Genomic DNA, 144,179 nt, shown 5'->3' on the forward strand with positions numbered 1-144,179 from the left:
TATCCCTCTAATCCTCTAAGTGATCACGTGATCCAAATCAACTAAACCATGTCCGATCATCACGTGAGATGGAGTAGTTTCAACGGTGAACATCACTATGTTGATCATATCTACTATATAATTCTCGCTCGACCTTTCGGTCTCCATGTTCCGAGGCCATATCTGTAATATGCTAGGCTCGTCAAGTTTAACCTGAGTATTCCGCGTGTGCAACTGTTTTGCACCCATTGTGTTTGAACGTAGAGCCTATCACACCCGATCATCACGTGGTGTCTCAGCACGAAGAACTTTCGCAACGGTGCATACTCGGGAGAACACTTATACTTTGATAATTTAGTGAGGGATCATCTTATAATGCTACCGTCAATCAAATCAAGATAAGATGCATAAAAGATAAACATCACATGCAATCATAATATGTGACATGATATGGCCATCATCATCTTGTGCCTTTGATCTCCATCTCCAAAGCATCGTCATGATCTCCATCGTCACCGGCATGACACCATGATCTTCATCATCTTGATCTCTATCAATGTGTCATGACATGGTTGTCTCACCAACAATTGCTCTTGCAACTATTGCTATCGCATAGCGATAAAGTAAAGCAATTATTTGGCGCTTGCATCTTATGCAATAGAGAGATAACCATAAGGCTTTTGCCGGTTGCCGATAACTTCAACAAAACATGATCATCTCATACAAAAACTTATATCTCATCACGTCTTGACCATATCACATCACAACATGCCTTGCAAAAACAAGTTAGACGTCCTCTACTTTGTTGTTGCAAGTTTTACGTGGCTGCTACAGGCTTAGCAAGAACCGTTCTTACCTACGTGGCTGCTACAGGCTTAGCAAAAACCACAACGATAGTTTGTCAAGTTGGTGCTGTTTTAACCTTCGCAAGGACCGGACGTAGCCACACTTGGTTCAACTAAAGTTGGAGAAACTGACACCCGCCAGCCACCTGTGTGCAAAGCACGTCGGTAGAACCAGTCTCGCGTAAGCGTACGTGTAATGTCGGTCCGGGCCGCTTCATCCAACAATACCGCTGAACCAAAGTATGACATGCTGGTAAGCAGTATGACATATATCGCCCACAACTCACTTGTGTTCTACTCGTGCATAACATCAACGCATAAAACCAGGCTCGGATGCCACTATTGGGGAACGTAGTAATTTCAAAAAATTCCTACGCACACGCAAGATCATGGTGATGCATAGCAACGAGAGGGGAGAGTATTGTCTATGTACCCTCGTAGACCGGAAGCGGAAGCGTTAGCACAACGCGGTTGATGTAGTCGTACGTCTTCACGGCCCGACCGATCAAGCACCGAAACTACGACACCTCCGAGTTCTAGCACACGTTCAGCTCGATGACGATCCCCGGACTCCGATCTAGCAAAGTGTCGGGGATGAGTTTCGTCAGCACGACGGTGTGGTGACGATCTTGATGTTTTACCGTCGCAGGGCTTCGCCTAAGCACCGCTACAATATTATCGAGGATTATAGTGGAGGGGGGCACCGCACACGGCTAAGAGATCAATGATCAATTGTTGTGTCTATGGGGTGCCCCCTGCCCCCGTATATAAAGGAGTGGAGGAGGGGGCCAGCCAAGGAGGGTGGCGCGCCCTAGGGGGGAGTCCAACTCCCACAGGGAGTAGGACTCCCCTTTTTCCTATTAGGAGTAGGAGAGGGAAGGAAGAGGAAGGAGGGAGGAAGGAAAGGGTGCCGTTTTTCTTCCTGGAGACGTCGTTCGGGTCCGCACTACCTTTTCCCACCTCACAGTCTCTCGGGTGAAAACCCTAGGGCGGCGACAGCGCTCTTGGCTGTTGGGGAACGTAGTAATTTCAAAAAATTTCCTACGCACACGCAAGATCATGGTGATGCATAGAAATGAGAGGGGAGAGTGTTGTCTACATACCCTCGTAGACCGGAAGCGGAATCGTTAGCACAACGCGGTTGATGTAGTCGTATGTCTTCACGGCCCGACCGATCAAGCACCGAAACTACGGCACCTCTGAGTACTAGCACACGTTCAGCTCGATGACGATCCCCGGACTCCGATCCAGCAAAGTGTCGGGGATGAGTTTTGTCAGCACGACGGCGTGGTGACGATCTTGATGTTTTACCTTCGTAGGGCTTCGCCTAAGCACCGCTACAATATTATCGAGGATTATAGTGGAGGGGGCACCGCACACGGCTAAGAGATCAATGATCAATTGTTGTGTCTATGGGGTGCCCCCCTGCCCCTGTATATAAAGGAGTGGAGGAGAGGGCCGGCCAAGGAGGGTGGCGCGGCCTAGGGGGAGTCCAACTCCCACAGGGAGTAGGACTCCCCCTTTTTCCTATTAGGAGTAGGAGAGGGAAGGAAGAGGAAGGAGGGAGGAAGGAAAGGGGGGGTCGGGCCCCCTCCCAATTCGGATTGGGCTTGGGGGGGGGCGCCCCCTCCCTTGCTCCTTTCCCCTCCTTTCCACTAAGGCCCACTAAGGCCCATATACCTCCCGGGGGGTTCCGATAACCTCCCGGTGATCCGGTATTGTCCTTATCTCACCCGGAACCTTTCCGGTGTCCAAATATAGTCGTACAATATATCGATCTTTATGTCTCAACCATTTCGAGACTCCTTGTCAAGTCCGTGATCACATCCGGGACTCCGAACAACCTTCGATACATCAAAATATATAAACTCATAATGAAACTGTCATCCTAACGTTCAGCGTGCGGACCCTACGGGTTCGAGAACAATGTAGACATGAACGAGACACGTCTCCGGTCAATAACCAATAGCGGAACCTGGATGCTCATATTGTCTCCTACATATTCTACGAAGATCTTTATCGGTCAGACCATATAACAACATACGTTTGTTCCCTTTGTCATCGGTATGTTACTTGCCCGAGATTTGATCGTCGGTATCTCAATACCTAGTTCAATCTCGTTACCGGCAAGTCTCTTTACTCGTTCCGTAATACATCATCCCACAGCTAACTTATTAGTTGCAATGCTTGCAAGGCTTATGTGATGTGCATTACCGAGAGGGCCTAGAGATACCTCTCCGACAATCAGAGCGACAAATCGTAATCTCGAAATACGCCAACCCAACAAGTACCTTCGGAGACACCTATAGAGCACCTTTGTAATCACCCAGTTACGTTGTGACATTTGGTGGCACACAAAGTGTTCCTCCGGTAAACGGGAGTTGCATAATCTCATAGTCATAGGAACATGTATAAGTCATGAAGAAAGCAATAGCAACAAACTAAATGATCAAGTGCTATGCTAACTGAATGGGTCAAGTCAATCACATCATTCTCCTAATGATGTGATCCTGTTAATCAAATGACAACTCATGTCTATGGTTAGGAAACATAACCATCTTTGATCAACGAGCTAGTCAAGTAGAGGCATATAAGTGACACTCTGTTTGTCTATGTATTCACACATGTTTTATGTTTCCGGTTAATACAATTCTAGCATGAATAATAAACATTTATCATGATATAAGGAAATAAATAATAACTTTATTATTGCCTCTAGGGCATATTTCCTTCATTGGCATCGTGTCCCTCTTGAAGGCGTTGTCGTGAGAGCTATGTGGTGATGGGCACCTCTTGGGTGCATCGGTAGTTGCAGAAGGTGTGACCCTCTTCCTCCAGGTGGCAGTTTTTCTGGGGGAAACCCTAGATCTAGGTCTCCCGAATCGGATGATGACGGAGACTTTGATGTCGTTCTTCCTCCTTGGGGCATCGTCTTGGAGCAGTGGTTCACTGTAGAGGCCAAGAGATGGAGCGGTGTTACATCGGCCGCATTGAAGATAATGGGTCTCGGTGGCATGGAATGGTGGAGTCTCAGTGTTGGACGCAGTTTGATCGGCACACGCAGGCTAGTGGCGCTGTTTGGTGTCATGGTGACGTTGACGGCAGATGGGACTGGCATGATCTATGCAGTGATTTCTCTTGAAGACGCGATGGCGGTAGATGGCAGCGGATCCTAGAACATGTGCACGTGGTGCACATTATGGGACGCCTAGACCGGATGGTCTTAAGGCCACTGGAAGAGATTGTGTCCGTTTTGCAGACAGGGCATATATGTATACCTGTAGGTGTAGCAACTTTGTTCGCCTAGTGGGTGGCTTTGGGTTGATCCGCATATTCATTTTGTCAGGCTCTGGTGAATAATTAATAAAGATGACTGTGTGCATCATGCTGATGCAGAGGCCGGGGATAATACTCCTTTCGAAAAAAGAGTTGCAGTAAGACATTTATAATTTGCTCTTGCTTTCCTATTTTTTAGAAACCTCTGTCGGTGTTCTGGGAATCAGGGTACCCAGACTTGCCTACCCGCGGCCCATGGCGTGGCTCCATCGACGGCCTGGTATGGCCGATCTACAACACCATGAAGGCAAGACCCTCGAGAGGGGCCAAGCCTCGTGAGGCGAACAACACTGAGACCTCCGGAGGAAGCGGCCATCCCAGGTGGCCTCCTAAGAAGCGGAGATTTCTATGCAGGTGCTCAACCTCATGAGGTTGCGGTGACGCAAGCCATGACGACTAGGCCAGGCGGGCGCAGAGGAGCCAGTTTCCTCTTTGGTGCTAAGGAGGCAACGACAAGCGTGGGTTCCTGAGGAATCAGGCAAAGGTTTCCATTTTAGTGCAACAAGACCAAGACCGGCAGGACGGCATGACGGATGCCATCACCGAGCCCACCGCAGCGTCATGACCAGAGACTTTGCAGGCGAAGACCCACCTTTCTTCTGGATAAGATGTACTACTTGTCCCCTTTCAAATTGGCCACTGTGGGATCCCTTCCCGCCTACGTTTGGAGGAAGAGGACTGAGGCCACTATAATTATAGGTTAGCCACCACCAAGAGAGGGATCGGTGTTGGGAAAAGTTGCATGGAAAACAAAAAAAATTCTACGCACATGCAATGATCTATCCATGGAGATGCATAGCAACAAGGGAGGAAGAGCATCTATGTACACTTGTAGATCGCTAAGCGGAAGCGTTTATCACGCGGTTGATGTAGTCATACTCTTCGCGATCCGATCACGATCCGACCGATCTAGTGCCGAACGGAGGACACCTCTGAGTTTAGCACACGTGCAGCTCGATGACGTCTCCTCCTTCTTGATCCAGCAAGCGGGAGAGGAGAAGTAGATACGATCGCAACCAACACGACGGCGTGGTGGTGATGGTGGTGGTGGAGCACCGACAGCGCTTCGCTAAGCGTCGTCGGGACGAGGCGGTGGAACTACGGAGTAACAAGAGAGAGAGAGAGGGTGCAAAGGGCTTGGTGTATCCTCTTGGGGCGCGAAAATAGCCCCTCCAAGCCCTAGGGCGTAGCTAAGGGGGAGTGGACTCCAAGTCCAATCCTATTCCTACTAGGACTCCTTCATTTTTTGCCTTCCCTAGCCACATGGGCTTTTGAGGACTTGGTGTGCCTAGCCCAATAAGGCCAGGGCGCCTCCCCGCAGCCCATGCTATCCCTTGGGCCGTGGTGAACCCACTTGTGGACTTCCGGACCCCTTCAAAATCCTCCGGAACCTTCTGGAAGCTTCCCGGTACAATACCGAAAAAACTACACCTTTTTCGGAACCCAAAATATGACTTCCCATATATAAATCTTTACTTCTCGACCATTCTGAGACTCCTTGTGACGTCCGGGATCTCATACAGGACTCCGAAAAGCATTTTGTTACAACTCATCAAGTATCCCAATACTACTCTAGCGTCAACGAACGTTAAGTGTGCGACCCTACGGGTTTAGGAATTATGTACTCATGACCGAGACACCTCTCTGGCCAATAACCAATAGCGGGACCTCGATGCCCATATTGATTCCTACATATTCCACGAAGATCTTTTATCGGTTGAACCTTTATGGCAACATACGTAATTCCCTTTGTCTGTCGGTATGTTACTTGCCCGAGATTCGATCGTTGGTATCTCTATACCTAGTTCAATCTTGTTACGGGCAAGTCTCTTTACTCGTTCTGTAATACATCATATTGCAACTAACTCCTTAGTCACGTTGCTTGTAAGCTTCTTGTGATGTGTACTACCGAGAGGGCCCAGAGATACCTCTCCGATACACGGAGTAACAAATCCCAATCTTGATTCACACCAACTCAACAGACACCTTCGGAGATACCTGTAGAGCATCTTTATGATCACCCAGTTATGTTGTGACATTTGATAGCACACAAGGTATTCCTCCGGTATCCGGGAGTTGCATGATCTCATGGTCGAAGGAACATGTATTTGACATCAAGAAAGCAGTAGCAATAAACTGAACGATCATATGCTATGCTAACAGTTGGGTCTTGTCCATCACATCATTCTCCTAATGATGTGATCCCGTTATCAAATAGCAACTCATGTCTATGGTTAGGAAATCTTAACCATCTTTGATCAACGAGCTAGTCTAGTAGAGGCTCACTAGGGACACAATATTTGTTTATGTATCCACACATGTATTTAAGTTTCCGGTCAATGCGATTCTAGCATGAATAATAAACCTTTACCATGACTAAGGAAATATAATAATAACCATTTTATTATTGCCTCTAGGGCATATTTCCATCAGTCTCCCACTTGCACTAGAGTCAATAATCTAGTTCACATCGCCATGTGATTAACACCAAAAGAGTTCACTAGAGTCAATAATCTAGTTCACATCGCCATGTGATTAACACCCAAAGAGTTCTAAGGTGTGATCATGTTTTGCTTGTGAGAGAGGTTTTTAGGGTCTGCAACATTTAGATCCATGTGTACTTTGCAAATATCTATGTCTATAATGCTCTACATAGAGCTACTCTAGTTAATTTCTCCCACTTTCAATATGTATCTAGATTGAGACCCAGAGTCATCCGGATCAGTGTAAAAGCTTGCATCGACGTAACCCTTTATGACAAACTCTTTATCACCTCCATAACCGAGAAACATTTCCTTAGTACTCTTTAGGTACCTAAGGATAATTTTGACCGCTGTCCAGTGATCCACTTTTAGATCACTATTGTACCCCCTTGCCAGACTCATGGCAAGGCACACAACAGGTATGGTACACATCATGGCATACTTTATAGAACCTATGGCCGAGGCATATGGAATGACTTTGATTATCTCTATATATCTTCTGCCGTGGTCAGGCTTTGAGCCTTACTCAACTTCACACCTCGAATACAGGCAAGAACCCTTTCTTTGACTGATCCATTTTGAACTCCTTCAAAACTTTGTCAAGGTATGTGCTTTGTGAAAGTCCTATTAAGTGTCTTGATCTATCTCTATAGATTTTGATGCCCAATATGTAAGTAGCTTCACCGAGGTCTTTCATTGAAAAAATCTTATTCAAGTACCATTTTATGCTATCAAGAAATTATGTATCATTTCCAATCAGCAATACGTCATCCACATATAATATCAGAAATGCTACAGAGCTCCCACTCACTTTCTTGTAAATACATGCTTCACCATAAGTCTGTATAAAACCATATGCTTTGATCACCTCATCAAAGCGTATATTCCAACTCTGAGATGCTTGGACCAGTCCATAGATGGATCACTGGAGCTTGCACACTTTGTTAGCACCTTTAGGATCGACAAAAACTTCCGGTTGCATCATATACAGTCTTGGTACACAGCATGGCATACTCTGTAGAACCTATGGCTGAGGCATATGGAATGACTTTCATTCTCTATATATATCTTCTTCCGTGGTCAGACTTTGAGTCTTACTCAACTTCACACCTTGAATACAGGAAAGAACCCTTTCTTTGACTGATCCATTTTGAACTCCTTCAAAACTTTGCCAAGGTATGTGCTTTGTGAAAGTCTTATTAAGCGTCTTGATCTATCTCTATAGATTTTGATGCCCAATATGTAAGTAGCTTCACCGAGGTCTTTTATTGAAAAAAAATCTTATTCAAGTATCATTTTATGCTATCAAGAAATTCTGTATCATTTCCAATCAGCAATATGTCATCCACATATAATATCAGAAACGCTACAAAGCTCCCACTCACTTTCTTGTAAATACAGGATTCACCATAAGTCTGTATAAAACCATATGCTTTTATCACCTCATCAAAGCGTATATTCCAACTCCGAGATGCTTGGACCAATCCATAGATGGATCGCTGGATCTTGCACACTTTGTTAGCACCTTTAGGATCGACAAAAGCTTACGGTTGCATCATTTAGGATCGAGAACTATGTAGACATGACCGAGACTCATCTCCGGTCAATAACCAATAGCGGAACCTGGGTTCTCATATTGGTTCCTACATATTCTAGGAAGATCTTCATCGGTTAAACCACACAACAACATACGTTGTTCCCTTTGTCATCGATATGTTACTTGCCTGAGATTCGATCGTCGGTATCTCAATACCTAGTTCAATCTCGTTACTGGCAAGTCTCTTTACTCGTTCCGTAATGCATCATCCTGCAACTAACTCATTAGTCACATTGCTTGCAAGGCTTATAGTGATGTGCATTACCGAGAGGGCCCAGAGATACCTCTCCGATACACGGAGTGACAAATCCTAATCTCGATCTATGCCAACTCAACAAACACCATCAGAGACACCCGTAGAGAATATTTATAGTCACCCAGTTACGTTGTGACGTTTGATAGCACACTAAGTGTTCCTCCGGTATTCGGGAGTTGCATGATCTCATAGTCATAGGAACATGCATAAGTTATGGAGAAAGCAATAGCAGCAAACTAAACGATTATCGTGCTAAGCTAATGGATGGGTCAATTATATCACATCATTCTCTAATGATGTGATCCCGTTAATCAAATGACAACTCATGTCTATGGTTAGGAAACATAACCATCATTGATTCAACAAGCTAGTCAAGTAGAGGCATACTAGTGGCACTCTGTTTGTCTATGTATTCACACATGTACTAAGTTTCCGGTTAATACAATTCTAGCATGAATAATAAACATTTATCATGATATAAGCAAATATAAATAACAACTTTATTATTGCCTCTAGGGCATATTTCCTTCAACAACTCTCCCTCAAGAAACTCGTTAAGGAATGCAAGTTTTTTACATCCATTTGCCAGATTTCGTAATCATAAAATGCGGTAATTGCTAACACTTGATTCTCTCTAGGTTCGAGCTTATAAGGCTAAAGCCTTTTGACATAAGTGTCGCAATCCCAAACTTTAAGAAACGACAGCTTAGGTTTCTTGCCAAACCATAGTTCATACGGTGTCATCTTAGTGGATTTAGATGGTGCCCTATTTAACGTGAATGCAGCTATCTCTAATGCATAACCCCAAAACTATAGTGGTAAATCGGTAAGAGACATCATAGATCGCATCATATCTAATAAAGTACAGTTACGACATTCGGACACACCATTACGCTGTGGTGTTCCAGGTGGCGTGAGTTGTGAAACAATTCCACATTGTTTTAAATGAAGGCCAAACTCATAACTCAAATATTCGCCTCTGTGATCAGATCATAGAAACTTTATTTTCTTGTTACAATGATTCTCCACTTCACTCTAAAATTCTTTGAACTTTTCAAATGTTTCAGACTTGTGTTTCATCAAGTAGATATACCCATACCTACTCAAATCATCTGTGAAGGTCAGAAAATAACGATACCCGCCACGTGCTTCGACACTCATCGGACCGCATACATCGGTATGTATTATTTCCAATAAATCATTAGCTCGCTCCATTGTTCCGGAGAACGAAGTTTTAGTCATCTTGCCCATGAGTCATGGTTCACAAGTATCAAATGATTCGTAATCAAGTGATTCCAAAAGTCCATCCGTATGGAGTTTCTTCATGCGCTTTACACCAATATGACCTAAACGGCAGTGCCACAAGTATGTTGCACTATCATTATCAACTTTGCATATTTTAGCATCAATATTATGAATATGTGTATCACTACGATCGAGATTCAATAAACCATTCACATTGGATGTATGACCATAGAAGGTTTTATTCATGTAAATAGAACAACAATTATTCTCTGAATCAAATGAATAATCATATTTCAATAAACATGATCTAATCATATTCATGCTCAACACAAACACAAAATAACATTTAGGTTCAACACTAATCCCTAAGGTAGAGGAAGTGTGTGATGGTGATCATATCAACCTTGGAATCATTTCCAACAAACATCGTCGCCTCGATTTCAACTAGTCTCTGCAACTCCTGTTTTGAGTTAGTAATCTTAGCAACTGAACTGGTATCAAATACCGAGGGATTACTACGAACACTAATAAAATACACACCAATAACATGTATATCAAATATACATTTGTTCACCTTGCCATCCTTCTTATCCTCCAAGTATTTGGGGAAGTTCCACTTCTAGTGACCATTCCCTTCGCAATAGAAGCACTCGGTTTCAGGCTTGGGTCCATCTTTGGGCTTCTTCATGGGAGTAGCAACTTGTCTGCCATTCTTCTTGAAGTTCTCTTTCTTTCCCTTGCTCTTTTTCTTGAAGCTAGTGGTCTTATTAACCATCAACACTTGATGCTCTTTATTGATTTCTACCTCAGCCTATTTCAGCATTGCGAAGAGCTCAGGAATTGTTTTCGTTATCCTTGCATATTATAGTTCATCATGAAGTTCTAGTAGCTTGGTGATAGTGACTAGAGAACTTTGTCAATCACTATATTATCTGGAAGATTAACTCCCACTTGATTCAAGCGATTGTAGTACCCAGACATTCTGAGCACATGCTCACCGACTGAGCTATTCTCCTCCATCTTGTAGGTAAAGTAGAGGTATCATACCTCTCGACACGGGCATGAGTCTGAAATACCAATTTCAACTCTTGGAACATCTCATATGCTCTATGGCAGTCAAAATGTTTTTGAAGCCCCGTTTCTAAGCCGTAAAGCATGGCGCACTAAACTATTAAGTAGTCATCATATCGAGCTTGCCAAACGTTCATAATGTCTGCATCTGCTCCCGCAACAGGTCTGTCACCTAGCGGTGCATCAAGGACATAATTCTTTTGTTCAGCAATGAGGATAATCCTCAGATCACGGACCTAGTCCGCATCATTGCTACTATCTTCTTTCAACTTAGTTTTCTCTAGGAACTTATCAAAAAAATAGGGAAGCTATATCGCAAGCTATTGATTTTCAACATAGATATGCAAAAACTATTAAGACTGAGTTCATGATAAATTTAAGTTCAATTAATCAAATTAGTAAATGAACTCCCACTTAAATAAACATCCCTCAAGTTATCTAAGTGATACATGATCCAAATCAACTAACCCATGTCCGATCATCACGTGAGATGGGGTAGTCATCAATGGTGAACATCTCTATGTTGATCATATCTACTATATGACTCATGTTCGACCTTTTGGTCTCTAGTGTTCCGAGACCATGTCTGTACATGCTAGGCTCATCAAGTTTAACCAAAGTTTTTGCATGTGCAAAACTGTCTTATACCCGTTGTATGTGAACGTAGAGTCTATCACACTCGATCATCATGTGGTGTCTCAAAACGATGAACTGTAGCAACGGTGCATACTCAGGGAGAACACTTTTATCTTGAAATTAAGTGAAGGGATCATCTTATAATGCTACCGCCTTTCTAAGCAAAATAAGATTCATAAAGGATAAACATCACATGCAATCAAAATATGTGACATGATATGGCCATCATCATCTTGTGCTTTTGATCTCTATCTCCAAAGCATCGTCATGATATCCATCATAACCGGTTTGACACCTTGTTCTCCATCGTAGCATCGTTGTGTCGAGGTCGTCACGCCAACTATTGCTTCTACAACTATTGCTAATGCATAGTAATAAAGTAAAGCAATTACATGGCGCTTGCACATCATACAATAAAGAGACAGCCCTAAGGCTCATGCCGGTTGTCTATATTACAAAACATGATCATCTCATACATCAATATATATCACATCATATCTTGACCATATCACATCACAACATGTCCTACAAAAACAAGTTAGACGTCCTCTACTTTGTTGTTGCAAGTTTTACGTGGCTGCTATGGGCTTCTAGGAAGAACCGTTCTTAACTACACAAAAACCACAATGGTGATTCATAAAGTTTGCTATTTTAACCTTCTTCAAGGACCGGCTGTACTCAAATTCGATTCAACTATAGTAGGAGAAACAAACACCCGCCAGCCACCTTTTATGCAAAACTAGTTGCATGTCAGTCGGTGGAACCAATCTCATGTACGTGGACATGTAAGGTTGGTACGGACCGCTTCATCCCACAATACCACTGAATCAAAATAAGACGTTGGTGGTAAGCAGTATGACTATCACTGCCCACAACTCTTTGTGTTCTACTCGTGCATATCATCTACGCATAGACTTGGCTCGGATGCCACTGTTGGGGAACGTTGCATGGAAAACAAAAAATTCTACGCACATGCAATGATCTATCCATGGAGATGCATAGTGATGAGGGGGGAAGAGAATCTATGTACCCTTGTAGATTGCTAAGCGAAAGCGTTTATCACGCGATTGATGTAGTCGTACTCTTCGCGATCCGATCACGATTCAACCGATCTAGTGCCGAACGGACGACACCTTCGAGTTTAGCACACATGCGGCTCGATGAAATCTCCTTCTTCTTGATCCAGCAAGCGGGAGAGGAGAAGTAGATGGTATCACCACCAACATGGCAGCGTGGTGGTTATGGTGGTGGTGGAGCACCAACAGCGCTTTGTTAAGCGTCGCCGGGACGAGGCGGTGGAACTACGGAGTAATGGGAGAGAGGGCGCCAAGGGCTTGGTGTATCCTCTTGGGGCGCCCCTCCCCTCTATATATAGGTGGAGGGGTGTGGGAAATAGCCCCTCCAAGCCCTAGGGCACATCTAAGGGTGAGAGGAGTTGGACTCCAAGTCCAATCATATTCCTACTAGGACTTCTTCCTTTTTTTGCCTTCCCTAGCCACATGGGCTTTTGAGGACTTGGTGTGCCTAGCCCAATAAGTCCAGGGAGCCTCCCCACATACCATGCTAGCCCTTGGGTCATGGTGAACCCACTTGTGGACTTCCGGACCCCTTCGGAATCCTCCGAAACCTTCTGGAAGCTTCCCGGTACAATAGCAAAAAAACTACACCTTTTTCCGGAACCCAAAATATGAATTCCCATATATAAATCTTTACCTATTGACCATTCCGAGACTCCTTGTGAAGTCCAAGATATCATCCGGGAATCCGAACAACATTTTGTTACCACTCATCAAATATCCCAATACTACTCTAGCGTCAACGAACGTTAAGCGTGCGACCCTACGGGTTCGGGAATTATGTACTCATGACTGCTACCTCTTTTAGCACTGCGTTGGTATTCCCCGAAGAGGAAGGGATGGTGCAGAAAAGTAGCGTAAGTATTTCCCTCAGTTTTTGAGAACCAAGGTATCAATCCAGTAGGAGGCTGCGCGCGAGTCCCTCGCACCTGCACAAAACAAATAAATCCTCGCAACCAACGCAAATAGGGGTTGTCAATCCCTATAGGGCCACTTACGAGAGTGAGATCTGATAGATATGATAAGATAATATTTTTGGTATTTTTATGATAAAGATGCAAAGTAAAATAAAGGCAAAGTAAATAACTAAGTAGTAGGAGATTGATATGATAAAGATAGACCCGGGGGCCATAGGTTTCACTAGTGGCTTCTCTCGAGAGCATAAGTATTCTATGATGGGTGAACAAATTACTGTTGAGCAATTGACAGAATTGAGCATAGTTATCAGAATATCTAGGTATGATCATGTATATAGGCATCACGTCCGAGACAAGTAGACCGACTCCTGCCTGCATCTACTACTATTACTCCACTCATCGACCGCTATCCAGCATGCATCTAGAGTATTAAGTTACAAACAGAGTAACGCCTTAAGCAAGATGACATGATGTAGAGGGATAGACTCATGCAATATGAAGAAAACCCCATCTTGTTATCCTCGATGGCAACAATACAATACATGCCTTTCTGCCCTTACTGTCACCGGGAAAGGACACCGCAAGATTGAACCCAAAGCTAAGCACTTCTCCCATTGCAAGAAAGATCAATCTAGTAGGCCAAACCAAATTGATAATTCGAAGAGACTTGCAAAGATAACCAATCATACATAAAAGAATTCAGAGAAGATTCAAATATTATTCATAGATAGACTTGATCATAAAGCCACAATTCATTGCTCTCAACAAACACACCGCAAAAAGAAGATTACATCGAATAGATCTCCACAAGAGAGGGGGAGAACATTGTATTGAGATCCAAAAAGAGAGAAGAAGCCATCTAGCTACTAACTATGGACCCGTAGGTCTGAGGTAAACTACTCACACTTCATCGGAGGGGCTATGGTGTTGATGTAGAAGCCCTCCGTGATCGATGCTCCCTCCGGCGGAGCTCCGGAACAGGCCCCAAGATGGGATCTCGTGGATACAGAAAGTTACGGCAGTGGAATTAGGGTTTTGGCTCCGTACCTGATCATTTGGGGGTACGTGGGTATATATAGGAGGAAGAAGTACGTCGGTGGAGAAACAGGGGGCCCACGAGGGTGGAGGGCACGCCTGGGGGGTAGGCGCGCCCCTACCTTGTGGCCTCTTGTTACGTGTCTTGACATAGGGTCCAAGTCTCCTGAGTTGTATTCGATGAGAAAATCACGTTCCTGATGGTTTCATTCCGTTTGGACTCCGTTTGATATTCCTTTTCTTCGAAACCCTAAAACAGGCAAAAAACAGCAATTCTGGGCTGGGCCTCCGGTTAATAGGTTAGTCCCAAAAATAATATAAAAGTGGATAATAAAGCCCAATAATGTCCAAAACAGTAGATAATATAGCATGGAGCAATCAAAAATTATAGATACGTTGGAGATGTATCAAGCATCCCCAAGCTTAATTCCTGCTCGACCTCGAGTAGGTAAATGATAAAAACAGAATTTTTGATGCGGAGTGCTACTTGGCATAATTTTAATGTAATTCTTCTTAATTGTGGTATGAATATTCAGATCCGAAAGATTCAAGACAAAAGTTCATATTGACATAAAAATGATAATACTTCAAGCATACTAACAAAGCAATTATGTCTTCTCAAAATAACATGGCTAAAGAAAGTTATCCCTACAAAATCATATAGTCTGGCTATGCTCTATCTTCACCACACAAAATATTTAAATCATGCACAACCCCGATGACAAGCCAAGCAATTGTTTCATACTTTTGACATTCTCAAAACTTTTTCAATCTTCACGCAATACATGAGCGTGAGCCATGGATATAGCACTATAGGTGGAATAGAGTGGTGGTTGTGGAGAAGACAAAAAGGAGAAGATAGTCTCACATCAACTAGACGTATCAACGGGCTATGGAGATGCCCATCAGCAGATATCAATGTGAGTGAGTAGGGATTGCCATGCAACGGATGCACTAGAGCTATAAGTATATGAAAGCGCAAAAAGAAACTAAGTGGGTGTGCATCCAACTTGCTTGCTCATGAAGACCTAGGGCAATTTGAGGAAGCCCATCATTGGAATATACAAGCCAAGTTCTATAATGAAACATTCCCACTAGTATATGAAAGTGATAACATGAGAGACTCTCTACTATGAAGATCATGGTGCTACTTTGAAGCACAAGTGTGGTAAAAGGATAGTAACATTGTCCCTTCTCTCTTTTTCTCTCATTTTTTTATTTTTTTATTTTTTATTTGGGTCTTTTCTCCTTTTTATGGCCTCTTTTATTTCTCTTTTTTTATTTGGGCTTCTTTGGCCTCTTTTATTTATTTTTCGTCCGGAGTCTCATCCCGACTTGTGGGGGAACCATAGTCTCCATCATCCTTTCCTCACTGGGACAATGCTCTAATAATGATGATCATCACACTTTTATTTTTTCTTACAACTCAACAATTACAACTCGATACTTAGAACAAAATATGACTCTATATGAATGCCTCCGGCGGTGTACCGGGATATGCAATGATGCATGAGTGACAAGTATGAAAGAATTATGAATGGTGGCTTTGCCAGAAATACTATGTCAACTACATGATCATGCTAAGCAATATGACAATGATGGAGTGTGTCATAAACGGAACGGTGGAAAGTTGCATGGCAATATATCTCGGAATGGCTATGGAAATGCCATAATAGGTAGGTATGGTGGCTGTTTTGAGGAAGGTATATGGTGGGTGTATGATACCGGCGAAAGGTGTGCGGTATTAGAGAGGCTAGCAAAGGTGGAAGGGTGAGAGTTCGTATAATCCATGAACTCAACATTAGTCATAAAGAACTCATATACTTATTGCAAAAATCTACAAGTTATCAAAGCAAAGTATTACGCGCATGCTCCTAGGGGGATAGATTGGTAGGAAAAGACCATCGCTCGTCCCCGACCGCCACTCATAAGGAAGACAATCAATAAATAAATCATGCTCCGACTTCATCACATAACGGTTCACCATACGTGCATGCTACGGGAATCACAAGCTTCAACACAAGTATTTCTCAAATTCACAACTACTCAACTAGCATGACTTTAATATCACCATCTCCATATCTCAAAACAATTATCAAGTATCAAACTTATCATAGTATTCAACACACTCATAAGAGAGTTTTATTATTAATCTTGCATACCAAGCATATTAGGATTTTAAGCAAATTACCATGCTATTAAGACTCTCAAAATAATCTAAGTGAAGCATGAGAGATCACTAGTTTCTATAAAACAAATCCACCACCGTGCTCTAAAAGATATAAGTGAAGCACTAGAGCAAAATTATATAACTCAAAAGATATAAGCGAAGCACATAGAGTATTCTAACAAATTCCAAATCATGTATGGCTCTCTCAAAAGGTGTGTACAGCAAGGATGATTGTGGTAAACTAACAAGCAAAGACTCAAATCATACAAGACGCTCCAAGCAAAACACATATCATGTGGTAAATAAAAATATAGCTCCAAGTAAAGTTACCGATAGAAGTAGACGAAAGAGGGGATGCCTTCCGGGGCATCCCCAAGCTTTGGCTTTTAGGTGTACTTATATTATCTTGGGGGTGCCATGGGCATCCCCAAGCTTAGGCTCTTGACACTCCTTGTTCCATAATCCATCAAATCTTTACCCAAAACTTGAAAACTTCACAACACAAAACTTAAAGTAGAAAATCTCGTGAGCTCCGTTAGCGAAAGAAAACAAAATACCACTTCAAGGTACTGTAATGAACTCATTATTTATTTATATGGGTGTTATACCTACTTTATTCCAACTTCTCTATGGTTTATAAACTATTTTACTAGCCATAGATTCATCAAAATAAGCAAACAACACACGAAAAACAGAATCTGTCAAAAAACAGAACAACCTGTAGTAATATGTAGCTAGCGCAAGATCTAGAACCCCAAAAATTCTAAAATAAATTTATGGAAGTTATTAATTTATCTATTAATCATCTGCAAAAATAATTAACTAAATAACATTTCCAAATAAAAATGACAGCAGTTCTTGTGAGCGCTAAAGTTTCTGTTTTTTACAGCAAGTTCAACAAGACTTTCCCCAAGTCTTCCCAATGGTTCTACTTGGCACAAACACTAATTAAACACAAAAAACACAACCAAAACAGAGGCTAGATAATTTATTTATTACTAAACAGGAGAAAAAAGCAAGAAATAAAAATAAAATTGGGTTGCCTCCCAACAAGCGCTATCGTTTAACGCCCCTAGCTAGGCATAACAAGCAAGAATAGATCTAGGTATTGCCATCTTTGGTAGGCAATTCTTCAATGAGGCATCTACCATCTTTAGGAATTTATTTCTTTTTATTAATTATCAAGCTTTTAGGCACAAGATCAAAAAATTCATTTGTAACAAATGGTTCCTTAATGATAGCAAAAAGATTGGGATGAACACTTATAGATTTGAGATCCACATTTTCCTTACTAGATGATTCACCCTTATTTTTAGGAATGTACATAAGTTTGGCAACTTTAGTGGAGGGACTCGGAGTATTCTTTATGGAAGAAAAAGCGGTTCTCAAGTTGGTAATAATATTCTCAAGTTTATCGATCCTAACGGAATCGTGATTTATTTTCTCATTAACTATGGGTTCCTTTTCTTTAATATCTTTCAAAGTAAATCCTACTTTAGATCCATATTGAGAGATTCGATTGTGGATCCTTTTATCCAAATTTTAAATTAACTCTACGGTAGCAACCTTATTTTCAATAATCTCAAGCCTTTGCATTACATGCTCCAAAGTTAATATAGTTCCATTAACCAAGAGAGGGGGTGAGCCAAATAAATCTAACATAGCATTATAAGAATCAAAAGTATGGCTACCCAAAAAGTTCCCTCCGGTAATAGTATCAAGAACATAACGGTGCCAAGGAGTAATGCCTACATAAAAATTGCGAAGGAGAATGGTAGTAGATTGCTTCCTAGTAGATTTATTTTGAGCATTGCAAATTCTATACCAAGAATCTTTTAGATTTTCACCCTCCCTTTGCTTAAAATTAGAATTTCATTCTCGGGAGACAACGGAGAAGATAAGAGCCATAATGACAAGCAAACAAACTAACACACAAGCAAACAAAAAGCAAGCGGGCAAATAGAGGGAGGATAGAGAAGGAGAGAGAGAGAGGGCAAATAAAACGGCAAGGGTGAAGTGGGGGAGAGGAAAACGAGAGGCAAATGGAAAATAATGTAATGCGGGAGATAAGGGTATGTGATGGGTACTTGGTATGTTGACTTTTGTGTAGACCTCCTCGGCAACGGCGCCAGAAATCCTTCTTGCTACCTCTTTTAGCACTGCGTTGGTTTTCCCCGAAGAGGAAGGGATGATGCAACAAAGTAGCATAAGTATTTCCCTCAGTTTTTGAGAACCAAGGTATCAATCTAGTAGGAGGCTACGCGCGAGTCCCTCACACCTGCACAAAACAAATAAATCCTCGCAACCAACACAAATAGGGGTTGTCAATCCCTATAGGGCCACTTACGAGAGTGAGATCTGATAGATATGATAACATAATATTTTTGGTATTTTTATGATAAAGATGCAAAGTAAAATAAAGGAAAAGTAAATAACTAAGTAGTAGGAGATTGATATGATAAAGATAGACCCGGGGGCCATAGGTTTCACTAGTGGCTTCTCTCGAGAGCATAAGTATTCTACGGTGGGTGAACAAATTACTGTTGAGCAATTGACAGAATTGAGCATAGTTATGAGAATATCTAGGTATGATCATGTATATAGGCATCACGTCCGAGACAAGTAGACCGACTCCTGCCTGCATCTACTACTATTACTCCACTCATCGACCGCTATCCAGCATGCATCTAGAGTATTAAGTTAAAAACAGAGTAACGCCTTAAGCAAGATGCCATGATGTAGAGGGATAGACTCATGCAATATGAAGAAAACCCCATCTTGTTATCCTCGATGGCAACAATACAATATGTGCCTTGCTGCCCTTACTGTCATCGGGAAAGGACACCGCAAGATTGAACCCAAAGCTAAGCACTTCTCCCATTGCAAGAAAGATCAATCTAGTAGGCCAAACCAAACTGATAATTCGAAGAGACTTGCAAAGATAAACAATGATACATAAAAGAATTCAGAGAAGATTCAAATATTATTCATAGATAGACTTGATCATAAACCCGCAATTCATCGGTCTCAACAAACACACCGCAAAAAGAAGATTACATCGAATAGATCTCCACAAGAGAGGGGGAGAACATTGTATTGAGATCCAAAAGGAGATAAGAAGCCATCTAGCTACTAACTATGGACCCGTAGGTCTAAGGTAAACTACTCACACTTCATCGGAGGGGCTATGGTGTTGATGTAGAAGCCCTCCGTGATCGATGCCCCCTCCGGCGGAGCTCCAGAACAGGCCCCAAGATGGGATCTCGTGGATACAGAAAGTTACGGCAGTGGAATTAGGGTTTTGGCTCCGTATCTGATCGTTTGGGGGTACGTGGGTATATATAAGAGGAAGAAGTACGTCGGTGGAGCAACAGGGGGCGCACGGGGTGGAGGGCACGCCTGGGGGGGTGGGTAGGCGCGCCCCCTACGTCGTGGCCTCTTGTTATGTGTCTTGACGTAGGGTCCAAGTCTCTTGAGTTGTATTCGATGAGAAAATCATGTTCCCGAAGGTTTCATTCCGTTTGGACTCCGTTTGATATTCCTTTTCTTCGAAACCCTAAAACAGGCAAAAAACAACAATTCTGGGTTGGGCCTCCGGTTAATAGGTTAGTCCCAAGAATAATATAGAAGTGGATAATAAAGCCCAATAATGTCCAAAACAGTAGATAATATAGCATGGAGCAATCAAAAATTATAGATACGTTGGAGACGTATCAATGACCGAGGCACCTCTCTGGTCAATAAGCAATAGTGGGACCTCGATGCCCATATTGATTCCTACATATTGCACAAAGATCTTTTATTGGTTGAACCTTTATGACAACATACGCAATTCCCTTTGTCTGTTGGTATGTTACTTGCCCGAGATTCGATCGTCGGTATCTCTATACCTAGTTCAATCTCGTTACCGGCAAGTCTCTTTACTCGTTCCGTAATATATCGTCTTGCAACTAACTCCTTTGTCACTTTTCTTGCAAGCTTCTTGTGATGTGTATTGCTGAGAGGGCCCAGAGATACCTCTCTGATACACGGAATGACAGATCCCAATCTCGATTCACACCAACTCAACATACACCTTCAGAGATACCTGTAGAGCATCTTTATGATCACCCAGTTACATTGTAACATTTGATAGCACACAAGGTATTCCTCCGGTATCCAGGAGTTGCATGATCTCTTGGTCGAAAGAACATGTATTTGACATTAAGAAAGCAGTAGCAATAAACTGAACGATCAAATGCTATGCTAACGGCTGGGTCTTGTCCATCACATCATTCTCCTAATGATGTGATACTGTTATCAAATGGCAACTCATTTCTATGGTTAGGAAACCTTAACCATCTTTGATTAATGAGCTAATCTAGTAGAGGCTCACTAGGGACACAGTATTGGTTTGTGTATCCACACATGTATTTAAGTTTCTCGTCAATACAATTCTAGCATGAATAATAAACCTTTATCATGATTAAGGAAAAATAATAATAACCATTTTATTATTGCTTCTAGGGCATATTTCCATCAATCGGATCCTTTCCACCCTCACCAGAGCAGACCTCACGAGGTTGTTCATCCCTTGTACTAGTTCATCCTTAGCCCCTTGTGAGGCAAGTCCACCACAAGAGTAGGGTCTTACACCGCAAGGTGGCCCGAACCTGGGTAAAACTGTCGTGATCATCTTCTCCCTTGTTCATCGAGCTAGACTGTGGGGTGACGAGCTGGTTGGCTGGAGAGGTTGAGTTCTTCGCACACACCCCAGAGTTTGAACCTTTCTTGGGCATGCGGAGCCCTAAATCCAACATTTGGCGCGCCAGGTAGGGGCGTGTCGAAGCCTCTCTTCCACCATTCGCTCCGCCGCTGTTCCGTCATCCCTATGGCCGGTGCTTGCCGTGTCCGTGCCGAGCGTCGGGCCGCTCGTGTCACTCATACGACACCTGTGGGCAGTGGCGCACCTCACCGCTCTGCCACCCCGGTGTCCAATGCCGCCACCGACCCTGTTGCCCGCGAACAACAGGACTCGTTGCTGCCACCGTCCGTGTAGTGTGACAGTCGCACCGCGACTCCATCATCCACTCTATTCATGGCATCGTCTTCTCACGCTCGTCATGTGCCAGCGAACGCGTAGGCCGTGCTGCTCATGGCGTGTGAGCTTCTGCGCTATCGCCCGACCAACAACCTCTACGACGACTGGCTCGCCCACATTGTCGAGCTCGTCAACGCCGCTGGTGAGGCCCCTGCACCATCCCGTTGGCCTTGCCCTTTGCCGTCCCTGGCGGGCGATGTGGCTCACGGTGCGCCTCCTCCTCCTCCCCTGCATGATGTGGACCCCAAGCCAAGGCATGAGGCACGCCAGTGTGACCCGCCGCGTAGGGCGCCGGTGCGCGATGAAGAAAGCTTCCGAGTGGTGCAGTAGCCCCAAGGGGAAGCGTGCGCACTCCCAGCACCGCCACGTCAAGACTACATGCCACCAGAGGAGGCGGCGCGTGGGCATCAAGATCAAGCTCCTCCCATGCAGCCGATCCCTGTGAGTGCGGCAGGCTGCCGTGCTTTCACCCCGGAGCTGCGCCACGTTGTATGGCCCGGCAAGTTCAAGCTGGACCTGCCTCCGCACTACGACGGCACTCCTGACCCTGCTGAGTTCCTCCAGCTTTACGAGCCGAGTATTGAGGCAGCGAACGACAACGACAAAGTCATGGCGAACTAGTTCCCCATGGCCCTAAAGGATGGCATGCGTTCTTAGCTCCTGAACCTTCTGGTGGGGTCGATCTCCTCCTGGGACGAGCTGCGCGAGCGCTTCATTGCCAACTTCCAGGGCACTCGCGACTGCGCCCCTGCAGCACGCGACCTGCGGCGCATCAAGCAGCAACCGGGGCAAAACCTTGCACAAGTACATAAAACGCTTTGATATGTCCATTTTGCATCATATTTTCCTACTATTATTTATATTGTTTTTATGTATAATAATGCTTTTTGGAGTAATTCTAATGCCTTTTCTCTCATAATATGCAAGGTTCACACAAGGAGGGAGAATACCGGTAGCTGGAATTCTGGATATGAAAAAGCTATGTCCGGCCACCTATTCTGCACAACTCCAAATGAGCTAAAACTTCACGGAGATTTATTATGGAATATATAAGAATTGTTGGAGCGAATAACTACCAGAGGGGGCCCACCAGGTGGGCACAACCCACCTGGGTGCGCCAGGGAGCCCAGGCACGCCCTGGTGGGCTGTGCCCTCCTCGGCCGGCCTCTGGTGCCCCTCTTATGGTATATAAGTCATTTTGACCTAGAAAATGGAAGGGGAGGACTTTCGGGATGAAGCGTCGGCGTCTCGAGGTGGAACTTGGGCAGGAGCACTTTTGCCCTCCGGTGGAGCGATTCTGCCGGGGGAACTTCCCTCTCGGAGGGGGAAATCATCGTCGTCATCATCATCATCATCATCTTCAACAACACCATCTCCTCTCAAATCCTAGTTCATCTCTTGTGTTCAATCTTTGTACCGCAACCTTAGATTGGTGCTTGTGGGTGACTAGTGGTGTTGATCACATCTTGTAGTTGGTTACTATATGGTTTGTTTGGTGGAAGATTATATGTTCAGATCAATTATGCTATTTAATACCCCTCTGATCTTGAGCATGATTATCATTTGTGAGTAGTTACTTTTGTACTTGAGGTCACGGGAGAAATCTTGTTGCAAGTAATCGTGTGATCTTGATATGTGTTCGATATTTTGATGGTATGTATGTTGTGATTCCCTTAGTGGTGTCATGTGAACGTCGACTACATAGCACTTCACCATATTTGGGCCTAAGGGAATGCATTGTGGAGTAGTTATTAGATGATGGGTTGCGAGAGTGATAGAAGCTTAAACCCTAGTTTATGCGCTACTTCGTAAGGGACTAATGTGGATCCAAAAGTTTAATGCTATGGTTAGATTTTATCTTAATACTTTTCTCATAGTTGCGGATGCTTGCGAGGGGGTTAATCATAAGTAGGAGGTTTATTCAAGTAAGAACGACACCTAAGCACCAGTCCACCCACATATCAAATTATCAAAGTAGTGAACACAAATCAAACCAACACGGTGAAAGTGACGAGATGAAATCCCCGTGTACCCTCAAGAACGCTTTACTTATCATAAGAGACTGTTTTGGCCTGTCTTTTGCCTCAAAAGGATTGGGCTACCTTGCTGCACTTTTTTTACCATTACCATTACTTTCTCGTTGCAAATTATCTTGCTATCAAACTACTCGTTACTTATAATTTCAGTGCTTGCAGCGAATACCTTGCTGAAAACCACCTGTCATTTCCTTGTTCTCCTCGTTGGGTTCGACACTCTTACTTATTGAAAGGACTACGAATGATCCCCTATACTTGTGGGTCATCAAGGCCCTTTTCTGGCACCGTTGCCGGGGAGTGAAGCGCTCTTGGTAAGTGGAAATAGGAAAGGAAAAATTATTACTATGTGCTGAAATTTATTGTCACTTGTTACTATGGAGAACAATCCTTGGAGGGGTTTGTTCGAGGTATCTTCACCTATATAGAAACCACAATTAGTTTCCCCTAAACCTACTGCACCTACTGACAATATTAGTTATGAAATTCCTTCGGGTATGATAGAACAACTATTAGCTAATCCTTATGCGGGAGATGGAACTGAACATCCTGATATGCACTTGATATATGTGGATGAAATTTGTGGATTATTTAAGCTTGGTTTACCCGAAGATGAAGCTAAGAAGAAGGTTTTCCCTTTAGCTTTGAAGGGAAAAGCTTTGGCATGGTATAGGCTATGCAATGATATTGGATCTTGGAATCGATTGAAACTGGAATTTCAACAAAAAAATCCTATGCATCTAGTTCATCGTGATCGGAATTTTATATGTATACTTTTTGGCCTTGTGAAGGATAAAGTATCGCTCTAGCTTGGGGGAGGCTGAAGTCAATGTTATATTCATGCCCCAATCATGAGCTAAAAAAAGGGCAACCTGGTGCATGTAGCTCCCGCTTGCGTAGGGTCCAGGGAAGGGTCCGACCACTTTGGGTCTATAGTACGCAGCCTTTCCCTACATTTCTGTAAGAGGCTGTTTCCAGGACTTGAACCCATGACCTCATGGTCACAAGGCAGCAGCTTTACCACTGCCCCAATCATGAGCTCTCAAGAGAAATTATCATTTAAATTTTTTATGCTCGGCTTTCTCATGATGATCAATCAATGCCTCATACTTCTTGTACCAGCTCCTTTATGAAGAAGACTATTGAATTCAGGTGGGAACTGTTAGAAAGAATTAAACACAACTCTGAAGATTGGGAACTCGACGAAGGTAAAGAGTCAGGTATTAAGCTTAAGTATGATTTTGTTAAATCTTTTATGAATACTGATGCTTTTCAAAAGTTTAGCACTAAATAGCCTCTTTTTGTGAATCATTTTCTACTCATGTTGATCTCCCTAAAGAGAAGTGGTTTAAATATCACCCACCTATTAAAGGAGAAATTAAAGAACCGTTTGTGGCAAAAGATGAAACTATTCTTTATAATGTTGATCCAGTTGTTCCTACTTCTTATATTGAAAAACCACCTTTCCCTGTTAGGATAAAGGAACATGCTAAAGTTTCAACTATGGTCAATAAAAGTTATATTAAAGCACCCAAACCTGCTGAACAAATCAAAGTAGAACCTAGTGTTGCTATGGTTAAAGATCTCCTAGTAGAAAATTTAGATGGGCATGTTATTTACTTCTCTGATGAAGCTACTAGAATTTCCAAACCCGATGAAAAAGATAAACATAGATCTATTGTTGGCATGCCTGCTGTCTCAGTCAAAATAGGAGATCATTGTTCTCATGGTTTATGTGACATAGGTGCTAGCGTGAGTGCTATTCCTTTTACCTTATATCAAGAAATTATGATATAGGACCCGCTGAAATAGAAGACATAGATGTTACTATTAAACTTGCTAATAGAGACACCATCACACCACTTGGGATTGTTAGAGATGTTGAAGTCTTGTGTGGGAAAATAAAATATCCTACTGATTTTCTTGTTCTTGGTTCCCCACGAGATGACATTTGTCCCATTATATTTTGTAGACCTTTCTTGAACACCGTTAATGCTAAAATAGATTGTGAGAAACAACTCGTCGGTGTATGTTTTGGTGATGAGTCTCATGAGTTTATTTTTTCTAAGTTTAGTAGAAAGCACCATAACAGAGAATTGCCTAGTAAGGATGAAATAATTGGTCTTGCCTCTATTGTAACACTAGAATAGTATTTGCTAGACCATGAAAATGATATGCATATGCATGAAAGAAATGAGATAGATAAAATCTTCTTTGAACAATCACCTCTGCTTAAACACAATTTGCCTATTGAAACTCTAGGAGGTCCTCCTCCATCTAAAGGCGATCGTGTGTTTGAATTAAAACAATTACCAGACACTTTGAAATATGCTTATCTTGATGAGAAAAAGTTATATCCTATTATTATTAGTGCTAACCTTTCAGAACATGAAGAATAAAGATTATTGAAGGTTCTGAAGAAGCACCGAGCTGCTATTGGATATACTCTTGATGATCTCAAGGGCATTAGTCCCACTCTCTGTCAGCACAAGATTAATATGGAACCTGATGCTAAACCCGTTGTTGATCACCAACGTTCAAATCCTAAAATGGTAGAAGTGGTAAGAACTGAAATATTGAAGCTTCTGGAAGCAGGTATAATCTATCCCATAGCTGATAGTAGATGGGTAAGTCCTGTTCATTGTGTCCCTAAGAAGGGAGGTATTACTGTTGTTCCTAATGATAAAAATGAACTTATTCCACAAAGAATTGTCACTGGTTATAGAATGGTAACTGATTTTAGAAAATTAAATAAAGCTACTAGAAAAGATCATTACCCTCTACCTTTTATTGATCAAATGCTAGAAAGACTATCTAAGCACACACACTTTTGTTTCCTAGATGGATATTCTGGTTTTTCTCAAATACCTATTTCACAACCTAATCAAGAGAAAACCACCTTCACTTGTCCTTTTGGAACTTATGCTTATAGACGTATGCCTTTTGGTTTATGTAGTGCACCTGCTACCTTTCAAAGATGTATGACTGCTATATTCTCTGACTTTTATGAAAATATTGTTGAAGTTTTCATGGATGATTTTTCCGTTTACGGAACTTCTTTTGATGATTGCTTAAGCAACCTTGACTGAGTTTTGCAGAGATGCGAGCAAACTAATCTTGTCTTGAATTGGGAGAAGTGCCACTTTATGGTTAATGAAGGTATTGTCTTGGGACATAAAATTTCTGAACAAGGTATTGAGGTGGATAAAGCTAAAGTTGATGCAATTGAGAAAATGCCATGTCCTAAAGATATCAAAGGTATTCGTAGTTTCCTCAAACATGCTGGTTTCCATAGGAGATTTATTAAAGACTTCTCTAAAATTTCTAGGCCTCTTACAAATATTTTACAAAGGGATGTTCCATTTGTTTTTTATGATGACTGTGTAGAAGCCTTTGAAACACTTAAGAAAGCCTTAATTTCTACACCTATTGTTCAACCACCTGATTGGAACTTCCCTTTTGAAATTATGTGTGATGCTAGTGATTATGTTGTTGGTGTTGTTCTAGGACAAAGAGTTGATTGGAAATTAAATGTTATTCATTATGCTAGTAAAACTCTAGATAGTGCCCAAAGAAATTATGCTACTATTGAGAAAGAATTTTTAGCAGTGGTGTTTGCTTATGATAAATTCAGATCTTACATTGTTGATTCTATAGTGATTGTTCACACTGATCATGCTGCTATAAAATATCTTAAAATAAATATGCTAAACCTAGACTCCTTAGGTGGGTTCTCTTGCGCGCTGCAAAAATTTGACTTGCATATCACTGATAGAAAGGGAGCAGAGAACCCCGTAGCTGATAACTTGTCTAAGTTAGAAAATATTCTTGATGACCCGCAACCTATTAATGATAGTTTTCCTGATGAGCAATTAGCTGCAATAAATGTTTCTCATAACACTCCTTGGTATGCTGACTATGCTAATTACACTGTTGCTAAATATATACCACCTAGATTCACATACCAACAAAAGAAAAAATTCTTCTATGATTTAAGACATTACTTTTGGGATGACCCACATCTTTATAAAGAAGGAGTAGATGGTATTATTAGACGTTATGTACCTGAGCATGAACAGGGACAAATCCTACGGAAATGTCACTCTAAAGCTTATGGAGGGTATCATGCGGGAGATAGAACTGCTCACAAGGTACTACAGTCTAGTTTTTATTGGCCTACTCTCTTCAAGGATGCCCGTAAGTTTATTTTATCTTGTGATGAATGCCAAAGAATTGGAAATATTGGTAAGCGTCAAGAAATGCCTATGAATTATTCACTTGTTGTTGAACCATTTGATGTTTGGGGATTTGATTACATGGGACCTTTTCCTTCCTCTAATGGGTATACTCATATTTTGGTTGTTGTTGATTATGTTACTAAGTGGGTAGGAGCTATTCCAACTAGTAGTGTTGATCACAACACCTCTATTAAAATGCTTAAGGAAGTTATTTTCCCAAGGTTTGGAGTCCCTATATATTTAATGACTGATGGTGGTTCACACTTTATTCATGGTGCTTTCTGTAAAATGCTTGCTAAGTATGATGTTAACCATATAATTACATCACCCTATCATCCTCGGTCTAGTGGTCAAGTTGGACTTAGCAATAGAGAGATAAAGTTAATATTACAAAAAATGTCAATAGGTCCCGAAAGAATTGGTCTAAGAAATTAGATGATGCACCTTGGGCTTACAGAACAACATACAAAAATCATATGGGTATGTCTCCTTATAAAATGGTTTATGGAAAAGCTTGGCATTTGCCTCTTGAGTTAGAACATAAAGCATATTGGGCAATTAAAGAACTCAACTATGATTTCAAACTTGATGGTGAAAAGAGGTTATTTGATATCAACTCACTAGATGAATGAAGAACCCAAGCCTATGAAAATGCCAAGTTATTTAAAGAATAAGTAAAAAGATGGCATGATAAAAGAACCCAAAAGCGGGAGTTCAAAGTTGGACAATATGTTCTTTTCTACAACTCTCGTTTCAGATTCTTTGCAGGAAAACTCCTCTCCAAATGGGAAGGACCCTATGTTATCGAGGAGGTTTATCGATCTGGAGCCATAAAAATAAATAATGCCGAAGGTACAAGGTACTAACCCGAAGGTTGTCAATGGGCAAAGAATAAAACATTATATCTCAGGTACGCCCATTAATTTTGAAAGCAATATTTCCAAACTATGACACCTGAAGAACACATAAAGGAAACCTTCCGAAACACTCCGGAATCGTGAAAAAAGAGGAGCTACGTGATACGGTAAGTAAACGGACTCCAAAAAATCCGCAAAAATATTTTCGTCATTTTTGGAATATATTAAGAATTAGGAAAATAAGAAACAACCAAGAAGGTAACCCTGGTGGGCACAAGACACCTGCCAGGTGCGCCCAGGTGGGTTGTGCCCACCTCGAGTACCTTCCGGACTCCGTCTTTCTTCCGTTTGGTTGTTTCCCAAGATAAAAAATCTTTATATACCCCCTGAACCTATTAGCCATCGTATCATGGAGAAATCTTTTGTTTTCTTTTCCTTGCTGTTTTCTGACAGATCTAATTCACCATGGCCACTTCGAGCTCCTCCAAGGACAAGTTCTTCGAGAACGTCATCAACCCATATTTGCGGGAGGTGATGCAGCACCCTCAAGCTATCGAGATGGGTGAGGGGGTGCTCCACAGCCGCGATGTGCAAGGCCCTAAAGGGACGGGAACCGTGGAGGCCAGGCTTGAAGCTATTGAGCAGGAGGTCTTCCGGTGCAGGGGGATGGTGGAATGTGGACTCAATGCCAATCACCTCATGATCGCAGACTACACCCGTGATCTCAGGGTGGATGGCAAGTCCATGAAGGACATCCTCTTCACCTTCATGAGCAAATCAACTTTCTCCAAAGCGAGATCTACGATCTCCAAAACTAAGTCTTTGAATGTGAGGCAAGGTTTAAAGGTATGAGTTTGGCTGCTAGTTGCACGCCCCGCGAGAATCACTCCTCCTCTTATGATGGTGAGCCCTTGCCATGGAAACCTGAGGATCAGATTGCTACTACTTCATCACCACCACCTCCTTCTTCATCACTAAAGGAAACTTGAGTATCGGGTATGGGCACTCCCCTTAGCTTGTGCCAAGCTTGGGGGAGGTGTCCCAGTATCGTATCACCTCCATTATATTTTGCCTTCATTTATCTTAGTTCGATCCTCAATTATCTTTTGCTTTAGTTGAATAAAAATTTAGTTCGATCCTTTCTTTTCGAGTGTTTGCTTAGTGATCTATCCTTGTAATCATGTGTGAGATATATAAGAAAGTTTAGTTTGAAGTTTAGTTTTCTTTACTTTCATGTTCAATAAAAAGAAAGGAAATAAATGAAAAAGATCATATGCTAATCTTATGGTGAGGAATGACATCACATAAGGAAGAGCATAAGTAGAAAATTTTATTGGAGATTTACAAACATAGCATTGGTCAATGATGCAATTCATGAATGAATTGATAAGGGAAGAGAAGATTCACATGCAAATACACTATCTTGGACACTGTTGTGATAGTGAGCCTACATCAAAATATTTTATGCCAAAATTGTTGAAATTGGACAAGGAAGACAACGTAATGATTTATGTTTGTTCATATTCACATAGAAGTTATATTGTCATAGATCCTTTAACATGTGGTGCTTGTCCCCCACATTTGCTAGCCAAAAATTCCGCACTAAGTAGAGATACTACTTATGCATCCAAAAACCCTTAAACCCAAATCTTGTTTTGAGGGTCCACCATACCTACCTATGGATTGAATAAGATCCTTCAAGTAAGTTGTCAACGGTGCAATAAGGCAATAAAATTGCTACTAAAAGTGTTGGATCATTTAGTGTAAGAGAAAATTGAGCGTTGTACGAACTTGTGATGGCAAAGAATAAAAAGCGACAGACTGCATAATAAAGGTTGCTATCATAAGGGGCAATACAACGTGACATTCTTTTGCACTAAGAGATTGAGCATACAAACAACTAAGCGCATGACAACCTCTGCTTCCCTCTGCGAAGGGCCTATGTTTTACTTTTATGCATTTACTTTTATGAAGAGTCAAAGTTTTTCTCTCTATTCCTTTTTATTTTCTCTTTTGGTAAGAACCATGTGGCGAGGAAAGATTTAGGCACATATATCTAGTTGGATATGGGTGGCATGAGTTATTATTGTTGACATCACCCTTAAGATTAATGTGCTGGGAGGCGAATCTATAAGCCCCTATCTTTCTATGTGTCCGATTGGAACTTTTTTCTCATGTGTATGCGGTGAGTGTTAGCAATCATAGAAGACTATATGATGGTTGAGTATGTGGAATTGCCATAAGACTCCAATACATGACCCTTCCTGAAAAGATGATGAATTGTAATTGTAAAGTTGACTGAGAACATAGTTTGTTGGTTTCCAATAGAGTTTATGCTTTATGCTTCGATGTTGTGATGAATTGCTACTTCTTCATGAGAAGCTTATGATAGAAGTTCTATGATAAAGTTTTATGTTATTATAGTAATATACATGATGCTTCTATGTCTATTCTTTTATCGACGCCTCTCTCTAAGCATGTGGACATGTTTTTTGATTTCGGTTTTCGCTTGAGGACACAAGCGAGGTCTAAGCTTGGGGGAGTTGATATGTCCATTTTGCATCATCTGTTATTTATATTGTTTTTATGTATAATAATTCTTTTTGGAGTAATTCTAATGCCTTTTCTCTCATAATATGCAAGGTTCACACAAGGAGGGAGAATACCGGCAGCTGGAATTCTGGACCTGAAAAAGCTACATCATGCCACCTATTCTGCACAACTCCAAATGAGCTGAAACTTCACGGAGATTTTTTATGGAATATATAAGAATGATTGGAGCTTATAACTACCAAAGGGGGCCCACCAGGTGGGCACAATCCACTTAGGCGCACCAGGGAGCCCAGGCGTGCCCTGGTGGGTTGTGCCCACCTCCGGTGCCCCTCTTTTGGTATATAAGTCATTTTAACCTAGAAAAAAAATAAGGGGAGGACTTTCGGGATGAAGCGCCGCCGTCTCGAGGCGGAACTTAGGCAGGAGCACTTTTGCCCTCTGGCGGAGCGATTCCGCCGGGGGAACTTCCTTCTCGAAGGGGGAAATCATCGTCATCATCATCACCAACAACTCTTCCATCTTGGGGAGGGCAATCTCCATCAACATTTTCAATATCACCATCTCCTCTCAAACCCTACTTCATATCTTGTGTTCAATCTTTGTACCGGAACCTTAGATTGGTGCTTGTGGGTGACTAGTAGTGTTGGTTACATCTTGTAGTTGATTACTATATGGTTTATTTGGTGGAAGATTATATGTTCAGATCCATTATGCTATTTAATACCCCTCCTATCTTGAGCATGATTATCATTTGTAAGTAGTTACTTTTGTACTTGAGGTCACGGGAGAAATCTTGTTGCAAGTAATCATGTGAACTTGATATGTGTTCGATATTTTGATGGTATGTATGTTGTGATTCCCTTAGTGGTGTCATGTGAACGTCGACTACATGGCACTTCACCATATTTGGGCCTAAGGGAATGCATTGGGGAGTAGTTATTAGATGATGGGTTGCAAGAATGACAGAAGCTTAAACCCTAGTTTATGCGCTACTTCGAAAGGGACTGATTTGGATCCAAAAGTTTATTGATATGGTTAGATTTTATCTTCATACTTTTTTCGTGGTTGCGGATGCTTGCGATGGGGTTAATCATAAGTAGGAGGTTTGTTCAAGTAAGAACAGCACCTAAGCACCGTTCCACCCACATATCAAATTATCAAAGTAGAGAACACAAATCAAACCAACACGGTGAAAGTGACTAGATGAAATTCCCTTGTACCCTCAAGAGCGCTTTACTTATCACAAGAGACCGTTTTGGCCTGTCCTTTGCCTCAAAAGGATTGGGCTACCTTGCTGCACTTTTGTTACCATTATGCTTCATGAACGTTCGCCTCAATATCCTGAAGGCGTCGAATGAGGCCATCATTTTGGCGTTCTCTAAGGCCGTCCAGGATGTCAAGATGAAGGAGGAGCTCGCCATACACGAGGACTTGTGCTTGTCCCTAGAGATGTTCAACATGGCCGCCAGATGCACGAGGGCAGTGGAAGGTCGCCTCTCCCTCCTGGAACTCCCAGAGGTCGATCCTGAAGACAAGAAGGCCAAGGCTAAGGAGGTAAAGTGCAAAGGTCCCGCTGTGCTCACGGCTGAACCTAAGATGAAGCGCGGCTGTGACCACGACGAGTCCTCCAGGGGCAATCATCCATTCTGTGTCTTCCAGAACGTCCACGGCCACAACACCAATGACTGCCAGGAGCTCAGGGCAATCCGCGATGGGCGCCTTGGCCGCCGTCCCGAGTGCCACCATCGTGGCTACGACCATGGAGGAGGACACGATCGAGGCCGCTGGGACAACCACGACCCCTGCCAGGACTGGCGTGATCAGCCCCATGAGGACCGCTAGCAGGGCCAGCCTCGCGATGGCCCCTAGAGAGACCAGCCTCGTGAGGACCGTCCTCAGGGCAATGTCGTCCTCCCTCCGCTGCCACCATCGCCAAGAAGGAACGATGACCACCGCCAAGACGATGGGGCTGGGGGCTTCTAAGAGCCTTGTGCCATCGCCTGCATCTTGGGTGGCGCTCAGGCTCCCGCCTCTCATCGCATCTTCAAGCAGTTCGCTCGTGAGGTGAACGCGGCCCTTCCCAATCTCGAGGCGTCGCGTCCCCTCAAGTGGTCCTAGCACGCCATCACCTTTGACTCTATGGACCAACTCAAGTGCTCAGCCGCCGCTGGCACGCTCTCGATGCTCTGTGCGCCGACCATCAGCAACGTCCTCGTCACCAAAACACTCATCAACGATGGCGCGGGGCTCAACGTCCTCTTCGTCGAGACATTCGAAATGCTCCATGTGCCCTACAACCAGCTCCTACCCACCAAGCCCTTCTCAGGAGTGACCGATGGCTCCACCGTTCCCCTGGGTCAGATTCGCCTCCCTGTCACCTTCGGCAAGTGCGACAACTACCACACCGAGCTCATCGACTTCGACGTCGCCCACATTCGCCTCCTGTATAACGCCATTCTCGGGTATCTGGCCCTCGCCAAGTTCATGGCAACAACTCACCACGACTACAATGTCCTCAAGATGCCAGGAAGTGGCGGCATCATCATAGTCGCTTGCGACGAGAAGGATGCAGTGTGCTCCCTCGAGCACGCCTACTAGGCCACTGCGGTTGAAAACTCAGATGGCAAGGGTGCAATCCCGTCTCCTGAGGCCACCCCTAAGAATAAGAAACAACTTCTCCTCAAGGGCCGTCAAGAGGCTGGGACGCTCGACGATCATGCCTCAGGCCCCGCGCCCATTGCTGGGGCGCCCTTCCCTCTCGCATGGGAAGGCGCACCCGGTGCCCCTCTCAAGACGGGCTCGGGGGCTCACGTCTAGAGGGCCTCTAACCTGACCAACATCATGAGGGAGGCGTTCGGGCACCTCGTGGGGCCGTGCTTCGATGCACGCCTTTGTGGGCAAGGCGCCAGGCGCTCGGGAGTTCATAACCAAGGCGATCCAGGAGCTTTAGGAGGCGCGAGCCATGCGTGGCGAGCATCGCCCCGCACCATCCGGTGTAGCCGCCGCCCCTGACATGGGTGGCGAGCTGCACGTCTGGGTCAACATCCCAGGCCTCAATGGGGCCGCTTCCCAAGAGCTCTTCTGGCTGTTCTGCGTCGGTCGGAGAGGGGGCTACCCCTGCAGCTATGCACGCATGCCATTCGGCCTGCTAAACGCGACTACCTCGCACCAGTGCTACATGCAGGGTGTCTTGGTGGCTCACGAGGCCAGGCGCCAGGCGGTCTTGACGAAGGAGGTGTCGGAACCTCGCGAGCCCCCCGAACCTCCAGAGCTTTCTGGGGCTCGGGAGCCGGCTGGCCCGTGAGGAACGATTTATGCAGCGCACATCTTCAGCTACTCCAACACTTCTACGGTGACGGTGCCAGGTGACTTTTTGGTTTGTTCAGTTAAGGGCACCCCTCGGGCTGCATTATCCTCAAGCTGTTAGGGCCCGCCCCTGTAGTCTGTATTGTTTTTCGCATGTATCAGAACTAGCTTCTCCTCTTACGAATTTCTTAAATATTGCATCCTGCATGTCTAGTGCTCCGCCACAATGAATGTTGTGCGTCCTCAAGAGCCCGCCCATGACCGCCTCATGATTAAGGACTTGCACGTTGTTTGTGATTGGGTCCGTCCCTGTAGCGTCGCTAAACCCAAGTGGCCGAGCTCTGTCTCATGGGCCAACTCCCGTGCACGTCACCTCCCGTGGTCTTTGGTGCCTTGTTCTCGCATGAGCTAATCACGCGTGGATGAGTAAGGGCGCGCGACCCGGTGCCTCGCCGCCACAAGAGCCGCGCGCCGGTTGTCTTTCTTTAGGGTTATTGCATGAGAAGACTGGGCACGACGTCTGTGCTCGGGTCCCTCCCTGCGGCGTCGATAAACCCAATGGCTGAGCTCTGTGTGGCGGGCCGGCCCCATTCACGTCGCCTCCTAGGGCCATTGGCATTTGGCCTTCTCATGCGATGTCCTACAGAAATTCACTCGGCGCATGCTATCTCACGCATCTCACAGGTTTCCTACAAGTGCCCCGCGCTGAAAATTCACGTGCAACCCGCCTTGAGCTAGGGCCTCGTGAGGCCCGTGCTGGCTCACGAATGCCCATAACACCTTTTCCAGTTCTGCCGTGCTAGCCACATGTACGAATGGGGCTGTACACGCCCCGGAGTCTCCCCATGAGGGAACTCCCACCCACGCACCAGTGGAAGCCCCATGCTCCGCGCTGGCGAATGACACGGTCGAAGAGCGACTATGCCCACGCACGAGTGGAAGCCCCACACTCTACGCTGGCGGTTGACACGATCAAGGAGCAGCTATGCCCATGCTAAAGTGGAAGCACCATGCTCCGCACTGGTGAATAAACAACTGAGGGAACCCTAGTGGCTGTAATAACCTCCGGATGGCCTACAAGCTCTCTGTATGGTCCCACTGCGCAGCTTTCCCTATGGGAGGGCCGCACGAGGGGGCTGGGCACGGGGCTACGCTCAGGGCACGCATGACGCATACCACCTCACCAGGCCTCTCGCACCTTGTCTTCTCGCGTCCCTCCCAGGCAAAAGCTAGTGAGGAAAGGTATGGGGGGCTCCGGATTAACTCAAAGATTGCTCACGTTTCCTTCATGAGGGTTGTTTGAACGTCAAGGGGGACCCTTGAGCATCGCGGCTTAGGGGCCTCACTGGTCACGTAGCCCCTCACCCCTTGGCCTCGTCTTGGTGATCCGAACGCCCCAACGGCGACTGAGGTATGCGCGGGGCCGGGCCCTGCCGACGTTGAACACTAAGGCAAATATGAAGGAAATTGAGCACAAAAAGGAAATCGCGGAGTTCCAGCAAGTTCTTACAAAACATAATGTTCCACAAATTTAAGCAGAAGTTCTCACGCCTCCATGAGGCATGCTAAATGTTGCAGGGTCGAACTAGGAAGAAGTGCCACTGTCGCCTTGGCCGCAGTCGCTAGTACAAGGGTGATACATCTCCGTCGTATCTATAATTTTTGATTGTTCCATGACAATATTTTACAACTTTTATATACTTTTGGAAACAGTTTATATGATTTTCTAGGACTAACATATTGATCCAGTGCCCAGTGACAGTTCCTATTTGTTGCATGTTTTCTGTTTTGCAGAAAATCCATATTAAATGGAGTCCAAACGCGATAAAAACTTACGGAGATTTTTTAGGAATATATGTGAATTTTGGGGAAAAGAATCAACGCGAGACGATGCCGAGGGGGCTACAAGGCAGGAGGCGCGCCCCAGGGGGTAGGGCGCGCATTGGGCCCTTGTGGTCACCCCGTAAGGCGGTTGGTGCCCTTCTTCTCGCGCGAGAAAGCTAATATCCGGATAAAAATTGTGTTAAAATTTCAGCCCAATTAGAGTTACGGATCTCCGAGGATTTAAGAAACGGTGAAAGGCCAGAATCTGGGGACTGCTACCTCTTGAGCATGCGTTGGTTTTCCCTTGAAGAGGAAAGGGTGATGCAGCAAAGCAGCGTAAGTATTTCCCACAGTTTTTGAGAACCAAGGTATCAATCCAGTAGGAGACCACGCGCGAGTCACCTCGTACCAACACAAACAAATAAGGACCTCACAACCAACGCGATAAAGGGGTTGTCAATCCCTTCACGACCACTTGCAAGAGTGAGATCTGATAGAGATAATAATAAGATAAATATTTTTGGTATTTTTATGTTATAGATTGAAAGTAAAGATTGCAAAATAAGATAGATTGGAAACTTGTATGATGGAGAATAGACCCGGGGGCCATAGGTTTCACTAGTGGCTTCTCTCAAGATAGCATAAGTATTACGGTGGGTGAACAAATTACTGTCGAGCAATTGATAGAAAAGCGAATAATTATGAGAATGTCTAGCTATGATCATGTAGATAGGCATCACGTCCGTGACAAGTAGACTGACTCCTGCATGCATCTACTACTATTACTCCACACATCAACCACTATCCAGCATGCATCTAGAGTATTAAGTTCATAAGAACATAGTAACGCTTTAAGCAAGATGACATGATGTAGAGGGATAAACTCATGCAATATGATATAAACCCCATCTTTTTATCCTCGATGGCAACAATACAATACGTGTCGTTTCCCTTTCTGTCATTGGGATCGAGCACCGCAAGATTGAACCCAAAGCTAAGCACTTCTCCCATTGCAAGAAAGATCAATCTAGTAGGCCAAACCAAACTGATAATTCGAAGAGACTTGCAAAGATAACCAATCATACATAAAAGAATTCAGAGAAGATTCAAATATTGTTCATAGATAATCTTGATCATAAACCCACAATTCATCGGATCTCGACAAACACACCGCACAAGAAGATTACATCGAATACATCTCCAAGAGAATCGAGGAGAACTTTGTATTGAGATCCAAAGAGAGAGAAGAAGCCATCTAGCTAATAACTATGGACCCGAAGGTCTAAGGTAAACTACTCACACATCATCCGAGGGGCCATGGAGTTGATGTAGAGGCCCTCCGTGATCAATGCCCCCTTCGGCGAAGCTCCGGAAAAGGCCCCAAGATGGGATCTCTTGGGTACAGAAGGTTGCGGCGGTGGAAATAGGGTTTCGCGGTGCTCCTGGATGTTTTCAGGGTACGTAGTTATATATAGGAGGAAGATGTAGGTCGGTGGAGCCACGAGGGGCCCACGAGGGGGGCGCCGCGCCCCCTGCCTCGTGGCCTCCTCGTTGGTTGCTTGATGTCCACTCCAAGTCCTCTGGATTATGTTTGTTCCAAAAATCACGCTCCCAAAGGTTTCATTCCATTTGGACTCCGTTTGATATTCCTTTTCTGCGAAACACTAAAATAGGCAAAAAAAAACAGCAATTTGGGCCGGGCCTCCGGTTAACAGGTTAGTCCCAAAAATAATATAAAAGTGTATAAATAAGCCCATTAAACATGCAAAACAGAATATATGATAGCATGGAACAATCAAAAATTATAGATACGTTGGAGACGTATCAAGCATCCCAAGCTTAATTCCTGGTCGTTGATACGCCCATTTTGCATCATGCTTTTATATCGATATTTATTGCATTATGGGCTGTAATTACACATTATGTCACAATACTTATGCCTATTCTCTCTTATTTTACAAGGTTTACATAAAGAGGGAGAATGCCGGCAACTGGGATTCTGGGCTGGAAAAGGAGCAAATATTAGAGACCTATTCTGCACAGCTCCAAAAGTCCTAAAACTTCATGGAAGTCATTTTCAGAATATATAAAAAATACTGAGTGCAAGAAGTTCCAGAGGGGGCTACACCCTGGCCATGAGGGTGGGGGTGCACCCTACCCCCTGGGTGCGCCCCCTGCTTCATGGGCCCCCAGGTGGCCCTCCGATGCCCATCTTCTGCTATATGGAGTGTTTCGTTGAGGAAAAAATCATAGGCAAGCTTTCGGGACGAGACTCCGCCGCCACGAGGCGGAACCAATCTAGGGCTTTGGCGGAGCTGTTCTGCCGGGGACAGTTCCCTCCGGGAGGGGGAAATCATCGCCATCGTCATCACCAACGATCCTCTCATTAGGAGGGGGTCAATCTTCATCAACATCTTCACCAGCACCATCTCCTCTCAAACCCTAGTTCATCTCTTGTATCCAATTCTTGTCTCCAAGTCTGGGATTGGTACCTGTGGGTTGCTAGTAGTGTTGATTACTCCGTGTAGTTGATGCTAGTTGGTTATTTGGTGGAAGATCATATGTTCAGATCCTATATGCATATTAATACCCCTCTGATTATGAACATGAATATGCTTTGTGAGTAGTTACGTTTGTTCCTGAGGACATGGGAGAAGTCTTGCTATTAGTAGTCATGTGAATTTGGTATTCGTTCGATGTTTTGACGAGATGTATGTTGTCTCTCCTCTAGTGGTGTTATGTGAACATCGACTATATGACACTTCACCATTATTTGGGCCTAGAGGAAGGCATTGGGAAGTAATAAGTAGATGATGGGTTGCTAGAGTGACAGAAGCTTAAACCCTAGTTTATGCGTTGCTTCGTAAGGGGTTGATTTGGATCCTTATGTTTCATGCTATGGTTAGGTTTACCTTAATACTTTTGTTGTAGTTGCGGATGCTTGTCCAAGTAAGTACAACACCCAAGCACCAGTCCACCCACATATCAGATTATCAAAGTACCGAACGCGAATCATATGAACGTGATGAAAACTAGCTTGACGATATTCCCATGTGTCCTCGGGAGCGCTTTTCTCTATATAAGAATTTATCTAGGCTTATCCTTTGCTACAAAAAGGATTAGGCCACCTTGCTGCACTTTATTTACTTTTGTTACTTGTTGCTCGTTACAAATTATCTTATCACAAAACTATCTGTTACCTATAATTTCAGTGCTTGCAGAGAATACCTTGCTGAAAACCGCTTATCATTTCCTTCTGCTCCTCGTTGGGTTCGACACTCTTACTTATCGAAAGGACTACGATAGATCCCCTATACTTGTGGGTCATCAAGACTCTTTTCTGGCGCCGTTGCCGGGGAGTGAAGCGCCTTTGGTAGGTGGAATTTGGTAAGAAAAAATTTATATAGTGTGCTGAAATTTACTGCCACTTGTTACTATGGAAAGTAATCCTCTGAGGGGCTTGTTTGGGGTATCTTCACCCTGACCAGTAGAGCAAAGAGTTGCTCCTCAACCTACTGAACCAACTGAAAATGAAAATGTTTGCTTTGAAATTCCTTCGGGTATGATAGAAAAGCTGCTAGCTAATCCTTTTGCAGGAGATGGAACATTACATCCTGATGAGCACCTAATATATGTGGATGAAGTTTGCGGATTATTTATGATTGCAAGTATGCCCGATGATGTTATCAAGAAGAAGGTCTTCCCTTTATCTTTGGAGGGAGACGCATTGACATGGTATAGGCTATGTGATGATATGGGATCATGGAACTACAAACGATTGAAATTGGAATTTCATCAGAAGTTTTATCCTATGCATCTTGTTCATCATGATCGTAATTATATATATAATTTTTGCCTCGCGAAGGAGAAAGCATCGCTCAAGCTTGGGGGAGGCTTAAGTCAATGTTATATTCATGCCCCAATCGTGAGCTCTCAAGAGAAATGATTATTCAAAAAATTTATGCTCGTCTTTCTGATAACAACCGCACCATGCTCGATACTTCTTGTGATGGCTCTTTTATGATGAAAACTATTGAATTCAAATGGGATTTATTGGAAAGAATTAAACACAACTCTGAAGATTGGGATCTCGACGAAGGTAAGGAGTTAGGTATGACACCTAAGTTTGATTTTGTTAAATCTTTTATGGATACAGATGTTTTCCGTAAATTTAGCACTAAATATGGACTTGACTCTGAGATAGTAGCTTCTTTCTGTGAACCTTTTGCTACTCATGTTGATCTCCCTAAGGAGAAGTGGTTTAAATATCATCCTCCCATTGAAGTAAAAGTAGCTGCACCTATTAAAGTTGAAGAAAAGACTGTCACTTATAATGATCCTATTATTCCTACTGCTTATGTTGAGAAACCACCTTTTCCTATTAGGATAAAAGATCATGCTAAAGCTTCAACTGTGGTTCGTAAAAGAAATATTAGAACCTATACACCTCCTGAGCAAGTTAAAGTTGAACCTAATATTGCTATTGTTAAGGATCTCTTGGCTGATAATATTGATGGGCATGTTATTTATTTCTGTGAGGAAACTGCTAGAATTGCTAAACCTTGTGCTAAAGATAAACATAGACATGTGGTAGGCATGCCTGTTATTTCTGTTAAAATAGGAGATCATTGTTATCATGGCTTGTGTGATATGGGTGCTAGTGCTAGTGCAATACCTATTGACTTATACAAAGAAATTATGCATGATATTGCACCTGCTGAGTTAGAAGAAATTGATGTCACCATTAAACTTTCCAATAGAGATACTATTTCACCAATGGGAATTGTTAGAGATGTTGAAGTCTTGTGTGGGAAAACTAAATATCCTGCTGATTTTCTTGTTCTTGGTTCCCCACAAGATAGCTTTTGTCCCATTATATTTGGTAGACCCTTCTTAAACACTGTTAATGCTAGGATAGACTGCAAAAAGGATGTTATTACTATTGGTTTAGGTGATATGTCTCATGAGTTCAACTTTTCTAAATTTCGTAGACAACACCGTGAAGAAGAATTGCCTAGTAAAGATGAAATTATTGGTCTTGCTTCTATTGCCGTACCTCCTAGTGATCCTTTAGAACAATATTTGCTAGACCATGAAAATGATATGTATATGAATGAAAGAAGGGAAATAGATGAAGTGTTCTTTAAACAGGGACCTATTCTGAAACACAACTTGCCTGTTGAAATCTTAGGGGATCCTCCTCCACCCAAGGGTGATCCCGTGTTTGAGCTTAAACCATTGCCTGATACTCTTAAATATGCTTATCTTGATGAAAAGAAGATATATCCTGTTATTATTAGTGCTAACCTTTCAGAGAAGGAGGAAGAAAAATTATTGAAAACTCTGAAGAAGCACCGTGCTGCTATTGGATATACTCTTGATGATCTTAAGGGCATTAGTCCCACTCTATGTCAACACAAAATAAATTTGGAAAAAGATGCCAAACCAGTTATTGATCACCAACGACGACTGAATCCTAAGATGAAAGAAGTGGTAAGAAAAGAAATACTAAAGCTCCTTGAGGCAGGTATAATTTATCCCATTGCTGATAGTCAGTGGGTAAGTCCTGTCCATTGTGTTCCTAAGAAGGGAGGTATTACTGTCGTTCCTAATGATAAAGATGAATTGATTCCGCAAAGAATTATTACAGGTTATAGGATGGTAATTGATTTCCGCAAATTAAATAAGGCTACTAAAAAAGATCATTACCCCTTACCTTTTATTGATCAAATGCTAGAAAGATTATCCAAACATACACATTTTTGCTTTCTAGATGGTTATTCTGGTTTCTCTCAAATACATGTGTCAGCTGATGATCAATCTAAGACCACTTTTACTTGCCCTTTCGGTACTTTTGCTTATAGACGTATGCCTTTTGGTTTATGTAATGCACCTGCTACCTTTCAAAGATGCATGATGGCTATATTTTCTGATTTTTGTGAAAAGATATGTGAGGTATTCATGGATGATTTCTCCATTTATGGATCCTCTTTTGATGATTGCTTAAGCAACCTTGATCGAGTTTTGCAAAGATGTGAAGAAACTAACCTTGTCTTGAATTGGGAGAAATGCCACTTTATGGTTAATGAAGGTATTTTCTTGGGGCACAAAATTTCTGAAAGAGGCATTGAAGTTGATAAAGCTAAAGTTGATGCTATTGAAAAGATGTCGTGTCCCAAGGACATCAAAGGTATAAGAAGTTTCCTTGGTCATGCCGGTTTGTATAGGAGGTTCATTAAGGACTTCTCAAAAATTTCTCAGCCTCTGACTAATTTATTACAAAAAGATATTCCTTTTGTCTTTGATGATGATTGTGTAGAAGCATTTGAAATACTTAAGAAGCATTAATCTCTGCACCTATTGTTCAGCCACCTGATTGGAATTTACTTGTTGAAATTATGTGTGATGCTAGTGATTATGTTGTAGGTGCTGTTCTAGGGAAAAGAGTTGATAAGAAATTAAATGTTATTCAATATGCTAGTAAAACTCTAGACAATGCTCAGAGAAATTATGCCACTACTGAAAAAGAATTTTTAGCAGTTGTATTTGCTTGTGATAAGTTCAGACCTTATATTGTTGATTCTAAAGTAACTATTCACATGGATCATGCTGCTATTAAATATCTTATGGAAAAGAAAGATGCTAAACCTAGACTTATTAGATGGGCTCTCTTACTACAAGAATTTGATTTGCATATTATTGATAGAAAGGGAGCTGAGAACCCCGTTGCAGACAACTTGTCTAGGTTAGAAAATGTTCTTGATGACCCACTACCTATTGATGATAGCTTTCCTGATGAACAATTAAATGTCATAAATGCTTCTCATACTGCTCCATGGTATGCTGATTATGCTAATTACATTGTTGCTAAATTTATACCACCTAGTTTCACATACCAGCAAAAGAAAAAGTTTTCTATGATTTAAGACATTACTTTTGGGATGACCCACATCTTTATAAAGAAGGAGTAGATGGTGTTATTAGACGTTGTGTACCTGAGCATGAATAGGAACAGATCCTACGCAAGTGTCACTCCCAAGCTTATGGAGGACACCACGCTGGAGATAGAACTGCACATAAGGTATTGCAATCCGGTTTTTGTTGGCCTACTCTCTTCAAGGATGCCAGTAAGTTTGTCTTATCTTGTGATGAATGTCAAAGAATTGGTAATATTAGTAGACGTCAAGAAATGCCTATGAATTATTCACTTGTTATTGAACCATTTGATGTTTGGGGCTTTGATTATATGGGACCTTTTCCTGCCTTTAATGGATATACACATATTTTAGTTGATGTTGATTACGTTACTAAGTGGGTAGGAGCTATTCCAACTAGTAGTGCTGATCATAACACCTCTATTAAGATGCTTAAGGAAGTTATTTTTCCGAGGTTTGGAGTCCCTAGATATGTAATGATTGATTGCGGTTCACATTTTATTCATGGTGCTTTCCGTAAAATGCTTGCTAAGTATGATGTTAATCATAGAATTGCATCTCCTTATCACCCAGAGTCTAGTGGTCAAGTAGAATTGAGTAATAGAGAACTCAAATTAATTTTGCAAAATACTGTTAATAGATCTAGAAATAATTGGTCCAAGAAACTTGATGATGCATTATGGGCATATAGAACTGCATACCAAAATCCTATGGGTATGTCTCCATATAAAATGGTTTATGGAAAAGCATGTCACTTACCTCTCGAACTAGAACATAAGTCTTATTAGGCTATCAAAGAGCTCAATTATGATTTCAAACTTGCCGATGAGAAGAGGTTATTTGACATTAGCTCACTTGATGAATGGAGAACCCAAGCCTATGAGAATGCCAAATTGTTTAAAGAAAAAGTTAAAAGATGGCATGACAAAAGAATACAAAAGCGTGAGTTTAATGTAGGTGATTATGTATTGCTATACAACTCTCGTTTAAGATTTTTTGCAGGAAAGCTTCTCTCTAAATGGGAAGGTCCTTACGTTATCGAGGAGGTTTATCGTTCCAGTGCCATAAAAATCAACAACTTCGAAGGCACAAACCCGAAGGTGGTGAACGGTCAAAGAATCAAACATTATATCTCAGGTAATCCTATAAATGTTGAAACCAATGTTATTGAAACTATAACCCCGGAGGAATACATAAGGGACACTTTCCGAAACGTTTCAGACTCCGAAAAGGAATAGGTATGTGGTACGGTAAGTAAACCGACTCCAAAACAGTTCTAGTGGCAATTTTTCTCCGTTTTGGAATATTTAGAAAAATAGAAAAATAAGAAGCAGTCCGGGAAGGACACGAGGGCTCCACGAGGGTGGAGGGCGCGCCCTACCCCTGTGCGCGCCCCCTGCCTCGTGGGCACCTCGTGTGCTCTCCGGACTCCGTTTTCTTGCACGTTACGTATTTTTGTCGGTAAAAATTCATTATATAATCTCCCGAAGGTTTTGACCACCGTATCACGCAAATATCTCTTGTCTTTGTTTCGAGCTGTTTTCTGTGAGGGTTGTCAAGGCCAGGCTTTATATCGTCTCCCTCCTCCAACAATGGTGACAACGATGCTTGGCTAATGAAGATAGAGCTGAAGAGGGAAGAACCTATGGAGATCAACAAGGATGAAGGGATCAAGAAGACCACGGAGGACCAAGTTCCGGTAGCATAAGACATCCTTCAACTTGATCACAATATTCTTACCCCAACTGAGATCGAGGCTTTCAAGATGATTGAGTTAGCCCGTATACAAAACAAGTATCTCACACGTGAAAATATTTTGTTGAAGGAGCATATCATCGCATTCAAGGGCATTATCCGCAAGTTGGAGGACCTCCTATGCTCGATGTGTGACTATCCATCATCAACAACTCCACCTTCTTCACCAACAAAGAAGAACTGAGTATCTGGTATGGGCACTCCCCTTGGCAACTGCAAAGCTTGGGGGAGGTGCCTCGGTATCGTATCACCATCACTTTTATCTTTACCATTTTTCTTAGTTCGATCCTTTTGGTAATATTTTGATCTAGTAGCATAAAGTTTTAGTATGATCTAGTTGTGAGTTTTGCTTTATGATCCTTCTATGTAATCGAGTCAGTGAGCTATATATATAATAAAGATTAGTGTTGAGTGAAGGGCTTGATTATTTTGCCATAATCTTGAGTGAGTAAAAGAAAAGAGAAAGAAATAAAAGAAACAAAGATATCATATGGATCTTATGGAGAGTAATGAGCTCACATAGAAAGAGTATGATGAATAAAAGTGGTTGAGAGTTGACAAACATAGTTTTGGTCATCGTTGCAATTAATAGGAAGTAATAAAGAAAGATAGGTCTTCACATATAAATACACTATCTTGGACATCTTTTATGATTGTGAGCACTCATTAAAATATGACATGCTAAAGATTTGACATTGGACAAGGAAGACAACATAATGGGTTATGTTTTCTTACATCTAAGATAAATTATATTGTCATGGATCATCCAACATGATTGAGCTTGCCTTTCCCCCTCATGCTAGCCAAATTCTTTGCACCAAGTAGAGATACTACTTGTGCTTCCAAACACCCTTAAACCAGTTTTGCCATGAGAGTCCACCATACCTACCTATGGATTGAGTAAGATCCCTCAAGTAAGTTGTCATTGGTGCAAGCAATAAAAATTGCCCTCTAAATATGTATGACTTATTAGTATGGGAGAAAATAAGCTTTATACGATCGTGTGATATGGAAGAAATAAAAGCGAGGGACTACATAATAAAGGTCCATATCACAAGTGGCAATATAAAGTGACGTTCTTTCGCATTAAGATTTTGTGCATCCAACCATAAAAGCGCATGACAACCTTTGCTTCCCTCTGCGAAGGGCCTATCTTTTACTTTTATCTCCTACCTTACATAAGAGTCATGGTGATCTTCACCCTTCCTTTTTACATTTTATCTTTTGGCAAGCACAACATGTTGGAAAGATCCTGGTATATATGGCTATTTGGATGTGAGTTTTCATGAACTATTATTATTGACATTACCCTTGAGGTAAAACGTTGGGAGGCAAAACTATAAGCCCCTATCTTTCTCTGTGTCCGATTAAAACTCCATACCCATAAGTATTGTGTGAGTGTTAGCAATTGTGAAGGACTATATGATAGTTGAGTATGTGGACTTGCTGAAAAGCGCTTATATTGTAACACCCTCGATGCGACTATAGCTCCCACGTGGCGAGGCACGACTTAGAGACATAATCGCATTGAAGGCATATGTCGCAAGTTAGGCAATCTTCACAACATCCCATGTAATATAAATAATAAAGGGGAGATAACATAGTTGGCTTACACTCACCACGTCAATCAAGTACATAAGTAACATTACATCATCCAAACACTCATGGCCCGACTACGGCGCCAAAATAAAAGAGAACCCAACATGCGAAAACGGTCCCAATCACCCCCAACTGGGCACCACTACTGATCATCGGGAAAGGAAACATAGTAACGTTGAGAGTCTTCGTCGAACTCCCACTTGAGCTCATACGCGTCTCCTGGAGCGGAAACATCAGGCCCTGCATCTGGTGTAATAGTAATCTGTGAGCCACAGGGACTCAGCAATCTCGCACCCTCGTGATTAAGACTATTTAAGCTTATAGGTAAGGCAAGGTAAATATAGGTGGAGCTGCAGCAAGCGACTAGCAAATATGGTGGCTAACTTATTCGCAAAAGAGAGCGAGAAGAGGAGGCAAAGCACGAGCGAGAAACTAAAGAGCAACCCGCGCAAACATTACTCCAACACCGTGTCCGCTTCCCGGACTCCGCCGAGAAGAGGCCATCACGGTAACACACTCAGTTGATTCATTTTAATTAAGTTAAGGTTCAAGTTATCTACAACCGGACATTAACAAATTCCCATCTGCCCATAACCGCGGGCACAGCTTTCGAAAGTTCAAATCCCTGCAGGGGAGTCCCAACTTAGCCCATGACAAGCTCTCACGGTCAACGAAGGAATAGACCTCCTCCCAAGATGTTCCGATTAGACTCGGTATCTCGGTAATTCAAGACACTTCGACAGGTTAAAAAAAGACCAGCAACACCGCCCGAATGTGCCGACAAATCCTGATAGGAGCTGCACATATCTCTTTCTCAGGGCACACTCAGATTGTCCTAGGTACGGGTAGGCCAGCCCAGAGTTGCCCCTGGTGGACACCGGTAGCTGACAGGTGGACCAACACTCAGAGGAGCACTGGCCCGGGGGGGTTAAAATAATGATGACCCTTGAGTCTGCAGAACCCAAGGGAAAGAAAAGGGCTAGGTGGCAAATGGTAAAACCAAGGTTGGGCATTGCTGGAAAAGCTTTAATCAAGGCGAACTATCAAGGGGTTCCCATTATAACCCAACCGCGTAAGGAACGCAAAATCCGAGAACATAACACCGATATGATGGAAACTAGGGCGGCAAGAGTGGAACAAAACACTAGGCGAGAGGCCAAGCCTTCCACCCTTTACCAAGTATATAGATGCATTAAGATAACATAGCAATATAATGATATCCCAACAAGTAAATAAAAGATGTTCCAACAAGGAACGGCCTTCAATCTTCACCTGCAACTAGCAACGCTATAAGAGGGGCTGAGCAAAGCGGTAACATAGCCAAACAACGGTTTGCTAGGACAATGGTGGGTTAGAGGTTTGACATGGCAATATGGGAGGCTTGCAAGCAAGTGGTAGGCATCGTAGCATTGGCATAGCAAAAGAGCGAGCAAACTAGCATAGCAAAGATAGTAGTGATTTCGAGGGTATGATCATCTTGCCTGCACAGTTGTCAGAGTTGACTGGATCCTCGAAAGCAAACTCAACGGGCTCCTCGTTAGAGAACTCGTCTCCCGGCTCTACCCAAACAATACAAACAAGCAACAAGGACACAATCAACCACGTGCAAGAATCAAGCAATATGATGCAATGATGATATGTTATGCGGGATGCGATGCGGGATGCAAAATGCAAGATATGACAGGAAATGCATGAACCTGGCCTCAACTTGGAAATCCAAGTGTGCCACTGGAAATATGAGATGAAATCACTTGAAAATGATATAAAGAACGCCGGAATCGGAGTTACGGTTTGGAAATGACAAGCGATTCAAAAATGACACCGGTCTGCGATTTACAGCAAGTAGGCATCTAAATGCAATGAGATGAACATGCTACAGCACCCAAACATGACAACAAAATACATGGCAGGGATGTACACAAGATGCTTAACAAAAGTTTAGCACTGAGCTACGGCCAAATCATCCATTAACAGGTTCAAACAAGCATGGCAAAAATGCATATGACAAACAGATCTCAGACTTAGTGAAATTAACACTTGTCTGGAATTTCAGATCAGGTAGCCCTCTTCGGATAAACAAAACTACATGCTACAGGACCTGAACATGGCAAAGTAAAGCATGGCATGGAGCTACTCAAAGATCTTAACAAAAGTCCCTTAGTGACCTTGAGCCAAAAGGAATCAGAAAATACAATTGCAAGCATGTGAACATAGCAAAAACATAATCAGTTTTCAGAGTTGGTGAAAAACTGACACATGCTGAAATATAACTCAAGTAGGCATGTTTACGAGCTTGATGCACTCACTACGGTGCAAGTCATGGCAAGACAAGCATACGTCCATCAAGAAGGCACAAAATACAAGCTAGACATGGCAAGAACAATAGCATAGCATGCACGGATCAACTACAACATCATAGGCAAAATTGCAAACAAGTTGACAATCTGCCAAGATTCACAAAATAGCAAAAGTAGAGCTCGATTGACTCAAGTTATGGTGCTCCATAATTGCAAACAAAGACATGGATGGATAGAGCACTACAATATTAACAAAACATCCTTACTTACCATCCTCAAAAGAGGCACGGATCACTAGGAAACAACATGAACATATGGCATCATGAGATAAACAGCTGCAGGACTTAGTGAAATTACTAAGTCCCTGAAAACAGAATTAGCAAGTGCACCACTTTGCAAGCTTGCACAAGTCACCACACACATCCTAAAAATACATGGGTTGCACCTCTGGAAAGATGACAAAACCCTTAACAAAACACGTGTAGAGCATCAGGGCATATCATGCACACATTAATCATGGCAAAAATGACAAAAAGCTAAATGGAGTAGCAGATCTGACAATTATCTCAAGTAGCCTTCTGCCAACAGCATTTCGGGCATAAAGATGAACTCAAATGAAAATGATGCAATGTAATAAAATGATGTACTCTCTGAGTTGAACATTTTGATATGCTATATGCATGAATCGGAGCTACGGATGCAAAGTTACGGAGCTACGAACATGGCAACTTGGATCTGAGAAAACTGGGACTTACACGAAAATACTACCTCTCTCAGATCTAGGGTTTCACGGAACCCGAGGCGGCGGCGGATCACTGTAGCACGAAGGGGACGAGGACGATGGACCGCGATGGTATGAGGTCACCGGTGGCCGGGGGCGGCGGCGCAGGGGCCGCGGCGGCCGGATCTTGCGGCGCCGGAGGCACTGGGCGGCGGCGTCGACGAGGAGGCGGGGCGGCAAGCTGCGGCGGGGCGGCAAGCTGCGGCAGCGCGGTGGCGATGCGGCAGCGGTGGGGCGGCGGCGATGCGGCAGCATCAGGGCGGCGGCGCGCGCCGGCCGGGCGGGGCCGAGCGCGAGGAGGCGGGCGAGGTAGCGGGGAGGCGGCGGCCGGGCCCGGGAGGGCCTCCCGCGGGCCGGGCGGGCCGCGGTGGTGATGGCGCTGGCGGCGCCACGTGGCGAGTGCTGAGAGGGCGCGGGCGGCTGCAGACGTTGTCCAGCCCGCTCCGGACACGTCCGGCGGCGGCGGTGGATGGATCTAGGGTTAGGGGGGAGAGTGGAACCGCGAGTTTGAAGGAGGGGGTCTATATATAGGCATAGATGGAGCTAGGAGAGTCCAAATGAGGTGCGATTTTCGGCCACGCGATCGTGATCGAACGCTCTAGATGATGGAGCAGAGTTAGGTGGGTTTTGGGCCAAATTGGAGGGGTGTTGGGCTGCAATACACACGAGGCCTTTTCGGTCCCTCGGTTAACCGTTGGAGTATCAAACAAAGTCCAAATGATACGAAACTTGACAGGCGGTCTACCGGTAGTAAACCAAGCCCGCTTGGCAAGTCCCGGTCCAATCCGGAAATGTTTAATCCCCACACACGAAAGAAAGCTAGAAAAGACCACCAGAGGAGAACGAAGCGCCGGAATGCAAAACGGACAACGGGGAAAAAGCTCGAATGCATGAGACGAACACGTATGCAAATGCAATGCACATAATGACATGATATGAGATGCATGACAGCGATAACAACAAACGGAGACAAATAACCCGAACCCGAGAAAATAAAATAACTTAACACCGGAAACGACAAGATTTGGAGTACAAATAGGGAAAGTTACATCCGGGGTGTTACATATATTGACTCTTTCCTATGTTATGATAAATTGCAATTGCTCCAATGACTGAGATTATAGTTTGTTAGTTGTCAGTGAAGTTTATGATTCATACTTGAAATTGTGATTGAATTGTTACTCTAGCATAAGAGATCATATGACAAGAATTATATAAATTGTTGTTCTAAGAATGATCATGATGCCCTCATGTCCGTATTTTATTTTTATCGACACCTCTATCTCTAAACATGTGGACATATTTTTCGATTTCGGCTTTCGCTTGAGGACAAGCGAGGTCTAAGCTTGGGGGAGTTGATACGTCCATTTTGCATCATGCTTTTATATCGATATTTATTGCATTATGGGCTGTTATTACACATTATGTCACAATACTTATGCATATTCTCTCTTATTTTACAAGGTTTACATAAAGAGGGAGAATATCGGCAGCTGGGATTCTAGGCTGGAAAAGGAGCAAATATTAGAGACCTATTCTGCACAGGTCCAAAAGTTCTGAAACTTCACAGAAGTCATTTTCAAAATATATAAAAAATACTGAGCGCAAGAAGTTCCAGAGGGGGGGCACACCCTGGCCACGAGTGTGGGGGGCGCGCCCTATCCCCCTGGGCGCGCCGCCCTGCCTCATGGGCCCCTTGGTGGCCCTCCGATGCCCATCTTCTACTATATGGAGTCTTTCATTGAGGAAAAAATCATAGGCAAGCTTTCGGGACGAGACTCCGCCGCCACGAGGCGGAACCTTGGCGGAACCAATCTAGGGCTCTGGCGGAGCTGTTCTGTCGGGGACACTTCCCTTCGGGAGGGGGAAATCATCGCCATCGTCATCACCAATGATCCTCTCATTGGGAGGAGGTCAATCTTCATCAACATCTTCACCAGCACCATCTCCTCTCAAACCCTAGTTCATCTCTTGTATCCAATTCTTGTCTCCAAGTCTGGGATTGGTACCTGTGGGTTGCTAGTAGTGTTTATTACTCCTTGTAGTTGATGCTAGTTGGTTTATTTGGTTGAAGATCTTATGTTCAGATCCTATATGCATATTAATACCCCTCTGATTATGAACATGAATATGCTTTGTAAGTAGTTACGTTTGTTCCTGAGGACATGGGAGAAGTCTTGCTATTAGTAGTCATGTGAATTTGGTATTCATTCGATATTTTGATGAGATGTATGTTGTCTCTCCTCTAGTGGTGTTATGTGAACGTCGACTACATGACACTTCACCATTATTTGGGCCTAGAGGAAGGCATTGGGAAGTAATAAGTAGATGATGGGTTGCTAGAGTGACAGAAGCTTAAACCCTAGTTTATGCGTTGCTTCGTAAGGGGCTGATTTGGATCCATATGTTTCATGCTATGGTTAGGTTTACCTTAATACTTCTGTTGTAGTTGCGGATGCTTGCAATAGAGGTTAATCATAAGTGGGATGCTTGTCTAAGTAAGGACAACACCCAAGCACCAGTCCACCCACATACCAGATTATCAAAGTACCGAACGCGAATCATATGAACGTGATGAAAACTAGCTTGACGATATTCCCATGTGTCCTCGGGAGCGCTTTTCTCTATATAAGAATTTGTCCAGGCTTGTCCTTTGCCACAAAAAGGATTGGGCCACCTTGCTGCACTTTATTTACTTTTGTTACTTGTTGCTCGTTACAAATTATCTTATCACAAAACTATCTTTTACCTATAATTTCAGTGCTTGCAAAGAATACCTTGCTGAAAACCGCTTATCATTTCCTTCTGCTCCTCGTTGGGTTCGACAGTCATACTCATCGAAAGGACTACGATAGATCCCCTATACTTGTGGGTCATCACTCATCCTCGAGTAGGTAAATGATAAAAACAAAATTTTTGATGTGGAATGCTTTCTAGAATATTCTTCAATGTATTTTTCTCTATTTTGACATGTATGTTCTGATCCAAAAGATTCAAGATAAAAGTCTATTGTTGACATAAAAATAGTAATACTCCAACTATGCTAATCAAGCAATTATGTCTTATCAAAATACCATAGCCAAAGAAAACTTATAGCCAAAGAAAACTTATCTCTACAAAGTCATATAGTTTGGCCATGCTTCATTTTCGTCACACAAAATGCTCTCATCATGCACAACCCCGATGACAAGCCAAGCAATTGTTTCATACTTAGCCTTTTCAAACTCTTTCAACTTTTACGCAATATATGAGCGCGAGCCATGGACATAGCACTATGGGTGGAATAGAATATGATGATTGAGGTTGTGTGAGAAGACAAAAAGGGAGAAATTCTCACATTGACGCGGCTAATCGATGGGCTATGGAGATGCCCGGCGATTGATGTCAATGCAAGGAGTAGGGATTGACATGCAACAGATGCACTAGAGCTATAAATATATGAAAGATCATCAAAGAAACTAAGTGGGTGTGCTTCCAACTCGCTTGCTCACGAAGACCTAGGGCATTTGAGGAAACCCATCATTGGAATATACAAGCCAAGTTCTATAATGAAAAATTCCCACTAGTTTATGAAAGTGACAACATAGGAGACCCTCTATCATGAAGATCATGGTGCTACTTTGAAGCACAAGTGTGGAAAAGGATAGTAACATTGTCCCTTCTCTCTTTTTCTCTCTTTTTTTATTTGGGCCTTCATTTTTTGGCCTCTTTTCTCTTCTTTTTTTCGTCCGGAGTCTCATCCCGACTTGTGGGGGAATCATAGTCTCCATCATCCTTTCCTCACTGGGACAATGCTCTAATAATGATGATCATCACACTTCTTTTTACTTACAACTCAATACTTAGAACAAAATATGACTCTATGTGAATGCCTCCGGCGGTGTACCGGGATATGCAATGAATCAAGAGTGACATGTATGAAAATTATGAACGGTGGCTTTGCCACAAATACGATGTCACCTACATGATCATGCAAAGCAATATGACAATGATGATGCGTGTCATAATAAATGGAACGGTGGAAAGTTGCATGGCAATATATCTCGGAATGGCTATGGAAATGCCATAATAGGTAGGTATGGTGGATGTTTTGAGGAAGATATTAGGAGGCTTACGTGTGATAGAGCGTATCATATCACGGGGTTTGGATGCACCGGCGAAGTTTGCACCAACTCTCAAGGTGAGAAAGGGCAATGCACGGTATCGAAGAGGCTAGCAATGATGGAAGGGTGAGAGTGCGTATAATCCATGGACTCAACATTAGTCATAAAGAACTCACATACTTATTGCAAAAATCTACAAGTCATCAAAACCAAGCACGACGTGCATGCTCCTAGGGGGATAGATTGGTAGGAAAAGACCATCGCTCGTCCCCGACCGCCACTCATAAGGAAAGCAATCAAAGAACACCCCATGCTTCAAATTTGTCACATAACGTTTATCATACGTGCATGCTATGGGACTTTCCAACTTCAACACAAGTATTCATCAATTTCACAATTACTCAACTAGCAAACCTCTAATATTACCACCTTTATATCTCAAAACAATCTATCAACCATCCAACTTCTCTTAGCATTTAAAATTTATAACCAAAGTGAATTACCATGCTATTCTAAAGGACTCTCAAAATGATATAAGTGAAGCATGAGAGATCAATTATTTCTATAAAATAGAACCACCGCCGTGCTCTAAAAGATATAAGCGAAGCACTAGAGCAAAAATTATCCAACTCAAAAGATATAAGTGAAGCACATAGAGTATTCTAATAAATTCCAATTAATGTGTGTGTCTCCCCAAATGTGTGTACAGCAAGGATGATTGTGGTAAACTAAAAAGCAAAGACTCAAATCATACAAGACGCTCCAAGCAAAACACATATCATGTGGTGAATAAAAATATAGCTCCAAGTAAAGTTACTGATGAACGAAGACAAAAGAGGGGATGCCTTCCGGGGCATCCCCAAGCTTAGGCTTTTTGGTGTCCTTGTATTTTACCTTGGGGTGCCTTGGGCATCCCCAAGCTTAGGCTCTTGCCAATCCTTGTTCCATAATCCATCAAATCTTTATCCAAAACTTGAAAACTTCACAACACAAAACTTAAAAGAAAATCTTCGTGAGCTCCGTTAGTAAAAGAAAACAAACCACCACTTCAAGGTACTGTAATGAACTCATTATTTATTTATATTGGTGTTAAACCTACTGTATTCTAACTTTTATATGGTTCATAAACTCTATTACTAGCCATAGATTCATCAAAATAAGCGAACAACACACGAAAAACAGAATCTGTCAAAAACAGAACAGTATGTAGTAATCTCTATCAAACGCATACTTATGGAGCCCCAAAAATTCTAAAATAAATTTTTGGACGTGAGTAATTTATCTATTAATCATCTGCAAAAAAATTAACTAAATAACACTCTCCAATAAAAAAATGGCAGCAATTCTCGCGAGCGCTAAAGTTTCTGTATTTTATAGCAAGATCAAAAAGACTTTCCTCAAGTCTCCCAACGGTTCTACTAGGCACAAACACTAATTAAACAAAAAAACAACCAAAACAGATGCTAGATAAATTATTTATTACTAACATCAAGGAAAAATATTGGGTTGTCTCCCAACCAGCGCTTTTCTTTAAAGCCTTTTAGCTAGACAAAAGATTTCAATGATGCTCACATGAAAGACAAGAATTGAAGCACAAAGAGAGCATCATAAAACACGTGACAAACACATATAAGTCTAACATACTTCCTATGCATAGGCATCTTATAGTCAAACAAATTATCAAGGCAAGCAAAGCATATGCAAGGAAACGGAAAGAAACAATAGCATCCTCAACATAACGGGAGGTAATTTAGTAACATGAAAATTCTACAACCATATTTTCCTCCCTCATAATAATTACATGTAAGATCATAAGCAAATTCAACAATATAGCTATCACATAAAATATTCTCAAAATGATCCACATGCATGCAAAGTTGACACTCTTCCGAAATAGTGGGATTAACATTAACTAAAGTCATGACCTCTCCAAACCCACTTTTATCAAAAACTTCATAAGATTGAACATTCTCCAAATATGTGGGATCTAAAGTTGACACTCTTCCAAACCCACTTTCAATATTATTGCAAACATTATTATCAATCGCATATTCATCATGGGGCTTAAATATATTTTCTAGATCATAAGAAGAATCACCCCAATCATGATCATTGCAACAAATAGTAGTCATAGCAAAACTAGCATCCCCAAGCTTAGGGTTTTGCATATTATAAGCACAATTGACATTAGTAGAATTTATACTATGATCATTGCAATCATGCTTTCTATTCAAAGATCCATCGTGAATCACTCCATAAAGTACTTCATCACAATTTTCAGATTCACGAATTTCAAGCAAAACTTCATAAAGATAATCTAGTGCACAAAACTCACTAGCAATAGGTTCATCATAACTGGATCTCTTAAAAAGATTAGCAAGAGGATGAGGATCCATAGATCTTAGGTTCTCTGTTTAGTAATAAATAAACAACTTATTCCAACCAAACGAGCAAACGAGCCAAGTAAGACATCAAAGCAAATGGAAAGACAAACAGAAGAAGGGCGGATAAAATGGCAAGGGTGAAGTGGGGGAGAGGAAAATGAGAGGCAAATGGCAAATAATATAATGTGAAGGGTAAGAGTTGTGATGGGTACTTGGTATGTCTTGACTTGGCGTAGATCACCCCGGCAACGGCACCAGAAATCCTTCTTGCTACCTCTTGAGCATGTGTTGGTTTTCCCTTGAAGAGGAAAGGGTGATGCAGCAAAGCAGCGTAAGTATTTCCCTCAGTTTTTAAGAACCAAGGTATCAATCCAGTAGGAGACCACGCGCGAGTCACCTCGTACCTACACAAATAAATAAGAACCTCGCAACCAACGCGATAAAGGGGTTGTCAATCCCTTCACGGCCACTTGCAAGAGTGAGATCTGATAGAGATAATAATAATAAGATAACTATTTTTGGTATTTTTATGATATAGATTGAAAGTAAAGATTGCAAAATAAGATAGATTGGAAACTTTTATAATGGAGAATAGACCCGGGGGCCATAGGTTTCACTAGTGGCTTCTCTCAAGATAGCATAGGTATTACGGTGGGTGAACAAATTACTTTCGAGCAATTGATATAAAAGTGAATAATTATGAGAATATCTAGGTATGATCATGTATATAGGCATCACGTCCATGACTAGTAGACCGACTCCTACCTGCATCTACTACTATTCTCCACACATCGACCGCTATCCAGCATGCATCTAGAGTATTAAGTTCATAAGAACAGGGTAACGCTTTAAGCAAGATGACATGATGTAGAGGGATAAACTCATGCAATATGATATAAACCCCATCTTTTTATCCTTGATGGCAACAATACAATACGTGTCGTTTCCCTTTCTGTCACTGGGATCGAGCACCGCAAGATTGAACCCAAAGCTAAGCACTTCTCCCATTGCAAGAAAGATCAATCTAGTAGGCCAAACCAAACTGATAATTCAAAGAGACTTGCAAATATAACCAATCATACATAAAATAATTCAGAGAAGATTCCAATATTGTTCATAGATAATCTTGATCATAAACCCACAATTCATCGGATCTCGACAAACCCACCGCAAATGAAGATTACATCGAATAGATCTCCAAGAGAATCTAGGAGAACTTTTTATTGAGATCCAAAGAGAGAGAAGAAGCCATCTAGCTAATAACTATGGACCCGAAGGTCTGAGGTAAACTACTCACACATCATCCGAGGGGCCATGGAGTTGATGTAGAGGCCCTCCGTGATCAATGCCCCCTCCGGCGGAGCTCCTGAAAAGGCCCCAAGATGGGATCTCTTGGGTACAGAAGGTTGCGGCGGTGGAAATAGGGTTTCGTGGTGCTCTTGGATGTTTTCAGGGTACGTAGGTATATATAGGAGGAAGAAGTAGGTCGGTGGAGCCATGAGGGGCCCACGAGGGGGAGGGCGCGCCCAGGGGGTAGGCACTCCCCCTGCCTCGTGGCCTGCTCGTTGGTTGCTTGACGTCCACTCCAAGTCCTCTGGATCACGTTTGTTTCGAAAATCACGCTCCCAAAGGTTTCATTCCGTTTGGACTCCGTTTGATATTCCTTTTCTACGAAACACTGAAATAGGCAAAAAAAAAACAGCAATTTGGGTTGGGCCTCTGGTTAATAGGTTAGTCCCAAAAATAATATAAAAGTGTATAAATAAGCCCATTAAACATCCAAAACAGAATATATAATAGCATGGAATAATAAAAAATTATAGATTCGTTGGAGACGTATCAGGGACCAGAAAAAGAAGGAGAGAGAGAGAGATCTAATCTCGGACGGGCTCCCGCCCCTCCGCCACCATGGAGGCCAAGGACCATAGGGAAACCCTTCTCCCATCTAGGGGGAGGTCAAGGAAGAAGAAGAAGGAGGGGGCTCTCTCCCCCTCTCTCCCGGTGGCATCGGAACACCGCCGAGGCCATCATCGTGACGACGATCTACACCAACAACTTTGCCGTCGTAATGACCAACTCTCTCCCCCTCTATGCAGTGGTGTAACACCTCTCCTCCCTGTTGTAATCTCTACTTGAACATGGTGCTCAACGCTATATATTATTTCCCAATGATGTATGGCTATCCTATGATGTTTGAGTAGATCCATTTTGTCCTATGGGTTAATTGATGGTCATGATTGGTTTGAGTTGTATTGTTTATTATTGGTGCTGTCCTATGGTGCTCTTCGTGTCGCGCAAGCGTGAGGGATCCCCGCTGTAGGGTTTGCAATATGTTCATGATTTGCTTATGGTGGGTTCCTAGAGTGACAGAAGCTTAAACTCAAGTAAGTAGGTTATTTGCGTATGGGAGTAAAGAGGACTTGATACTTTAATGCTATGGTTGGGTTTTACCTTAATGGTCTTTAGTAGTTACGGATGTTTGCTAGAGTCCCAATCATGAGTGCATATGATCCAAGGAGAGAAAGTATGTTAGCTTATGCCTCTCCCTCATATAAAATTGCAATAATGATTACCGGTCTAGTTATCAATTACCTAGGGACAAATAACTTTCTTGTGACAAAAAGCTCTCTACTAAAACTAACTTAGTTATGTCTTTTCTAAACAACACCTATCTTTTATTTACATGTTCCTTATTATCTTGAAAACCTATCCTATCACACCTACAAAGTACTTCTAGTTTCATACTTGTTCTAGGTAAAACGAACATTAAGCGTGCCTAGAGTTGTATCGGTGGTCGATAGAACTTGAGGGAATATTTGTTCTACCTTTAGCTCCTCGTTGGGTTCGACACTCTTACTTATCGAAAGAGGCTACAACTGATCCCCTATACTTGTGGGCTATCAAGACCTTTTTCTGGCGCCGTTGTTGGGGAGCAATAGCGTGGGGTGAATATTCTCGTGTGTGCGTGTTTGCTTTATCACTAAGTAGATTCTATTTGTTGTTCTAAGTTGTTCTCTATCTTTAGTTATGGATATGGAACACGAAATACCAAAAAAATTAGGTGTACTTGCTACTCATGGAGATGGGGAACCTCCTAAAACCCTCGATGCTCATTATGTGAAAGATATTATGCACTACTTTAATAATCTTGAGAAAACCCCATTCAATAATATAATGGGAAACACGTTGGATCAACATGAATACTTTAGGGATTATCCACTACTGCAGGATGGTCCAAACATGACAGTCGAATCTGAGACCCTTCGACAAAACTGTGTGCGATGCATCAATCACAAACGATGATGTAATAAAATCGTCAAAAAAGATGCAAAACGTTTGCGATGGCGGCAACATCAAACACGGTTCATATTAGATTTGTGTGTGCGATGAGTGGCAAATGGTTAATCCAAAAGAACTATTTGCGATGATGCAAAACAACAGAAACGGGCAGCCAAATGAGGGTGTGTGCGATATACGGGATACAGTTCACTAGGATGGACTGTGTGTGATTAGGCAACACAATGGAAACGGTTCAACTAAACAAGATGTGTGTGATACGCGGCAAACAGGTCCGTAATCAGAAATGTGTGCGAAGACCAATAATAACACGGATGATTGCTGCTAATAAGCCGTGTGATTTGCTCTGTCTACAGAAGAATAACATGTATATATATATATAACTGAAATAAACATCCAATTACATAAGTGACTATACAGATCATTCGCACACACCTCAATAAACAATTGCATGAATTCTAAAGTAGGAGAAACGATCGTCTAGTCATCTACTTCTTGTGACGCTCCCGCCACTGCTCTGTGGCTTGATCCCTTGTCTGGGGCAGGAAGAAGACAGTTCCTCATGTCAACGATCCGCCTATACATCTCATAGCTTGTGTACGCGTCCTTGCCCACGTACTTGACGTGTTGTTCATCCAGTCTCTCATGCCAAACACTGTGCCAGGCATTCTTGTCCTTCTTGCTCTCATCCTTCATCTTCATGTAGTAGGGGTCGATGATGGCTGAGGCGAGGTCAACCAGGGAGTTCAGTTTGTTGTTGTTGCTGCCCCGAACCTTGTACTGGTGTTGGATGTTGACAAGATTCGGGCATTTCAAGCCCGAAACCTTGAGCGCTTTTAGATCATTGGTGGTGTCCACCGTAGCAAAACTATAGTCGGAGTTGTTGATAAACCTGGAGAAACACTCGCAAGGCCTTGTGGCCAGGTGGTAGTGGTAGACAAGGACATCATGTCGCATGCACAACTGGGCAACGACAACCTTCTGATCGTGCCAAGCACGACCGATGGTGTACTCGAGGTCGAAGCTGACCACTTGGTACGTGTCCTTGGCAAGGAACTGCTCCATAGTTTGGATGGAGATCTCCACCGAGACCGAATCATTCGTGTACACCACCGAGAGGGCCTTCCTCCCTCACGTGGGTGTCCACTACGTGATGCGTGGTGAACTGCCCGCCGTTGTCGTCGTCGGCCGCTGGGAGCACCATTGGAACCGCTGGATGTCCTCTCTGTATGTGTCGTCGTGGGTGTGCTTATTGTGTCGTGTGACGCGAGAGATTAAGGTAAATGTCCACAGGAATAAATGGGGCCAGGCGGCCAGGATTGTCGGCACGTCCGCATGGTAGTTTTTGCAGCAGGTAACTGCATCGTCGCGTTGTGCCCGGCGCAACCGCATGCACACGAACGTGCGTGATCATGCGCCGGCCCCAAACACTAGCAGCACACGTGAAGGGACAAGGGAAGAGCACCCAGAGGGACGCGAGAGCAGAGCGCGCGCGGCAGGATGCGAGCAGAGCACGCCGCGGCCGCCTCAACCGCAAGCAACCACACGCATAGAGCGGCTGAACACACGGGAATGGTCGCCTACAAGCCGGCCGACAGTTGCGTTGCTGCGTAGTGAGCGGCCGTGTGCTACTACCTCCGTCTTGGTCTATAGTCCCCTTTATATTTTGTGCCATACTTTGCCCTTAAATTTAACCAACAAAATGTTAATGCATGCTAAAAAAATTATATAATTGGAAACTATGTTCAAATACGAATCTGACTATATAATCTTTGGCGACATGCATTCGTATTTTATTAGTTAAATCCTACTTATAAACCAGGACGACGGTATAGTAGGTATTAAATGTAAACATTTTTTTATTAACCGTATGTGTACGTGGCCTTTTGTCCTCGCGCGTCTTGTCACCCCGCTGCCACAGACAGCATACAGCGCAAGCTTGCGAGGCGCGCGGGGGCGTTCTTTTGGCCAAACATTGGCTTGAAGTGGCGCCAATGAATCGTCGGTTAGCCCGTTCCCGTGCAACCTCGAAAGTTCCCGCGCAAGCTTCCTTCCTGACTCAGTGAAATCCCCCAAAGTCCCAATGCTTATCGGCCTGCTATATAAACCCTCACGGCCGGCGAGTCCTACGTCGCATTTTCCCCTCCCTCCCTGTAGCTTACCTCGTCTGCTTCTCCCATAATCGCCAATGGCACCGGTCCATCATCGTTGCTCAGCCACTCCGCTGTCATCAGAGGACAGCTCCAGCTGGGAGGATAAAATGCGGCGGCGGTGCAGTCCCCGACGTAGTGTAGTGCGCGTGGCGTCCTTGTTGGGTGTGCGCGGAGCACCCACCACACGCTCCACCATCGCTGCCCGTCGACAGCTGTTGCCGGCCGCCGTTGCCGCCACCCCATTGCCGGCCACTGTGGCCATCACCCGCTCCGCCACCACGGCCCGAAGGCGGGAGGTGGTGGTCGTGGCCGCCACCCCATCATCGACCGCCGTGGCCGCCAGCCCACCGCCGACCGCCGGGGTCATCACCCGCTCCGCCATCGCTGCTAGAAGGCGGGGGAGGACATGGAGGCGCGCACGTGCGTCAGCGACCTTACGCGCTACACCGAGTTCCTGCTGGAGTAGGAGCAGCGCCTCGTCGAGCATGCAAAGAGCCTTACCGCCGCCATGGCCACGGCACATGCCGCCTCAAAGGCAAGGAATCGGGAGATGTACGAGGAGAACCACCGCTTCGAGAGGGGTCGTCTGGTGCGGCAGAGGGCGTTCGAGGTGAGCATCACTGAAGGTGCATCAGCGGAAGGCACCATATTGCAGTTGTCCAGCTCGTCGGTAGGCTCCTCCTCCCCTGCCTCTTACTGAGCGCGCTCGAGAGAGGAGAGGCTGCCGGAAGTAGTACAAAGCCCCTCCGTAGTAGTAGTAGTAGTAGTAGTAGTAGTAGTAGTAGTAGTAGTAGTATTTAGGGGCTATTTTGTTCTGTTCATCTGACTGTAGATGTGGTGGAACTGCACAACGTACTTAAAATTAGCTAGTATATATAGTTGAACTAGCTATTTCAGTACGTGGTTGGCAACAATTGGGGAAAAGTTTGGTCGGTTCAGCTGTCATGTTGAACTGTTTGTATAAAGAAGGACTGCTTAATCTATGAATGAAATGTATGCTTAATTACTGAATTTTAGTTGCAAAAATTAGATAGTGCTAGTGATTTTTAGCTGCATATTTTGACAAATCGCAGTGTTACATGGTTGAAAAATGGCAATGTTACTAGATCAACAAAGGTCAATCTTTCCAGTTTGACAAATGGAAAGATACCCAATATGACAAATGCAAATCTTACCAAATTGTTTGTGAGTGGTTGCACAAGGGTCATCCAAAACAACTATTTGTGTTGAAGGGATGCACAAATCCTGCTCGGCACATTTTCCCTTGGCTTCCTGGGGAAGCTGCCGGTTTGCATACGGGTGTTCTAACTAAAATGTTTGCAATGAGTGTTCTATATTTAAAAACCATTGACGTTTTTTCAAAAGAAAATCGTTTGATAAGTCTGTACATTAAGAGAGAAAAACGCAAGTTCTTTCAAACCATATCTTTCATGCAGTCACACTGCGAATTTATATTCATATGATCGAGATACAGTATTAAACCCAAAAAAACTATTTCCGACGGCGGCGGAGGCGGCGTGCTGCGCCGTCGTTGTTGTTGTCGTCCTCCGGGAAGCCATTGTTGAAGTCTTCAAGGCAGCATAGAATGTTCTTGACTTGTAAATTAAACATGATGTCGTCGCGCGATCGACGGGCAGGGCGCGGGAGGATGGCAACTGGCTGCGCTGAGAGGTAGAGGTCGACAGTGGAGTCCCAATGCCACCGAGGGGGCGTGCACACGGGCACGGGTGCAGCGGGTGCAGCCAAAGGCACGGGGACTGACGCCGCGGTGGGTGGAGGGGCGCGCACGGGCACTGGCACGGGCGCTGGCGCTGGCATGTACATGGGCTCACGTGGGTCCGCGGAGACCTTGGTGACGCTCGTGGCCTCTAGCTCTGCGATAGTGCTCGGCGACAAGCCCATCAATGCTACGGGGATGGTCGCTGGTGAGGGCGCGGGGATGGGCGATGGGACAGGAGCGGGGGCAGCAACCGCCGCGGCTAGCTCGTTCAGGGCCATGTCCATGAGGCCCCATTCCTCCTTATTTTCTATCTCCTCCGGCTCGGAGTCGACTTCACCAAACTTGAAGACTAGTGGCAGATGATCCTTCTGTCCCATGGTGTTGGTGGAGGTCTGCGGGAGGGAGGGAAGTGGGAGGTGAACAGTAAGGCCGCCCATATTAAACATCGGCTCGAGCGCCATTAATGGAGAGGAAGGCAGGCGGCCATGGAAGTCAAAGGGCTCGCTTCCCAGTGAGCCTGTGTAGCGTATAGCTCACATGCTTCCCGATGAGCCTGCGCATTGGAGGACAACTTCCACGCCTCTCGGTCAGCCTGCGCACCGGACTGCACTCGCACTGTTGGGGAACATAGTATTTCAAAAAAATTCCTACGATCATGCAAGATCTATCTAGGAGATGCATAGCAACGAGAGGGGAAGAGTATGTCTACGTACCCTCGTAGACCGAAAGCGGAAGCGTTATGAAACGCGGTTGATGTAGTCGAACATCTTCACGATCCAACCGATCAAGTACCGAACGCACGGCACCTCCGCGATCTGCACACGTTCATCTCGGTGACGTCCCTCGTACTCTTGATCTAGCTGAGGCTGAGGGAGAGTTTCGTCAGCACGACGGCGTGATGACGGTGATGATGAAGTTACCAACGCAGGGCTTCGCCTAAGCACTACAACGATATGACCCAGGTTGAATTCTGTGGAGGGGGCACCGCACATGGCTAAGCAATCAACTTGTGTGTTCTAGGGTGCCCCCCTGCCCCCATATATAAAGGAGCAAGGGGCAGGCCGGCTGGCCCTCATAGGCGCGCCAAGGGGGGAGGAATCCTCCTCCTAGTAGGAGTAGGACTCCCCCCTTTCCTAGTCCTACTAGGAGAAGAAGGAAGGAGGGGGCGCCGCCCCTCCCCCTAGTCCAATTCGGACTAGGCCCATGGGGGGGCACAGCCAACCCTTGGCAGCCCCTCTCTCTCTCTCCCTAGGCCCAATAAGGCCCATTACTTCTCTGATGGTTCTGATAACCCTTCCGGCACTCCGATATATATCCGGTGACCCCCGGAACTCATCCGGTGTCCGAATATAGTCATCCAATATATCAATCTTTATGTCTCGACCATTTCGAGACTCTTCATGATGTCCGTGATCACATCCGGGACTCCGAACAACCTTCGGTACATCAAAACACATAAACTCATAATACAGATCATCATCGAACATTAAGCGTGCGGATCCTACGGGTTCGAGAACTATGTAGACATGACCGAGACTCACTTCCGGTCAATAACCAATAGCGGAACCTAGATGCTCATATTGGCTCCTACATATTCTACGAAGATCTTTATCGGTCAAACCGCATAACAACCTACATTGTTCCCTTTGTCATCGGTATGATACTTGCCCGAGATTCGATCGTCGGTATCTCAATACCTAGTTCAATCTCGTTACCAGCAAGACTCTTTACTCATTCTGTAATGCATCATCCCGTAACTAACTCATTAGTCACATTGCTTGCAAGGCTTATAGCGATGTGCATTACCGAGAGGGCCCAGAGATACCTCTCCGACAATCGGAGTGACAAATCCTAATCTCGATCTATGCCAAGTCAACAAACACCATCAGAGACACCTGTAGAGCATCTTTATAATCACCCAGTTATGTTGTGACGTTTGATAGCACACAAAGTTTTCCTCCGGTATTTGTTAGTTGCATAATCTCATTGTCATAGGAACATGTATAAGTTATGGAGAAAGCAATAGCAATAAACTAAACAATCATAGTGCAAAGCTAACGGATGGGTCAAGTCAATTACATCATTCTCTAATGATGTGATCCCGTTCATCAAATGACAACTCATGTCTATGGCTAGGAAACTTAACCATCTTTGAATAACGAGCTAGTCAAGTAGAGGCATACTAGTGACACTCTATTTGTCTATGTATTCACACATGGACTAAGTATCTGGTTAATACAGTTATAGCAGGAATAATAAACATTTATCATGGTATAAGGAAATATAAATAACAACTTTATTATTGCCTCTAGGGCATATTTCCTCCAGTCTCCCACTTGCACTAGAGTCAATAATCTAGATTACATTGTAATGATTCTAACACCCATGGAGTCTTGGTGCTGATCATGTTTTGCTCGTGAGAGAGGCTTAGTCAACGGTTCTGCAACATTCAGATCTGTATGTATCTTGCAAATCTCTATGTCTCCCTCCTTGACTTGATCGCGGATGGAATTGAAGCGTCTCTTGATGTGCTTGGTTATCTTATGAAATCTGGATTACTTTGCCAAGGCAATTGAACCAGTATTGTCACAAAAGATTCTCATTGGACCCGATGCACTAGGTATGACACCTAGATCGGATATGAACTCCTTCATCCAGACTCCTTCATTTCTTGCTTCCGAAGCAGCTATGTATTCCGCTTCATACGTAGATCCCGCCATGACGCTTTGCTTAGAACTGCACCAACTGACAGCTCCACCATTCAATAAAAATACATATCCGTTTTGTGACTTAGAGTCATCTGGATCAGTGTCAAAGCTTGCATCGACGTAACTGTTTACGACGAGCTCTTTGTCACCTCCATAAACGTGAAACATATCCTTAGTCCTTTTCAGGTATTTCAGGATATTCTTGACGGTTGTCCAGTGATCCACTCCTGGATTACTTTGGTACCTCCCTGCTAAACTAATAGCAAGGCACACATTAGGTCTGGTACATAGCATTGCATACATGATAGAACCTATGGTTGAAGCATAGGGAATGACTTTCATTTTCTCTCTATCTTCTGCAGTGGTCGGGCATTGAGTCTGACTCAACTTCACACCCTGTAACACAGGCAAGAACCCTTTCTTTGCTTGATCCATTTTGAACTTCTTCAAAACTTTATCAAGGTATGTGCTTTGTGAAAGTCCAATTAAGCGTCTTGATCTATCTCTATAGATCTTGATGCCCAATATATAAGGAGCTTCACCGAGGTCTTTCATTGAAAAATTCTTATTCAAGTATCCTTTTATGCTATTCAGAAATTTAGTATCATTTCCAATCAAAAATATGTCATCCACATATAATATCAGAAATGCTACAGAGCTCCCACTCACTTTCTTGTAAATACAGGCTTCTCCAAAATTCTGTATAAAACCATATGCTTTGATCACACTATCAAAGCGTTTATTCCAACTCCGAGAGGCTTGCATCAGTCCATAAATGGATCGCTGGAGCTTGCACACTTTGTTAGCACCTTTTTGATCGACAAAACCTTCCGGTTGCATCATATACAACTATTCTTTAAGATATCCATTAAGGAATGCAGTTATGACATCCATTTGCCAAATTTCATAATCATAAATGCGGCAATTGCTAACATGATTCAGACGGACTTAAGCATCGCTACGGGTGAGAAGGTCTCATCATAGTCAACTCCTTGAACTTGTCGAAAACCTTTCGCAACAAGTCAAGATTTGTAGACAGTAATATTACCATCAGCGTCAGTCTTCTTATTGAAGATCCATTATTCTCTATGGCTTGCCGATCATCGGGCAAGTCAACCAAAGTCCACACTTTGTTCTCATACATGGATCCCATCTCAAGATTTCATGGCCTCAAGACATTTTGCGGAATCTGAGCTCATCATCGGTTCCTCATAGTTCGTAGGTTCGTTATGGTCAAGTAACATGACTTCCAGAACAGGATTACCGTACCACTCTGGTGCGGATCTTACTCTGGTTGACCTACGAGGTTTGGTAGTAACTTGATCAGAAGTTTCATGATCATCATCATTAGCTTCCTCACTTACTGGTGTAGGAATCACAGGAACTGATTTCTGTGATGAACTACTTTCCAATAAGGGAGCAGGTACAATTACCTCACCAAGTTCTACTTTCCTCCCACTCACTTCTTTCGAGAGAAACTCCTTCTCTAGAAAGGATCCATTCTTAGCAATGAATATATTGCCTCCGGATCTGTGATAGAAGGTGTACCCGACAGTCTCTTTTGGGTATCCTATGAAGACACATTTCTCCGATTTGGGTTCGAGCTTATCAGGTTGAAGTTTTTCACATAAGCATCGCAGCCCCAAACTTTAAGAAATGACAACTTGGGTTTCTTGCCAAACCATAGTTCATAAGGTGTCGTCTCAACAGATTTTGATGGTGTCCTATTTAACGTGAATGCAGCCGTCTCTAAAGCATAACCCCAAAATGATAGCGGTAAATCAGTAAGAGACATCATAGATCGCACCATATCTAATAAAGTGTGGTTACGACATTCGGACACACCATTACGCTGTGGTGTTCCAGGTGGCGTGAGTTGCGAAACTATTCTGCATTGTTTCAAATGAAGACCAAACTCGTAACTCAAATATTCTCCTCCATGATCAGATCGCAGAAACTTTATTTTCTTGTTATGATGATTTTCCACTTCACTCTGAAATTCTTTTAACTTTTCAAATGTTTCAGACTTATGTTTCATCAAGTAGATATACCCATATCTGCTCAAATCATCTGTGAAGGTAAGAAAATAACGATACTCGCAGCGAGCATCAACACTCATCGGACCGCATACATCAATATGTATTATTTCCAACAAGTCTGTTGCTCGTTCCATTGTTCCGGAGAACAGAGTCTTAGTCATCTTGCCCATGAGGCATGGTTCGCAAGCATCAAGTGATTCATAATCAAGTGATTCCAAAAGCCCACCAGCATGGAGTTTCTTCATGCGCTTAACACCAATATGACCTAAAGGCAGTGCCACAAATAAGTTGCACTATCATTATTAAACTTATATCTTTTGGCTTCAACACTATGAATATGTGTACCACTACTATCAAGATTTAGTAAAAATAGACCACTCATCAAGGGTGCATGAGCATAAAAGATATTACTCATATAAATAGAACAACCATTATTCTCCGATTTAAATGAATAACCGTCTCACATCAAACAAGATCCAGATATAATGTTCATGCTTAACGCTGGCACCAAATAACAATTATTCAGGTCTAAAACTAATCCCGATGGTAGATGTAGAGGTAGTGTGCCGATAGCGATCACACCAACTTTGGAACCATTTCCCACGCGCATCATCACCTCATCCTTAGCCAATCTTCGCTTAATCTGTAGCCCCTGTTTCGAGTTGCAAATATTAGCAACAGAACCAGTATCAAATACCCAGGCGCTACTGCGAGCATTAGTAAGGTACACATCAAGAACATGTATATCAAATATACCTTTCACTTTGCCATCCTTCTTCTCCGCCAAATACTTGGGGCAGTTCCGCTTCCAGTAACCAGTCCCTTTGCAGTAGAAGCACTCAGTCTCAGGCTTAGGTCAAGACTTGGGCTTCTTCACTTGAGCAGCAACTTGTTTGTCGTTCTTCTTGAAGTTTCCCTTCTTCCCTTTACCCTTTTTCTTGAAACTAGTGGTCTTATTGACCATCAACACTTGATGCTCCTTCTTGATTTCTACTTCCGCAGCCTTTAGCATTGCAAAGAGCTCGGGAATCGTCTTATCCATCCCTTGCATATTGTAGTTCATCACGAAGCTCTTGTAGCTTGGTGGCAGTGATTGAAGAACTCTGTCAATGACACTATCAACTGGAAGATTAACTTCCAGCTGAGTCAAGTGATTGTGGTACCCAGAAATTCTGAGTATATGCTCACTGACAGAACTATTCTCCTCCATTTTGCAGCTATAGAACTTATTGGAGACTTCATATCTCTCAATCCGGGCATTTGCTTGAAATATTAACTTCAACCCCTGGAACATCTCATATGCTCCATGACGTTCAAAACATTGTTGAAGTCCCGGTTCTAAGCTATAAAGCATGGCACACTGAACTATCGAGTAGTCATCGACTTTGCTTTGCCAGGTGTTCATAACATCTGGCGTTGCTCCTGCAGCGGGTTTGGCACCTAGCGGTGCTTCCAGGACGTAATTCTTCTGTGCAGCAATGAGGATAATCCTCAAGTTGTGGACCAGTCCGTGTAATTTCTACCATCATCTTTCAATTTAGCTTTCTCTAGGAACGCATTAAAATTCAACGGAACAACAGCACGGGCCATTTATCTACAACAACGTAGACATGCAAAATACTATCAGGTACTAAGTTCATGATAAATTAAAGTTCAATTAATCATATTACTTAAGAACTCCCACTTAGATAGACATCCCTCTAATCATCTAAGTGATCACGTGATCCATATCAACTAAACCATGTCCGATCATCACGTGAGATGGAGTAGTTTTCAATGGTGAACATCACTATGTTGATCATATCTACTATATGATTCACGTTCAAGATTTCGGTCTCAGTGTTCCGAGGCCATATCTGCATATGCTAGGCTCGTCAAGTTTAACCTGAGTATTCTTCTTGTGCAAAACTGGCTTGCACTCGTTGTATGTGAACGTAGAGCTTATCACACCCGATCATCACGTGGTGTCTCGGCATGAAGAACTGTAGCAATTGTGCATACTTGGGGAGAACACTTGTACCTTGAAATTTAGTGAGAGATCATCTTATAATGCTACCTCCGAACTAAGAAAAATAAGATGCATAAAGATAAACATCACATGCAATCAAATAAGTGATATGATATGGCCATCATCATCTTGTGCCTTTTGATCTCCATCTCCAAAGCACCGTCATGATCACAATTGTCACCGGCTTGACACCTTGATCTCCATAGAAGCATCGTTGTCGTCTCGCTAACTATTGCTTCTACGACTATCGCTACCGCTTAGTGATAAAGTAAAGCAATTACATGGCGATCACATTTCATACAATAAAACGACAACTATATGGCTCCTGCCAGTTGCCGATAACTGTGTTACAAAACATGATCATCTCATACAACAATTTATATAATCACATTTTGACCATATCACATCACAACATGCCCTACAGAAACAAGTTAGACGTCCTCTACTTTGTTGTTGCAAGTTTTACGTGGCCACTACGGGCTTAGCAAGAACCGTTCTTACATATGCATCAAAAACCACAATGTAGTATAGTGATTGCTTTTTAATGTTCAGAAAGAACCCTGATCATTAAAACCGATTCAACTAAAGTTGGAGAAACAGACACCCACTAGCCAGCTGTGTGCGAAGCACGTCAGTAGAACCAGTCTCGCATAAGCGTACGCGTAATGTCGGTCTGAGCCGCTTCATCCGACAATACTGTTGAATCAAGAATCAACTAGTAACGGCAAGAAATATGTATATACTCATGCCCACAACTCCTTTGTGTTCTATTCGTGCTTATAACATCTACGCATAGACCTGGCTTTGATACCACTGTTGGGGAACGTAGTATTTCAAAAAAAATCCTACGATCATGCAAGATCTATCTAGGAGATGTATAGCAACAAGAGGGGGAGAGTATGTCTACGTACCCTTGTAGACCGAAAGCGGAAGCGTTATGAAACGCAGTTGATGTAGCCGAACATCTTCATGATCCAACCGATCAAGTATCGAACGCACGACACCTCCGTGATCTGCACACGTTTAGCTCGGTGACGTCCCTTGTACTCTTGATCCAGCTGAGGCCAAGGGAGAGTTTCGTCAGCACGCCAGCGTGATGACGGTGATGATGAAGTTACCGACGCAGGGCTTTGCCTAAGCACTTCAACGATATGACCGGGCTGGAATTCTGTGGAGGGGGGCACTAAAAACGGCTAAACAATCAACCTGTGTGTTCAAGGGTGCCCCCGTATAGAAAGGAGCAAGGGGGAGGCCGGCCGGCCCTCATAGGCGCGCCAAGGGGGAAGGAATCCTCCTCCTAGCAGGAGTAGGACTCCTCCTTTCCTAGTCCTACTAGGAGAAGAAGGAAGGAGGGGGCGCCGCCCCTCCCCCTAGTCCAATTCAGACTAGGCCCATGGGGGGCAGCCCTTGGCAGACCCTCTTTCTCCCCTAGGCCCAATAAGGCCCATTACTTCTCCGGTGGTTCCGATAACCCTTCCGGCACTCCAATATATGTCCGGTGACCCCCGGAACTCATCCGGTGTCCGAATATAGTCATCCAATATATCAATCTTTATGTCTCGGCCATTTCGAGACTCCTCGTCATGTCCGTGATCATATCCAGGACCCTGAACAACCTTCGGTACATCAAAACACATAAACTCATAATACCGATCAGCATCGAACGTTAAGCGTGCGGACCCTATGGGTTCGAGAACTATGTAGACATGACCGAGAGTCACTTCCGGTCAATAACCAATAACGGAACCTAGATGCTCGTATTGGCTCCTACATATTCTACGAAGATCTTTATCGCTCAAACCGCATAACAACATACGTTGTTCCCTTTGTCATTGGTATGTTACTTGCCCGAGATTCGATCGTCGGTATCTCAATACCTAGTTCAATCTCGTTACTGGCAAGTCTCTTTACTTGTTTCATAATGCATCATCCCGTAACTAACTCATTAGTCACATTGCTTGCAAGGCTTATAGTGATGTGCATTATCAAGAGGGCCCAGAGATACCTCTCCGACAATCAAAGTGACAAATCCTAATCTCGATCTATGCCAAGTCAACAAACGCCATCTGAGACACCTGTAGAGCATATTTATAATCACCCAGTTACGTTGTGACATTTGGTAGCACACTAAGTGTTCCTCCGGTATTCGGGAGTTGCATAATCTCATAGTCATAGGAACATGTATAAGTTATGAAGAAAGCAATAGCAATAAACTAAACGATCATAGTGCTAAGCTAACGGATGGGTCAAGTCAATCACAACATTCTCTAATGATGTGATCCCGTTCATAAAATGACAACTCATGTCTATGGCTAGGAAACTTAACCATCTTTGATCAACGAGCTAGTCAAGTAGAGGCATACTAGTGACACTCTGTTTGTCTATGTATTCACACATGTACTAAGTTTCCGGTTAATACAATTCTAGCATGAATAATAAACATTTATCATGATATAAGGAAATGTAAATAACAACTTTATTATTGCTTCTAGGGCATATTTCCTTCACGCATGCCTCCCGTTCAGTCAAGCAGATGTTCGCACGGCACCTCCTATAGCCATTAAAACCAGGACACGTGGCATCACGTGAATGGTTAACAGAACGCACACGATTTGAATTATACAAACGTTTGAGATATTAAAGTGGCAGCTATTTTTGAAAATGACTTTGTTGGCTGTTATTCGAGTGCGCCTTCTCTCAAAATGGACACGAAAAGTACCACAGCATGACGGGTGCCATTCCATGATAGCATGCCCAGTTTCATGAATTTTAGGGGAGTTTTGAATTACTAGAATTTAAAAAAAGTGTCTCAATGTTTTGCGAGCAATCAATAGTGCCCCGGTATTTGAAATTCATTCCCATTTCTTGCATGGGACCTAAGCATGCACCCAAGGACACAGATTTGATTTTTTTCAACCAATTTATATGCACTGGAGCATGTGCATGTAGTTCTAATTTGAATTATGCACATAAAATGCCTAGAAACCCCAGTTAATGTATAAAAATGTCCAAACGAACCCCGAAAAATTCCAAAATTTAACACAAAACTCCTGTTGTTCTATGTCGACACTAGAAATTTTTTGAAAGCAATAAGAGGCAACGGATATCCTTTCGTCCCCAAAGGTGGCACATTCCCTACCGAAACCATCAGGCTTGTTGTGAGAAGCTTGTACCCAAACCAGCCCCAAATGGGACAAAATTTTTACCACGGCATGTTGATGTCACTCCATGATAGCATGCCAAGTTTCATGAATTTCAGACAAGTTTTGGATTTACTAGAATTACAAAAGCAAGTACCTCAACGTTTGCCGGAGAGCCACTATGTTGTGGTGTTCGAAATTCATTCCCATGTCTTGCATGGGACCTAAGCATGCACCCAAGGACACAGATTCGATTTTTCAACCAATTTATATGCACTTGAGCATGTGCATGTAGTTCAAATTTGAATTATGCGCATAAAATGCCTAGAAAATCCAGTTAATGTATAAAAATGTCCAAACGAACCCTGAAAAATTCCAAAATTTAACACAACACTCTTGTTGTTCTATGTTGATACTAGAATTTTTTTTGAAAGCAATAAGAGGCAATGGATATCGTTCCGTCCCCAAAGGTGGCACGTTCCCTACCGAAACCATTAGGTTTGTTGTGAGAAGCTTTGGTTTGTGAGAAGCTTATACCCAAACCAACCCCAAATGGGGCAAAACATTTACCACGACATGTTGGTGCCGGCCCATGATAGCATGCCAAGTTTCATGAATTTCAGACGAGTTTTGGATTTACTAGAATTTAAAAACCAGGTATCTTAATGTTTCCGGCCGAGTGACGGTGGCAGGGTGTTTGAAATTCATTCCCATTTCTTGCATGGGACCTAAGCATGCACCCAAGGACGCATATTTGATTTTTCAACCAATTTATAGGCACTGGAGCATGTGCATGTAGTTCAAATTTGAATTATGCGCATAAATTGCCTAGAAAATCCAGTTAATGTATAAAAATGTCCAAACGAACCACGAAAAATTCCAAAATTTAACACAACACTCCTGTTGTTCTATGTTGACACTAGAAAATTTTTGAAAGCAATAAGAGGCAACGAATATCGTTTCGTCCCCAAAGGTGGCACGTTCCCTACCAAAACCATCAGGCTTGTTGTGAGAAGCTCTGGTTTATGAGAAGGTTATACCCAAACCTGCCCCAAATGGGAAAAAATATTTTCCACGACATGTTGATGCCGCTCCATGATAGCATGCCAAGTTTCATGAATTTCAGACGAGTTTTGGATTTACTAGAATTACGAAAGCAAGTACCTCAACGTTTGCTGGAGAGCCACGGTGCTGTGGTGTTCGAAATTCATCCCCATTTCTTGCATGGGACATAAGCATAAACCCATGGACACATATATGATTTTACAACCCATGTTGGTGCACCGGAGCATGTGCATGTAGTTTAATTTTGAATTGTGCACCTGAAATGGCTAGAAAACCAATTTAATGTATAAAATGTCCAAACGAACCCTGAATAATTCCAAATTTTTTTATGACACACATATAGTTGCATGTTCACTGCAGACAAAAGTTCTAGCAATCCAAACACCGTCCATTGCTGTTGTGACCCCATTATGTAATTCAAATCAAAATGAAAAAGCAAGTACATCCCACACAGTTTATTATCACCAACCGTGTGAGATGCAGTACAAAATATCCTAGAGCACCGTCGGTGTATAGTACGCCTATAGCTTACGTGAGAAGGTGCGTCGGCTACAGTCCATAGCCGGCGCGTCAAGCACACTAGCTCGCTCCCCAAATATCATTTCATTGTTTAATCATCGCCGGTGAAAGATGGGGACGTGAACCCGCGTCGTGAGGGCAACTTCGGCGGCCCACTCCGGCGAGAGCGCGACCCAGCCGCCATGCGCGTGCTAACAAGGTGCATGAGCGCGGTTGCAATTTGCGACCAGGCGGCCAGGGCAGCCCAAACGGCCGTTGTTGCTTCTCACGTGGCGGCAGCAACATCTGCCTCGGGGATAGCAACTGGCGAGAGCGGCACATCAGTTGTCTATTCCGCAGCGGTGGCCTTAGCCCTGATGGAGGCCGCCCACGACCATGTCGAGGCCGCCCACGCCCAGCTCGTGGCGGTCACCGCACAAATCAAATGAAGCTTTTCCGACAACGGTCGACAACCCATGGCCGAAGAGTTGGCAATCGCTGAGAGCGTTCGAGCAGCCGTTCGTTCCTCCGTCGCATATCTTGCCACGACGGAGCCCGTCCAAGCCCAGATCGCGGTCGCCCACGCCCAGCTCGTGGCGGCCTTTTCCAAAGAGATGGCGGACGCGGATGCAAGATGCCTACCGAGTATGGTGCGATGGATGCCGTGGAGCCCCTTCCCTAGGAGATCATCGGGCGCGAGCTGGACATGGAGGCGGCAGCGGAGATCGATGAGCACCAGCCGTAGTAGTACTCTTTGTTTTGTTTAATTAAGAGCACTGATCTTTAATTTGTTAGAGTAATGTATAGGTCGGCTAGCTCTGTTTAATTGCTGAACTTGCTCGATTAAGAAGTGTTGGTGTGTTGTAGTCTCCTTTGTGTACACAAATTATGCAATGACGTGGATGACCACTATAACCAGGGAAATTTGAACCAGAATTTTTGAAGTTCAAACTCATCACACACGGGTTAAGCTATCTGAAATTTTTGTGATGTTCACATATCATACACGGTGTTGAATAAGGGACCCTGTCTGATGACACTTTGCGCGCCAATTTTTTCGTTGAACCGATTCAAAATTTTTGGCTTCCGCGGAAATATCTACCTTCCTGCCACCTCCGCCTTACCAAAAGCCACATTTCCCCTATTTCCGCCTTCCTTTACAAGTTGAAACCTTCACTCCTTGCTTGCGGCAGTGCCTCCTCTCTGGTGACCCTCCTTCACGCTGCTCGGCCTCGTTTATCCAGGCAGGTAATCCACACCAGACCCCCATCCTCCTCCTCCTTCCACATGCCACATGCCACGACCGCTGGCGCGACACCTTCCACCCAAATCACCGACCCCTCCACCAAATAAGCGCCGCCCTAAGCCATGGTGCACGTAGTATAGCCAAGAGCTCAAGGAGCATTTGGCAGCAGAGAAGCAAATCGCGGCCGCACGCGCGGATGAGGTCGCGATGGCTGCCATTCGTGCCGACCCCCAGATCTTGGAGGAGCACCTTGCCATTTGCTAGCTATGCCAGTTAAGCATGCTCGGTTTACCCATTGCGTGTGCTGCTCCTGCCCTTCCTTAACAAATTCTAGTGAATTCTGCTATCTAATTTTACCATGCAATCTGTTGCTCTAGTGTATATGGTCTATATGTCGTGTAGTGTGGTGTTCACTTATTAACTGTTTGGTTAATTAGTTGTCGTCTTCAGTTAACTGTTTGGTTCAATTCTGCAAATGCGATGTTCAATTCTTCAGGCTGCAATTTTGTATTGTCTTCCATGTGAGAAATAAATCAAATTTATCTTTACAAATACATGAGAAACGAATACAATTGCTATATTTCCAAGTTGTCAAGCATACTTGGTTTGGTTATACATTGTGCAATGTGGTGCTTAGTTAATGTTTGGTTCATTTGTTGTGGTGTTTCGTTAACTGTTTGGTTCAATTCTGCAATGCGATGTTCCATAATTGTGGGTGCATTCTGTTATTGTATACCATGTGAGAAGTAAATCAAATTTGGTTGTACTAAATACATGAGAAACAGATACAATTGCTATATTTCCAAGTTGTTAAGCATACTTGGTTTGGTTAACTGTGTGATCTTCTATTAGGAGTATGTTATATTGTGCAATGTGATGCTCAGTTAATGTTTGGTGCATTTGTTGTGGTGTTTAGTTAACTGTTTGGTTCAATTCTGTAATGCTATGTTCAATTGTTGTGGGTGCATTCTGTTATTGTATACCATGTGAGGAATAAATTGAATTTGGTTGTACTAAATACATGAGAAACAAATACAATTGCTATATTTCCAAGTTGTTAAGCATGCATGGTTTGGTTAACTGACTGATCTTCTATTAGGAGTATGTTATATTGTGCAATGTGGTGCTCAGTTAATGTTTGGTTCATTTGTTGTGGTGTTTATTTAACTGCTTGTTTCAATTCTGCAATGCGATGTCCAATTGTTGTGGGTAGAATTTTGTATTTGTTGTGTATATGAGGAATAAATCAAATTTGGTTGCACTTAATACATGAGAAACATATACAAGTGCTATATTTCCTAGTTCTTAATCATGCTTGGTTTGGATAAATGGGTTTTCGATGTGGCTTGAATTAATCTGATGAATCTGCAATGTACTTATTTTTCATCAAAATATTTTACTGATAGCATGTGAACCCTTACTTAACCCGATGACTAACTACCTTATATGTGTTGCGGGGAAACAATGGGAAGCACTAAGGTTTACAATCGAGGTTAGCACGTGCATGGTCCGTTGTCTAATAGCACATTATTATGCAATTGTAGGAACCATTCTAATATTTAGGTTTTTAACAATTTTGTATTGCACATGTAGGTCCCGCTGTCAGAGGTTTTGACCCACTGTTCGACCCTTTTTGCATATGGGGAAATGAGTTGTCCATGAATATCAATCAAGTCAAGAAACTCAGAAAGATTGTTAGGATAAAGAAATTAGCGACTAAAAACAACAAGATCTTTGTCTGCACAATGAACAAGACATCAGTTAACTACAAGATGGTACTAACTATTAAACCTTGCCTTTTTCTATTCATTTGCCCCATTTCCAATATAGAGAAGATATTTATGCACATCCTTGTTTTCAGGCCTTTCCAAAGTAGTTCACTGATGGTTACCTCTCAAACCACCTCTATTGTCAGGAGGCGAGGAAGGTTTTCATACAACACCCACGGTTGAATATTGAAGTGCTCCTTAAGAGGATGAAGGATGGACGGTCAATCATCCACAGGCACTGGCCTAAAGTTGCAAAGACCTTCAACATGAATGAAGGCTCAATATTCGCCTTCCACTTCAGCAGTTTTCCAGATGAGATGCATCCGTCTATGTACCGTCTATGATGCTAATTTCAAAAGGTTCTAGATGTTGCATGTGAAACTGGGTGCTGGTGGTGTTGTGTAATGGGGTAGCTTAGTGCTGAAGCTATATCATGTCGTACTCTAATGTATTTCAATTATGAAATCTTGCTTCCTTAATATGGAAATGAAATATATTTTGTGCTTAATATGAATGTCAATTAGATTAATAAATGGGTTATTAATACTAGGGCAATTAGCTTGCTAATTGGGGTTTTCTATTGCAAACGGTTATTCAGAAAACACCGTGGACGATGACCTTAGGCAACACACACAGTTTCTAGGAATAAACCATGTTGGATCAATGAACAATCACACACGACATTCTCTTGAAAATTGTTTGCGTTAGGCCACCTTGCGCAAACATTTACCACATAAAAACTGTGTGTGATGGACAGCCTTTGCCACACAGTTTCTTCTACACACCGTGTGTGATGCATTCAATAACGCAAACGATAAAATTGTTAATATCATGTGCAGTGGCAACGCTATCACAAATGATTTAATGGGGAAAATTGTGTGCGATGTACCTGTGAATGGAAACATTTTCCTTGGAGCGATTGTGTGGGATTTATATACAAATGAAAACGTTTAGCGAGGACTGATTGTGTGGGATGTACTTACGACCGGGAACGATTTTGCCTGTATAATTGTATTTTTAGCACTACTATATGTATAACCATATTTGATCGCTCGCCGGTCGCACACAACCTCATTTTGCCGAGCGTGTGTGCCAGGAGGGCATATCCCCGACGGTTTCTGGGTCATGTTGGAAGGACCCCCCTATCGCCCACACTCACTCGACGACGGTTCCAAATGCTATTGCGGAAGGGGTTAAAAACCGTTTGTATAGCACCTCGCTGTACCAGTGATCACTTGACTCAAAAAAGGCAAAACTGCTATGGGATCAAATTATATGTTGCATTGGTATGCTCGGAATTTATGCTTGAGATATGATTATACTTGTTGCTCTAGGATGAAGGCTCCACACCTACCCTTTTCATGTAAATTTAATGATAATGAAACCTTGGGTTCTTATGCTAATCGTATTTATGATTACTATGATGTGGAACAAATAGAAGAATTTGTTGCTTTTAAGGGTGCTTATGAAATTGAATCTTTGTTTGAAAAGTATGAAGCTTTTGATGATGATGTTTATAGGCCTGAAATTTTGCTATACTTAAATATTTCTATGATAATTATGAATATAATTCCAATATTGATGTGTTTATTGAGAAAGTCTCTGCTGCCCAAGAAGAGATTAATATTTTACAGGAAACTATGGATGACACTATGAGCTCATTGGATGAAAAAGATGACGAGGAGAGCGAAGAACAAAAGGAGGAAGAGCGGATTAGCTACCTGTGCCCACCTTCTAATGAGAGTAACTCTTTAACTCATACATTGTTTAATTATCCTTCGTGCTTATCGAAGGATGAATGTTATGATGATTGCTATGATCCCTTTGATTCGTTTGAAATATCCCTTTTTGATGAACTTGATACTTGCTATGCTTGTGGCCATGATGCCAATATGAATGATGCTTATGGAGATGAGCTTTCTATAGTTCCTTATGTTAAGAATGAAATTGTTGCTATTGCACCCATGTATGATAGCCCTAATATCTTTTTGAATTCTCCCTACTACACTATATCGGAGAAGTTTGCGCTTATTAAGGATTATATTGATGGGTTGCGTTTTACAACTACACATGATGATTTTGATAGATCTAATATGCATGTGCTTGCTGCTCATAATTGCAATTATTATGAGAGAGGAACTACATCTCCGCCTCTCTACGTTTCCAATACAATAAATTGCAAGAAACTGCTTATGCTATGTATTGGCCTTTACTTGATGTTCATGAATTGTTCTTTTATGACATGTCGATGCATCGGAAGAGAGTTAGACTTCAATGTTGCATGATATATATTACTTTGTGCTCACTACTAAATCACAAATCATTGTTAATTAAAATTGGCTTTGATATACCTTGGGATCCGGGTGGATCCATTACTTGAGCACTATATGCCTAGCTTAATGGCTTTAAAGAAAGCGCTGCTAGGGAGACAACCAGAAAGTTTTAGAGAGTCATTTTATTCTATTGTGTGCTTTTATAAAGTTTAAAAACAAAAAAAATAAAGTGGGGAACTTAAAACTTTTTCAAAAAGAAAAGTGAAAGTAAGAAAGACGAGCACTGTTGAAGTGGGGAGCTCCTTGAATTTTGTTCATGCCCATGGAAACTTTGTGAACCTTGATTACAGAAATTTTTACAACAAAAATAATTATCCCCTTGTACAAATCCATTGTATTATAAAAATAATGTGCCAAGATTTGCCTTTAGGATGATTAGATTGCTTGTTTGGTTTGTGCAGTGCAAAAACAGAAACTTTGGCTGTAGTGCATGAATATTCATTTTTTTTACTGGAACGTCGAATGTTTCTGAAACTTTTTGCACCGTAGTTCTATACAATTTTTTTTAATTTTTCCTAATTTTTCAGAATTTTTGGAGTGATAGAAGTACGGTAGATGTTCAGATTTGTACAGACTGTCCTGTTTTTGACAGATTCTGTTTTTGATGCATTGTCTTGCTTGTTTTGATGAAACTATCGATTGTATCGGTGGTGTAAGCCATGGAAAATTTATATTACAGTAGCTACAATGCAAAAATAAAATATGAATGAGTTTGCAACAGTACTTAAAGTGGTGATTTGCTTTATTATACTAATGGATCTCACGAGGGTTTTGTTAAGTTTTGTGTGATTGAAGTTTTCAAGTTTTGGGTGAGATCATGATGGTTGAAGGAATAAGGAGTGGAAAGAGGCTAAGCTTGGGGATGCCTGAGGCACCCCAAGGTAATATTCAAGGACTCCCAAGCAACTAAGCTTGGGGATGCCCCGGAAGGCATCCCCTCTTTCTTCTAACGATCATCGGTAATTTTACTTGGAGCTATATTTTTATTCGTCACATGATATGCGTAAATCTTGGAGCGTCGTGTGCTTTTTATTTTTCTTTTAATAATGCATCATGCTGGTGTGATATAGACCTTGGTTGATTTATAGAATGCTCTTTGCACTTCACTTATATCTTTTGAGTATGGCTTTATAGAATGCTTCATCTGCTTCACTTATATCATTTGAAGTTTGGATTGCCTGTTTCTCTTCACATAGAAAACTGCCATTTGTAGAATACTCTTTTTCTTCACTTATATTTGTTAGAGCGTGGACATATCTTTTGTAGAAAGAATTAAACTCTCTTGCTTCACTTATATCTATTTTGAGAGTTGACAGGAATTGGTCATTCACATGGTTAGTCATAAAATCCTACATAAAACTTGTAGATCACTGAATATGATATGTTTGATTCCTTGTAATAGTTTTGTGATATAAAGTTGATGATATTAGAGTCATGCTAGTGAGTAATTGTGGATTGGTAGAAATACTTGTGTTAAAGTTTGTGATTCAAGTAGCATACACGATGGTGAACCGTTATGTGACAAAGTTGGAGCATGATTTATTTTTGATTGTCTTCCTTATGAGTGGCGGTCGGGGACGAGCGATGGTATTTTCTTACCAATCTATTCCCCTAGGAGCATGCATGCGGTACTTTGTTTTGATAGCTAATAGATTTTTGCAATAAGTATGTGAGTTCTTTATGACTAATGTTGAGTCCATGGATTATACGCACTCTCACCCTTTCATCATTGCTAGCCTCTTCGGTATCGTGCATTGCCCTTTCTCACCTTGAGAGTCGGTGCAAACTTTGCTGGTGCATCCAAACCCCGTGATATGATACGCTCTATCACACATAAGCCTCCTTATATCTTCCTCAAAGCAGTCACTAGACCTACCTATCATGGCATTTCCATAGCCATTCTGAGATATATTGCCATGCAACTTCCATCATCATCATATACATGGCTTGAGCATTCATTGTCATATTGCTTTGCATGATCGTAAGATAGCTAGCATGATATTTTCATGGCTTGTCCATTTTTTGATATCTTTTCTATGCTAGATCATTGCACATCCTGGTACACTACCAGAGGCATTCATATAGAGTCATACTTTGTCTAGATATCGAGTTGTAATATTGAGTTGTAATATTGAGTTGTAAGTAAATAAAAGTGTGATGATCATCCTTACTAGAGCATTGTCCCAGCGAGGAAAGGATGATGGATACTGTGATTCCCCCACAAGTCGGGGTCAGACTCCGGACGAAAAAATAAAGAGAGCCCAAAAAAGAAAAGAAAACAAAATGAGAGAAAACAAAAAAATGAGAGAAAAAGAAGAAGGGGCAATGCTACTATCCTTTTACCACACTTTTGCTTTAGAGTAGCACCATGTTCTTCATATAGAGAGTCTCTTGAGTTATCACTTTCATATACTAGCGGGAATTATCATTATAGAACTTGGCTTGTATATTCCGATGATGGGCTTCCTCAAATGCCCGAGGTATTCATGAGCAAGCAAGTTGGATGCACACCCACTTAGTTTTTAGTTTGAGCTTTCATACACTTATAGCTCTTAGTGCATCTGTTGCATGGCAATCCCTACTCCTCGCATTGACATCAATTGATGGTCATCTCCATAGCCCGTTGATTAGCCGTGTCGATGTGAGACTTTCTTCCTTTTTGTCTTCTCCAGACAACTCCCACCATCATATTCTATTCCACCTATAGTGTTATATCCATGGCTCACACTCATGTATTGCATGAAAGTTGAAAAGGCTTGAGAACATTAAAAGTATGAAATAATTGCTTGGCTTGTCATCGGGGTTGGGCATGATGAAATACTTTGTGTGATGAAGATGGAGCATAGCCAGACTATATGATTTTGTAGGGATAACTTTCTTTGGCCATGTTATTTTGAGAAAGACACGATTGCTTTATTAGTATGCTTGGAGTATTATTGTCTTTATGTGAAATGATAGACTATTGCTTTGAACCACTCGTGTCTTAATATTCATGCCATGATTAGATTATATGATCAAGATTATGCTAGGTAGCAATCCACATAAAAAATTATCTTTTTTTATCATTTACCTACTCAAGGATGAGCAGGAATTAAGCTTGGGGATGCTGATACGTCTCCATAGTATCTATAATTTTTTGTTGTTTCATGCCAATATTCTATAACTTTTATATACTTTTGGCAACAATTTATATGATTTTCTTGGACTAACATATTGATCCAGTGCCCAGTGCCAGTTCCTGTTTGTTGCATGTTTTTTGTTTTGTAGAAAATCCATATTAAATGGAGTCCAAACGCAATAAAAACTTACGGAGATTTTTTTGGAATATATGTGAATTTTGGGAAAAAGAGTCAACGCGAGAGGATGCCCGAGGGGGGCACAAGGCACGAGGGCGCGCCCCAGGGGGTAGGGCACACCCTAGGCCCTTGTGGTCACCCCATAAGACGTTTGGTGCCCTTATTCTAGCACAAGAAAGCTAATATCCGGATGAAAATCGTGTTAAAATTTCAGCCCAATCGGAGTTACGGATCTCCAAAAATTTAAGAAACAGTGAAAGGTCAGAATCTGGGGACGCAGAAAAAGAAGGAAACAGAGAGAAAGAGAGAGAGAGAGAGAGAGAGAGAGAGAGAGAGAGAGAGAGAGAGAGAGAGAGAGAGAGAGAGAGAGAGAGATCCAATCTCGGAGGGGCTCCCTCCCCTCCGCCGCCATGGAGGCTATGGACCAGAGTGGAAACCCTCCTCCCATCTAGGGGGGAGGTCAAGGAAGAATAAGAAAGGAGGGGGGCTCTCTCCCCCTCTCTCCCGGTGGCACTGGAATGTCGTCGAGGCCATCATCGTGACGGCGATCTACACCAACAACTTCGCCACCGTCATCACCAACTATCTCCCCCTCTATGCAACGGTGTAACACCTCTCCTCCCCGCTGTAATCTCTACTTAAACATGGTTCTCAATGCTATATATTATTTCCCAATGATGTATGGCTATCCTATGATGTTTGAGTAGATCCATTTTGTCCTATGGGTTAATTGATGGTCGTGATTGGTTTGAGTTGAATGTTTTATTTTGGTGCTCTCCGTCTCGCGCAAGTGTGAGGGATCCCCGCTATAGGGTTTGCAATATGGTCATGATTTGCTTATGGTGGGTTGCTAGAGTGACATAAGCTTAAACCTGAGTAAGTAGGTTATTTGCGTATGGGAGTAAAGAGGACTTGATACTTTAATGCCATGGTTGGGTTTTACCTTAATGATCTTTAGTAGTTGCGGATGTTTGCTAGAGTCCCAATCATAAGTGCATATGATCCAAGCAAACGTTAAGCGTGCGTAGAGTTGTATCGGTGGTCGATAGAACTTTAGGGAATATTTGTTCTACCTTTAGCTCCTCATTGGGTTTGACACTCTTACTCATCGAAAGAGGCTACGACTGATCCCCTATACTTATGGGTTATCAGAGGGGAGCATTGTGGGCACGGTATCAAGGGTGAAAACGAAAACAAGGTAAGATGCTTACTCGTCAGGGGCAATGTACGCCCTCTTCCTAGCCGGGGCCAGGCTGCCCCCAACCTTCCTGGGCACGGACTTTGCCGTGTCCTGAGGGTTGGCAGGGTGCACGACGGTTGGCCTCGGTGCGGCGTCGACGGTTGGCAAGGCGGAGGCGTCGCCTCGGAGAGGGGGTGCCGCACCGCCCTTCTTTGGGGTCGCTCGGCCCGGCCTCCACGGGGCTGGGGGAGTGGCCCCGGACCTCGTGACGACCTTGGTGGAGTGTGGGGAATCCACGGTGGGCTCGGCAACGTCGTCATCATCTGTGAGGCCACGGAGAAGCTCGCTTTGGGACGGTGTCCTCTACGTTGTCCTCGGTGTCCTCCGAGTCTTCCTCGCCCTCTTCGCCGACGTTGTCGCCAGAAGAAACCGACACTGGGGAGTTGGGGGCTCGGGCGGCACAAGCCCTAGCCTGTTGAAGACATGCATGGCAGCGACCAGCGTCGCCCCGTCGGCATGACAGTACAAGGGGATGTAGGCCGCTGGGAGGTTGCCCGGATCCCCCTCGAGCTGGGTGTTCATGGCCTTGTCCAGCTCCTCACCCGTCAAGCTCCCCGAGCGCAGCCAGATGTCGTCCTCTACGCCCTTGAACTCCCACATGGGGCGTGTGTGCTCCTGGAGCGGCGCCAGGCGCTGCGTCAGGAACTCGTTGACAAGCATGCCCCCCGTCAGCGCCCCGACATCCATGTCTGCGATCATCTTCTTCAGGACAGGCACCGCCCGGAGGTCGGAGAGCTTCTCGTGCCCCCACCTATCAAGCTTCTCTGGCAGCCAGGTCGGCAGTTCCGGCCGCATGTTGAGGCCCTTGGCATCCATGAAGACCCACCGGCGCCAGAAGTTCTCCACCTTCTTCCCGGCCCTCATGAGCATGTTGCCCTTGTGGACCGCAGCGAAGGATACGCAGCCGGAGCGCTGGGTTGGGTCGTGCATCCGCAGGTAGAGGAAGTGGCAGAGGAGCGCAACGGAGGGCCTCACGCCCACGAATGCCTCGCAATAAAAGGCAAAGATGGACAAGAGGAGGATGGATTGGGCTGAAGATGCAGAGCCTGGACCTGGTAATGGTCGAGGACGACGGTGAAGAACCCAAAGAAAGGGGAATGAGCCCCGCGAAGATGTTGTGGAGGAAGAAGGGGTAGAACGTCCATGCCAAGGACCCCTGCTCGGCGGAGCCGGCCCAGAGGACGGTCTCGTCCCACTCGTTGCCATCGCTTGCCGTCAGCAGGAGCGCGGCGGCGAGGTGCTTCTCCTCTGTGATGGAGGACGCGCCGAGGACCGGCGCGGGTGAGGAGGAGGAGCTTACGGCTGGAGTGGCAGGCTTAGCCTTCCCGGACGCCATCCTCAGGATTCTGGAAGAAGGGATGTAGAAGGAAGGAGGAGCTTGACCAAATCTGGAGGTGCTCTCAACAGAAAGAAAGGGGATTTGAAGCAAGGCGAAGAGAAGGCAATGATGGCTCAGTAGCGGGCGCCAGTCTTTTGTTAGTCCGGGCAGTTGTCGGGGCAGCGTGGGGAAGTGGAGACGTCCATGTCCCATCAAGGGCCATGTGCCGGCTCAGTCCCCAAGTGATTGGGGCCTGCGGCGCTTCACCCTTGCCCTTTGGCTTCGCCTCGAAGCCAAGTCCGAGTGCGCCTTGGGCCCGGGGGCTACTGTCGGTGTTCTGGGAACCAGGGTACCCAGACTTGCCTACCCGCGGTCCACGGCATGGCTCCATCGACGGCCTGGTACGGCCCATCTACAACACCATAAAGTCAAGACCCTCGTGCGAGGGCCAAGCCTCGCGAGGCGAACAACACCGAGACCTCCGGAGGAAGCGGCCACCCCAGGCGGCCTCCTGAGGAGCGGAGATTTCTATGTAGGTGCTCAACCTCATGAGGTTACAGTGACGCAAGCCATGATGACCAAGGCCAGGCGAGCGCCAGCGGGCGCAAAGGAGCCAGTTTTCTCTTTGGTGCTAAGGAGGCAAGGACAGGCGTAGGTTCCCGAGGAATCAGGCAAAGATTTCCATTCTAGTGCAACAAGACCAAGACCGCAAGGACGGCAGGACGTATGTCATCACCGAGCCCACCGCAGCTTCACGACCAGAGGCTTTGCAGGCGAAGACCACCTTTCATTAGGATAAAATGTACTACTTGTCCCCTTTCAAATTGGCCACTGTGGGATCCCTTCCCACCTACGTTTGGGGGAAGAGGACCGAGACCACTATAAGTATAGGTTAGCCACCACCGAGAGAGGGATCAGATCCTTTCCACCCTCACCAGAGTAGACCTCGCGAGGTTGTTCATCCCTTGTACTAGTTCATCCTTAGCCCCTCGTGAGGCAAATCCACCACAAGTAGGAGTAGGGTCTTACACCGCAAGGTGGCCCGAACCTGGGTAAAACTACCATGTTCATCTTCTCCCTTGTTCATCGAGCTAGGCCGTGGGGGTGACGAGCTGGTTGGCTGGAGAGGTTGAGTTCTTTGCACATGCCCCAGAGTTCGAACCTTTTTTGGGTCTGCGGAGCCCTGAATCCGACAACCTCGCCCCATTTTATTCGACAACAATGGTCAGGGGAATGTTACAGAATCGTGTGTGTCACCAAGCCACACATGCCTACCAAAAATCAAGGTACAAAGAAAATTTAGCTAAACTTCCATCTTCATAATTTCTATGTCTAGTCTCGTGGATGAAACGACATGACTCAAAATCTACTTTTTTGGTGTTCAACTCCCTTACCACTGCAACGCTTGCTCCACCGTATTGGCTTCATTATTCTTCATTACTGAACTGCTATCAGAAGAGATGACTGTGTGCGTTGCCATAAGATCACTAGGTGGAGCCTGAGCTTCCCAACAAGCTAATGCCTCGAGTATAGCCACATAAGTGATCCCATTTAGAGTAATAGAAGATAATCCAATGGAATTTCCATCCTGGTCACGGCAGGCTGCATCCGCAACACCATGTCCACCATGTTTATTTACTGCAGTCTGCATTGTTTTTGAGATAGCCTTATTGCGAGGGAGACCGGAGTAGCCAACCCGTTTCATGCACTACAGCATTAAGCTTCATCTCCTTGTTTGTGATTTGGTCAAAATCATCAATGAAGCTTTCCACAAAACATATGGGTGGACATAGATGGTTCCAATATGTTTTCATGAATAGCCTTTCGTTGGGCCGTCCAAATTGCCACTACTAAGAAAAGGGCTATAGATTATATGGCCACTAATGGCGCACCAGACATGTGGTGCGCCATGGATGTGGTGCACCGTGGATGTGGTGCGCCATTAGTATTTGGACATTAATGGCGCACCTACACATGATACGCCATTACTATATACTAATGGCGCACCACATCCACGGTGCGTCATTAGTAACAATTTTTTTTTCATTTTTGTCAAAACTAGTAATGGTGCACCAGTGGATAGTGCGCCATTACTAGTTTAATTAGTAATGGCGCACCACATCCACGGTGCGCCACTAGTAAATTTTTTTCAAATTTTTTTTCAAATTTTTTATTTATTTTTTCAAAACTAGTAATGGCGCATCAGTGGACAGTGCGCCATTACTGGTGCGCCATTACTAAGTTTTTTTCAAAAAAAATCAAAATCTGTTTTTTTAAAACTAGTAATGGCGCACCGTGGTTGTGGTGCGTCATGGCGCACCACTCCCACGGTGCGTCATTGCTAACTTGGCCCAAAACTTCCATCGAATGCACCCCCCCCGGTGGACCGCCTTTTCAGTTTAAAAAAATAAAAGAAATTGATGAAAATGTCAAAAAAATAAAAAAAATCCCATGTGATATGTGGTCTAGTTGTTGGGAAAATTTACAAATATGAATTTTGACTTTATTTGCAAAATCTCTTTGGAATTTGTAAAATGGGCATAATTTTTGCATACGAACTCGGATTAAAAAGTTTTCTATATAAAAAATCACCTACTCGAAAAGTTACATCCAAATTTAACCCGTTAAACATTTTCAAAATCCCCAAAACCTAACAGAAAAAAGTTACAGGGCTTTTAAGATCCGGAGGCAAAAAAATTCAAAAAATTTCAATCTTACTAGTGGCGCACCGTATGCTAGGTGCGCCACTAGTAACAGAAAAAAATTGGCTTCGAAATTTTTTTGAATTATTTTTCAAAATATGATACGTAATATGACCGGGAAGTTTGAAATACTTTTTCAAAATTTCATCATACTCATGAACTAAGTCCTAGACATCAGCAAGGTTTAATAGGATTGATATGATAGATATATAAATAAGTGCATGTGAAATGAGGTGGTGCTGGGGTTGGATAGAACTACGAAGTTAAGTGTGAAGTTAAGTGTGCTTGGGCTGGAGTAGAGTGAGGATGGGTGACCTTCCGGAAAGTAGATTAAGCATATTGACCCGAGATTAAGCCGTAGTGACCCGAGATTAAGAAAAAAATAAAAAAAATAAATTTTTTAAAAGAAAATTAAAAACTTTACTACTAATGACGCACTCCTGCGTGGTGCGCCATCGTGGGCTATACTAATGGCGCACCGGTGATGCGCCATTAGTAAAAAATCTAATGATGTGGTGCTAGTGGCGCACCTGTAGTGCGCCATTAGTAGCGAAAACAGATGCGCCACTAACAGCCTTTTTTCTAGTAGTGTGCCCAAAGAGTAACACATGCCAGCATGAAATCCACATGCGATAACAAACCCATCAATGCAAACAACCAATGTTTAGCGTTCCCTTCGTTCATTCCGATCATATGCTATGCTCCACAACTTCATCTTTTGAGAGTGCTCAAACACATCCGAACATGGAACAATCGAACAATGCATGCGCCATGAATCCTGGTTACACATAGAGGACAATTATGAGTTGCCTCCATATTTCTATTTCTAAGGATGCCATGTGTCAGTAGGGTTTGATGGACCCAGTGTATTCCATGGTTTGATATCTTTTGAATCAGGTCTGTTTGGAGAACCTGCCTCGCGGAATAGTCAACCTTTGCGCCCATGTTTAGTTTGAACCAACATATTACATACAGAACGCACCTAAAAATGCCCTTTCTTCTCTTAAGCCCACGACCAAAAATCAGATGCACCATATCCTCCTTCCAGGCAGTCGTCGTGTGATCAATCAGATCATGGACTAGAAAAGCATTTGCATGGTGGGGAGTGGTGATCGGCCGCATCATACCTGCCCTAGGAATCAAATTACGATTCCAAACTACTATAGTGTGCTCATCACCAATCCTGCGTATGATACCTTCCTAACTTTGGATGAGCAGTCCGCTTCTGTAGTTTGCCCATAATCAATCCAATTATGATTCCAAACTTATGTTGATATAGTGTATTTGAAAATTTTCATTAAAAAAATAAGTGGGAAAAGGAAAAATAAAATCAACGAAAAACATAAGAAATCAAAGAAAAAGCGGCACAAAGCTAGGATTTTTTTTTTGAGAGAGGGACAAAACTAGAAACTGAATGAATCGAAAATAGAGCAGGGCGAACTAAGAAGTAAACTGGCCAATAGCCCATAAACGGGTCGGGCCATCACCGTGCCTTATTCTGCCCCGTTAGGGCGACATATTGCCAGGTTTTCGAGGGCGGCATATGCTACTGGGCCTATCCATTTAGCGTCCTGCAAGTAGTGACCTGACTAGATGGTTTCCTAGCATATTTTTTTGCTTTCCCTGGTTTATTTGTTTTCGGTCGGTTTGTTATATGCTTGCTTTAGAAATGAAGAACATTTACATATTTTTAAAACAAGCCATTTGTATTTGAAATTTTGAGAGATTTTTCAGAAAAACTGAAAACGTTTTGAAAATTTAAAATTTTTGAACACTTATTGAAATTTTCAAACATTTTTAAAAAAAACCTGAACATTAAGATTCCAAACAGTTTTTAAAGACCCAAGCATCTGTTGAAATTGTGCATTTTTATAATGTAAACGTTTTTCATAAATGTTCTAAATATTTCTGAAATTTCATGATTTTTTTTAAATTGTGAAACCTTTTTGAAAATAAAATAAAAATAAAAAGTAAGCAAAAACCAACAGGAAAAACTTGAGAAAAGCCAGACCTGGAAGGTTCCTAAAATATGGACAACTGGTTATCAGAACCTTTCCCCATTTTTGAGAATCATCCGAACCTTGCCAGAAACGAACTCTGTTTTTTTAGGAACAGAAACGAAGTCTGTAGACACGCTACCAATCTAAATGGGCCAACGAGCTGAGTCGCTCGCTGGCGAGCTGAGTCTCCGTGCCAGATGTGACCCATTTGTCGCAGCATGTAGAAATAGGAAATGCCACTTTTCGATTCACATTCTTAGAAGAAAGGCTCATGCCCCAGTTCCGTTCATAATGAAACCAAAGTAACTTTACACCAGAATCTCCCAACGAAACAGGGGGAGAAGCAAACACCAAAGCAGTCTCAGCCAATTTCTTCTGTGTTCTTTTTTTGTTGCCAGTTTTTTGTTTATTTTTTTGGTACTCATTTTTTTGTTTAAAAAGGTTCTTTGAAATCTATTTAAATGAGATATAGTTTCGGACACCTCGACGCAAAATCTGACGATGAAGACGGTTTGGTATTTGGTGTTTTGGACACACGATTTAAGAGAAAACACTTTGAATGAACGAATCTATAAAAAAAAAACTCCCAAATTACGAGAAGATGTAGAGTGGTCTTTGCAAAGGGTAACCTTTAAGATGGTGATCTCTTTAAGTAGTGATCTCGTAGGACCAACGAGCACGATTGAAAACAAAGGTCATTGCGAATCTTGCTCATATTGGGCCGACTTCGGTCTTTGTCTTGCTCATATTGGGCCGAGATGGAAATTAATGCGGCCTTTTGTCCTTCCGAGGCAATTATACTGGTGTCTGCCTGAGAAAAATTTCGGAGAACACCTCCGCGTCTCGTCTATTCCCATTCTGTCCCTGGCCTCTCCGCCGCTCCGCTCCTCGCCGACGAAACCCTACGCGCTCGTCGCCACCGTCCTCGCCTCCACCTGCACCCGGGATGTACGCCGACAGGGTCTCCGGACGGAAGCGCTCCGTCAGGGACCGCCTCGGCTCGGGAGGCGGCGGCGGAGGCTCTCGCCCGCGGTCTGACTCCGCGAAAAGGTGCGCCCACTCGCTCGGAGGCTTTCGAACCATTGCTCGTTTAGCTGTTTCTGTGCTGCTTGATGTTTTGCTCTCGCAATCCCTGCTTTGGATCAGTTAATTGAGTCGAGATGGCTCGCAAAAGTTGCTTAGGGCCTTGAAATCGGGGAGTTCGTGGCACTGGTAGCTTGATGCTTGATTAACGGAGCTTAGTACCCTTTTCGTTGTAAGATGATCTGGTTAGGTGTATCGTGTATGTCATTCGTAGCGTAGCTACTAACGTACATGGGATCATCAGATCAGCAGCTACGGAGTATAGTTGTTTTTGTTGGCTGTGTCTGTCTGTTTAATTAGACATAGAGGAAATGTGCTACATTTGCTTCTGCAAATGTGATCTTCAGTGGCCTTTTGGCATTTCATTGGTCTGAAATACTTTTTAAAGCAATTGGGCAGGGTGACATTATGCAAAGGCGCACCAGCATTGCATGATATGAACAATGTTGTCACTGTTGGTGGATCTTATTGCAGCAAAGCTGATCATTTAGATGCCAGTTGGCATTTCAGCTTGTTGATATTTCAGGTTCAAGAAACTCTTAAATGAGTGCATTGTTTTCACCTGATCTCTGAAATGGAAAGTGTTGCTGCTATTAGTCAGTTTATTTGCTGTACATCTTCCATATTGGGCATTTTGCAGGTTTCGCCAAGTTGATGGGACTTGGAGGCGTGAGCTCTACAAGGATTCTGTAGGAACCCAAAGTTCATGTAAGGAGTACTGCCTGAATTATATTGAGCAGTACCCTTTCTTTCTATTCCCCTTGAAGATTTATCGTCACCTTGATTCTTCTGCTGTGCGTGGTTAAGCTGTACCTGCTTCCAGAAATCTTCAAGCAATCCAAAAATCACATATGAGGCAAAGCACTGTGGATGTGAAGAAATCATCAGTTCCAGATCTTCGCGAAAAGTTATCTGGAGGCCAGCGCCCTCAACTCAGTAGTACAGTTCAGATCCCAAAACCTGTAGCTAAACCTGTTCAAAAGAAACAGATCCCTGCTGCTGCTGCTGCTGCTGTTGCTGCCCGTCCTGTCACTGAACAAGTAAATGCACCAGCTGCGCCAAAGCAATCCCACGAAAAGGTAGGAGAGTTCCATGCAATCTTCTTACAAGCTATTATTCTGATGAGCTATTACATGTTTCTTGTTCTAGTCTAGTGGTTGTTGACATGTTACCTGTTACTCTATTTAGCGTTTAGTGCTGTGAATACAAAGGAATTGTTTTTCTACCTGAACATATAATATGCGCAACCTTTAATTGAACTCTGATCCTTAGTGTACTATGATATTCGTATATATGTTAATCCCCTACTTCTTTCGGGTGTTTGTCTGTCTGGATCCAAAAGTTTTGTCTGCCTAGTTTCATACCACTGTACAGTTATTCTTGTCTAGATGCTTGTTGGTTTCCTGTGGGTTTCATCATTTTAATTTAATGTTAAAATACTTTGTTTATTTGGAACGTGCAGGCTGATGCCTCACTTGACAGATTGCTGAAGTCTCTTGATCTGGAGAAGTATTCTATAAATTTCCAGGCTGAAGAGGCATGTTTGATTTATGTGGCAATTTCAAACCGTGGATGAGCTACTACATTTGTTGATGTATATTCAATTTTCAGGTTGATATGAAAGCATTGGTTCACATGAATGAGGAAGATATGAAGTCACTAGGAATTCCAATGGTACTACACGAACTTAATTTGATGCACTGTTTTATTGCATAGCTTTTAGAAGCATGTTCCCTTTCCCCCAAAATGTGTTTACACTATGTTGCTACAATAAGAAATCTTTCACCCTGAGCAATGTAAGACTAAACTGCTATAGCAGGTATATGCTGATATATCCTGGATGTAGATTGACGTAACCGTCAAAGTGAAATTGTAGCAGTTGAGTGGTTTTATTTTCGCTTTTGCTTGGCGTTTGTGTGTTGTGTTACTATGCTGTCTGTCTCTCTATCTGATTTTTGTCCTGTTGAGTTTGCATCCAATCAGCTCAGTTATTAGATTTATATTAGCATTGGTTGGGTAGAATGAAGTAAGCTGGTTAAGTACTCCCTCCGTAAAGAAATATAAGAGCGTTTAAATCACTACTTTAGTGATCTGAACGCTCTTATATTTCTTTACAGAGGGAGTAATTAGTACCTCAAGCTACATTTAGCTTCAATACCAGATTTAGCATATTACAAAGCAGCTCACTGTCCACATAAAGGTTCAGCAAACCATTATCTCAGAGCAATACCATGTAACACATCTAAAAACTGCAACAACGTCCATTTATTAATTGTTCAGCTTTCATTTTGCTTGTGGTCTGCTTGTAAAGATTTTGCTTAAAGCTTAACCTCTGCCTTTACCAGTATACTCTAAATGGATTGTATCTTTTTCCCAAGATGTTCTATCCATATTAATTTGGTAACTTGATTATGCTTACAGGGCCCTCGGAAGAAGATACTATCAGCACTGGCTTCGAAAAGAAAGAAGTCCTCAAGATCATTACCGCCTACCAGCTGAATGCATCTTAAGCCGTGGTTAGTTAGACGACTTGTCATCTTGGGGAGTAACTTAAGGCGAGCCAGATTCCTACCTACCTAGACTATGTATAAATATAGAACTCCATGATCTCGGGGTGGTGTTGTAATGCAAGATAACTAACAGTTCATGGGAGAGCTGCTCCATCTGTTACCTAGAATATTTGGATGCTAGTTTACCATGCCTTTTGGGATTGTTTCGCGTGTACGGCAGATCCAGTTGTTGCCTATTATTATTAGTCTTTACAGCGGAGTTAGGGCGATGAACATCGCCATGTTGTCCATGCTAACTGGCTTGGAGGATCTGGGTGTTGCATAATTTTTTTTTTGTTTGGTTTCTCCTGTTTTGCGAATGTGTGTTGTGTGTACTGTGGTGAACTCTGCCTGATGTTGTGAAGGTGTACCATCGTCTTTGGAACTTTGTTTTTCTTTTCTTTTAACATGTCGGTTTATGCTCTTGCCTGCGTTGTGGACTGGGCTGCTGAATGGTCAGCTCGTTCAACCGGCGTGCGGGGACCAAAATTATCTATCGGTATTGGCTTTTTACTTTTTTTTGATGATTGATTTTATCTTCCTGACCATGTACAGGTGGTGTGATAAGTGAACAGGTAGGTATAAGGACATGTTGTGCAAGCGGAAAGCCAAAAAATACTTTGACTGGAAGAACAATAGTTTTATCATGAGTATTTCTAACACATATAATAGTCTTAGCATTATTATCCACCATTCCTACATGATTTTGTTGCTGATTGTACAATGGTATATTCACAAAACCGTCACTAGATAATTCTCATCATGTTGTTGCGGGAATTTATAGCAATAAATTTATAAAGAATAAATTAGAATAATACCCTCCAAATTCTTGTATGTATACTAACATAACGCCCGTGTGTTGTTAAGGAACAACAAAAATAATTGAAGTTATAATGTTATATTGGATTATTATTAGTCTATAACCACCAACAAACTAGTAACAATTGCAGTGAAAAGACGGACTTTGCTTCGACTCGTTCACAACAAAAGCAATTGCAGTGAGGTTTGGTTTGAATCTTGCAAATACCGCCGGATGCAGTAAGATTGAAGTGAATTCGGATAGCATGGAGGTGGCGAATGCATTGAGCCAAGGCTACTCTTCTTCAGTCGCTTCATCCATTATAGATGACTGTTATTTTATGTCATTAGGTTTTTTCCATGTCATTTATGATCATTGTAATAGGGAACGTAATCGAGTAGCTCGTGAACTAGCAAGATTAGCTAGAGGCGTGTTTGGTTGCCCGCATGCAGCCCAACCAGGGCCACGCGGGATGTGCGTGGCCTGTTTGGTTGGTTGGGCTGCATGCAGTTTGTGGCCCGCACGGAGCTTAAAGCAGCCCGCAGCCTGGCCCGGAGGAAACTACCGAATCAGCAGTTTCTCACGAGCCTGGCTGGACGCGGCCACGCGTGCGAGGCAGTTGCACGCCTCGGGCAGGACGGGAGACGGAGGGGACGTCTCATAACTCGCCCCCACTCTACTGTCACCGCGCAGTCGCACTGTTCCCACCGCTCCCTCTCTCTCCCTCACCGCCCCTCCCTCTCCTCTCCTTCGATGGCTCCGCCTCGCCCACTGCCGCGCCGCCCTCTGACCCCCGTCGACCAGCGAATCACCAGCATCCAGGAGTGCTGGCTGGCCGGGCTCCAGAACTCGGGCCGGGACCTGGCGGCGGCGCTGCGAGCGTCGTTCCCAATCTGCTGCCGGCCACCACCAGCGCCGGCCAATGCGGTGCCGGTCGCTCCTGCTCTGCCGCCGATTCCGAACCTCATGGTCCTGGGCTCGGCGCCGGCGCCGTCCACGGAGTCGCCCCTTTTTGGGACCCCATTGGGCAGGGGGGTTTCTTGACCCCCGTCCAAGGGTTTTCTCCTGTCGACGGGCCGTCCTCCTCGACCTCCGGCGTGGCGATGAGCACGGGGCCGATGCCGCAGGCCGTCGCCAGGGCCGACTCCTCCTTTGCTCCACCACCTCTCTCCTTCCCGCCGGGGTTTTCACCCCGGCCTCGGTTCGCTGCGGCTGCATGTGCTCCGGTGAGTCAAACCCCTCCATACTTCCTCGTAGATGTAGATTAGGGGTTTATTTCTTAGGCATGTGCTAGTAGTTAGTGGATTCGATATGATTAGATAGGATTCTAGCAGATCCGATTGGATGCGATCCCAATCGAATCCAATCAGACTGATCTGTTCTTATTTTGTACATTGTGTGTCCTAGGATAATTTTCTTGTGCTACTGGATCTGTGTTCATGCTAGTAGCTATGTTCATGCTAGAATCCCCAATGGTATTGTGCTTTGCTAGGATGTGTGTTCATGGTAGGGTCTTGCTAGGATGTGTGTTCATGCAAATGGCATGTTCTTGTTCAAGCTAGGACCATGTTCATGTTGTTGTTTATGTTGCTAACATACATGTTCAAGCTAGGGTTTGTGTTGAATGTTATACGTGCATGTAGTAGGACCATTTTAGGATGCTGCCAAATGTGCATGCCTACTCATGGGTGGTATTGGCACTTGCTGTTGCTATTTTTAGATGTTTTCATGTTTAGGATAGTGCACTGATGAGTGGCAGTTGCAGCAAAGCAGATGCCACTGATTAGTGGACTTGCCCACCATTGATCAGTGGACTTGCCCAACAGCAAGTCCACTGGTCAGTGCCATTGATCAGTGGCATTTGCCCAACAACAAGTGTCATAAGCAAATGCCACTTATCAATGGCACTTGATGTTGGGCAAAATGCCACTTATCAATGGCACTTGCTGTTGGGCAAGTCCACTGATCAGTGTGCCACTGATCAGTGGACTTGCCCAACAGCAAGTGCCATTGATAAGTGGCATTTCCTCAAAGAGTTTGTGCACTGATCAGTGGCATTTGCTCTTGGGCAAATGTCTCTGATCAATGCCATTTTGCAAAGAGTTTGTGCACTAATACTTGTCATCTTACTTGACAAGATATTGAAGACTGACTGGGATGTGGCGGGAGGAGGAGCTTAGGTGGTGGCCAAAGCTGAGGGCGCCAAGGATTTCATCCCCACGAATAGGTGGCTCAGGACGATGGACCTGCCTGGCAGGATCGCCTTCATGAGCCTGCCTTGTTCAAGGGGACGATCTCCGAGGTAGGGCCACAAGGAAGGGGCCAGGGAGCCGCTGCGCTTCTACCAGCAGATCAAGGAAAAAGAGGACCTCGCCATGCTTGTCGTCCCGCACAAGTTCGTGGAGGTCATGAACACCTGGCTGGTCATCAAGCGGCTCTCTCGCGTGGTTAGGCTGTCGGCGAACAAGCGGTGCGTGTTCTGGGTGCAGGTCCAGAACTTCGAGGGGCACATGGTGCTTGGTCGGGGCTGGAACTACTTCTGCCGCCGCCACCGGATCGTCCCCGACGACCTTGTCGTTGTGCGCATCTCAGGACTCGGATTGAAGATTCAGATCTACAACCATGACTCCTCGGTCATGTGCAGGTTTCATTGCAACAGGCACAATTGCGTTGGTAACCTCGAGCATGCTATGTAGTTAAGTTAAGTAAGGTGTTAGTGTTGAAATTTTATGGTGTGTGGCGAGACTTGTGCTGGGAACTTGTTCATATTTTGGCCAGGAGCAGCACCCTGACTTCGAGCAGGGAAGGAGGATGCCCTGCTGTTAATCTAGACTTATGCTATGTGGTTAAGTAGTTTCCTATCATTTCCTTGCTTGCTGTGTTTGATTTCATTTGGGTGCTTGCTTTGTTTGATCTTGCTGTTGCACTCATCATGTGGTGGTAAGGCCACCACATTTGAATGGGGTGAGCAGAACACAAACGTTGTTTGCAACCAAACAATTGAAGTTTGCATCTGCTCACACCCTAAGCACAAAAACGGCAACCAAACACCAGGGGGCAAGTGCCCCTCCATGCGATGCAGGCAACCAAACAGGTTGCATCTTCTGCATATGAGGCTGCATTTGAAGAACCAGGCTGGCTGGAGATGGACATGCAATGCAACTACTATTGCAAACTGCAACCAAGCACGCCCTAGGTTTTCTTCTCCGAGTGTTTGGATGGATAACGCCCCTGATGAGGTTATCCCTTTACTTGTAAGCGATGCTACTTTACTTATGAATGAATAGAGGAGAAGAAGTTTATCAAAAAAACAGACTAGTAACAATGCGAAGAAAAACTCAAGCAAACACATAACTCTGCACTTGCGTGAATACAAGTCATGGGAGCACTCACATGTGCTTATCAAATATATTTTCCCATTCATAACATGAGTGAGGTTGTCGGTTGTTGGTTTGATTGAGCTTGGTGTAAAGCCAAGTGTGAGGTTTGAAACACCCAACTGCATTATACTTTTTTGGTGTTCTTTTATGAATTGTTTTGGGGTTCCAGATGGACGAGGGAGATTGGGGTTGAGTGGGGGGTAAACTGTTCCAAACCTGGGGGAGTCCGATGGGTTCTGGATGGATGAGGAAGATTGGAAAGGAGAGGGGAGTGAACTCACCGCCACCATCACCAACTCGGTTCTAGATGGATGAGGGAGATTGGAAATGAGTGGGGGAGTGAACTCGCCGTCACCACCACCAACTCCAGTTTATGAGATAGTACTAAGATATAGGATGACTGCATGTTACAATAGTTCGTGACCTTCTAATGTCGGTGAAACGATTTGTTGCTAAAGAATAAAAATAAAAATTGATGATGTAGAGGACTTGCATGTGCTTGATGATGTGGAAGCTTTGCATGTGTTGAAATAAAATAAAAATATGAAGGGATTGCATGAGCTTGATGATGTGGAGAACTTATGTGTGCTAGGATTTCTTGGCCATCTTTTTGGTCTCTGTATGCTCATAAGTTATCATGCTAAGGAAACATGTCCCGTCTACTATCACATGGGTAAGAGCAACAACCCAAACATATAGTTAGACAGAATGAGCTGTTTCCCTCTCCATCCACATGCGACTTAGGAGGAGATTAGGGTTTCCACCGCCCCTCTCTGACACCGCCTTCGATCCACACCCTGGCTTCGGTGGGTGGATAGTTAGATAGAATGAATCGTTTCCCTCTCCATCCACATGTGACTTAGGAGGGGATTAGGGTTTCCACCGCCCCTCGCTCGCACCGCCTTTGGTCCACCCTGCCTTCGATGGGCCCATGGGCCGTGGAGGTGTGTCGGACCCCTGCACCCATCGGCAGGAGGGATTGCATCCTTGCTTTAGGTAATTTTAGTGTCTAGATTGGGGGCCATAAGGCGGCGGCGATGTCCAAAGTTAGAATAATGTCCCCTTCATTCTATCCCCACTATGACAGTGCACCTAGCATCGACTAAAAGTGTATGGAAATGTGTCTCCAACGAATCTTCTTGGATCCCTGCCGGCATTGTCTTCTCGGTTCTCCTTAGAATATCATCACATACGCCTCAATCCCCCCTCCGCCGGTCCTTGCATTATCGATTTTTAGGGTCTATAGTGGATCTTCCTGGATGCAATAGTGTTCATCTCAGACGAATCCATCTGGATTCAGTTGACATTCGTTTTCTTTGGTGTGTTTGGAGGTATGGCCCTACTACCAATCTACATTTATCATCTTCGGCGATGGTTGTTGTTCCGGTGCACTTTTCTTTGGGGCATTAGAACGAAGACTTTCTCCACTATCCATTTTAACAAGGTTTTCCTAGCTCCGGTGAGGGAGGAGCGATGACGGTGGCGCATCTTCAGCTCGCTCTAGTGCTTAAAACCGCCGCTAGGTGGTTCATGGTCATGGTTGTTCTAGTTAATTTTAAGGATCTATGTACTGTTATTACATATTATTAATATAACCGATGAGTTTTTTCACAAAAAATGGTGGACAAAAATGTGAGAGGCAAAAATTGCGCATTAGCATGTAACATAAAGGGAAAACAAATGCTGGACACCATGCCTGTTGTCACAGGAATGCCGACGACATAATAGCATTGACGAAATTGAGGGCATATGTAATTATGCATGGACCCAGGGACTGGCTTGCCCTTGGAGGTAAATTGTATGGAAAATCCTTCTAGTCACCTAACTGATTGCACCTTTTCATCGGTCGCGCCGTGCTCTCGCCACGTGCCAAGAGTGGACGCACACGAGCAATCTTATGCTCTCACGACCACCGCCCATTATGTTCTCTCTCCAATTGGAAGCATGTCATTCTCTACTCTTTCTCCACACAAGTGAGTGATGTCATAGCTCCGCCCATGAAGCTTTCCAGCGAGGTGCCGCCTCCTCGGCCTAGCCCTCATGCGCGTAGCCGCACCTCTTCGGTGAGATCTGCATGCCACACATCCTCTCTAAGCTTCAGCACATGACTACCCCCAACGTGTTCTCAAAGGCCCAAGCACGCACGCGCGCGCACACACACACACACACACACCAATCGTTGTTGTTGTTGCAAGATGCAATGTCTAGTAAATGTTACCGCAAAGCTAAAGCTGGCCTCGTATGTTGCAACGACCTGCCATCCATCGATGTGCCTCTGTTGCTATTATTGCAAATCACACAAACACTGGGGTGCTATAGCTGCAAGCTACAGAGGGCAGTCAACGCTGCTACATGGGGAGGCTGCTAGTGTTGGGGGAGGGGACATTGCTCCAATGGGGGCGTCGACACTGCGAGACGGGGTGCCAACGCTATAAAGTCGGCATTACAAGCCGTAGTATGTTGGGAGGGCACGATGATGCAGACTTAGGGCAATTGGCATGGCGTGGTGCTGCAAGTGGAGGAGCATGAGCTGCAGTAGGGGCACCGGGCATTGGGATCTTGTGAGTTGGGCGCATGCATCCCATTGTTGCTACAAGAGGGTCGTCGTTGTGAGCTTCAAGGCAGGGGATGCCAACAGTAGTACTGCAAAGGGTGTTGATGTGATGCCCGTTGCTGCAAGGGTCCTCGTCATGTTGGGATTCATGCACTACAACGATGACGGGGATGATGCTGCAAGCGAGCGACATTGCGATGATGACGAGGCTGCTGCAAAGAGTATTGTAGGGTCAAGGGAGAGGCAATAGGAGTGCTACAAACAAATACATTGTCCAGCGTATGAGTTGCATGTAAGTCTTTTGAGGAAGAGGGAAAAAGGATCGAACGGTCAGGGGGCGACGAACGGTGAGGACATATCCGCATGCGGGGTCAGTTGGTTGACACCTAGCATTCGACATAAATAAACTTCACAAAAAGTGTGGAATTTTCGCCCTCCCATCGGAATTATGCGGCTCCGATCGAGATGGGCACTGAGCAGAATGATAGTGGTGACGCTTTGTTTTACACCAAAGACCATAACAGCAACTCCAACACGTCAACCCAAACGAACATGCGCTTTGTTTGCTTTTTGTCCGTTTGGGTTGGCTCGTCCGCCCCCATTTGCGTTTGGGTCGGCCATGCGCCCAATGCACAGACCCAAATCTCATTCGCACTTAATTCTAAAAAGGCTCGCACCCATAGATAATGTCAGTGGACATGCCATCACACAAAGTTCATGCCGGCGCCATGCTAGTGGCCGGCATACATGCCAACCTCCAAAAAACACCACACAGCTCATGCTGGTGCACTTGCCAGTGGCCGGCACACATGCCAACACACAAAAAAGGGCGGGAGTTCAACTACACCATCAAGGCTGTGGTCGTGCCGGCACACTTGCTGGCATACAAAAAATGATGGCACTCTCCACCATATATCACTTGTCATCAAACTTGAGCATGTCGGCCTGCATCTTCTCGAACTAAGGCCTCTTTCTCGTGGACACCGTGCTCAAGTCCACCTTCATGATCTCCACCCCTGTTATCATGCTAGCTAGAGCCACTTCTTTTGCCTTGGTCTTGGCATTGGCGGCCTCAATCTCTAGCATATTTCTTTGATTCTCCGCCTCCATCTCGAGCTTCTTTGCTTGCTTCTCCGGATCGAGCTCAAGCCTCCTCCTTTGGATCTCCATTAAGGCCTTCATCTTCTCTTCTTTGTCTTGCCGGCGCTTCTCCTCCCTTGTGTCCTTCTTGGTCATCATACCTGATGGAGAACGAAGCATGAAAATCAAAACTTTTCCTACGAACACCCAAGATCGATCTAGGAGAAGCATAGCAACGAGAGGGGAGAGTGTTTCTACGTACCCTTGTAGACTAAAAGCGGAAGCGTATATAACGCGGCTGATGTAGTCGTACTCTTCGTGATCCGATCACGATCCAACCGATCTAGTGTCGAATGGATGGCACCTCTGAGTTTAGCACACATGCGGCTCGATGACGTCTCCTCCTTCTTGATCCAGCAAGATAAGGCAGAGAAGTAGATTGGATCATGACCAACACAACAACGTGGTGGTGATGGTGGTGGTGGAATAGCGGCATCGCTTTGTTAAGCAAAAAACTGTGGGCGAGAACTATGCCGGGAGGACGAGAACATAGTAATTCAAAAAAACTCCTACGATCACGCAAGATCTATCCAGGAGATGCATAGCAACGAGACAGGAGAGTGTGTCCACGTACCCTCATAGACTGAAAGCGGAAGCGTTTAGTAACTCGGTTGATGTAGTCGAAGGTCTTCACGATCCAACTGATCCAAGTACCAAACGTATGGCACCTCCGTGTTCCGCACACGTTCAACACGTTGACGTCCCTCGAGCTCTTGATCCAGTAGAGGGTCAAGGGAGAGTTTTGTCAGCACGATGGTGTGGTGACGGTGTTGATGATGTGATCCGCGCAGGGCTTCGCCTAAGCACTACGATAATATGACCGAGGTGGTAAGCTGTGGAGGGGGGCACCGCACACGGCTAAGACAATTGATGTTCTGCCTTTGGGGTGCCCTCTGCCCACTTATATAAAGGAGGGGGGAAGGAAGAGGCCGACCAAGGGGGAGGCGTGCCAAAGGGGGGAGTCCTACTAGGACTCCAAACCTAGTAGGATTCGCCCCCATTCCTTCCACGGAGAGGGGGAAAGGGGAAAGGAGGGAGAGGGAGAAGGAAAGAGAGGGGCCATGCCCCCTCCCCTTGTCCAATTCGGATTGGGGTAAGGGGGGCGCGCCCCACCTCCTATGGCCTGCCTCCTTCTCCTCCACTATGGCCCATTCGGCCCAATAACTTTCCCGGGAGGTTCCAGTAACCTCCCGGTACTCCGAAAAATCCCCGTTCTTCTTCGGAACCATTCCAGTGTCCGTATATAACCTTCCAATATATCAGTCTTTACCTCTCGACCATTTCGAGACTCCTCGTCATATCCGTGATCTCAACCGGGACTCCGAACAAACTTCGGTCATCAAAAACACATAACTCGTAATACCACTACAACAGGAACCCCCTTTTAGCAACGCATTGATGTGTTGTCGTATGTCCATATAGGTGTTGCTAAGGGCAACACCAACGGATTAGTATGCGTTGCCGTTGGTGGCGGTCGAAGGGTCTACAACAACACATATAGATGCTTGGTAAATGATGTGAATAAGTGTTGTAACATAGCAACGTATATAATTAGAGCTTAACAACACTTCATATGCGTTGGCGCATACCGTCCAAAAAAGGATTTTCAAAATGGCATACCAGATTATTACAATGCCAAGAGACATTGCCACATGGCATGAAAAATTAATTTTACTTTATATATTGTCATCCATATTTTTCGATCAATGTTGATAGTGCATATGAACCAAAATGTAGTAAATAAAAATGTCTCATATATTAAATTGGCTTTGTTGCATTACAAACAACACAATCCAAAGATTACAAGACTGAAACTATCTAGTAGTAGTCTGATTCTCATCCTTGCAATCAGCGTCTCAGCCATTCTAAATATTAATGCTTCGAACATCGACTCTAGAGACGACATTCTATTTAGAAGTAGCCCCGTTCTCGACCCTTCAGTCAATGTGAGACATGCATCATCAATTTACCTGGCAATAAGAGAAAATATATCAGTAAAGAGCCTAGATAAAATCAAGTTAATAGAGCAGTAACTTTTAGACGAGCAGCATACAAAGGATGCAATAATTAATTTTGTCGCCTGACCAATAATTTTAAACCTTTTAGTGGTCTTATCAACAGATCACATTTTGCCAACATAGCATCAACTTGCACTGCTCAGAACTTATTAGCCAGTTTAACAACATCAGTTTTATATTCTAGTCAGTACTTTAGTGTGCAGCAAGAGTAACATTCTCGTTTTGGTTTCCCAAGCTCTTCGAAATAATATAATGCCAACCTATTACAGAAAAGAAAGTAGACAAGAAAGATTTTCTAACATAAGCAATTTAAAACCTGCAAAGAATCATCCATAACATAAATTTAATATGCTAAAAATTCATGCATAACATACACTTGTTTGGTTTTGTTCTTGGTCTGTAGTGACGAAAAAGGGCTGCCCCCTGCTTTATATTGTTCTTGGTCTGTAGTGAAGCGGAAGACATCTATTGCTTGTTCTGTTGACTTTCTTCTGAAGCATGAGCCCACCATACAAATTGCATCCTACAATAGTTAATAGAATAAGAAGGTGCACACAAATCAGGGGAGCGCACCATGTGTTTGAAGTAACAGAAGCTGCTTTGCTGTCCAAAGTGCTTCTTAAGGATCATCAAATTGTTTGTCGCAGAAGTCTAGGTTGAACACTTTTTGCTAAATAAGAGGTTGTGGTGTTATAACTTATAAGATCATTCTACCAAACAAAGACAGAGCATAACTATTTCATTATGCGTAAGAGTAGGCGTTGCACAATTGCTTGTATTGTCTCTTTCTTATATTATATCAATATTGCATTTGCAGGACAAGACTAGTTTACAGATTAAATACAGAATATTGCTCAAAGCCCGAAAGTAGGTCCTTAAGTAAAAGATTCATATTACACTGTTTCCAGAAGCATATGTATGCAATTCTGCATGCATATATCAAGAACGGAGCTAATTTTGTTTAACACACAGCTGCGAAAAAAAATCAAAGTGTGAACTTAGGTCCTTGAGTAAAATAAGAAATTATACTACATAGTATTTCAAAAGAATATGTGGGCATACGTATATCGAGAACAAAAACAGAACTCCTTATGTTTAATACAAACTGCAAAATATATCAAAGCCTGAAGCTAGATCCTAAATTAAGGGGGAAAACGTAGTATGCTATTTTTCAGAATGCTTCAAAATTGCTTACATCTATTTGAGCTAATAGTCTTGACCTCGTCCCCCTCGGTTCGCCTCTGCCTCCACTTCCAATCCGATCCTGGGACACGGCAATTCAACGATTAGTACTGTATAAGTTGCATGACATGAGGATTGAGGAAGGAAGTGCAGCTGTGAGATGTTTACTGCAGATGTGTACTTGCTGGTCTACTGAGAAGAGGAGGGCGAAAAAGAGAAGATAATGCAGGGGAGGATCCTTCGCTTCTGTGGGGAGAGAATAATTAAATCGGCCACTGGGTAGAAGATGTGTAGGGAAGGCGCTGGAACAATTATCCACCCACAACTTTGACTCAAGCTCGATCGAGGTAATTGATCATGGATTCATGGTTACATTCAGGGAGATTAATTGAGTTACCTACACGTCCTGCGCATTGACGTCAAGCTGCTCGGCGATGAGGAATCTGAACTTGGAGGACTGGAGGATGGTGACAGAGCCAATCACGCGACACGCTGGGAACACAGAGGTCTTCCACGCGAGGTAGGTGAGCACGTCAATGGGGTTGGGGACGATGAGCTGCAGCGCCTCCGTGGCGTGGTCGGTCACGCTGCCACCGAAGGCACGATCTACCATACAGGGACAGGGTGGTATTCCTCGGCATCAACGACACGCAGAAGGCTCGCCCGGCCGCGCGCAGCTAGGTGGAGAGAGAGATGGCGCCTCGAGGAATATGATCATTCCAACGACGGCGGGGTTCGTGATGAGTGGAGGTGTGATGGGAAGATGGAACCGTGCGCGTGGTGATCAGGTAGATGAGGGGCAGATTTTGTGGAACAACCGAGCAGTTTCAGTTTTTATTTTTTTAGATGGAGGGAAATCGTTGACGTGGGAAAAATGGAGGGAAATAAGAAGAAAAAATGGCCGGACTGAATTTCCGGTGACCTTTTAACAATTTTTTTCTGAATAAACTGGTTAACTAATTGACATATGAGGCTCAGAAAAAACTAATTGACATGTGAGTCAAAAAAAACCAATTGACATGTTAAGAGAAAGGAAAATGTGAGGAAAAATAGATACTCGAAGGGAATAAGAGATGGGAAAATAGTTCTTGGTGCTTCTAGTTAAAACTAAGATTATTTTAATTTTTTTAAAAATTGTTTAAATTATTACATTACAAGTATTAGGAAATTTTAAAAAGTGCTCAAATGAAGAGCAAATAAATACAACTAACTTGAATAAGATACTCCCTACGTACTTGTACTAAATCAAATAAACTTATTTTGGGACTATGAAAAAATAAGATAGATAGTATATCTTTATATTGCTTAAAAGGAAGATAAAAGGGTTGATAGTTGTTGATGTCATTGTTGCCCCATGCCGGTTGTCCAGATGTGGCCAAAGTTGACAAGGTCATTGAAGTCATCATTGATGTCACCATCACCAGCCACCCTAATGGCTCTCATTGTTGCGGTCGATCCAATCCTTAGGGTTTGGAATAGACGAGGTTTAATACGATTGTAAGCAGGAAGAGTGCCAGGGAGCAGACAATATGTGGCTTTGAGGTGGAGGTGGGAAAGGAAGACGAGACGACAAATTTGAGGGGCAACACTAGATTAGGAGGGTGTCAATCGGGGACGCGGGGACGGCGGCAACGACGGACAGGTTCGGGGTGGTTGCGGGATGGCATATTAGAATGTGTGCGCTGCGAGAGGTGGCATGGCGATGGGGAGACGGGCATCTGCTATGGTAATAAGTGGGACATAGTAGTAGCATGGGGCATCGAGGACGCGCTACTACTAAGCACAACTGTTGTAGCGCGGCCTCTGGCAGACACGCTACAACTACGCGTGGCCCACCAGTTGGACCCGTCTATCCGTATTAGTAGCGCGTGGTTGCATACCCATGCTACATCTATCAAATTAGTAGTATTGCGGGTTTTACACCCCGTGCTACTACTATGGCTTGTCCTAGGGGACGGTGGGGACCACTTACTAGTAGCGCGGGTCATCTGTGGCAATGGTACTACTATGACCTACCAGTAGCGCATTTTTTCACCCCGCACTACTCCTAATTAGCAGTAGCGCGCTTCGAATAACCCGCGCCATTACTAAGTGGTTACCTATAGGGGGTTTTCCTAGAAGTGTGTTTCTTACCTCGGTGGTCCCCGAAGACCAATCTAGTCGCCAATGAGATATCTTTTCCTAGTTACCATTCGCTCTTCCTGGCGGCACAGAGAGGGTATCGCTTGTAAGTTTTTTTCTATTTCTCCCTAAAGGGGTCCCTAACATTGCCTTATATTCCCGGTGAAGCTTAGGTTACAAAGTCTAGGTTCTTGGCTCCCTAGGGCATATTACAGGCTTTCCAATGATGTGGCTATAGGTTCCCGAAGGAGGTTGGGTACCTCATTTAGATCCCGATTAGTGGATCCATCGTCAATGATGAACATTTAAAAAAATTCCTTTAAAATGTGTGGAAGTTTTTTAAAATTCCGTGAACTCTTCTATATACACGATTCTACGATGAACAGTTAAATTCACTTTGATTTTCTCAAAATGCACAATTAATGTCTTCGAAAAACACGATGAACCTTTTTTTAATACATGATAAACATTTATGTAGTAAATGATTTTTGTAAATACACATTGATTTTTTTAATACACGGATTTGTCGCTTTTTATATGGGTGAACACTTTAAACTTCCATGAAATTTTTCAGAAAACGTGAAAACATTTTAAAATAATAAATATTTTTATTTACCTGAGAAAAAAATTCAATTATTATTTTTGACCTATTTAAATAAAATTGGCAACATAAAATATATTTTATTTCTTATGGCTTGATTTCTAATGAACATAAAAGTAGCAGTCATTTTTAGTGAAACGTAAAAGTAGCAAGTACAACTACTTCGTACAAGTAGCATTATATTTTGAGAATTCGTACATGTACCAATTTTTTTAGTAAAGTCAACTTATTTTTGTACTAGAATCGAGTACAAATAACAACTTTTTCAGGGGAGTATAAATAATCTTTTTTATTTTTTGAGAATTGACATTAAAGTTTAATCAACAGCGGCTCGATTCACCGCTACTTCCCCATGCGCACAGTGGGCCCTTGCTTTCTAAGGCCCAGCTGAGCGGAGTTGGTTAATTGCTCACAGTGGGGAACATACACACAGGTGGAACAATCAAAAGCACATCACGTTCTTTACTTATCCCGGTTGGTTAGCTTCTTCTTCTACCGAGCCTGAGGTTACAGGTTCGAGTACTTGGTTTGCCATATTTTATTATTACTTGTATGCACGTATGGATGATGTCATAATTTTAGAAATATAACAACTTATTAGATATAAATAGTTTCTTTTATCTTTACAACACATAGCCCACTAGAAAACGGTTCGGGCTTCATATGATCATGGATGTCACGTGTGTAAATGGCAACGCATAGAGTGCACCAGATAGCATCCGTTGTCCCTTGTATCAGCAACAACACATAGTCTTCCCAACGCATATATGCGCTTCGTTATATGATCATGGATGTCACGATCATGGATGTCACGTGTGTAAATGGCAACGCATAGAGTGCACCAGATAGCATCCGTTGTCCCTTGTATCAGCAACAACACATAGTCTTCCCAACGCATATATGCGCTTCATTGCAACACATCACTAGAACGTTGCAAAAGGTGTGTTGCTAAAGGGGGTTCGTGTTGTAGTGAAATCGTCATCGAATGTTAAGCGTGCAGACCCTACTGGTTCAAGAACTTGTAGACATGACCCAGACACATCTTCGGTTAATAACCAATAGCGGAAACTGGATGCTCATATTGGCTCCTACATATTCTACGAAGACCTTTATCGGTCAAACCGCATAACAACATACGACATTCCCTTTGTCATCGGTATGTTACTTGCTTGAGATTCGATCGTTGGTATCATCATACCTAGTTCAATATCATTACCGGCAAGTCTCTTTACTTGTTTCGTAATACATCATCTCACAACTAACTCATTAGTCACATTGCTTTCAAGGCTTATAGTGATGTGCATTACCGAGAGGGCCCAGAGATACCTCTCCGATACACGGAGTGACAAATCATAATCTCGATCTATGCCAACTCAACAAACACCTTTGAAGACACCTGTAGAGCATCTTTATAATCACCCAGTTACATTCTGATGTTTGATAGCACACAAGGTGTTCCTTTGGTATTCGGGAGTTACATAATCTCATAGTCAGAGGAATATGTATAAGTCATGAAGAAAGCAATAGCAATAAAACTAGATGATCATAATGCTAAGCTAACAGATGGGTCTTGTCCATCACATCATTCTGTAATGACGTGATCTCATTCATCAAATGACAACACATGTCTATGGTCAGGAAACTTAACCATCTTTGATTAACGAGCTAGTCAAGTAGAGGCATACTAGGGACACTCTGTTTGTCTATGTATTCACACATGTACTAAGTTTCCGGTTAATACAATTCTAGCATGAATAATAAACATTTATCATGATATAAGGAAATATAAATAACAACTTTATTATTGCCTCTAGGGCATATTTCCTTTAGAGACGAGACAACAGCCAAGGCCAATGTCTTGGGATGCCTTGCTGCGCCTCTCCCCTATATTTATATGTGTTGGAGGACTGGGAGTCTAGCCCTACTCTTAATAGGAGTTGGCGCAAGGGGGAGAGGACTGGGATTCCAAGTCCAATCCTATTCCTACTAGGACTCCCCTTTTTTTCCCTTCCCTAGTCGCATGGTCTTTTGAGGACATGGTGCGCCTGGACCAATAAGTCTAGGGCGCTTCCCCTCAGCCCATGCCAGCCCTTGGGACATGGTGGACCCACTTGTGGACTTCCGGACCCCTCTGGAAGCTTCTCGGTACAATACCGAAAGAACTGCACCTTTTTCTGGAACCCAAAATATGACTTCCCATATATAAATCTTTACCTCTCGACAATTCTGAGACTCCTCATGACGTATGGGATCTCATCCAAGACTCTGAACAACATTCGGTTACCAATCATCAAATATCCCAATACTACTATAGCGTCAACGAACGTTAAGCGTGCGACTCTGCGGGTTCGGGAATCATGTAGTCATGACCGAGACACCTCTCCGATCAATAACCAATAGCAGGACCTAGATGCCCATATTGGTTCCTACATATTCCATGAAGATCTTTTATCGTTTGCACCATGATGTCAAGGATCTGGTTAATCGCGTATGCAATTCCCTTTTGTTGCACTACAAAAAAAGACACATCCGTGACATTTTGGGCCGAACGAATTTTTTTCCTGTCATACATATGACACTTCTATGACGATAATTGTGACAAAACCCGGTATCATCATAGATGTGGTGGGCTCCTACCTCTATGACAAAAAATCTTGACAGAAAATGGGCTTTTCGTCCTGGGCGGCCCGGAGACGCAGCTGCATGACATTCTTTGGGCCGTCCATGACGAAAAAAACCATGGTAGAAGTGAGGGTGAGGAAAATTTCGGGGAGTTCCCGGTTACGGCGGGAGGTCGGGGGCCGAGCGATGCGCGTTTCTCTCATACGCGTACGCACGTGTGTGCGAGGCGTTGGCTCTAACTGAACCCTAGCGATTGCACTGCAGGCTACGCATTACTGAACCCGAGCGATCGATCGATGGCTGTTAACTGAACCCGATCGAGCGATTCCTTTGCTACTGCTGCTAATTGAAGCCGATCGATGCTGCCTCTGGATGAATAGTGAGTGTTGCGGGGGGGAGGGGTTTGGATGAACAGTTCCCGGTGGGGGTGGATGAACAGGATCCCGTGGTGTTGCCTCTGGATGAAGAGGACCCCGATCGATCGAGTCGGTTGGGGCTGGATGAACAGGACCCCGTGGAGGGCTGGATGAAGAGGACCACCCCGTGGAGGGCAGGATGAACAGTAGACGGTGGAGGGCAGGATGAACAGTAGCCCGTGGAGGGGTGGTTGAACAGGAGCCCGTGGAGAGGGCTGGTTGAATAGTAGCCGGTGGAGTAGCGCGCGGTGGAGGCTGGATGAACAGGAGTGCGTGGATGAATAGTCGCAGGTGGAGGCTGGAGGGGGTCGTCGGTGGATGAACAGTAGCTCATGGAGGCTGGAGGGGGTCGACGGTGGAGATGAACAGTATCCCGTGGAGTCCCGTTTTGCGGTACGCCACACCCCTCCTGATGAACAGGACCCCCGTTTCGACCGTAGCGCTCCAACACAAGTCCATTTCCTCCGTTTTGCAGTACGCCACACCCCTCCCAATCAACAGGACCCCTGTTTCGACCGTAGGAGGTCCGTTTCCTCCATTTTGCGGTACGCCAGACCCCTCCCGATCAACAGGACCCCGTTCCGAACGTAGGAGGTCCGTTTCCTCCGTTGTGCGGTACGCCAGGCCTGGTTTCCATCGCCTGTTCCGTCCAAGCCCTCCCGATGAACACGACCACGCATTCCGTTCCGACCCAGCCGGTTGGCTCCCATGCGTTCCGTTGCCTCCCGATGAACACGAGCATTCCGTTGCCTCCCCATGAACACGACACATTCCGTTGCCTCCCCATGAACACGACGCATTCCGTTGCCTCCCCATGAACATGACGACGACGCTGTTTCTCTGTTCCGACCCAGCCATGTCAACAAGCCCTCGCCGTACGTATGCGCGAGTAGGCATTTGAGACCCCGCCCGTATGTACACATACGTGGCCGTATTTTCTTTCTTGCACCCTGGCCGTCTCTACTACGACACGTGCGCGCCTCTACATCCAGCAGTATATATGTACGTACACGTTCGCGACCAGAATGACAACGCTATGTATGCTTCGACCAGGTGGGTCCCGATCATCAGGCACTTCCTTGCGTGCGAAGATGTAGCTGGTGGGTCCCAGCAGTCAGGGGGGCGAAATACGGTGGTCCGTCCGGTGGGTCCCCTCTGTCAGGTGGAGGAATAATTATTTTGCACGTAATAAGGAGGCACTTCCTTGCTGCGGTCGTGGACCCAGCTGTCAGCCTCTCCACGTACAGTCCACGTCCCATGGAAGCTGTTCCTTGACCACGTTGACCACGCCATGCCGAGAGCACCAGGGCGGTGGATGACGGCGAGGCCTAGGAAGGGGACGACGCAGAGCCGGGGAAGACGCGGCAGTGGATGCCCACGTGTAGAGGAGTACGAGGGCACTGGTTCACTGCGGTGTGAGGCTGTCGTCGCCGCAGAGTAACAGGGGGTGTGGGTGAGTAGAGGGATGGTCTGGCCAGCGGTGGGAGTAGTAGGGTGCGGTGAGGCCTCCGCCGCATCGTAGCCGGCCACGGGAGGCAGGAGCACGAGGCACTACCGGCGCTGGTTTGGGCAGCTAGAGTAAGAAGACCATAGGTTGAAGAAGCACTACGGCCGTTGGATGGACATCGTACGGTCACTGGAGCTAGAATCGTGCATATTGACTAAGTTGACAAAGCCCTCCGTCCCCATCAACTTAGTAGGCCCACAAGTCAGCCTGCCACTATACTGGGTCCCAGCTAACAGGGGGAGTATTCATTTTTTTGTGTGTAATAAGGAGGCACTTCCTTGCGTGCAAAGATATAGCTGGTGGGTCCGAGCTGTCAGCGGCGGTAACATTTTTTCGCGAAATACAGAGGCCCTTTAGGTGGGTCCCTGATGTCAGGTGGAGGAATCATTATTTTGCGCGTAATAAGGAGGCATTTCCTTGCGTGCGGCCGTGGACCCAGCTATCGTCCTCTCCACGTACAGTCCACTTCAGATGCATGTCGGTCGTTGACCCCGTTGACCAGGCCACGCCGAGAGCACCAGGGCGGTGGACGACGGCGAGGCCTAGGAAGGGAAGGACATGGAGGCAGGGAAGACTCGATATTTGTTTCCCACGCGGAGGGGAGTACGACTGTACGAGGGTTTACTGGTTCGTCTGACTTCGCCGGAGAATAACAGCAGGTGTGGGTGAGTAGAGGGATGTCTAGGCCAGCGTTGGGAGTACGATGGGGCGTTGAGGCCTGCGCGGCAGCACAGCCGGCCGCGGGAAGGAGGGAGCAGGCAGTCCCGCCGGCGCTTGTTTGAGCGGCTGGAGCAGGAAGAGAAGAGATTGAAGAAGCACGATGGCCGTTGGATGGACATCCAACAGTCACTGCTTGTGCGTCAACCTTTTTTTTAGGAAAACCTCAAATCTGTGGAAAACAGCATACAACCCATCTACCATTATTTCTAATAATTTTCAGCCCATTTGCTAATTCTTAAGGTTTTTTTGGAGCCCATATTCTTTTTGTTAGCATTACAGCCCAAATTGTGGCCACATTAAAAAAATTATACGAAATTTTGCATATTTCGGTGCGGTCCGAACTGTTTTTAATCCCGAAATTTCGACTCACATTCAAACTGATTTTAAAAATAAATGTATATCAATATAAAATCCAACAAATTCTCCATGCATAAAAATTAATGTAATTTAAAATCTTGAAATGAAAAAAAAGATATTTGAAACTAATTGCCGGTTTGATGTGTTTTAAAAATGTACATCCCATTTCTCATTACTGATGGGCCATTTTCTCGGCCAGCCGAATGAAAGCTCTCCTCGTCTTGAAAGATTTGTAGCCCAACAGGCCTGACAAAGCGACTTACTTGGCAAATCACAAAAAAAACTGGGTTGTGGCCGTGGACCCAACTGTCAGCCTCTCCACGTACAGTACTCTTCCAATGGAAGTCGTTCCTTGACCACGTTGACCACGCCGCGTGGAGAGCACCACGTCGGTGGACGACGGCGAGGCCTAGGAAGGGGACGACGCGGAGCCGGGGAAGACGCGGCAGTGGAAGGCCGCGCGGAGAGGAGTACGAGGGTTCACTGGTTCGGCTACAGTGTGAGGCTGCCGTCGCCACAGGGCCTGGCTAGCAGTGGGAATAGTAGGGGGCGGTGAGGCCTTTGCGGCAGCACAGCCGGCCACGGGAGGCAGGAGCATGCGGCACGACCGGCGCAGCTTTGGGCGGCTGGAGCAAGAAGACCAGAGGTTGAAGAAGCACTACGGCCGTTGGATGGACATCGTACGGTCACTGGAGCTAGAATCGTTCATATTGACTAAGTTGACAAAGCCCTCCGTCCCCGTCAACTTTGTTGGCCCACAAGTCATCCTCCCACTATGGTGGGTCCCAGCTAGCAGGGGGTATTCATTTTTGTGTGCGTAATAAGGAGGCACTTCCTTGCGTGCCAAGATATAGCTGGTGGGTCCGACATGTAGGGTGGGGCGGTGCGGCCTGTGCGGTAGCACAATCGGCCACGGGAGGCGGGAGCAGGCAGTCCCACCGGAGCTAGTTTGGGCGGCTGGAGCAAGAAGATCAGATATTGAAGAAGCAGCACAGCCGTTGGATTAACATCCAACAGTCACTGCTGCTAGAATCGTTTGTGGACTAAGTTGACAAAGCCAAAGTACACACCAACCTAGTAGACCCACAAGTCAGCCTCCAAATCTGTTCCAAACAGCATACAACCCGAAATTTCTAGCCAGATTCAAATTAATTTTAAATCTAAATATACCTTAATTTAAATTCAATGAAATTTTACCCGCACAAAAACAATGAAATTTAAAATATCAAAATCCGAAAGAAAACAGTATTTTGGAACTAATTGTCTGTTTGCCATATTTTTTCATTTTACAACCCATTTATTATTACTTATAGCCCATTTCTTATTACTTATAGCCCATTTTCTGGGCAAAATGCATCCCTCCTCATCTTGAAAGATTTCCGGCCCAGTAGGGCGTAGAAAAGCAAGTAGGCCTACGTTGGTTATTCTGCAAAAAACAAAATAGCTGGCTAGCAATTTTCAGAAAGGAAAAAACAAACTGGGCTGGTCATGTGCTAAACATATGAAATAAAAGCCTGGGCTAGACGGGCCACGGGTCCCACAGAACCCAGTTGATACCCTTCTCTGTCCCGAAAAAACAAAATTACTGCGCGCGCTGCTGGGTCCCTACTGTCATCCTCACCATGTACAGTCATCTCCTTATTCCTCTCGGTTGTTGACCATGTTGACAACACCGGAGGGCGGCGCCACGGCGAGCGAACCAAGGCGGAGGATGATGGTGAGGCCTAGGACGGGAACGAACAGGAGCCGGGGCAGATCACAGCCAGCCGTGGGAGGCGGGAGCAGGCGGTCGTGCCGGTGCTGGTTTGGCTTTGACGGCTCGAGGAAGAAGAGACTGAAGAAACGCGACAGACATTGAATGTCAATCCAACGGTCAAGGTTGGCACAATCGTTTGTTGACTAAGCGGACACCAAGTAGCATACTTTTTTATATATAGGAAGAAAACTGCAAGGAAAATGTGTTCGGCTGCCGTCCTCCTCACAGGGAACGTTCGCCACATAAGTGACTAGCACCCTTGGTTTTCAACCGAGAGGTCTTGGGTTCGAGTCCCAGGAACTCTCAATTTTGTCGTCCTTCCTTCCTCGCAAAAAAAGGGAAAGAAACTCAAAGACTTGGGAAGGCGTACAGAACAAGCTAGTGTACCAGTAAAGAGACATTGCCGAGTTTTAGAAAAAAGAAAGACGTGCTCCTGTAGCTGGTTCGAATCCAAACCTAGAATATGACTATATATGGTGCTATGCTACTCTGCAAGTAATGAAACTGACATATCCAACATTCGCTTCTCCTCTTCTCTACTTACTCTGCCTAGCATCAGAAGCTCTGGCCGCAGCAACCATGTCCGCTGGCTGCTCGTCCACCTGCTCTTCAGCAGGCAACAACCAGATATGCGCCAAGTCGCAACCCGTACCATTGCCTGTGGGTCTCATCACACCCTCGCCGGCACGCGCACCGCAGCCGATTGCGCATCGCAACCCGCTGCCGTTGGTGTGGTGCCACTGCTGCAAATCACGCAGAGTCATCCGTCGTGTCTCAACCACAATCCGCAACCCTGGCCGAGTCTTCTACAAATGCCCGAATCATGGGGTAATAATATGTTTAAGTGTTGTTCTGCTGCTTTCAGTTGCTGATCTTTTAATAGTTTGGTTGATGATCTACCAATTTGATTCGTGCAGAAAAGGGAAGATTTGTGTGATTTGTATTTCTGGGAAGTTGCTGATGTGGGGGAATGCAACTACGCTGATTATTTGGTTAGCCGAGGAATCCCAATACCAGCAGGTTGGGGTGTTGGACAATTAGCTAAAGGAACGGTAGAAGAGGAAGATGCAGAGCAGAAGGTTAAAGATGCAGTTCCTCTGATCATGGCCAAGCAACAGCTGCTGAATGACCTTAACAACAATGAGGAGATGAAAGAGCTTGTGAAGATAATGGGCAAAATCGATGTGCTCTGTAGGATGATTGTCTCTTTCTTTGCAGTGTATGTAGCACTCGTGATGTATTCAGTGGCTACGACATGAGCACTTTGCTGAAACTAGTAATGAACGAAACCTGTGTAGCAGGCTGGGCGTAGTGTTGTGAACATCTAATGATTTCTATTAACAGAAATCATGGGGTATCCCCTTTTGCTCATATAAATAAATAAATAGCAGAGGCCCTGTCGGGTTAGCTTTGTTCTCATTCGAAGATGTCGAGCAAATTGCAGTCCAACAGCAAACTATGTCATCAAATTCAAGTTTCACAGCCAAATATGAGTACAACTAAACAACAATGTCATCATGTTTTAGTTGTCATACAATCACCAAACACAAATCAGCATACATAACAAGTGATGTTCTCACAGCAAAATACTAAACAACATGTTCATCAGGTTTCAGTTGTCATAGAAAACACAATTTCACATAGTAGATAAAAAACGTCTTCTGACAAGCAAATACGACAAAAGCAATGTAATCATCATCCGCAGCAGCAGCGTCAACATCTTCGCCATGTGTATCAGTCTGAATCGTAATTCCCCACGGTGTCATCTTCTTCTTCGTCCTCAACATCCTCGAACATTGGCTTCTTCTTGATCAACTCTTGTATGTCCACAGCACGACAGGCAATCTTTTCGCCGGCGTCATTGACGTGATGGTTCTCAAAGATATTAGGAACATCTGTATTATCTTGTACATCAGGAGCAGTGTAAGCATCATCTTGTTGTGCAACTTCATTAAACGAATTCCTCTGCTCAAACCTTTGCAATACTCTCCAGTCATCGCTATGTGCAAATGTGTCTTCCAAGAAAAATATTTGTGTTGCTTGATTTGCCAAAATAAAAGGCTCGTTGGTCTGGTACGCCGCCTTGACACTGATGGATTTGAAATAATCATCAGCTCTGGGTTTTGCGATCCTGGAAAACAGGTCATACCAACGACAGCACAACAGAACCACACACCGATGATCCTCGAAACTGGAGATATACTGCAATTGAATAATGTCTGTTATGTTAGCATACATTTCAGTTGTCTCTTTGTCATACGTATCTGTGCTCATGATGGCACTGTTTTGTGTCTTCCTGCCTTCGTCTCGTGCAAGGGTGTTGTAGCGCACATCTCCAACAACGCAAGATTCATAATGTGTCGGATTTCAGGTTCCGGCAGAACCTTGAGGTTCGAACACTGGGGTGCGCACGGAGATTTCGCCTCCTACCTACCTGCACCCCTCCGCCTTGCTAGGATCTAAACTATGGCAAAAACAACACAAGAGACGCAGGGTTTATACTGGTTCGGGCCACCGTTGTAGTGTAATACCCTACTCCAGTGTGTGGTGTGGTGGATTGCCTCTTGGGCGGATGATGATGAACAATACAAGGAAGAACAGCCTCGCGAGGGTTTGTTCTTGGTCGGGGCGATGAACTGCTAGGAGGAGCTCAGTCACCTTTCTCTCTCTCTCTCTTTGGCCCTTCGGTCCTCTCTATGTGTTCATGTGGTTGTCGTCGTCGTCCCCCTCCGTCTAGCGGGTGGCTGATCCTATTTATAGAGGCCCTGGTCCTCTTCCCAAATATCAAGTGGGAAGGGAGCCAACAATGGCGGGCTAATTTGAAGGGGGACAACTAGTATCAACTATCCTGACAAAAGTAGTCTTCACCTGCGCAAAGCTCTAGTGATGACGCTGTCTTGGGCTCCACGGTGACCTCCATCTCGTAGTCCTCCTGGTCTTGGTCTCGTTGCACCGAAATGGCAACCTTTGCCTGATGCCTCGGTACTCCGCGACTGCGCTTGCCCCTTTTGCACCAAAGAGGAAGGGAGGACGCTGCGCGGGCTGGCACCCGCCTGGCGCCCTTGGTCGTCATGGCTTGCGTCATGGGCACCTCGTGAGGTACCCCACCTTGGTCTCTCCGCCTCCTCGTGAGCCAGCCTGACGAGGCCGTGCCTGAGGAGGCTCCGTGTCGTCCGCCCCGCGAAGCTTGGCCCCTCGCGAGGGTCTTGGGCATGTGTTGGTGAAGATGGGCCGCGCTGGGCCCCCATTTGAGCCACGCCGCAGGCCGCAGGCAGGCAAGTCTGGGGACCCCCGTTCCCAAAACACCGACAGTAGCCCTCGGGCCCAAGGCGCGCCCGGACTTGGCCGTGCAGGGAGGCGGAAGGGTAAGAGCGAAGCACCACGGGCCCTAACAGTCTGCGGCCTTGGGCGCCGCATGGTGGTTGATTGGACGTGGGCGCCTTAGCAACCGCGCGAGTTGACTAAGGAGCGGCACCCACCTAGGCTTTGCTCCTTGCTTTCCCCGGTTGCTGCTCAGATTCCCTTTCTTGCGCCTCTCCTTCCTTCCTCCAAAATTTCCAGATCCGCTCCGACCGTGTGACCTAGGAAGCCATGGCGCCTCGCCAGCCCCCGGCCGTAGCTTGGTACTCGTCCGCCCTGGACCCGCCGAACGTGTCGGAGGCGAGCCTTGCCCGGTTGCGCCTGATGGCGACGATGCGGGGCGTCAATGGGGCGAAGGTGTTTAAAGCCGGCTCCGCCACCCCTGAGGGTCAAGGGAGCACCTTCTATCCGCTCTTCGTAAGTGCCATTGCTGCTGGCCTGGTGCCTCCCTTCTCTGAGTTCTTCTTCTCTGTCCTCCGCCACTATAAGCTGCAAGCCTTGCATCTCCACCCCAACTCCGTCCTTCTCTTGGCAATCTTCGCCTATTACTGCGAGGCTCACGTAGGGGTGCAGCCTTCAGTGGCCTTGCCGCGCCACTACTTCTACCTCCGGACCTCTCGTGGTACTGCTTCCACGTGCGTGAGCTTCGTCGCGTACGGTGGCGCCATTGCCGTTTCGAACCCCGGGAAAAGGATTGAGGGCTTCAGGAGCAAGTGGGTCTTGGTGGATGCTGGGCGCATCCACCCTCGACTGATCTTGCCAACGGAGCAGCCCACGAGCTCCAGTAATTGGGATCGAGCGGAGCTCGTGGACCCCCGCGCGAAGCTGATGTTGGAGAAGATGGACGCGGATCTAAGGCCGGCCAATATGGCGGCGGCGAAGCTGACCGGCGCGTCGCTGCTGAGGGAATTCCTGGAGCACCAGCTGGCTCTGCTTCGGCAGTACTCACTTTCGATGTGGAGGCCCCGTTCGAGCCCCGCGGCCTTAGCCGACGGTGATCTGGCTGCTGTCCTCCAATCTCTGGTCGGGGGCGATGTGGCGAGGTCGGCGGGCGCTCCTACGCCCTTGTTCCTCCGCGACGACTGGGAGCAGGTAGTGGAGTCCATGCCCGTCTGCAACGGGGATGGGCCCGTGCCCATGGAAACTCCCGAGGAACCGGTGGACGTGCCCTCCGACGACTCTAGCGAAGAGGAGGAAGGAGGGGAGCGGGGAAAAGGGCCTGACTCCGAGGCGACTGACGGAGAGTCAAGGGCTCCCCTCCCCCGACGCGGGTCCCGCGTTCTCCGCCTCTCTCCGAGCGATGACGACAAGGATGACGATGAAGACGATGGCGAGCAGGGCGGCGGGAGCTCACCCCCGATCCCGAAAGGACAGGACCGGGCTGATCTCCCGAGGGTCTGCCCCGGCCCCATGGCGGACCGCAGATGCACCTTCCGCCTCCAAGCTTCCCGAGGTTGACCCTTCCAGCCGGCTTTCAGGCTTAAAATTTGGCCGGAGGCTGCTTGAGCTCGCTGGCGACGACCCGTAAGCATTCGATTCCTATCTTTATCTCCTGCTCTGCTTCTGAGGCTTGACGTCCGCATCTCTTGGATAGGCTGGCGCCCACAGCAAAGAAGCCAAAGGGGGCTCCCGAGGTTCCATCCGTGGCAGCGCTCCTGCCCGCGAAGGAGGGTGACCATGACGCACAGGCTTCTCCTACCCGGTCGTCCTTGCGAGGCCTGGCTGAGCCGGCTGGGGCGAGCTCAGCCCCCACGGCCCAAGTGGCTCCCGAGGCGCTCTCGCCTGCCGCCGCCACCACAGCCGTCGGGGCGCAGCAGACTCTGCCTCAGGATGCTGCGGCCGCGCTGCTGCCTTCTCCTCCTACTCCATCGACTGCTGTCTCTCCGACCCCTTCTGCCATTCTGGATCATGCTATTGCTGAGATGGACCGACTGCGGAAGGATCTTCTTGGCGCCGACCCCCGCTTGGTGGACGGGCGCTTGGAGCTGGCTTCAGGATGGGTTCGCTCGGACGCTTCAATTCGGGCGGCGCTGGTCCAGGCCTCGACGGCATGCAACGAGGAGAAGCAGGCCGTCCTTGAGGCGAAGGTTGCTCGTGACGCAGCCCTGGGGGAGGTGGTTGACGTCCGTGGACGTTGCAAGGCGCTGGAGGGCGAACTGCAAGATTTGCGGGACCAGCTCGCGAACGAGGTCCGCCTTCGCCAAGAGCAGGAAGAAGGCGTGAAGGCTCGCGAGGCGGCTCTCGAGGAGAGGGAGGTCAAGCTCAAGAAACGCCGCGACCGCCTAGGCGCGCTGGAGCAGGAGTTGGGGGCGAGGAAGGCCAAGCTGGACGATGAGGCCCTGGTTCTTGCCAAGGACCGCGTGGCCTTCATGGAGATGGAGGCGAAGGCTCGCTCCTCACTGAGGACGCTTTACGATAGCGGCCTGGAGAGCCCACTGGCTGGCGTCGAGGACGGCCCCGCCAAGCTGCTTCCCTTCCTTGTTCACGCTCTTGAAGATGTCGCCCATGGCCTTGGCCCCACGGCCGAGGCCGAGGCGCGTGTCCTATCTTCTGCAGCACTGACGCGGGTCCTCACCCACATCTACCTTCGTGATCCCGGTGTCGACCTCGATAGCCTGCTGGAGCCAGTGAGCGGCGAGCGTGCCGCTGCCGCTGCTGAGGCCGTGAAGGGTCGCGCAGAGGCCCTGTTGGGGAAGTTCCGGGCCTTCAGCACCAAGCCGAAGCAAGGCACTGCCGACTCCACGGCCCCATGAGGCGTGCCCGATCCGCGCTGCTCCACCGCCGACAAGTGACTCCGTCGTGGCTCCTGTCCTGCTTTTAATTCCTGCACATGTATCATGCCTCGGGGAGGTGTTTAAACTTGCATTTGGCATCGAGATAACAGTGTGGACTGTAATATTTGCTTTTGAATTCCTTGAAATTTGCGCCTTTCCTTCCTACTTGCTTCTGTTCTACGCAGGCAGAGCCTGGCCCCGCGCATGCCTCACCCAGCGTTGGTCCCGACCGGAAACCAGGATGGGGCCAAGGAGTGAGGGGCCACGTGACAAGTTAGGCTCCTGAGTCGCGATGCTCAGGAGTCCCCCTTGGCGCACGAACAGCAAGTAGGAAGATGTGATGCGGGTGGATCTACCGTTCTACGTCTGCAGAGCCCAGCCGCGCGCGTGCCTCACCCAGCGATGGTCCCGACCAGAAACCAGGAAGGGGCCACGGAGTGAGGGGCTACGTGACCAGTTAGGCTCCTGAGTCGCGATGCTCAGGAGTCCCCCTTGGCGCACGAACATCAAGTAGGAAGATGTGATGCGGGTGGATCTACCGTTCTACGTCTGCAGAGCCTGGCTGCGCGCGTGCCTCACCCAGCGATGGTCCCGACCGGAAACTAGGACGGGGCCACGGAGTGAGGGGCTACGTGACCAGTTAGGCTCCTGAGTCGCGATGCTCAGGAGTCCCCCTTGACGCTCAAACGGCCTTCGTACCTTGGCTCCGCTCGGGGAGAGACGGCGACGAACCAAGCTCGGGGGGACCTGGCTGGGCGGCGTGCGTCTGGGTGTGACCCAGGCGCAGCCCCCGTGCCCAGCCCCCTCGCGCGGCACTCCCGAGGGGAGCCGTTACGATGAGGCTAGACACTAAGCTCTGGGCTCCCTGAGGTTGATGCAGCCCGGGGGCCACCCTCAGTTGTTTATCACCAGCGCGGAGCATAGTGCTACCGTATGTGTACGGGCATAGCCGCTCCTCGGCAGTGTCGTCAGCCAGCACGGAGCATGGTGCTTCCACTGGTACGTGGGAGGGGCCCCCCCTCCGGGAGGAGCCCCCGGGGCGTGTACAACCCCGCCCTGACACGTGGCTGGCACGGTAGGGCCTGGCGAGGTGTATCTGGGCACCCGTGAGCCAGCACGGGACTCACGGGGCCCTACCTCTAGGCGGGTTGCGCCTGGCACTAGGCCTTATCTTGTGATGCGTTCCTGCAAATTTGGTTAGATGTCGACACTCTACATCCTCGGGTCCCGGCCCTCGACCTGGTCTCAGCCGTCGTTGGTATGCCAGGTTGCGATGCCATGGACAAGGCCACAGGGTGAGGGCTGGAGAGCCAGTAAGAGCCTTGAGTCGCGATGCTCAGGTACCCCCCCTTTAACGTGCAAGTGGTCGGCATGGAGAAGAAGAGGTGCCGTGGACCGGCATCAAATAATCAAGCATGGTGGGTCTAACGCATAATCGGAAATAAACGCAAATGGGATACATGCCACTGGGCCTGGACTGAGTGGCTTGGGGATCATGCAGCCTGAGGGGCGCCCCCAACAAGGTAAGCTAACAACATGGAATGAAAAAGCGGATACACGCCGCAGGGACGGACCCACACGACCTGGGAATAATGCAGCCCTAGGGGGCGCTCCTAGCTGGGAATAAAACTCGAAAGATGTCACCTGATGATGTTGAGGATGAAGGAGCGTTGATGTAGTAGGCTCGGTGGGCTGTGGGAGCCGATCCTCACGAGCCCCCAGGCCCAGGGGCCTCGGGAGGCTCCGGAGGCACTGGCGGCTCCTCGCGGTCCATCTCCATCCCTGCCAGAGCAGCGGAACGCCTGGCCTCTCGTGCCTCCGTGATGCCCCTCATGAGGCGCTGGTACGCGTCAGCCGCGCTTGGCAGGCCGTAAGGTATGTGAACGTAGCTGTGGGGTGGGCCTCTGCAGCGCCCCACTCGCGAGGGCCAGAGGTGCTCTAGAGAGGCGACTCGGTTGAGCCCTGGTATGTCGATGCAGACACGCAGCCCACCATCCTCGCCTGGATGGGGAGCCACCGCTGGTAGGCGGCGGCCGCCTTTCATGACTCTTGACTCCTGTAGCTCCTAAATGGCCTTGCTGACGAACTCCTGAGGGTCTGGATCTCCTTGCCTTGCTCCTTCTTGAGGGAAACGTGCTTCGAAACACGCCTCCATCTAGTGCCCAAGCGCCTCCCTCGTGACCCTAGCTAGGTCGGTGGCCCTCCAGGGGAGAGCCCCCGAGCCCTGCCTGAGGAGGGCGCCGGGCACGCTTTCTATGCGATGGAAGGAGGCTCCCCCTGGGCAGGCGCGGGCCCAGAGGGGCCTGCCTCCTGAGTGGTCGGGCCGAACGATGTCTTCTTCTTCTTAGGGGCGGTCTTGGGAGGCCTCCTGCTTCCACGATCCGGGTCTTCCAGTGATGCGGCCTGAAAGGCTCGTTCCAGGGAACACACCGCGTCCTTCTCTTCATAGGGCACCGTGATGACTCCGCCACTTCCTGGCATCTTGAGGACGTTGTACCCGTGGTGAGTTACGACCATGAACTTGGCCAGCGCTGGGTACCCAAGGATGGCATTGTACGGCAGGCGAATGTGAGCGACGTCAAAGTCGATGAGCTCGGTGCGGTAGTTATCGCGTGCCCCGAAGGTGACAGGGAGGCGGACCTGCCCAATCGGGACCGTGGATCCGTCGGTGATACCGGAGAAAGGCTTGGTTGGCTGAAGCTGGCTGTAGGGCACTTGGAGGTTGTTGAATGTTTCCACGGACAGGACGTTGAGCCCTGCCCCGCCATCGATGAGGGTCTTGGTGACCACCACGTTGTTGATGATTGGGGAACAAAGCATCGGGAGGACTCCGGCTGTAGCCGCACACTTGAGCTGATCTGCTGAGCTGAACATGATGGCGCACGCCGACCACCTGAGAGGGCGCGTGGCTTCGAGCCTGGGGAGGACTGCGTTCACTTCGCGGGCGAACTGCTTGAAGATGCGCTGAGAGGCTGGGGCTTGTGCCCTGCCCAGGATGCAGGCGATCGCGCGCGGCTCCTGGAAGCCCCCAGCCCCCTCGTCCTGGTGGCGGTCCTCGTTTCTTCTTGGCTGCGGCGGCAGCGGTGGGAGGCCTGCGTTGCCTTGCGGGCGATCCGCATGAGGCTGATCCCTCCAGTCCCCCTCGCGAGGCTGATCTCTCCAGCCTCCCTCGCGAGGCGGGTCTTGCCAGCGATCCTCGCGAGGTTGGTCGCACCACCCTTGGCATGGGCCACGGTCTTCCCAGCGTCCTGCGTTCCTTCCTCCTCCTCGGCCGTAGCCCCGGTCACTGCGGTCAGGGCGACGGCCGATCCTTCCCTCTCGCACGGCTCAGAGCTCTTGACATTCGTTGGTGTTGTGGGTGTGGAGGTCGTGGTACACACAGTACCGGCCGCCCTTGGAAGGTTCGGGCTGATCTCTGCCTCGCTTGGTGTCTGGTTCTGCCGCGAGCACGGCAGCCCCCTTACGCTTCACATCCTTGGCCTTGGGCTTCTTTTCTTCTAGGTCTGCGGCAGGCAGCTCGAGGAGGGGGAGACGCCCTTCCTCGGCCCTGGCGCACTTGGTTGCCAGGTTGAACAACTCCAAGGAGGTGCACGGGTCTTCATGCATCGCCAGCTCCTCCTTCATCTTGACGTCACGCACGCCATCGGAGAAGGCCGAGATGATGGCCTCCTCGGTCACCTTGGGAATCTTGAGGCGCGCGTTGTTGAAGCACTAGATGTACTTCTGCAGGGTCTCCCCGGGCTATTGCTTGATGCGGCGCATGTCGCTTACGGCGGGTGGCCGGTCGCGAGTGCCTTGGAAGTTGGCGATGAAGCGGGTGCGCATCTCGTCCCAGGAGGAGATTGTGCCTGGAGCCAGGTTCAGGAGCCAGGTGCGGGCCCCGTCCTTGAGTGCCATGGGGAACCAGTTCGCCATGACCTTCTCGTCTCCGTTGGCAGCTTCGATGCCCAGCTCGTAGAGCTGGAGGAACTCCGCAGGGTCAGCCATGCCGTCGTAGTGAGGAGGCAAGTCTGGCTTGAACTTGCCGGGCCACGCGACGCTGCGTAGCTCGGCGGTGAAGGCGCGGCAGCCTGCTGTGGCCATGGGAGGTCTTGGATGCTGGGGAGCTTGGTCTTGCATATCCCCACGCGCTGCAGCTGGGAGCAGCGCGGGGTCTTGACGCGCGGGAGCAGGAGCATGGTCGCGACGTGCTGGAGCAGGGAGCGCCCTGGCAGCTTCTTGCGGGCGAGGGACTTCTTGACAGCTCTGCTCTTGCTGCGCTGGCGCCTGACGGAGCGGGTTCCGCCCAGGGGCCACGCGCCTTGGACCCATGGCGCCTTCCTGAGGAGGAGGCGGTCGGGGAGCCGCCGGAGCTTCATTGCCCGCGCGGGGCGGGGTGCGGTGCAGCGGAATGGACGACGCAGGAGAGCCCCCTATGGCGCGGACGATCTCGGCGACGCGGTCGAGCCATTCTTCGTAGACGTCGTCGACGGGGCGGTAGCGCAGGAGCTCATTCGCCGCGATGAGTGCAACTCGAGCCTCCATGGGCGCGCGGAGCGCGCGGGACGAAGAACCAGCTGGGGTGAGCGAGGGAGTTGCGGTGTGGCCGTCTTGCCGCACGGACGGATGCTGGGATGATGCTTGCCGCTCGTCCCCCACCAGGCCGGTGGCGGCGTTGACGGCAGGTGACGGGGAACGACGAGGTCGCCTGCCGACAGGGCCGTCTGGGCGACGCGGGAAGCGAGCGCGGCCCGGCGCTCGGCGCGGGCTCGACGAGTGTCAGACATGGGCGTGATGGTCGGAGGAGAACGGGGTGGTGGAAGATGAATCCCGGCGCACCCCTACCTGGCGCGCCAAATGGCGGATTTCGGGTTCCGACAGACCCTTGAGGTTCGAACACTGGGGTGCGCACGGAGATTTCGCCTCCTACCTACCTGCACCCCTCCGCCTTGCTAGGATCTAAACTATGGCAAAAACAACACAAGAGACACAAGGTTTATACTGGTTCGGGCCACCGTTGTGGTGTAATACCCTACTCCAGTGTGTGGTGTGGTGGATTGCCTCTTGGGCGGATGATGATGAACAATACAAGGAAGAACAGCCTCGCGAGGGTCTGTTCTTGGTCAGGGCGATGAACTGCTAGGAGGAGCTCAATCACCTTTCTCTCTCTCTCTCTCTCTCTCTTTGGCCCTTCGGTCCTCTCTCTGTGTTCGTGTGGTTGTCATCGTCGTCCCACCTCTGTCTAGCGGGTGGCTGATCCTATTTATAGAGGCCCTGGTCCTCTTCCCAAATATCGAGCGGGAAGGGAGCCAACAATGGCGGGCTAATTTGAAGGGGGACAACTAGTATCAACTATCCTGACAAAAGTAGTCTTCGCCTGCGCAAAGCTCTGGTGATGACGCCGTCTTGGGCTCCACGGTGACCTCCATCTCGTAGTCCTCCTGGTCTTGGTCTCGTTGCACCGAAATGGCAACCTTTTCCTGATGCCTCGGTACTCCGCGGCTGCGCTTGCCCCCTTTGCACCAAAGAGGAAGGGAGGACGCTGCGCGGGCTGGCACCCGCCTGGCGCCCTTGGTCGTCATGGCTTGCGTCATGGGCACCTCGTGAGGTACCCTGCCTTGGTCTCTCTGCCTCCTCATGAGCCAGCCTGACGAGGCCGTGCCTGAGGAGGCTCCGTGTCATCCGCCCCGCGAGGCTTGGCCCCTCGCGAGGGTCTTGGGTTTGTGTTGGTGAAGATGGGCCGCGCTGGGCCCCCCTTTGAGCCACTCCGCAGGCCGCAGGCAGGCAAGTCTAGGGACCCCCGTTCCCAGAACACCGACATAATGTCTTACCCGAGTATCAGGACCCATTGCTAGTGAGTAAAGGGCATCATCAACTGCCAGCCCATCCTCCCGCATCTTCTTAACCTATGGTTAGATAATAGACAAGCTGGTCATCTTATGTACTCAATATATTAAAAAAACTAACAGTGCACTTCAGAAGCTTACATGGTTCTTGAACCATTTCGCAAATCCTGCCATAACCAATTTGTCAATGTTTCTTGGATTTTGCGGCAGTAACTCCTCTTTTTAGATGCTGCACAACATAGTGATCGCGTCAAACATCTAAATATATAAGAATGTGCTGCAAGTTTAGTAGATTACGATGTATAAGCTGCAGTACTGCACTTACTTGATATAAGATAGTATCTCTAGACAGTTATTCAACACATACCAAACCATTTTGTCCAAATCTTTAGGTTTGTACTCTTGTCGACTCTTCCCTGTAACTCGAACAGAATAATCGAAAACATTGAGACCGGGATTGTCTTCACCCACCCCTTTGCTAAGCTGATCAGCTGTTTCAATGTATTTTGACCAGAATGTCAACGCTTTTGTAGCAATGTAGGCCTCTGCAATGGAACCCTCGGGTCTAGCTCTGTTCCTAACATAGCCCTTGAAAGTGCCTAGATGCCTTTCAATAGGGTACATCCAACCATACTATACTGGACCTCTAAGTAGTGCCTCATCAGGTAGATGAACAGCCAAATGCACCATCACATCAAAGAAGGCTGGAGGATATATCTTCTCAAGGTCGCATAGGATAGTTGGTATCTTGTCTCTAAGACACTCCAAAGCATCTATCCTGATATTCCTACTACAGAGTTCCCTAAAGAATTGTCCCAACTCTACAACTGCTCTTTATAAGTCAGGGCGGCCCAATCCTCTAAGGATAATAGGTAAAACCCTTTGAAGTAGGACGTGGCAGTCGTGAGTTTTCAACCCTTGTACCTTGTTTCCATCTGCACTGACTCTCCTTTCAGGGTTGGAAGCAAATCCATGTGGGAATCTCACACGTGACAGGACCTCGCAGAATTCTTTTCTTTTTACCTTGTCCAAGACGTACACAGCTGGTGCCATATCTAGTGGTTTACCTTCATCTTGCACCTGCAAATCCTTTCTGATACCCAGGTGTCTCAAATCAATCCTTGATTTTAAGGCATCTTTCGTCTTGCCTTCAATATTAAGAAGTGTGCCGATAATGCTGTCTGAAAGTGCGTTATATCGACTAGAGGGGGGGGGGGTGAATAGGCAATTTTTATGAAAGTCTTCAAAACGTGGAAGTTTTGAAGACAAATGACAGAACTAAGCCTATTACCATGCAGCGGAAGGTAGACTACACTAGGCAAACCATAGTCAAGTATACAATGGAGTGAAAGCACAATGACTAATAGCAGCAATGTAGTAAGGATCAGGTAGGAAGATATTATGAAGCCAAACAGAACACGCAGTCACTCAGTGAAGATAAAAGATAGTGCAATCATACAGTGACTTCACAAGAACCAACAGTAAGTAAAGGGAAGGAAAGGATGAAACCAGTGACACGTCGAAGACAATGATTTGTTGGACCAGTACCAGTTGTTGTGACAACTGTATGTCTGGTTAGGGCGGCTAGGTATTTAAACCTAAGGACACACAGTCCCGGACACCCAGTCCTGAACACGCAGCTCAGGACACCCAGTCCTCACCGTATTCCCCTTGAGCTAAGGTCACATAGACCTCGCCCAATCACTCTAGTAAGTCTTCAAGGTAGACTCCCAAACCTTCACAGACTTCGTTCACCGGCAATCCACAATGTCTCTTGGATGCTCAGAATGCGACGCCTAACCGGCTGGAGGATTCACAGTCCTCAAGTGTAATAAGTCTTCAGATCACACAGACAAGAAGACTTAAGTGATGCCTAATTCTCTTTGGCTCTGGGTGGTTAGGGCTTTATCCTCGCAAGGAATTCTCTCTCAAAGGCTTCGAGGTGGGTTGCTCTCAAACGACAAAAGCCGTACACTAACTCTGAGCAGCCAACCGTTTATGGTTGTAGGGGGTGGGCTATTTATAGCCACTAGGCAACCCGACCCGATTTGTCCGAAATGAACCTGGGTCACTAAGGAACTGACACATGTTCCAGCGGTCAGACTTCAAACCCACACGGCAACTTTACTTGGGCTACAAGCAAAGCTGACTTGTCCGACTCTGGACAAGATTCGCTCTCATAGTCTTCACTCGAAGACATAGGTTTTGGTTAAGCATCACTTCAGTCATTCTGACTAGTTCTCTTGGAACCCACTTAACAGTACGGTGGTTCCTATGACTCAACAAAGAATAAAAAGAACTACAAAAGATCTAAGTCTTCGAGCTCCATAGGCTTCATGCGATGTCTTCTCTTGTCATAGTCTTCAATGTGAATGTCTTCACATACCACCTTTGACTTCAATGTCTTCATACATTTTTAGGGGTCATCTCTGGTAGGAAAACCGAATCAATGAGGGACTTCTTCCTGTGTTATCCTGCAATTCTCACAAACACATTAGTCCCTCAACTAGGTTTGTCGTCAATACTCCAAAACCAACTAGGGGTGACACTAGATGCACTTACAATCTCCCCCTTTTTGGTGATTGATGACAAACTAGTTGAAGTTTTCAACGGGGAATATAATATGTGAAATTGTAAAGGATAAGGAATTGTCTTCATAAGTTGCAAGGGCTCCCCCTGAAGATGTGCATATAAGTAATTTGCTTTTGGAATGCAAATGCACATGGCAGGTTGTGCTTGTGGAGATCCTCTTCAACTTATGATGACAATCCACTATGCATGTGAAGGTATGTGAAGATAATGACATGCATAATGGAAAATGGACGTCTGCAAAATGATCTAAGTGCGGAATTTATCATCGCATCACAAAGTGGCAAATAAGTAGCAGACGACCATCGAGTTTAAGTGTTACAACTCAAAGAACCAAATGTATCAAAACGAGAGTTGTAAACACGAACCAAAATATGAAGCACCCGCCCATATGGACCCGCTTGAAGACTATCAAACTCATATGTTTCTCCCCCTTTTGTCAGTAAGGACCAAAAAGGTTTGAAAACATAGAGCATATACTCATTCCCATGAAGAGTAGGTGAAGTAGCAGGGTCGTCGGTGGTGTTCGGCGGTGTAGAGGAGCTTGGAGAAGTGTCGAAGCGTGCTGAGGGAGGTGGCGGTGAAGTAGCATCGTCTTCATCCTCGATCACTCTGGCATTCACAGTTGCAGCAGAGGAAGAGAACTCAGAGTCTTCAAGAGATGGAGTTCGTCGCAACACTGCCCTTCGAGGGGGTGTGGAGTCAAACTTGAAGCGCTCAGAGAAGCCATCCTCTTGAAGATCATCTTCAGAACACATCAGCGTCAGCCCTTTCCATGTGCGGCGAGAGGTTTCATGGGCAACAAAGGCATTCTTGGTGGCAAGATTGCGAATGCAATTAACATCCACCAAGAGGCTTTGCATTTGACGCTTCAGCCAGTCATGATGCCTATCCTGTTTCTGATGAAGAGCCACAAGAAGCTCTCGATCATTGAGAACACGAGTGCGCTTCTTGGGTCGTGGGGTAGTTGTACTGTCAGTGGCTTCAGTGAGAGCAGGATGCGGTGCACGTGTAGTGCCAGCCAAAGGATACACACGAGTGACTGCTTCAACTCCTTCAATGTTCTAAGAAAAACTTTGATGCTCTGCATTCTGAAGACTTAGAGGTTCCTTGGCAGGCTCAGGATAGATGGCTTCAATAGACATATCCACATCAGGCAGAAAAATCTAATGATTGCGAGCAGATGGCTGATATGAGATAGTGGAGTGAAGTTTGATCAGCCGCATTACCCATGGGGCGTATAACTTCAAGCCAAACAGATCAGAGCCTGATGCAGCAAGTTGGCGAATGAATAAGTCCTGTGCATTGAAGCATTTGCCATGGAGAATATAGAAGACCAAAGTCTTCATTACACCTTCCAGCTTGGCATGTGGAGAGTGTCCTTTGATAGGCCAGAGAGTTCGCCCTATGATGTGATAAATAGTTCTTGGCAGATACTCAAGGTCTTCAACAAAGAACTCTTTGGGATATTCAGCATCTTGGGGCAATGGCTTCATCATACTGAGCATCTGACTCATGTTAGGTTCAGGCTTCTGAAAGATGCTCTCCACAGCTTCACTGTGAAGTTGACAACCGGATTCGTAGAGATCGCCAGGAGTGGGTAGACCAGTGAGCTCAATTATGTCAAAGGCTTTGGCTTCATGATGAACATTTCCTATCATCCACTCCAGGACCCAAGTCTTCGGATCTCTGTTGTGCCCGCGGATGTGAAGTGTGGCATAGAATTGGAGCAGCAACTCTTCATTCCAATGCTCTTGGTCAGTGACGAACGGCAGCAACCCAACCTCTTTGAAGAAATCCAGAGCTTCTTCCAGACAGGGCAGACCAGCTATTGCTTCAATGTCAAGACGCTTGTGTGGGAAGATGCGACCTTGATTGTAAAGAATGCAGGAGTAATAGTTTCGCTGCGGATAGCTCCAGAACCGAGCAGATGATATTCTTTCCCTTGAGTAGGGGTTCCTGGAGCTATTGAAGAATGTGTTGTCTGCTCTAAAGCCATTGATATTGAAGGATCCAGGTGCTGATGCAGGACCTGGGAACCTGGGCAATCTTGGGATTGACTTCTGTACCTGAGGCTTGTGCTCAACATGATAGTCGAACTAAGGACCGACAGTAGGCGCAGGGACAGAAGCAGTGGGATCAGTGGCTTCGCTGACTTCTGGTGCTTTGGTTGGTGAAGGCTCCACATTAGCTTCAGCCATGACAGCGTCAGTGGCTTCAGTGGTGTTGGTGGTGGCAGCCTCAAGATTTTCAACCTCCACTTGACGAGCTGGAGGGTCGGTCACAATCACGTTCTCCTCTTCTTGGTGGGACAAGGGAGTAGTAGCTTGTGGAACTTCTTCTTCATCGGCTGATGCAGCCGGAATGTCTTCAGCAGCTTCAGCTTCAGACGCAGAGACTGGAGGCCTTGGTCCTTTGCGAAGCCTGCGCAATGCAGGCGATGCCTGTGTAGTTAGAGTTGGCTGGGCCTCAAAGTCTTCTTCCTCTTGTGGGCGATCAACCCATGAAGCATCCTGAGCGATTGGCGTCAGAGGACGACCAATGCTGATGAGTTCGTTGTGCTCGAGCTGAGGAAGGACTGCACCATCTTCTACATGGTCATGGTGACCAATGTCTTCAGCAGCGATGGGATCAACTGCTGGAAAGTCTTCAGCTTCATGAGCCTCTGTGAAATCAGGCTCATGGATTGTCAGTTGGCGTTCAGCGTCAGGACGAACCATGGAAATGGGTTCAACAATCAAGGGCTCTGTGGGAGCAGCCCGTTCTTTTCTGGTCTTCCTCTTCTTCTTGGAGGGGGCAGTAGCAGAGGCTTCAGGATGTTTCCTCTTCCTGGCTTCAGCCTCAGCAGTCCTCGTCTTCTTCAGCTCTGAAGCGGTTGACCGGGCCTTTGGCTTCGAGCCAGTCATGCTAGTTGGGAAGACAATGGGATCTGCTTCCTGCCTTGGTGCGAGAGGTTCGGTCACAATGGGCTTCTTCTTCTGCTTAGCAGCCATCCTGGGATCAATGCCCGGACGCCCAAGGGCCTTGCGCTTCCCAGCTTCGTTGTAGCCTTGCACACACTTGTCAGCTAGGCTCTTCACGCGCTCCCGAGAACCCTGAGCTTCTGCGCGTTTCTTCAGAAAGGCTTCTTTGAGCTCATGCAGCATAATCTTGAAGTTTTTCACCTCTTGCACGCTGAGCGTGGCCATATGCTTCTTGAACTGACCCTTTTCATAGTCAATCTTTTGCTTCAGTTCGATGATGCGCTGAGCGAGGGCTAGCTCTGAAGCAATGGCGCCATGGAAGGCGACACTGAGGCCAATGGGTAGTTGCAGATATTTGAAGCTGATGTTTGGCGTGTAAAACCACTCATCAATGAAGTTGTGGATGATTGTTACATCAAAGAGAGGCAGATCATTGAAGATTTCTGCTTCTTCTTTGCTCTTGATGAGTTGCTCAAGAGCGTCATCTGCAAGATCTTCATCACTTGACAGATCAATGGCACTGTTGCGCAGAATGGCAGCAGCTGTTAGCTCTTGGCCGGTGTGTGGCAGAGGCATCTTGACCTTCTGGGGCTTGGAAATGCGTGACAAATCTTCAGACTGCACACTGTCTTCAGGAGGTGCAGTTGCCAGTGGCTTCGCCCGTGAGATTTTTGGTGCAGAGGCCGGCTTTGAAGCTTTTGGCTGCTTCAGCTTCTTTGGCTTCGGTGCTGCAGGCGCTTCATCTGATTCAGCGTCATCTGCAGGCTCATTCACGGCTGTCCCTTGAACCACGATGTGAGTGATGAGACCTTCAAGGTTGTGGAAGGGCCCAAGAAGATTGGGTTCAGCTTCGCGAGTTCCATCGGCACGGGGAGCAGAGGGACCAGGGTTGAAATCTAAACCCAAAGTCTTCTTGTTCTGCTTCGCTGAGTTCTGGGCAAACTGGAAGTTGCGCTTAAACAGATTGTCGTCACAACACCATAGCAGGGACGATGGGTCAGTATCCGCAGGCTGTGGTCCACGGACCATACAGGGATAGAAGCCTTGTTCAATGGCTTCATCTCTGCTCCTGGGTTGAAGATTTTTGTAGAGGATGTCTCCCCATGGTCGCTTGATGGCATTCTTTTCAGCATATTCCTTGGTCACAAATCTGTACTTGAACCACTGTTCTGCCCAATAGCGTCGAATCCATTGGATTCGTGTCTTGCGCTGATTGTAATCCTCTTCAGGATCTGTCTTGTACAGCTCTGAGAGGTCATCGGGCAGATCTCTTGATGTTTCTCCTCGACGCTTTCTGCCACCCTTCCTTGCTGATTTCTCTGAAGCCATGAACTTTAAACTGAAAGGCTTCAATACGTTCAAAGGCTTCAAAGGTTTTCGCTTGCTGGACAGACAGGAACTGGCTTCGTGAGAATTTATGTGATGCTGTAAGAATTCTGCAAATGAATGCAGACTATGAGAACCAAGGGATTCTCCCACGGACATGTACCTGTGACAACATTAAGGTGCGAGGGAAGGGAAAGAGGTCATATGCATTCTCAGAAGATTTTGAAGATAAATCAGTTTAGAAGACATTGACCTCATCGTGCGAAGACATTCACTCATAGATAAGGAGTTGGTTCCAGATTTGTACGAATCCATGGATCAGTACAAGTGAGGAATCTAACTACTTTGTGAAGCATAAGTGAATATACTAGGCATGTTATGAGATGCAGTATGAAAGAGATCCAACTTGTGTGAATAGAAACTGCTTGTGGTAGAAAGTGATAAAGCTATAGGATCAAGGGGGCCGTAAAAAGGAGGTTTTATTTACCACACGAAGAACTGCTAGACGGAGTGGATGAGGAGGCCGAGCAGTTCGATCGTCCGTGCCCTAACTTGGCGACGGAGGACATCTACGGCGACGGCGGAGAAGACGATGTCCGCGGTCGGCGTGAAGACGGCGTTGGAGAGGTTGCGGCATCAAAGCGCTTCGTCGCCGGCGTCGTCGAGGGCTAGCGGTGGCGCTAGGGTTCGTGCGAGAGTGGAAGAAGAGATAATGACTGCTGTGAGGTGTGTATTTATAGGTACAGGGGCGGCACTGCGTTATTACACAGGTGCCCCTGGTGATTCACATCTGAGGAACACGTGGCCATCATGCAGCATATCGGGGGTTGTTCCACGTCCCACGCATGCCTGGATTGTCGGGTGGTCGTTCCCACTTCTCCGGGTTTCAGGTGAAGGAATGAGCATTGAAAACGGACTTAATGGTTGTCTCTGTATCTTCTGCTGACAAGGACGCAGAGAAGACATTCGACAGTTTCAATAGAATGCATATGATTTGGAGAGATAGAGTTTGATATAGAAAGCATAGAGAGGTTAGGGTCCGATCACATTCACTTAGTTCAAAAGATTCAACGAGAAGACATAGCTATAAGTGAATGTTGTAGAGGACAGAACACTAGTGTATATATATATAATCAACATAGTGAAGATAATCATGAAGACATGTTGAAATTGATGCCAAACCAAATGTGAAGACATAGCAAATGTAACGCCATGAGTGAAACACTTCAAACAGAACATTTTGGTGGTGGTGTTACCCACCGTATAGGAAGTATTAGACCCAGACACGGTGCATAATCATCGTGGTGCTCCGAAGTCAAATTCCACATTAATGTATTCACACTTAGGATGTATGTCTTCATTGATTGAAGATATACTTTACTTCGTGTGTTGCACATCTAAGTCATCAATATGCATAAGTGTCAGGATGTGTGCCTGATCACAGGACATTTGAGGATTCCAGGATATTTAGCTCACACCGTAACTTGCAAAATCTCTTCTCATCCAAGGGCTTGGTGAAGATATCTGCCAATTGCTCTTCTGTGTTGACGTGTATGATATCAATATCTTCCTTCGCAACATGATCTCTGAGAAAGTGATGACGAATCTCAATGTGCTTTGTCTTCGAGTGCTGAACTGGGTTGTTGGCAATCTTGATGGCGCTTTCGTTGTCGCAGTAGAGTGGCACTTGCTTCAGATGAATGCCATAGTCCTTGAGTGTTTGCTTCATCCATAGAAGCTGAGCGCAGCAAGATCCATCAGCAATGTATTCAGATTCAGCAGTGGAGAGAGATACACAGTTCTTCTTCTTTGAAGACCAACATACAAGTGATCGTCCCAGAAAGTGACATGTGCCTGATGTAGACTTGCGATCCACTTTGTCACCAGCATAATCAGCATCCGAGAATCCAACCAAATCAAACTCTAAGCCCTTTGGATACCATAATCCTAGAGTTGGGGTGTGAGCCAAATATCGAAGAATTCGCTTCACAGCTAAGTGATGCGACTCCTTTGGTGCCGCTTGGAATCGAGCACACATGCAAACACTAAGCATAATATCTGGCCTATATGCACATAGATAAAGCAAAGAACCAATCATGGAGCAGTATACCTTTTGATCGAACTCTTTACCATTGTCGTCGGGACCCAGATGATGTTTGGCTGGCATTGGCGTCGTGAAGCCTTTGTAGTCTTGCATACCGAACTTCTTCAGGCAATCTTTGAGATACTTCTCTTGAGATATGAAGATGCCGTTGCGTTGCTGTCGTATTTGAAGACCGAGGAAGAACTTCAGCTCTCCCATCATGGACATCTGATATTGCTCTTGCATCATATATCCAAACTCTTCACTGTACTTCTGATTGGTGCAGCCGAAGATAATGTCATCCACATATATTTGGCACACAAACAGTTCACCATCATATGTCTTCGTGAAGAGAGTGGGGTCTAGGGAACCAGGTATGAAGCCTTTGCTCTTCAGGAAGTACTTGAGTGTGTCATACCAGGCCCGAGGGGCTTGTTTGAGGCCATACAGTGCCTTGTTGAGCTTGTATACCATGTCAGGATGTTTCGGATCTTCAAAGCCAGGCGGTTGTGCAACATACACTTCTTCTTCTTCTTCAATCTTGCCATTGAGAAAGGCGCTCTTCACATCCATTTGATATAGAAGTATGTTATGATGATTTGCATAGGCCAGCAGTATGCGTATGGCTTCAAGTCGAGCCACAGGAGCAAATGTTTCATCGAAGTCAATGCCTTCCACTTGAGTATATCCTTGAGCAATGAGACGAGCTTTGTTTCTGACAACTTGAACATGCTCGTCTTGCTTGTTTCGGTATATCCATTTGGTGCCTATTATATTGTGCTTCCGAGGATCAGGACGCTTAACCAGTTCCCATACATTATTCAGCTCAAACTGTTGAAGCTCTTCTTGCATAGCTTGAATCCATTCAGGTTCCATGAAGGCTTCTTCAACTTTCTTGGGTTCTGTTATTGAGACGAATGCGAAGTGCCCACAGAAATTTGCCAGCTGAGTTGCCCTTGATCGAGTGAGCGGACCGGGTGCATTGATGCTGTCAATTATTCTCTCAATCTGCACTTCATTGGCAACACGAGGATGTACAGGGCGAAGGTTTTGCTCTTGCTGATCATTGTCATTGTTAGTGGGATTGTATTCAGGCTGAGCATTGTCTTCAGGTTGATCAGGTGCGGAGATGATAAGTTCCTCTTCAGGTTGAGCTTCAGAGGGTATGATTTCTCCGGTTCCCATAAGCTTGATTGATTCGCTGGATGGAACTTCACCTAGCACATTTGGGAGGTGCTCTCTTTGTGAACCGTTAGTCTCATCAAACCGCACATCCACTGTTTCAACCACTTTATAATGAAAGAGATTGAAGACTCTATAGGAGTGCGAATCCTTTCCATATCCAAGCATAAAACCCTCATGTGCTTTTGGTGCAAATTTTGAAGTGTGATGTGGATCCTTGATCCAGCACCTGGCGCCAAATACTCTGAAGTAACTGACATTTGACTTCTTGCCAGTAAGGAGCTCATAAGATGTCTTGTTCAGAAGCTTGTGAAGATAAACACGATTGATTGTATGGCATGCAGTATCAATGGCTTCAGGCCAGAATTTTCTTGGAGTCTTGTATTCATCAAGCATTGTTCGGGCCATCTCAATGAGTGTTCTGTTCTTGCGTTCGACTACGCCATTCTGCTGTGGCGTGTACGGGGCTGAGAATTCATGTGTGATGCCCAAGGTATCAAGATATGTATCAAGGCCAGTGTTCTTGAATTCAGTGCCATTGTCACTTCTGATGTGCTTTATCTTGACGCCATAGTTGTTCATTGCTCGATTGGCGAAGCGTCTGAAGACATCCTGCACTTCAGTCTTGTAGAGGATTATGTGCACCCAAGTATATCTAGAATAATCATCAACAATTACAAAGCCATAGAGACAAGCAGTAGTAGTAAGAGTTGAGTAATGAGTGGGACCGAAAAGATCCATGTGGAGCAGTTCGAAGGGTCGAGTGGTTGTCATGATTGTCTTCGAGGGATGTTTGGCCCTCGTCATCTTTCCTGCTTCACATGCACCGCATAAGTGATCTTTCTTGAACTTGACGCCCTCGATGCCTATGACATGCTTCTTCTTTGCAAGGGTGTGGAGGTTCCTCATGCCAGCATGCCCTAGCCTCCGATGCCAGAGCCAGCATTCTGAAGCTTTTGCCAGAAGACATACGGCAAGCTGTGGTCCTGCCGAGAAATCTACTACATACAAATCATCTTTCCGGTACCCTTCAAACACTAGAGACTTGTCAGATTCCATTAGTACAAGGCAGCGATATTTTCCAAATATTACGATCATGTTCAAATCGCAAAGCATTGAGACAGACATTAAGTTGAAGCCAAGGGATTCAACAAGCATGACTTTATCCATGTGTTGATCCTTTGAGATTGCAACTCTACCTAGACCCAGTACCTTACTTTTACCAGTGTCAGCAAATGTGATGTGACTCTTGTCGGATGGACGTAAGGTTGAGTCCATAAGAAGGCTTCTTTTGCCAGTCATGTGATTGGTACACCACTATCAATAATCCATTCTGAAGACGCTGGTGTCGTACCCTACAGTGCAGTTAGGGGGATAGGCTTCACGAAGAGAATTGTGAAGCAAAAACATTTGACGAACCAGTGGGTTATGAAAGCTTAGATCCAGATTAGGACTGATAGGGAGAGTAGCAAGCGATTCAGGAACGAAGTACATAGTAAGACCATTCGGGCATTTGATCTTGCGCCCTACAAGATGTTTAAGGTCCCCAGCAATAGTGTCAGACGATTTTGGTTTTCTGCTGGAGACCTTTCCTTGCAAAGGAGAGTTAAGCTTTCTTAGCCACCCACATCTTCAAGGGTGGCTTAGAAGCAATAAGTCTAAGTGCAGCGTCTGAGAACTTTGACTTTGGAGCCCTAGCAAAAAGTCTTGCAGGCGGACAATAGTACTCATAAGAATAAGTAGAATAGTTCTTGGTCTTATGAACATGGCGGTTTGATGAACCACACTCATATTTATAGGCCTGAGTATGGTTTCCCTGCAAAACATTTGCGTTAGTGCGACTCAGGTGAGTCCTCTGTCTGTATGAAGCCTGTGGTCTGAGGTTTGTCTTCTTCACGTGTGGTGTCATGATGACATTCACAGGAAGATTCTCCAGACACTTTTTCGGAACCCAGATCTTCTTCATGGGCGGTCCATTCCTGCAGTTAGTACCAATGTACCTGGCAAACACTTCACCATTCTGATTCTTAAACAGTTTATAGTTTGCATCAAAGGATTCATCAATGACAATGGGGTTTGCACAAGAGAAGCCAGATAGATTGGATAGATCTGCTGAAGATTCCTTTGCAGCAACCCATGTGGTTTTGGGGTACTGCTCAGGTTTCCAGTAAGAGCCATCAGCATTCATTTTCCTTACGAACCCAACACCCTCTTTCCTCGGGTTTCGGTTCAAGATCTGCTTTTTGAGGACATCACATAGTGTCTGATGCCCTTTAAGACTTTTGTACATCCCTGTTTCAAGCAATGTCTTCAACCTTGCATTCTCATCAGCAATCGTAGTGGAATCCTCAGCAGAGGGGTTAGTTCCCACATCAACAGTTGAAGATATTGCAACAGTAGCAGCAGTAGAACATTCAGCAACAGTAGTAGCATTATCACGCTCAATGCACTTAAGACATGGTGGTTCAAATCCTTCCTGAGCGGAGCTGATCTGTTCGGCGCGAAGTGACTCGTTTTCCTTTTGAAGATCTTCATGAGCCGCTCTCAATTTCTCAAGATCTTGCTTCCTTTGAAGATAATCATAGGAAAGCTTTTCATGAGTTGTTGAGAGCGTTTCATGACGACTTTCAAGTTCCTCATACTTAACGTGAAGATTTTTTATGTCTTCAATTAAGGACTCAGATCGAATCATTTCAGCGCCTAACAGATCATCGCTTTTGTCTAACAGTTTTTGAATATGTTCCATGGCTTTCTGTTGTTCAGTTGCAATTTTAGCAAGTGTTTTGTAGCTGGGTTTTGAACCACAATCAGAGTCATCGTCACTGGATGTTTGATAGTGAGTAGTGCGTGTGTTTACCTTGGCACCGCATGCCATGAAGCAGTAGGTAGGAGCGGAGTAGTCCTTGTCATTTTGCATCGGTGTCGGTGATGAGGTCATTGTCTTCAGTGTTGAAGATGGACTTGGCAACGTATGCTGTAGCCAGACTTGTGACGCTAGAATCGGACTCCTCCTCAGACTCCACCTCCGCCTCCTCAGAAGCGGAATCCTCCTCTGAATCCATTTCCTTGCCAATAAACGCACGTGCCTTGCCAGATGAGCTCTTCTTGTGTGATGAAGACTTTGAAGAAGACTTGGAAGAAGACTTTGAGTATTTCTTCTTCTTCTTGTCGTCAGAGTCATATTCCTTGCTCTTCTTCTTCCTTTTGTTCTCATTGTCCCACTGCGGACACTTAGAGATGAAGTGGCCAGGTTTCTTGCACTTGTGACATGTTTTCTTCTTGTAGTCATGAGCAGAAGCTTCATCATTCCTTGAGCTTGATCGTGAAGACTTTCTGAAACCTTTCTTCTTGGTGAATTTTTGGAATTTCTTCACAAGCATAGCAAGTTCCCTTCCAATGTCTTCAGGATCATCAGAACTGCTGTCAGATTCTTCTTCAGATGAGGAGACAGCTTTTGCCTTCAAGGCACGAGTTCGCCCATAGTTAGGACCGTAGATATCTCTTTTCTCAGAAAGCTGAAACTCATGTGTGTTGAGCCTCTCAAGTATGTCAGACGGATCGAGTGTCTTGAAATCAGGACGTTCTTGAATCATCAGGGCTAGGGTGTCAAACGAACTGTCAAGTGATCTCAGTAGTGTCTTGACGACTTCATGCTTGGTGATCTCAGTAGCGCCAAGGGCTTGAAGCTCATTTGTGATGTCAGTGAGTCGATCAAATGTGAGCTGGACATTCTCATTGTCATTTCTCTTGAAGCGGTTGAAGAGGTTGCGAAGGACACTGATTCTCTGATCTCTCTGGGTTGAGACGCCTTCGTTGACCTTGGAGAGCCAGTCCCAGACTAGCTTATTTGTTTCCAAAGCACTCACGCGGCCATACTGTCCTTTGGTCAGATGACCATAGATGATATTCTTGGCAGTAGAGTCCAGTTGAACGAACTTCTAGACGTCAGCAACAGTGACACCTTCTCCAGCCTTGGGAACGCCGTTCTTGACGACATACCATAGGTCGACGTCAATGGCTTCAAGATGCATGCGCATCTTATTCTTCCAGTAGGGATATTCAGTTCCATCAAAGACGGGGCACGCAGCGGAGACTTTAATTATCCCTGTAGTTGACATAGCTAAAACTCCAGGTGGTTAAACCGAATCACACAGAACAAGGGAGTACCTTGCTCTGATACCAATTGAAAGTGTGTTATATCGACTAGAGGGGGGGGGGTGAATAGGCGATTTTTATGAAAGTCTTCAAAATGTGGAAGTTTTGAAGACAAATGATAGAAATAAGCCTATTACCATGCAGCGGAAGGTAGACTACACTAGGCAAACCATAGTCAAGTATACAATGGAGTGAAAGCACAATGACTAATAGCAGCAATGTAGTAAGGATCAGGTAGGAAGATATTATGAAGCCAAACAGAACACGCAGTCACTCAGTGAAGATAAAAGATAGTGCAATCATACAATGACTTCACAAGAACCAACAGCAAGTAAAGGGAAGGAAAGGATGAAACCAGTGACACATTGAAGACAATGATTTGTTGGACCAGTTCCAGTTGCTGTGACAAGTGTACGTCTGGTTAGGGCAGCTAGGTATTTAAACCTGAGGACACACAGTCCCGGACACCCAGTCCTGAACACGCAGCTCAGGACACCCAGTCCTCACCATATTCCCCTTGAGCTAAGGTCACACAGACCTCGCCCAATCACTCTGGTAAGTCTTCAAGGTAGACTCCCAAACCTTCACAGACTTCGTTCACCGGCAATCCACAATGTCTCTTGGATGCTCAGAACGCGACGCCTAACCGGCTGGAGGATTCACAGTCCTCAAGTGTAATAAGTCTTCAGATCACACAGACAAGAAGACTTAAGTGATGCCTAATTCTCTTTGGCTCTGGGTGGTTAGGGCTTTATCCTCGCAAGGAATTCTCTCTCAAAGGCTTCGAGGTGGGTTGCTCTCAAACGACAAAAGCCGTACACTAACTCTGAGCAGCCAACCGTTTATGGTTGTAGGGGGTGGGCTATTTATAGCCACTAGGAAACCCGACCTGATTTGTCCGAAATGAACCTGGGTCACTAAGGAACAGACACATGTTCCAATGGTCAGATTTCAAACCCACATGTCAACTTTACTTGGGCTACAAGCAAAGCTGACTTGTCCGACTCTGGACAAGATTCGCTCTCATAGTCTTCACTCGAAGACATAGGTTTTGGTTAAGCATCACTTCAGTCATTCTGACTGGTTCTCTTGGACCCCACTTAACAGTATGGTGGTTCCTATGACTCAACAAAGAATAAAAAGAACTACGAAAGATCTAAGTCTTCGAGCTCCATAGGCTTCATGCGATGTCTTCTCTTGTCATAGTCTTCAATGTGAATGTCTTCACATACCACCTTTGACTTCAATGTCTTCATACTTTTTTAGGGGTCATCTCTGGTAGGAAAACCGAATCAATGAGGGACTTCTTCCTGTGTTATCCTGCAATTCTCACAAACACATTAGTCCCTCAACTAGGTTTGTCGTCAATACTCCAAAACCAACTAGGGGTGGCACTAGATGCACTTACACTGTCACATATATTTTTCTCGATGTGCATCACATCAAGATTATGCCTCAGATCCAAATCTTTCCAATACTCTAAGTCCCACAAAGTGGACCTGCGTGTAAACAATAATCTCTCTTCTACCCTGCCACGCTTCCTTTTCCCGCTACCATTACTAGGATGGTTTCCTGGTGTAATATGCCTGACCTTCTCTAATTCCACTTGCAACTCATCGGCGGTGAGCCTCTTTGGCGCATCACGGTTTTCATGCTTTGCATTGAACACATGTATTTGATATTTTCTAGGATGCGGCTTGTCCTTGGCAAGGAAACGGTGGTGTCCAATGTAACAGATCTTGCTAAGTATTGCGTATGACAGCGGATTCCTGTCACAGCGAACACATGCATTGTAACCATGTGTCGTTCTCCCTGACATAGTGCCCAAAGCCGGATAATCATGGATGCACCAAATTATAACAGCACGCAGAAAGAAATCAGCTGGTGGGCTGCTATATAGGTCTCGAGTGAGAACACCCTTCCATAGCTGTTGAAGTTCCTCCACAAGAGGCTCCATGAACAAATCAAAATCCTTTCTAGGACTTTTTGGACCTGGGATGAGCAAGGCCATCATGTAGTTTGATTCTTTGGTGCAGACATTTGGAGGCATGTTGTAAGGGATAACAAGCACTGGCCACATGCTATATGTGGTGCTCTGGTGGACAAATGGGTTAAATCCATCTGAAGCTAAGCCAAGTCTAATGTTTCTCGGGTCAGCAGGAAACTCTTTGTGTTTATCATTGAAGCTTTTCCA

At 45.4% G+C, this 144,179-nt stretch overlaps 1 protein-coding gene across 1 annotated transcript; it reads left to right on the forward strand.

The window, feature by feature from the left end:
* The first annotated feature begins 91,753 nt into the window (after positions 1-91,753).
* LOC123149748 (ankyrin repeat and SAM domain-containing protein 6) lies at positions 91,754-94,775 on the forward strand. The gene is made up of 6 exons (XM_044569470.1): positions 91,754-91,973; positions 92,647-92,714; positions 92,814-93,085; positions 93,469-93,543; positions 93,618-93,680; positions 94,428-94,775. The coding sequence occupies exons 1-6, from the start codon at positions 91,870-91,872 to the stop codon at positions 94,503-94,505; spliced, it is 660 nt and encodes a 219-aa protein (XP_044425405.1). The 5' UTR covers positions 91,754-91,869; the 3' UTR covers positions 94,506-94,775.
* The last annotated feature ends 49,404 nt before the right edge of the window (positions 94,776-144,179 follow it).

Source organism: Triticum aestivum, chromosome 7A, assembly GCF_018294505.1.
Source record: "Triticum aestivum cultivar Chinese Spring chromosome 7A, IWGSC CS RefSeq v2.1, whole genome shotgun sequence".
Taxonomy (NCBI): domain Eukaryota; kingdom Viridiplantae; phylum Streptophyta; class Magnoliopsida; order Poales; family Poaceae; genus Triticum; species Triticum aestivum.

What these genes read in the sequence shown, in the direction of transcription:
- LOC123149748 (XM_044569470.1), top strand. Translation starts at nt 91,870, where the DNA reads ATGTACGCCGACAGGGTCTCCGGACGGAAGCGCTCCGTCAGGGACCGC. An exon ending in CGGTCTGACTCCGCGAAAAG is followed by an intron (nt 91,974 to 92,646) that starts GTGCGCCCACTC and finishes GGCATTTTGCAG; the next exon opens with GTTTCGCCAAGTTGATGGGA. An exon ending in TGTAGGAACCCAAAGTTCAT is followed by an intron (nt 92,715 to 92,813) that starts GTAAGGAGTACT and finishes TGCGTGGTTAAG; the next exon opens with CTGTACCTGCTTCCAGAAAT.